This window comes from Salmo salar, chromosome 01, assembly GCF_965601325.2.
Source record: "Salmo salar chromosome 01, fSalSal1, whole genome shotgun sequence".
Taxonomy (NCBI): domain Eukaryota; kingdom Metazoa; phylum Chordata; class Actinopteri; order Salmoniformes; family Salmonidae; genus Salmo; species Salmo salar.
This window is the reverse complement of record NC_138291.1, coordinates 145601674-145745852: the sequence shown is the minus strand read 5'-3', so window position 1 is coordinate 145745852 and position 144179 is coordinate 145601674. Positions and strand designations below refer to the sequence as shown.

The following is a 144179-nucleotide window of genomic DNA, read 5'->3' as shown; positions in this document are numbered from 1 at the left end:
TCAAGGGGTCTGAATACTTTCCGTGTGCACTGTACACAGCTAGAGATGCAGGTGTCATTTTGTTAGCTAGCAAGAACTCGAACGACTGTTATAAAATGAACATATCCCTTGCGTTCACAAATTCATTCTGACTATCTACTCTGATTCCAGAGCACTCTCGTCTGAGTGTGCCAGAGCGCAAAACAACTGCTGAATTTACAAACACGCAACACCTGCTGAATAAACATAGGCAAAACAAGTAATATTTAGTTAAGAATGCTCTAGATAACATGTAAACAGCCTAACCAGCTCTGCTACGGTGAGTAAAATGGTCAGAGTGAGATTCATTTGTGTCTGGAAGTAGTTAGCTAGAAAGCTAGCCAACAAGCATGAATTGGCAGGCAAGCTGCAGAAGGACGAGGAGGCTACAAATTCCCCATTGTTTATGAGTGCAATTTTGACAGCCAACTTGCTGAAAAAGTATGAGGGTTTACAGTATCTAATGTACCTTCCTTACATTTAAGCAAATTTTGCTCTGGCTAGCAATAGTTGTTGATCTTGTTGTTGTTGATGCACATAACTGAGGGAGAGAGAGCCTACCTTTTCGGGTGTATTTTGTTGCTTTTGGCAAATTTGTTCTAATGATCTAAAGTCGGGCTTTAAGAGATTAAATCAGAACTATCTTTGAAAATAATAATATAATAATTATTATTATTATTCTAATCATTATTTTATAAATCCTTAAACCTTCTCTAAAGGCGTGGAAGGCCCATTGTTCCAAACTGTGTTTGGGTTAGTAACAATTTGTAGAGTGTCTCTATTTCCCCTCAGCCTGCATTTTTTCACTATTCTGAATGTCTAAAGAATCCACGTTGTTCTGAAATATGAACCCAGAAATACAGGACATTTAGAACTCTTATTATGCTGGTGATTTGACAAAATTACAATCATGGTCTTTAATTGGACTCGCATTTTGCTAGTCTCGGTCTTGACTCCGTCTCAGACCCATTCTCCCCCTCCCGGTCTCGGTCTTGACTCCGTCTCACCCTCCCCCCTCTGGTCTTGGTCTTGACTCGGACTCGATTTACTCCGATCTTGTTCTTGAATCGGTCTCGCTTTAGCTGGTCTCCAACACAACACTGGTGATTTTCACAGAATTCACTACTTTACTACACAGAATTGACAATTTAATTGTTGTTTTCTTATTTTAGATAGAAGATTAAACTGTTTCATTGAGAATGACACTGCTGTACCACTTTTATCTGTATTATGGAATGTTATACTTGGTTTCCTTGCTCTCAGTTCCAGCTGCCATCACCTTAAACTCAAGCACGGCCAACCCGTGGCTCAGCCTGACCTCATCCCTCACCTGTGTCCGCTACCAGACCTTCAACCACTCTGTCCAGGACAACCCTCACCGCTTCAACGCTGCCCTGTCCCTACTGGGCAGTCAGGGCTTCACCCATGGCCGTCACTACTGGGAGATAGAGGTCTACAGCAGCACTGTGTGGACCGTGGGGGTAGCCAGAGAGTCTGTATCCAGGAAGGGGGTCATCAAAGCCCTGCCAGCCAATGGCTTCTGGACCCTGTCCCTGTCCTATGGAATACAGTACATGGCCTGTACATCGCCCCCTACTGTCCTGTCGCTGGAGGAGCCTCTGGCTAGGATAGGGGTATATCTGGATTATAAGAGGGGTCTGGTGTCTTTCTACAATGCAGAGAGCATGACTCATCTCTATACCTTCCGTGAAACCTTCACAGAGACGTTGTACCCCTACTTCAATCTGGGATTCCTGGATAAAGTGCATGAGAATGAGCCCCTCAAAGTTTTCCTTCCCAAAATCTGACAGCCGCGGCACGCATCGACACATCGCAAAGCCTGAGGCGAGCCTTATACTGGTGCTAAACCTCCCTCAGAGTATAACTGTCAGATAATATGCAACATCAAAAAAACGGACACAAAATACTACCATATTGTGATGAGATGTTAACGAGTAAGTAGACCAACTGTTCAACTTCAGAAATGTCTCAATATCTTAATGAAGTCATCTTGATGGGGGTCAGTGAGCTTCACCATCCAGGTTTGTTTAATGTTTTTGTCATCATTATTATTAATGCACAATAACCTTTTGCAATATTACAGCGTAAATTGTACGGGCCTGGTGTTAACTGAATGACGAATACAAAATTGCCTTATTGTCTACAATGTACAGCAGTTCAGTATTTTGAGACAAAGGTGCGCCAATTATTTGGATAAGTAATTTTCAATGCATGATTACACTTTTCATATAAATGTTGGATATCATCAGTACACTGCAAGATATCGTTCAAAATAAATTTGTTTTGTGTCTCTGTGTTGAAATATAACCCTTTTTTGATATGAAGAGTCTTAGCAAAAAACAGCAACAAGCATGTTTGTGAATATCAGAGCACAGGAAAGAAGAAACTCATTAAGAGGTCATTTGAATAGAGTTTTCTGTGTGATTGTGTCCTTTTCTTACTGAGCTGAGTAATGGTCCAAATGATTGGAGTCAAATTTAAGATGGGAACCATTTCCTAAAAATCCCCGATAGTGCAAGTCAGAGAAGTGCTTATCCACAATGGAGCTGTCATTGTCTCATCAACAAGTGTTTTTGTCAGTGTGAGTCATTTTGGAAATGAACATAGTACATAGAGCTACTATAGATAACGTGAAAAGCAATTATAAAGTCTCTATCAGCATCCAGGAGCAGAAATGGAGATGGATTGGCCACACGGTCTGCAGAACATCATACAACATTCATTGACTGAAAGTCTGCAAAGCAGAAGTGGTTAAAACACAACAACTGAATAACAGTTTTGTTTATTTAGGATAGCACCACTAGCACCATACCAGGTACCTCAGAAGTACATGTGGATACAGTACAGTACCATAACATTAAGTGCTACCCACGTTTTGCCCAGGATTAGCAGATCAGACTTAGAAGTTACATGTCTGTACAATCTCCACAAGAGTACATTTCATACGCTTTTTCTTCCCTCCCATTCCCCTTGCCTTTACCTAATAAAAAAAAAACATTATTATTCAAAAGCTATTTTTGGAAGGAAACTGCACTCAACATAATGGCATAGGCCTAAGCTATTATCAGTGGAGCGAGAGAGAGAGAGAGAGAGAGAGAGAGAGAGAGAGAGAGAGAGAGAGAGAGAGAGAGAGAGAGAGAGAGAGAGAGAGAGTGAGAGCAGTTCAAACAAGCACATTGAAATGCTGTATACCACTAGTAGCACTTTAAGGAAAGTATTGTCATTCCACCATGCAGGCTGATACAAAAACATCAATCAGTAATTGTTTCATGGATTTAATGGATTAATCAAGATAGAGCGTAAGTGAGGGAGAGGGAGAGAGAGAGAGAAAGAGAGAGAGAGTTAAAAACAGAACAGTGAAACAAACATCAGGAACACTTATTGAGGACAGCATGGGACTTATGAATATGTTGGTCCTTCTGTGAAGTATATATTTGGGCCAAATCATCGAAACAAATGGAAAAGAACAGACCACCACCTTACACTATATTTATTAACCTAGCTCTTGAAAAGAATGACAACAAATGTTTGTTTTTCTTGTCCGGCTAACATCAATCATTATGGGGGGGAAAAATCATCCCTGTTCTGCATTGGAGGACCATACAAATTACAACTGTGTGCTCAAAACACATTTCCTGATTCTCTTTGTCTTTCCTTGTCATTCATGTGCACCCGTAAAGATATATAGTCATTTCAGTGCCAAGAATTAAAGTCAAGAGTAAATAGTCATATTTAGGAATCAACCTTTTATTAAAGCCACACCAAGGTAAGGTTGGAAGGTTAGCTTCCCAAGGAGATCAGGATCAGCTGAGCTTCAAGTTAGGAGGTGGCTGGGGAACTGGGGATTAGTCCCTATAACATGTTACATTTTAGTCATTTAGCAGACACTCTTATCCAGAGCGACTTACAGTATTGAGTGGATACATTTTTTTTACCCATACTGGTCCCCTGTGGGAGTCGAACCCACAACCCTAGTGTTTAACATTGCCATGCTCTACCAACTGAGACAGATATGTACCCTGACCATTGTGTATCCTGTACAGTAATACCACCACCCCACTGTTCCTTACAGGCCTGTGGGATCTTTTTAGTTGAGAAAATGAAAATCTTTGGGGGGAATTAAATTAAAGTCTCCCCCACATATCCACCCTCTCATCCACCCTCCCTAATCTAAATGATACAAACTTGAAAACACTGTCTTTTGCTACATGGCTTCACTCCTTACAGTTGTGATTGGAGGGTAAGGGGGGTGGCTTTGGGTGGCGGGTGGAGTGTGGGGGGACAGCTATCCAAGCCCCTTCTGCTCTTAGGGAACTGGGAGTATCAAAGCATTGGGATGCACATTCTCCTCTTATTAAGTCTGGGGAAGTCTGGTTCATGTGCAAAGGGTCTTTGAACTTTGCGCTGGTGTACCGTACCTGGAAGCCCTTCTTATTGCTGGTGACATCAGAACTATATAACGATGGCATCCCCAGCAGAGTAGTATCTCCTCAGGGGGATGAAAGAAAGTGAGCGAGAAAGAGAGAGTCAGAGAGAGAGAGAGGAGAGAGGGAGAGTCAGAGAGAGAGAGGAGAAAGAGAGAGTCAGAAAGAGAGGAGAGAGAGGAGAGAGAGAGGAGAGAGAGAGGAGAAAGAGAGAGTCAGAGAGAGAAAGGAGAGAGAGAGGAGAGAGAGAGGAGAGAGAGAGTCAGAGAGAGAGGAGAGAGAGAGAGAGTCAGAGAGAGAGAGAGGAGAGAGTCAGAGAGAGAGGAGAGAGTGAGCGAGAGAGAGAGAGAGAGAGAGAGACAGTCGGAGAGAGAGAGAGTCAGAGAGTCAGAGAGTCAGAGAGTCAGAGAGAGAGAGGAGAGAGTCAGAGAGAGAGAGGAGAGAGAGAGTCAGAGAGAGATGAGAGAGAGAGGAGAGAGAGGAGAGAGAGACAGTCAGAGAGAGAGAGTAGAGAGACAGTCAGAGAGAGAGAGAGAGAGTCAGAGAGAGAGGACAGAGTCAGATCGAGAGAGAGAGAGAGAGAGAGTCAGAGAGAGAGAGAGAGTCAGAGAGAGAGGAGAGAGTCATAGAGAGAGAGGAGAGAGTCAGAGAGAGAGAGAGAGAGTCAGAGAGAGAGAGAGAGAGTCAGAGAGAGAGAGAGTCAGAGAGAGAGGAGAGAGTCAGAGAGAGAGAGGAGAGAGTCAGAGAGAGGGAGAGAGTCAGAGAGAGAGAGTCAGAGAGAGAGGAGAGAGTCAGAGAGAGGAGAGAGAAATAATCTTACACTTCTACATTTTAAAAGTATGCAAACACCCCTGGCATTTTGTGAAACACTACATACAGTAAAAATATGTACAGTAGCTGTTACAGTCTAGTAGGTGTACTGAAACCTTTGGTTGTCCTTACCCCAGATTCACAGTAACAGCCAAGCCTTGGGGCCTTGATATCAGCACCGTCAAATAGCTCCACGTAGTCGTAGCCGCAGTCTGGCTTTTCCTCAATCTCAAAGGTTTGGAATATGAGCTCTACTCTGTAGCCCTTCTCAGCAGAGACCACCCATTGGCAGTCAGACACCCCTGGGTAGTTGTTATCCCCAAACTGGGCGTGGGAGTAAAGATCTTTGGTCTTGACCTCAGCTTTAATGCTTCCTCCACAGTCTGAGAACGCACAGCCACAAAATGAGAGACCGAGGCTCAGAGAAGGGACTCATTCAGATATGGAATGTACAATTTAGCAACACATAATTCTCTGAGAGCCAGTTATTTTCCCCCAAAAACTCCACTACATTCCCTGTGGTATTGTGTAACTTTATACGCGTGAGTTGAAAGAGACCACTAATCACAGACCCAGATGGCAACATGGCCATTGTAGCCCTCAATTTATGCAGGGTTAATTCCTTCAGATGAATCCTCTCATTATTCAGGGGTCCTGACAAAACCACATATGTTGTTCACGCATTATTAACATAATGTACTGTACTTTAGTGATAATATAATACAAACAAAACAAAAACCAGAAATATTTCCATCAGCATACAAGAAGAAATTTGCATCAGTGGACACAAAGCTGATCATTAACGATGAAGGAGGTAAACAATGGTCCCAGGATGAAATCCTTGTGGCTCATCCTTTTCAACCTCCTGTAATTGGAGTTGTCTTTGGGAAAACACAAGCCTTTTTGATTGATTTGAGAGACAAAATGAGCCCAACTGGATCAAAGGCCTTGCTAAGATCAATGAATACCTCTTAACTGGTCGGCTGAGATTGATGGATTATTTATTATTATTATCAATATTTTAAATAGGCTATGGCAGTGGATTGACCAGACCTAAATGAAAAAGGTTGAATAATTGATTATACAATCAATATTACTTGATTATTCAAATTTCTCTGAAATAAAAAAAAACACGATAGAAGTTCGCACATCTCCCTGTGCACGAATAAGAATGATCCATTCAGTCCTTTCCTTTCTGGTGTCACAAAATCCTAATGCCAGTGCACGTGTCACCCACCTGCACTGTCTCAAAGCCTCTCTTCTGGACTAAGTTGTCAGAGAAGAAGCTCAGGAACATCTTGTTGCCGCTGGAGATGACTGGCGAGGGTTTCTTGGTGCCACGGAAGCATCCTAGACTGGGGGCCCAGCCGTCCCGCCCATTGTAGATCTCCAGGTGGTCATAGGCACACTCCGAATGAGCCTCCATGTCGATCTCTTTGAAAACCTGAACATTTTATGAAGATTCAGCGAGGTACTGTAGGTGGTAAAAATCTACATGAACCTTATTCCGATGTCTATGTACTGTTACAATGTACATTACAAGTATGACATAACAGGTGCCATTAAAACAATGCCAATCTTGTCATGACACTAGCAGTAAACATCGAAGTTTGATGATGTGGCCTGGGGTGGTAGAGAGGGCCCAGGTACAGGCCTTCTTGCTGGGGTACTTTTCAGGCCAGTTGGGGCTGGTGGAGGTGCCTACATGCTTACCACATGATCACAGCCGTCTGGAAAAGAAACATCGCCGAACAGCTCAGTAATCCAAGAGGACAGATCATATCCCCAGCTCTTTGATTTCATGAGCCATGTAAAATAGGATGTCAAGGGCTTTATGTAATTCCTGAATGGATGGATATGGCCTTTCTGGGTGATATGGCCTTTCAATATCAAGCCTGATATTGGGCGCTGTGAGCAGCGCTGTGTGAATACCCTGGGCCAATGTGCCTCTGACCCTAGTTCTCCTAAAACACCATCAATGTAGTATGAATCACACAACTTCACCATCCCACTCACAGGACAGTCTCAAGGTTTTTAATTGAATAATGAGCTTCTCAAGAAATAAGTATCCCAATATTGACACCATTGTATTTAAAAAGCTGTCATCAATCATTGTCTTCTAACTAAATGTTGATATTCTTTAATACTCTGAGAGAGCTCACTAGGTTGCAAACTGCTACAGTAAGTGAAGCTAATAAGAAAGTCAGGTCCTACCTACAGTACCAGTCAAAAGTTTGGACACACTTATTCATTCAATATTTTTTATTTTTTTTTGTATTTTCTACATTGTAGAATATTAGTGAAGACATCAAAACTATGAAATAACACATGCAATCAGGTAGTAAGCAAAATAGTGTTAAACAAATCAAAATATATTTTAGATTTTAGATTCTTCAAAGTAGCCACCCTTTGCCTTGATAACAACTTTGCACACTCTAGGCGTTCTCTCAACCAGCTTCACCTGGAATTCTTTTCCAACAGTCTTGAATGAGTTCTCACATATGCTGAGCACTTGTTGGCTGCTTTTCCTTCACTCTGCGGTCCAACTCGTCCCAAACCATCTCAATTGGGTTGAGGTCGGGTGATTGTGGAGGCCAGGTCATCTGATGCAGCACTCCATCACTCTCCTTGTTGGTCAAATAGCCCTTCCACAACCTAGAGGTGTGTTGGGTCATTGTCCCGTTGAAAAACAAATGATAGTCCCACTAAGTGCAAACCAGATAGGATGGCGTATCTCTGAAGAATGCTGTGGTAGTAATGCTGGTTAAGTGTGCCTTGAATTCCAAATAAATCACAGTGTCACCAGCAAAGCACCCCCCACACCATCACACCTCCTCCTCCATACGTCACGATGGGAACCACACTTGCGGAGATCATCCGTTCACCTACTCTGCGTCTCACAAAGACACGGTGGTTGGTAACAAAAATCTCAAATTTGGACACGTCAAACCAAAGGACAGATTTCCACCGGTCTAATGTCCATTGCTCGTGTTTCTTGGCCTAAGCAAGTCTCTTCTTATTATTGGTGTCCTTTAGTAGTGACTGACCTTCATGTCTTAAAGTAATGATGGACTGTCATTTGTCTTTACTTATTTGAGCTGTTCATAATATGGACTTGGTCTTTTTTTTCATCACAACTGTGATGAATGTGGTGTGACTGTTATAAAAACACACTCTTTCCTCGGATAAAGGATGATTGTTAAGGTGGCAGACACTGAGTTCATTAATAAGTTTGTGTCCAATTGATGTCCAAGTGATAAAGAATATCAACATTTAGTTAGAAGACAGGGGCTGATTAGTGTTTTTTAACTACAATGGTGTCACTATTGGGATATTTATCTCCTGAGAAGCTCATTATTTCATTATGACAATTTGTCAGATGATTATTTGGTGGTGTTAGACTGTAGCTTGAGTTGTCTAACACCTTGAGACTGTCCAGTGAGTGGGATGGTGAAGTTGTGTGATTCATACTACATTGGCGGTGTTTTTAGGAGATGGATCAGTAAGCACTTTAACTCTATTTTACTAAGTATATGAAATGAACTGATATGCGGAGGAAGACGTAACTCTTTCATTCCATAAGTCAGCCATGTTGGCCGTCATCAGATAATATGTGCAACGGTGCAGAAATATACAGGTGAATTTTAATTGAAAACAATTACAGTAAGGTACTTAGTTGTTACCCAGAAATAACTTGATATTGAGATAAAAATGGCTGCATTGGGCCTTTAATGTAAATGTGAAGGCCTGAGATACAGTTTAATAATCAGAAGATGGTTCCACAGATGTTAATGTGAACTAATACAGTGAGGGAAAAAAGTATTTGATCCCCTGCTGATTTTGTACGTTTGCTCACTGACAAAGAAATTATCAGTCTATAATTTTAATGGTAGGTTTATTTGAACAGTGAGAGACAGAATAACAACAAAAAAATCCAGAAAAACGCATGTCAAAAATGTTATAAATTGATTTGCATTTTAATGAGGGAAATAAGTATTTGACCCCTCTGCAAAACATGACTTAGTACTTGGTGGCAAAACCCTTGTTGGCAATCACAGAGGTCAGACGTTTATTGTAGTTGGCCACCAGGTTTGCACACATCTCAGGAGGGATTTTGTCCCACTCCTCTTTGCAGATCTTCTCCAAGTCATTAAGGTTTCGAGGCTGACGTTTGGCAACTCGAACCTTCAGCTCCCTCCACAGATTTTCTATGGTATTAAGGTCTGGAGACTGGCTAGGCCACTCCAGGACCTTAATGTGCTTCTTCTTGAGCCACTCCTTTGTTGCCTTGGCCGTGTGTTTTGGGTCATTGTCATGCTGGAATACCCATCCACGACCCATTTTCAATGCCCTGGCTGAGGGAAGGAGGTTCTCACCCAAGATTTGACGGTACATGGCCCCGTCCATCGTCCCTTTGATGTGGTGAAGTTGTCCTGTCCCCTTAGCAGAAAAACACCCCCAAAGCATAATGTTTCCACCTCCATGTTTGACGGTGGGGATGGTGTTCTTGGGGTCATAGGCAGCATTCCTCCTCCTCCAAACACGTCAAGTTGAGTTGATGCCAAAGAGCTCCATTTTGGTCTCATCTGACCTCAACACTTTCACCCAGTTGTCCTCTGAATCATTCAGATGTTCATTGGCAAACTTCAGACGGGCATGTATAGGTGCTTTCTTGAGCAGGGGGACCTTGCGGGCGCTGCAGGATTTAAGTCCTTCACGGCGTAGTGTGTTACCAATTGTTTTCTTGGTGACTATGGTCCCAGCTGCCTTGAGATCATTGACAAGATCCTCCCGTGTAGTTCTGGGCTGATTCCTCACCGTTCTCATGATCATTGCAACACCACGAGGTGAGATCTTGCATGGAGCCCCAGGCTGAGGGAGATTGACAGTTCTTTTGTGTTTCTTCCACTTGCGAATAATCACACCAACTGTTGTCACCTTCTCACCATGCTGCTTGGCGATGGTCTTGTAGCCCATTCCAACCTTGTGTAGGTCTACAATCTTGTTCCTGACATCCTTGGAGAGCTCTTTGGTCTTGGCCATGGTGAAGAGTTTGGAATATGATTGATTGATTGCTTCTGTGGACAGGTGTCTTTTTTACAGGTAACAAGCTGAGATTAGGAGCACTCCCTTTAAGAGTGTGCTCCTAATCTCAGCTCGTTACCTGTATAAAAGACACCTGGGAGCCAGAAATCTTTCTGATTGAGAGGGGGTGAAATACTTATTTCCCTCATTAAAATGCAAATCAATGTATAAAATTTTTGACATGCGTTTTTCTGGATTTTTTTGTTGTTATTTTATCTCTCACTGTTCAAATAAACCTACCATTAAAATTATAGACTGATCATTTCTTTGTCAGTGGGAAATCATACAAAATCAGCAGGGGATCAAATACTTTTTTCCCTCACTGTATATTATGACAAATTCTTCACTGGTAGTAAATGTTGTAAAGGATTTTGGTGCAAAATGACCCAATCCTGTGGCATCTCATCATCATCATTAACACTAGTCACAGATGGACACTATTCTTGATCTCCGAACTTCGAAGTAGTTCGCAGCAAATCCAGCCTTGTTCACTGACCCATCAGACACAAACTTCATCCAGAGCTGGTTGGAGCTGGTCTTGATGTCATCTGGTTTGTCGTAGCCACAAAAGCGGCCCAGAAGTGGACTGCTCTCTGACTTCCCGTTTCTCACCTCCAGGTAGTCATAGGCACAGCTGTCATGCCTCTCAATCTATGGTAGAGACAGGCAAGGCACATTGGAGAATGTTGACACAGGATGCTCAACTGTCCTACAAATTCACATCTACTCTGCTATGTCGGTTATAAATAGGATTATTTCAAGCTGACATAGCAGTATCCTCCTATCAGTAATAAAGAAGAAGTCTCCAACACAAATCAAATGAAATCAAATTGTATTTGTCACAGTGCATTTGGGTTACCATTTGGGTTACCAAATCATTCAAATCCAGATGGAAAATATTTACACAAGAAGCAACCTAATATCACACAGTCAAACTCTCAGTCATTTAGTAAGTTCACCATTCTGCCATTCTCACTGTTAAACATCACACAGTATTCAACACAACGGCTCTTTATGTCAAACATTTGATCTGATCAGTCAAACCTTACTGTGAAATGCTTAGTTACAAGCCCCTAACCAACAATGCAGTTTAATAAATAGAGTTAAGAAAATATTTACTAAAGAAACTAAAGTAAAAAAATCCAAAATGATAATAATAAAAAAGCAACACAAGAAAATGACATAATAACGAGACTATATACAGGGGGTACCGGTACCGAGTCAATGTGCGAGGGTGCAGGTTAGTCGACGTAATTTGTAAAGACATAGATAATAAACCGTGAGTAGCAGTGAGTAGCAGCAGGGAAAAGTACACTGTGCATTCAGCAACACGGACAGAACTCTTGTTAACGGGTATGCACAAAAACACAAGAAAGAGAGAGAGCTCAACATTACATTTAAACTAGTCAATCAGTGTGAGGAGTGAAGTCTCTGATGGGCATTGACTAGAGCAGGGAAGTCAGGTATTGTTTCTCACGTCCCTATGTGCAGGATTGCTGAGAGGTGAAAGTCAGTAAGAGATGATCTGTGCCTTGACTTATTATATTTCATCACTGAAAATGTCTGTTCACATACATAGGTTGACCCAAAAATGTACCAACATCTTCTGAGCATGACTCCTAATCTTTAGAAATCTTGTTCATCGAGAGACGCATAGAACCTCGTCAGTGACATTGTTTTGAATAGTTCTCCAGTCACTACATCAGACTGAAGATCGATAAGCTCAAGCTGCAGGTCAGTGGGAGCGTTATCCACATTGAAGGTGAAAGGAGAGGAAACCAACATCATGTCATTGTCTAACACTTTGAAATCCTCAAGACTCACCGTTCAAAGCACGCAGCAGCAATGTATACTTGCTGGTCATCTGATAGGGAACAGACTAGTAGTGTGGGAAGGTGGGTGAGATTGTTGGCTTCTACTTTGCGGGTCAGGAGGAGTAATTTTCCCTTGAAAGCTTTGACAAGGCTGTACATCTGATCTGCAAAAAGACCCTTCCCTTATAGTTTGCAATTCAGTTCATTCATGAGTGCCATGATGTCCATGATGAAGGCAAAATCAGCCAACCATTCTTTATCTTGCAGAAGAGGGAAATCCATATATTTTCCGTTCATTTGCAAAAACTCAGAAATCTTCGACTTCAGGTCCCACACCCTTTTAAGCACCTTCCCCAAACTCAGCCATCTCACGTTTGTGTGGTAGGGGAGATCTGCATGACCCGACTCTGTCTCTTCCAACAGTGAGACAAATGGCCTGTGGTTTAAAGATTTTGCTTTATGAAGTTTACCACTTTTGTGACTGTATCCACAACATGGCTCATTTTCAGAACACATTTACAGAGCACCTCCTGATGAATGATGCAATGCAGGAGAAGAAAAACAATTCAGATCTGGGTTCAGCTCAGCTACTTGATCTTGTATCCTTTTCAAAAGGCCAATGTTTTCTCCTGTCAAGTTTGGGCACTCTTCATTGACTGCGCTGAAGCAAGTTCCTCTGTAATTTCAAAGTCTGGGGTTATGCCTTGTAACAATATCAACAACTGCGCCGTGTCACGTGCATCACTGCTCTCATCCAGGGCCAAGGAGAAATAGGTGAAATCCTTTACCTTGCCTTTCAACCTTTGTTACATATTCTCTGCGATGTCCTCAACACACCGTGTCACTGTTCGTCTTGACAAGGAAATATTTTCAAACAGCTCTTTCTTGTCGGGGCAAAGTATTGCTGCAGAGTCAATTAAACATTCTTTAATGAATTTGCCCTCAGCGAATGGCTTGCTATGTTTAGCAATTTTGTGGGATAGTACACAGCTAAAAATTCCGTTGTTTGCTGAATGCAGTATTGTGAAAAGTCCTTGCAGCTTTTGCAACAGAGAAAGCAACTCTTTCAAAACACTTGCCCTATGCTCAGAAGACATATTTCTATATTTCTCTGCATGCTTCGCCTGGAAGTGTTGGGACAAGTTTTAGTCTTTCAAGACAGCGATGCTCTCTTTGCACACTAAGCACACAGCTTTCCCTGATACTTCAATAAATACATATTTTGATGTCCACTATTGCTGGAACACCAAACATTCATTGTCTACTTTCCTTTTCTTTGAAATCTTTTTTTTTCTTCATTTTTGCACAATTTCTAGCTAGCTACTATTTGTAACTGTGACGTGTGTGTCAGCCTGTCAGTCACTGTCTGTCCTCGTGCAGTTGTTATTTATACGTGCCTTCAAAATAAACGTCCCACAAGTGGTGGGAGTTAAATCATTACACATAGGAGAGTATTCATTGGGCTTTTAATTTGAATAACAAATATGTTTTTCAAAACTTTACTATCACAAATTCTTTATGTGATCTGAGCATGATTCCGCGGGCCGTATTGAATCATGTCGCGGGCCGCATACGGCCCCCGGGCCGGCATTTGCCCAGGCCTGGCCGAGTACATACACTACCGTTCAAAGGTTTGAGGTCACCTAGAAATGTCCTTGTTTTTGAAAGAAAAGCACATTTTTTGTCCATTAAAATAACATCAAATTGATCAGAAATACAGTGTAGACATTGTTAATGTTGTAAATGACTATTGTAGCTGGAAAAGGCTGTTTTTCTATGGAATATCTACATAGGCTACAGAGGCCCATTATCAGCAACCATCACTCCTGTGTTCCAAATGGCACATTGTGTTAGCTAATCCAAGTTTATTGTTTTAAAAGGCTAATTGATCATTAGAAAACCCTTTTGCAATTATGTTAGAGCAGCTGAAAACTGTTGTTCTGATTATAGAAGCAATAAAACTGGCCTTCTTTAGACTAGTTGAGTATCTGGAGCATCAGCATTTGTGGGTTCGATTACAGGCTCAAAATGCCCAGAAACAAAGAACTTTCTTCTGAAACTCGTCAGTCTATTCTTGTTCTGAGAAATGAGGCTATTCCATGCGAGAAATTGCCAAGAAACTGAAGATCTCATACAACGCTGTGTACTACTCCCTTCACAGAACAACGCAAACGGGCTCTAACCAGAATAGAAAGAGGAGTGGGAGGCCCCGGTGCACAACTGAGCAAGAGGACAAGTACATTAGAGTGTCTAGTTTGAGAAACAGATGCCTCACAAATCCTCAACCGGCAGTTTCATTAAATAGTACCCGCAAAACACTAGTCTCAACGTCAACAGCGAAGAGGCAACTCCGGGAGGCTGGCCCTCTAGGCAGAGTTCCTCTGTCCAGTGTCTGTGTTCTTTTGTCCATCTTAATCTTTTCTTTTTATTGGCCAGTCTGAGATATGGCTTTTTCTTTACAACTCTGCCTAGAAGGCCAGCATCCCGGAGTTGCCTCACTGTTGATATTATGTAGATGTTAGATAAAGATCCCAATGTGTGTCTACTACATGAAGTTCAAACAGACCTTGGAGGTGAGGCAGTTGTTTTGTAGCAGCAGCAGCATAACTAGACCATTTTTAAATTGTTAAGATAGGCACATGATGACTTAGACACACTTAAATACGTATTCTATTTGATATGTATACTATTAAAACGTTTTTTCTTTCAGTAGTAGATTTTTAGTATGGTAACCTATGTGGGAGCGAACATTAAACCTAAAATTCCCTTTGTTTACTCACTCCTTGTGCCTAGAGAGCCCCAGGTAGGCAAAATCTCAGCAGAAAGCTGTCAGACAGACTCTGATGCAGAGGAGAGCAGGGAGGAGGAAGAGGAGTTAAGGATTAGCAGCAGTGCCAGTGAAGGAGTGACAGAAGAGATTGAATAAGCAAGTAATAACGGAAAGGAAGCATATGGAAAGATTCGAAGTGAGGAAGATGAGGTTTTAGATGATCCAGCACTGTGGCCAGAGAAAGTACAAGACCATGAAAGAGAAGCAAGTGTTCGCAGACTCGCCAACAGGTGTGGTGAGGAGACAGAACTGTATAAAATCATACCCCCAGACTCAGAAGGCAAGCCATTCCCCAACTATTAACAGTATAGTAAGTCAGCAAACGGAAGAGAAAAGGTGCAGACAGACTGGCTTATTTATAGTAAGAGTGTAAAGGCATTATATTGCATTCCATGTGTTCTTTTTTTCTCATGAGCAAAGTAAACCATCACCTAGTTCTCTGAATAGTAAAGATGACTATAAGATATCATCAGTGTAATGGCGGAGCATGTATGACAAACTACCAGAGCATGAGGATGGTGTGTTTCACAAGAACTGTTACTGTTACTGGAAAAATCTGCAGCATACCGTAACAACAGCTACAGCTATAGACAGTCAGCTACAGAAACAAATCCAGTCACAAAAAAAACAGAGCACATGTAGAAAGGATTGTGGATGTGACACTGTACTTAGCATCTAGGAATCTGCCATTCCAGGGGAAATCACTCAATCTTGATGTGCATAATGGACATTACCTGGGCTTACTTGAACTGTTGTCAAATTATGTGAGCACTTACAGGAAGTCAGGGACATAAAGAAAGGAGCACGACTGACTCATTACCTCAGCCCTGAGAGTCAAAACGACTTCATAGGAATATGTGGTCAAAGGGTTTTGAAAACAACACTTTATGAAAGAGAAGATGCAATCTATTACTCGGTTATATGTGATGCAACACCAGACATTTCTCGTACTGAGCAAAATGTATTATTGGTGAGATATGTACAGAAAGATAAAGTTCAGGGAACAGGTGAATGGGAAATAATTGAACGTTTTCATGAATTTAAAGACTTTGCTAGAAGGACAGGCAGTGAAATATTGGAAGGGCATGGTATTGACATAGCAGATTGCCGTGGTAAAGGCTGTGATAATGGTGCAAATATGTCAGGGAAAGTGAAGGGAGTTCAAGAACACATACTGCAAAGATAATCCACTGGCCACATACTCACCTTGTGCCTCCCACTCTCTCTTAACTCTTAATCTTATGGGTGTACATGCAGCTTAGTCGTGCCCAGAAGTATCAACCTTTTTTGGCTGTGTGAATCGTCTTTACAATCTGTTCAGTGCCAGCTCAGAGCGATGGACCATTCTCAAGGAAAAGACTGGCTGCTGTCTTAAACACCTTTCAGACACGCGATGGAGTGCACATATTGCTGTGGTCCAACCAGTGGCAACTCATTTACCGTCTATCATCAAGGCCCTAGACATGCTTCTTGCTACCTGCAGCCTGACAAACGAAGCCAAATCTGAGGTAAAAGGTCTGAAAAGCTACTTCATGTCTTTCAAGGCAATCTTCCTGCTCACTTTCTGGGTAAAAGATTTGCAGTGTATTGAGAATTAAGCCTAATTCTTCAGTCAGGAAATATTTCTCTGGACACTGAAGCAGCTCACATTAAGGCACTACAGGAAGAAATACAGGCTCTGCCTAATCAGCGGGACGCTATTCTGGCAGAAGCTGGTGGCAAATGAAATGGGTGTAACTCAGTTTCACAGTGAACAGAGGAGCCACCAGAAAAAAAGAAAAAGTTTCCCTGATGAGACTGAAGATGACATAGCAGATTAACAGACGTCAGACACTGGGTTTCTCAACACAATGTTTTATGTGGCTCTGGATAGTATAAACAATTATTTGGACATGCGGTTCCACACGAGTGCAACTATATGCGAGGAGTTTTCACCAATTACATTTAGGAAAATGACTGAAAACAAAATTTGTGTATCTTGCCACAAATTGAGAAACAAGTACTCCAAAGATCTCACAGATGGATTTGAAAATAAAGTGCGACGTCTAAAGACGATATATGTTGCCACTTTTTCAGATGGTCTTTCTCCTGTATAGATCCTAAATGCCATCCACAAGATGCAGCTACAGAGCATTTTTGGGGAGGTGTGCATTGCACTGCGAATCTTCTGTACCATGCCTGTAAAAGTTGCTGGAGGTGAACGTGCCTTCAGTAAGCTGAAAATTATGAAGAACTATCAACGAACTACAGAGTGCCAAGACAGGTTGAACAGCCTTGCCATCCTTCAATTGAAAACCAGTTAGCTAGAAAATTAAACTTGAAAGACATTATAAATGGGTTTGCTCACAAGAAGGCTCGACGCTGGGCTCTTGGGGCAGTGTAATTTCGGAGTTATGTTTACAGGGAACAAACACAAGGACAACTGCCTTAACCTGTTCTACCTAAGCCTGCCCGGGGATGGGCAAAATATTGTTTCAGAGTATTTTCTGCTATGGTTTATCTCCTGTTGAACTTACTCAGGAATGTCCACATAATGTCTTGACAGTACAGTTGCAGTTTCACAGATGCTTGTTCTCTGTAGGTACCACATTGATGCCGTCCATATAGTTCAGATCTTTATTTTATTTTGGGTATGTTATTTAGGCACATATTTAGGAATTATGCATAGGGCAGAAGAGGGTTAGCCTTGTTTATAAGAATTGGCAATAAATTATTTAATCTGAAACATGGATCATTGGTAATTTGTTCATTAAAACTGACTCCAATACCATATATTAAAAAACAAGTCACCAATTGTGTAGTTATTTATAATAAAGCATCATAAAAATCTCATGACACAGACAGCTTTTGCTAACATTAGGAACCAAAATTGTTTGCAATAATGTCAATATAGGCAAAGGATGAAGGTGGAAACTAGAATCTGCACAATTGTAGTATAGAGCAGCAGAAGCTTATAGTTAGTACATTTAATAACACATATTGTTCAGTACGTTATTTTAATCTGAAACATTCTGATTTCTATGTTAGGGGCCCGGTAATCATTTAGGCAGGTTTCCTTCACTTTCTTGGGAACAGGGACTATGGTGGTCTGTTTGAAACATGTAGGTATTACAGACTCGGTGAGGGAGAGAATGAAAATGTCAGTGAGGACACTTGCCAGTTGGTCCGCGCATGCTTCGAGTACACGTCCTGGCAGAGGTGTGGACTCGAGTCACATGACTTGGACTTGAGTCAGACTCGAGTCACAAATATGATAACTTGCAACTCGACTTTGACTTTAACACCAATGACACGTGACTTTGCTTGGACTTGAGCCTTATGACTTATGACTTGATACCCTCCCCAAGCCCAAATATTAAAAATGGTGCTATTAAAAAAAGTGTGCAGTGCATCAACTCTTCATTTAACGGATTACAGTTTGAATCGGACAGGAGCCAATCAAATTGTGCCAGCTGAGAAAAAGTTGTGTGTGGCAGTGCAGAGGAACGTTCAGGGACTCATTATTCCATTTCTGTTAGTCACATGTCTGTGGAACTTGTTCAGTTTATGTCTCAGTTGTTGAATCTTGTTATGTTCATACAAATATTTACACATGTTAAGTTTGCTGAAAATAAACGCAGTTGACAGTGAGAGGACGTTTCTTTTCTTTTCTTTGCTGAGCGTAAAATATTAGCTCAAAAGTATTGTGGAGCTCCGGCACCTAAATATAAACAGTACAGTCACCCAAAAGAATTACCGGCATCTATTTCAGTCCAAGTCAAGCACTGCATACAAGTACATGATTGAGTGAAAATGACATTACACTTCCCTTTCTGCTTCATAATCTTTACTTCATATGACTGGAAGGAGAGGCCCACATGGAAATCCTGCGCTACAGTGATCTTCCACACACACCGGGTAGTTAGGTGACTGGATCTGGCCATTGTTCCTGTTCACCTCTCCCCCACAGATGGCTGGTGAGAGAGGAAGGGGGGGGGGGGTACACCTTCCATGAATTCTTCTAACAACAATATCAACTTCCCTCTTTTTTTAAATCAAGGGAATACAGTGGCAAAACATGAGTTTTGTGTTTAGTGTTTATAGCGCTTATGTAATTTGAATGTTGCAGAAAACTAAGGCTTTTTAAACACTAAAAGAAGGACATTTAGACAATATATAGACAATATGTTCTATGGTGAAACGGCTGATGTTAACTTCATACACGGCTGAGAAGCCCTTGCCCACCCAGTTGCTGCTGCTCCTGGAATCTATCCATAGCCGACAGTCCGTGGAAACGATGGGGCCAGGTAGACTGTCCCCACAGTAACGTCCTGATACGAAAGACAAACAAATAAAAACTCAACAACAACAACTCCAGGGTAACGACGAATAACTACACTGAGGCGGGCAGCTCTTAGTTCATCTCAGTTACACAGACAGCTGGTGAAGTCTGATCTTTATGCATCAGTGTATTATTCTGAACATATTGTACATTCAATTCAAATTCTCTACATTTCCATAAACTGTTCTGCTCTAGGAATTCAAAATCTCAGGTGAACATTGACTTAGGCACAGATGTTTTCTAAATTACGTATTGGCAGATGTAGACAGCAGGCCTCTCTGAAGAGTTCCCCGTGGATGGGCTCCAATCTAAATCTTCATCCATGTAAAGACCTTTCAGAGGGGTTTTTCTCCAGACAGACAGACAGACAGACAGACAGACAGACAGACAGACAGACAGACAGACAGACAGACAGACAGACAGACAGACAGACAGACAGACAGACAGACAGACAGACAGACAGACAGACAGACAGACAGACAGACAGACAGACAGACAGACAGACAGACAGACAGACAGACAAGAAAGAGGGGTTGGCGAGTGGTGGGTTGCGGGACGCAATGCAGATAGCCCGGTTAGCCAATGTGCGGGAACACTGGTTGGTCGACCCAATTGAGGTAGTATGTACATGAATGTATAGTTAAAGTGACTATGCATATATGATAAACAGAGAGTAGCAGCAGCGTAGAAAGAGGGATTGGGGGGGTTGGGGGGGCACACAATGCAAATAGTCCGGGTAGCCATTTCATTACCTGTTCAGGAGTCTTATGGCTTGGGGGTAAAAACCTTTGAGAAGCCTTTTTGTCCTAGACTTGGCAGTCCGATACCGCTTGCCATGCGGTAGTAGAGAGAACAGTCTATGACTGGGGTGGCTGGGGTCTTTGACAATTTTTAGGGCCTTCCTCTGACACCGCCTGGTGTAGAGGTTAGACCCAGTGATGTACTGGGCCGTATGCACTACCCTCTGTAGTGCCTTGCGATCAGACGACGAGCAATTGCCGTACCAGGTAGTGATGCAACCAGTCAGGATGCTCTTATCCAGAGCGACTAACAGGAGCAATTAGGGTTAAGTGCCTTACTAAAGGGCACATTGACAGATTTCTCACCTATTCGGCTAGTCGGGAATCAAACAAGCGACCTTTCGGTTACTGGCCCAATGCTCTTAACCGCTAGGATACCTGCTGCTCCCAAGAAATCCACAAAAAACTGGTGATTTAAACCTTCAACCCATTGGCTGCAAGGCAGGGATTCAACTCCAGAGCCACAGACTCCTGAGGCTATTAATTCTTATGGCTTGAATCCCATTAGCGGGATCAATATGACAACAGCCAGTGAAAGTGCAGGGCGCCAAATTCAAAACAACAAAAATCTCATAAAATTCCTCAAACATACAAGTATTATACACAATTTTAAAGCTTTACTTCTTATTAATCCAGCCAGTGTCTGATTTCAAAAAGGCTTTATGGCGAAAGCAAACATATGATTATGTTAGGTCAGCACCAACACACAAAAAAACACAGCCATTTCCCAGCCAAAGAGAGGAGTCACAAAAGCAGAAATAGAGATAAATTTAATCACTAACCTTTGATGATCTTCATCAGATGACACTCATATGACTTCATGTTACACAATACATGTATGTTTTGTTCGATAAAGTTTATATTTATATCCCAAAATCTCAGTTTACATTGGCGCGTTATGTTCAATTTACAGAAATACTCATCATAAATGTTGATGGAAATACAGTTGTTATACATGGAACTTTAGATAAACTTCTCCTTAATGCAACCGCTGTGTCAGATTTCAAAAAAGCTTTACCGAAAAAGCTACAATCTGAGTACGGCGCTCAGACACAAAAACATGCCATACAATATATCCCCCATGTTGGAGTTAACAATAGTCAGAAATAGCATTATAAATATTCAGTTACCTTTGATGATCTTCATCAGAATGCACTCCCAGGAATCCCAGTTCAACAATAAATGTTTGTTTTGTGCGATAAAGTCCATCCTTTATGTCCAAAAACCTCCTTTTTGTTCGCTTCTTCAGTTCACAAATCCAAAGTCACGACGCGGAGGTCAGACGAAAACTCAAAAAATCCCATTACAGTTCGTAGAAACATGTCAAACGATGTATAGAATCAATCTTTAGGATGTTTTTATCATAAATCTGCAATAAAGTTTCAACCGGAGAAATCCTTTGTCTTCAGAAATGCAATGGAACTGAGCTACCTCTCACGTGAGCGTGCATGGCTGAGCCTCATGCCCTGCTGGCAGTCCACTCACTCAATGAGCTCTTATTCATCCCCACTTCACAGTAGAAGCCTCAAACAAGGTTCTAAAGACTGTTGACATCTAGTGGAAGCCTTAGGAAGTGCAAAATGACTCCACAGACACTGTAGTTTGGATAGGCAATCACTTGAAAAACTACAAACCACTTCCTGTTTGTATTTTTTCTCAGGTTTTTGCCTGCCATATGAGTTCTGTTATACTCACAGACATCATTCAAACAGTTTTAGAAACTTCAGAGTGTTTTATATCCAAATCTACTAATAATATGCATATCTTTGTTTCTGGGAGTGAGTAGCAGGCAGTTTACTCTGGGCACGTCAGTCATCCAAGCTACTCAATACTGCCACCATCCATAAGAAGTTAAGAGGCTATTTCTGAACAAGTCTAAACAGAAAAGACTGAAGCCAATGCACTTCAATTAAATTCAACCAGAACTATCATCTCCTTTGGTTATAGGATACGATATGTTTGTTGTCAAGTGAACTGACAGAATTCACTGAGAAACTCACTGCACAGATGAGAACTGAGTTTGACGGCTAGTCCTTGGCTGTTTTCAACCTACTTTCTCTTCAGGTGTGACAGAGATCCTCCAGATACAGTGGACATAGGCTGCATATCCATTGGGATAACCAGGAGAGGAGAAGTTTCCACTACTGTCCTGTAGGCGGTCCCCACACCCTGCCCACAAAACACAACACAGCACACAGTGAAAAAGAAACACTCTAAACACACCACAGAAATGGATACAGTAAGCTACAATAGAAAAACATTGCTGGGATACAAAAGACAAGCTTTCGTTTCAGCTGTCTCAACAAAGATTTCCCTTAGCCTTAAAAAGGAGGCACAATACCAAGCACTTGATGGTTGCTGATTGATTGGTTGTTGAATTGTAACAACTGTGGCCCGTTCCTGGGGTTTGAGTTCTCCAGACTACAACAATAAACTGAATTCCAATTTTTGGAAACTAAAGAATCAATCAATCTCCTTTGAATGGGCGGGGGTGGTAGTAGTCAGATCTTTTGCAGGGTTTATCCTCATGTTCTCTCTGACATTTCAAGTGGTGAAAAGCCTACATGAGTCAGGGGGTCTGTGAAGTTGGATATGTCTTGTACACTTGTAGAGTTTGCGAGCTCGTGCGATGTCCCCTTTGCTCAGCCTTGTCCTCTGCCCAATGGGTGGCCTGACTCCATTGACATCATAACAGGCAGAATGGTGTCTAAGAAGACGCCTCTGAAGTTGAAATCCGCATAAGGAAAACAGCGCCACTCTTCGCCCCCAGTGCATTTGTTCTGGTTTTTGTTTTGTTGATGAAAGGTAGAGGAGCATCCAGCATCATGGTAAAAAAACGAATTACAGTACTCTGCTGTTCTGTCACACGTGCAAAAATGAGGGGGAAAAAGTGTATGTTGTTTGAAGTAACTTCTTTGTTGTTGTAATATCGCAAATGGATGTGGTAGTTTCACCATTACGGATTTAGCTTTAAGAGAGACCTCTCCCTATTCTCTCTTTGCAAAACAAAATGTTTAATTTGTATTCAGCTGACTTTTAAGACTTTTTTGTACTGTCAAAACTCAACCATTCATCCTAGACATCATCATCATCAACAACAGTTCCATCACTGGAAAATAACCATTCATCCTAGACATCACCATCATCAACAACAGTTCCAGCACTGGAAAATAACCATTCATCCTAGACATCACCATCATCAACAACAGTTCCAGCACTGGAAAATAACCATTCATCCTAGACATCACCATCATCAACAACAGTTCCAGCACTGGAAAATAACCATTCATCCTAGACATCACCATCATCAACAACAGTTCCAGCACTGGAAAATAACCATTCATCCTAGACATCACCATCATCAACAACAGTTCCAGCACTGGAAAATAACCATTCATCCTAGACATCACCATCATCAACAACAGTTCCAGCACTGGAAAATAACCATTCATCCTAGACATCACCATCATCAACAACAGTTCCAGCACTGGAAAATAATAATTCATCCTAGACATCACCATCATCAACAACAGTTCCAGCACTGGAAAATAACCATTCATCCTAGACATCACCATCATCAACAACAGTTCCAGCACTGGAAAATAATAATTCATCCTAGACATCACCATCATCAACAACAGTTCCAGCACTGGAAAATAACCATTCATCCTAGACATCACCATCATCAACAACAGTTCCAGCACTGGAAAATAACCATTCATCCTAGACATCACCATCATCAACAACAGTTCCAGCACTGGAAAATAACCATTCATCCTAGACATCACCATCATCAACAACAGTTCCATCACTGGAAAAGTAGTCATGACATGGCACTGCTGAGAAGCAGGCCATAATAAGACATTTTCACATGGGGTTCCGGTTTGACACTTTTCTACTTTATCGACCTCCCTTTCTGTCCCCCCAGCAGCCAGGTGTCACCCAGTTCCCATGGTGATGCACTCTTGAATGGCAGGCATGTGAAAATGGAGCAGTCTGAACGAGGGCTTTATGCTGTGCCAACGGGCTCAGTGGAGCCCAGCCCTGAAAGCCTAGATTGTCCCAAACAAAGACCCAACTGACAGCCCTATATTTACCCTGGCCCGCCACCACGACCCTGGCCTCCAAAGTGTTGGTGGAGGTAAAAAATCTTAACACCAACAGGGTAACAACATGCACGAGACAGAAATGAAAAGACATCGGCCTTCTGTGAAATCATTCTAATCACAATCAGGACCCAATCCCCATGGCATCCCAGGGTTCTTTGAAGTCAGATCTAGATGCAAAGTGTTTGTTTTGTTGGAAGATAACCAGTTCCTGACAATGACATTGTTATTCTAATATGTATACTAATTAGAAGATTTAATGTTATCGTGCACAAGCAACCTGACTGGAATATGTCAGGTGAAAAACAAAGTACTTGAGTGAATAATACTCAACTGAAGGTTAGACTAAATCAAATGTATACTGAATAAAAATATAAGCGCAACATGGAACAATTTCAACGATTTTACTGAGTTACAGTTCATAGAAGGATATCAGTCCATTGAAATGAATTCAAAAGGCCCTAATCTATGGATTTCACATGACAGGGCAGCGGCGCAGGCAGCCATGGGTGGCCTGGGAAGGCACCCACTTGGAAGCCAGGCACACCCACTAGGGAGCAAGGCCCAGCCAATCTTACTTGAGTTTTTCCCCACAAAAGGGCTTTATTACAGACAGAAATACTGCTCAGTTTTATCAGCTGTCCAGGTGGCTGGTCTCAGACAATCCCGTAGGTGAAGAAGCCGGATGTGGAGGTCCTGGGGTGGTGTGGTTACACATGGTCTGCGGTTGTGAAGCTGGTTGGACGTACTTCCGAATTCTCTAAAATGACGTTGGAGGCAGCTTATGGTAGAGCAATGAACATTCAACTCTCTAGCAACAGCTCTGGTGGACATTCCTGCAGTCAACATGCCAATTGCACGCTACCTCAACTTGAGACATCTGTGGCATTGTGTTGTGTGACAACTGCACATTTTAGTGGCCTTTTATTGTCCACAGCACAGTGTAATGATCATGCTGTTTAATCAGCTTCTTGATATGCCACACCTGTCAGGTCGATGGATTATCTTGGCAAAGGAGAAATGCACACCAACAGGGATGTAAACAAATTTGTGCACAGAATTTATGAGAAATAGGCTTTTTGTGCGTTTAAAACATTTCAGGGATATTTTCTTTCAGCTCATGAAACATGGGACCAACACTTTACATGTTGCATTTATATTTTTGTTTCGTATAGATACTGAGGAGAAGAATGATTGACCTTCGACACAAATGTATTGTGCAACCACACAGTAACTAATTAACCAAACAGAGCTTATGAATAATCAGTTCTTTGTACCAACCTGGAAAAGGTGTTCGGTGCATAATGCATGATGCTGTCAAATAAATCCAAGGCCACAATAACGGACCGACTTCGGCGGAAGTCGTGACAACTGCACACACTTCAATAACCCAGCATGGTCAAACTCTGCAACTGTAGAAACACAACACAGCTCTAGCTCTGTGGTCAGTCACACATGAAAGCCCAGATTTAGAAAAGGAAGAAAGACTTTGCTCTGAGGCAATGTTCCCGGTTTTCTTTCTTTTGCCATGAATTCTGACAATAACACAGACACATCCAGGCAAACACACGCTTACAGTACACTGTTCACAATCAAATCCCTTTATACAATAACTACCTCACAGCTTTGTTCCCAGTCTTTTCTTACTTTATTTTTTAAAGGAGAACAGAATTGAAAACTCCTTTCATATTTGTATTTATTTGTGAAATGACAGAAGAAGAGAAACAGAGAGACAGAAGGATGAGAAATGCATAGGGTGGATGTAGGGATCGATCCGGCTTCCGTATGTGGTTCCGAGGACAAGAGTGTTACTGCTCGATCAGACAGACTCCGAGCCCATTTGTTCCCAGTCGTTTTCAATATCTTATGCAAAGAATATGAGAGAATAAAGATCAGTTGGTCCTGCAATGTGCAGCATGAACCCTGTCTGAATAGCAGATATGGTGAAAAGGTTTAAGAGCAATGGAGAGGCATGTAGAGCTGCTGCTCATGGAGAGAATCATTAGGTTTGAAACCACAGGAGCCAAAGACAAAATTCTAAAATGACAGTGAAGCGTTCCTGCCTGAAGTGCATTACCATCAATTGTTTTGTCAAGGAGAACTTAAGAGGGCCACAGCTCTGAAGCAACTGGCAATGTTCTGCTGTGATGAAAATCAGTAGGGAGCCCTGGGCCTGACTGTCTGGAGACGTGTCATTCTTACTGCTCTCACTGGACGACAAACCATTCACTGGAACAGACATATGCAAACAGATATGTGGCCCATGCAGGTTTGAGGTCATTCAATCAATTTTAATGTAACCTCTCATCTCAAATTCATGCATGAATTTGCAAAGGAGATGGCAGTCATGTGAAAACACCCTAAATTGACCCCAATCTGGGATCCTCCATGTCCAGCGCGGCTCCAACACTGAACCTGCATCTGTATTGTTAAAGTTCTGGATGGTCCTATGAGTAACATCCAGACTGTGGTCCACCTTAAACATACGCAGTATGTGGTAATGTTTTCCAGGAAGGCAGCTGGAACAGTAACACACAGGCAGAAGTGATGCTGCAGCTGGAACAGTAACACACAGGCAGAAGTGATGCTGCAGCTGGAACAGTAACACACAGGCAGAAGTGATGCTGCAGCTGGAACAGTAACACACAGGCAGAAGTGATGCTGCAGCTGGAACAGTAATACACAGGCAGAAGTGATGCTGTAGCTGGAACAGTAACACACAGGCAGAAGTGATGCTGCAGCTGGAAGAGTAACACACAGGCAGAAGTGACGCTGCAGCTGGAACAGTAACACACAGGCAGAAGTGATGCTGCAGCTGGAACAGTAACACACAGGCAGAAGTGATGCTGCAGCTGGAACAGTAACACACAGGCAGAAGTGATGCTGCAGCTGGAACAGTAACACACAGGCAGAAGTGATGCTGCAGCTGGAACAGTAACACACAGGCAGAAGTGATGCTGCAGCTTGAACAGTAACACACAGGCAGAAGTGATGCTGCAGCTGGAACAGTAACACACAGGCAGAAGTGATGCTGCAGCTGGAACAGTAACACACAGGCAGAAGTGATGCTGCAACTGGAACAGTAACACACAGGCAGAAGTGATGCTGCAGGTGGAACAGTAACACACAGGCAGAAGTGATGCTGCAACTGGAACAGTAACACACAGGCAGAAGTGATGCTGCAGCTGGAACAGTAACACACAGGCAGAAGTGATGCTGCAGCTGGAAGAGTAACACACAGGCAGAAGTGATGCTGCAGCTGAAACATGGTTTGTTTTTAATGTGATTCTTTTAATTGTTGCTTTAAGTTTCCTTAATTGGAAAAAACACTATATTGACAGTTTTCTAAACAGTTTGCAAAACTATGGAGATACTTACACAAGCAATCATGAAGACAGATAGAGAAAATGAAAGGGAGAGACCTACTGTCTTCATTAAAGCCTGGCTTAATTTATTTGTACTGAAATATAGCTACTGTATTTAGTAGTTGGGAGAAACTGAAGCAATATGGGGATCTGGTAAATAGAAACCATAAATGTATCTACAGCCACTCAGTATGGCATGCACTTGAAGTCAGCTGACAGCATGTAAATATGCTGCAGTGCTTTTGTAGTATGTTTTGCTCAGGTCCCTAATTTTTTACATGCGCTGTGTTTTGCTGGAGAGTCACATGTGTGAAGCGACCCTGCCTGCTGGCTATGATATGTGAGCTGATGTGTGATTGGTGCTTCCCTCTCCCCAACGGGAGACCCTCACATGGCTCTGTTAGTCTGACCTACTGTTTGAGCAGCCAATACACCTCCTGCATACTGTATGCACTGCAAAAGAACACTAACATACACACTAGCTCTCACGTGTGTGCGCACATATACATGAGGTCTCCAATCCAACACAATTACATAAAATGGTTGAAATAGGTGTGCTTTCTATTCTGGGCTCCTTTTCCCCAATGAAATAATTATATCAATACTTTTTCCCCAAATAAAGTTCTACATTATTTTTGTGTACTTCCAAATGAAGGAGGATCATGTACACAACCAACCCCACACAAACTCTACGGCCATGTTCCAATACCCACACTACAAAATAAATGGGCATGATAGTGTTCAGCAGATGTAGAGTTGAGCTGAAGGCATACTCTTTCATATTCAGACAGGCTGCTACTTGTCAGTTAGCATCACCTGTCAGAGCATAACAATCAGAAGGGTTAATTAACACAGTGGGTTAGGAGAAATTGCTCCGGTAACAGGTTAAATCCAACCTGCCATGTCACGCTGAGCTTTAGTAGCAACAAAGTGTCATATAGACTGGCAAATATCAGATGTGATACTCAAAATTCATTAAAAGATAGCCAAAGCAATATGGTAAAGTAGATGCCTTCTGGGAATCTGCTGACATCTGTCCATAGGGAATGAGGATGGTGGGATTGTTTGAAGCATTCAATATTTAATGAGCCTTTTGTAAATGGTCTCTTGGTGTGGGAGTAAAATAAATGGTGAGATTGCCAGGCAATATAGAACTGAGAGGACAGGGTTGCAGAACAGTATACAGAAAGCAGTGGTACAATCTCCAGTCTACAGTCTACATTTGTGTTTTACATTTGTGTTTTACAGTGCCTAGCGAAAGTCTGGACACCCCTTGCACAGTCTTCACATTTTGAGGCCTTAAAATCTAATCTTAATTAGGGATTACGTTGGATTTACTTTCCTACAGATCTGGGTGATTTTGCAACTACGGGCACATTTGGCATTTCTTTTTATTTTTTTACGTAGTTTCTTGCAAAAAACTTTTATCAATAAATACTTTTCTCATTTTGTCAGGAACCATAAACTGGTATTGATTGTGACCATTATATTCAACAATACATGGATTTTACTAAATTTTCCAGAAAACATTATCATCACATCATAAAACATTACATTTTTGTTAAAAACTGGATTATTTGATTTATCTGTCTATAAGATTTGGTACTATGGGCCTGTGCCGGCTGTGCTTGTATACCTGCATGGAGGCTACCATCAACAATGCAATTTCTTGTTGCAATAGTTATATATTTATCATTTTTACAGTAGTTATATAGGAACAAGTTGAAGTAGACAGTAGACAGTGTACACTTGAAGTAGACAGAAGTGTGATATTTAATGTGTAAATACACTATATATACAAATCCCTTCAAATGAGTGGATTTGGCTATTTCAGCCCCACCCGTTGGTGAAAGGTGTATAAAATCGAGCACACATCTAAACAATCAGAGATGTCTATGTTTCACAAGTTTGGACAGCACAGTGTAGTACAGTAGAGTTCAGTACAGTACAGCAGAGCATACTAGAGCAGAGTACAGTATGATGTACTGTATTGTACCGTATTGTATTGTACTGAACATAATGCTTTACTGTTCTGAACTCTACTGTGCTGTACTCTACTGAACTCTACTCTACTCTGCAGTGCTGTACTGTACTGTACTCTACTCTACTCTGCAGTGCTGTACTGTACTGTACTCTACTGTTCCCTGCTGTGTGTTCTGTAATGTCCAAACTTGTGAAACATACATGTCTATGACTGGTTCAGATTTGGTCTGGTACAGAGCACATTAGAATAATAGCCAGTGTGTAGAATAATATCTAAATACGCAATAGTATATATTGCTTATTTCTGCCTTTGTTTACTTTTTCAGGATACACCATGAAGAGAATTATATTCATATCCATAATTATGCGTTTCTGTATGGTACGGATCAGGTAACCATGATGTAATTCCATTACAGTAATTCTGTTACCGGATGTGAACCCATTTCATTTACTATAGTTAAATAACCAAAATCGATTTTCAAAGTCAAGATGTCAAGTCATAGCTGATGGCACATTCTTTCTGCAGACTTCTATGAATCTTAATTCAGAGCAGATATTTAACAGAGTTTTTGGAAAATGTGGTCACATAAAAAAACGGAAGTTTTACCTAAATTCTGTTACCAAACCTTGCATCTGCATAGTTCTTCCAGTAAATGTGTTTTGAAAAATGTTCAGTGGAAATTGTTAAAATTAGTCACATAGGTTTGTTTGGTAACATTTTGAAATCTCATCATAATTCCGTTATTGTGGAATTTCCCATAAAGACCAAAAAAATGACAGCTGTGCCATATAGATTGCAAAATAGTTGGGAGATTTCTGATGTACCGATTCCATGGCACATGGTTTATTAACTAATAAGCAAAACAATGTCAGATTCAAAACTTAGAATTTTTCAATTTAAATTATTATACAAAGTTCTTGCAACAAATATAATGTTATATATATACTGTATGTGGGATACAACCATCCCAGCTTTGCAGATTTTGCTGTGAAGAAATCCAATCATTAGATAATATATTTTGGTACTGTCCAGCTTTGCCAAGAGTGTGCAAAGCTGTCATCAAGGCAAAGGATGGCTACTTTGAAGAATCTAAAATCTATTTTGATTTGTTTAACACTTTTTGGTTACTACGTCATTCAATATGTGTTATTTCAGAGTTTTGATGTCTTCGCTATTATTCTACAATGTAGAAAATAGTAAAAATAAAGAAAAACCCTTGAATGAGTCAGTGTGTCCATACTTTTGACTGGTACTGTATATATTAGCCAAAGTGCAAGTAATCTTCAACTGCCCCTCAGGGAATCAATTGACATTGTAATTACACACTTAGGAGTCATTCATAAACATTTACTGCCACAGAAAAATAACAATTTTGGGGGAAAATTATATAAAATCCCATTGAAAAATATCATGGAATTTATAGATGAACGAGGCAAAGTACATAGAGATCCTTGATGAAAACCTGCTCCAGAGCACTCAGGACCTCGGACTGGGGCGAAGGTTCACCTGAAAATAACAGTGCAGCGACGTTCCCCCTCCAACCTGACAGAGCTTGAGATGATCTGCAGAGAACAATGGGAGAAACAACCCAAATACATGTGTGCCTGTCAAGGTGTGCACTACTGGTGGAGAAGTCAGGTGCAGGAGAGCAGAAAGTTGTGAACAGGCGCACAGTTTATTTAGGCAGAGGCAATACAACAGACAGACGCCACTGCGTCAAAACCTCCAGCCAAAGGTAAAAGTGCAAGGTGCAAAACAGTCACAAAAATGATCAAATGTTTTACAATAAATATCCTTCGTGGAAAAACCACGGAATAACTGGGAAAACACAGCCTGGCGCGTACACACGAAACACGTAACAAAAACCAATTCCACACAAAGACATGGGGGGGAAACAGAGGAATAAATACATGCACTGTGATTGGGAATGTAAACCAGGTGTGCAGGGAACAAGACAAAACAAATGGAACAATGAAAAATGGAGCGGCGGTGGCTAGAAAGCCGGTGACGTCGACCGCCGAACGCCGCCCGAACAAGGAGAGGAGCCAACTTTGGCGGAAGTCGTGATAGTGCCCAGCTTGTAGCGTCGTACCCAAGAAGATTTTAGGCTGTAATCCCTGCCAAAGATGCTTCAACAAAGTACTGACCAAAGGGTCTGAATACTTATGTAAATGTGATATTTCCGCTATGGGCATACACCATCTCTAGACACCTCTTCCGGCAAATTGATTAGAGTATGCCCTCTTTTCATTCAGAGAACACATTCATTGATGAACATGCTTTTAGGTTTAATTGCAGCTGTTCAGGTCTTATGATATTCTAGATAGACATGGATTTTGACTGCACTGGATATTCAATTGAGACAGAGGTCTCTTTTTCAAGGGAGCCCTGTATGAAAAGATTGTTTCATTTGTTTTAATTTTATTACAATCCCCATTAGCCATGACGCCATGATGACAGCTAGTCTTCCTGGGGGGTGACACATAATGAACAATACATTACAAACAAAAACACTTTACAATTTACATTTACAATTAAAAACAATTAACAAGTAGACATTACAGACAGTTCAAATACCTGAAAGGTAACATTTAACATTCAATTAGCATATTCAGTGATCGGTATCTGTCAAGTGATATGGTCGATCACATTTTTTCTTGAATGTGAATTTACTTTTTGCTTGGGAAATATGAGTTGGTATGGAGTTCCATTCAGTGATGACTTGAGGAGATTTGTCCTTGGTAAGGTTTGGTGATTATATCTATTACTGGTATACACTAATTGGACTGAGAAATTATGGGGTTTCTTGAACTGGATTACATTTCTAAGAAAAATCTAAAGACCGGAGAGTAATTTACTTTTAACACAAAGCCATGGCCAAAGCAATGAATAGTTAATCTGGCAGCTCTGTTTTGAGCTAGCTGGAGTTTTTGTAAGATTTAGTTTTTCTGCAGGTGACCATATGAATGGACAGTACTCTAGGTGTGACAGGACCAAAGATTTAATCACTTTACAAATGTTAGATATTTGTATATTTTCGGGGGTTCACATCTATACATTTTCCCATCTTAATAACAATGTGGTCAATATGATCAGGCCAGGATAGCAATGCTTCTAATGTGTCACCCCATCTATTGACAAGTTTAATTGCAGGTCACCAGCAAGCATATTTCTAGGGCCAAACACAATAATTTTTTTATTTAACTAGGCAAGTCCGTTAAGAACAAATTCTTATTTACAATGACGGCCTATCCTGGCCAAACCCTAACTGGACGACGCTGGGCTAATTTTGCGGCGCCCTATGGGATTCCCAATCACAGCCAGTTGTGATACAACCCAGGATAGAACCAGGGTCTGTAGTGACACCTCTAGTGCTGAGATGCAGTGCCTTAGACTGCTGCGCCACTCGGGAGCCCCAAATGTGGTGTTCTTAATTCATTGCTCGGGTTCTTAATCACATTGCTCAGTATGTGAGGTAGCTCATTATATGCTGATGCAGCACTATACATTGCAGAGTAATCAGTATACATAATCACACTTGCTTTTTCAATTATTGAAGGTAAATCATTTGTCAAACTTTAGAAGAGGAGTGGGTCTAGGAAGTTGCCTTGGGGAACACCACATATACTGTCTGAGAAACTTCCATTAAATAAAACTTTTTGCCTTCTGGATAGGCACAGTAGCTTTCCATCCAGGATAGAGCAGTGGATGTGAATCCATAACACTTGAGTTTACCTACCAATAGTTCATGATCAATTACAACAGAAGCAGCACTGAAGTCTAAACACTGGCCCCACTAAGATTCTGTCATCTATGCTCTTTAGCCAATCGTCTGTCATTTGTACTAACTGTAAGTCACTCTGGATAAGAGCATCTGCTAAATGACTAAACTGTAAATGTAAATGTAAATTTGCTCTAAGGCCATTCATGTAGAATTACCTTCTCTGGATGCATGCTGAAAACCCTTATCAGAACTTTACATGAGAAATAATCCTGGATTTGCACAAATACAATTTTCTCCATTATTTTACTCAATACAGGCAGTAATCTTATATAGGACTGCTATTAGGAACAGTGAACAGTGAAATGACATTTGACTCTTTCCAAATTCTGCCCACACCTCACACGTCAAGCACTTGACAAATTTGAGTGGATATATGGTTGGCTGTGACTCTAAGCGATTTAGCGACAAGATTGTCTGTACTTGGTGACTTTTCATCCGAAAGAGACAACATCATCTTTTCAACCTCAAATTGTTCTTCTTGGTGAAATTCAAACATGCATTGCCTCTCCATCATGATACAATCTTGTATAAGGGTATATGACAGCGAGCCATCAGTTGGACTCAACTTTTTCCAAATTGTGGCCGGTACAACGTCTGTGGACATTGAAATCACGACTTCTGTGGACATTGAAATCACGACTTCTGTGGACGTTGAAATCAAGGCCAGGGCAGTGGGACCAAATTTCAACGTCTTTTCAACATACATGAACGTCTGCGTCAGACGATGCTCACTGGGTAAAAGCAGTTGTACCTAAGTCTTGGGTGACAGATGGAATTTCAACGTGGGAGTTTCTGCAAAAGGGCTACTACAAAATGAAACATTTCGATCCTACGCGACGTCAAAGAGGTCCAGTCTACCTTCCGACAGAGAATGCAGTGATTACTGCAAAGTCTGCCACGAATAAAACTCGGTGATAAACAGCTTTCATACATGGAAAAACATAGTCAAAAAATGCATGAAAGTGTAATTTGTTTTAAAGTGTCTATCCTATATCTGAGAGATAGAAGAAAGATCAGGAAATTATTATACTGTGTATTTTTTTCCCCATATTTAAATCCTTTTGTTGGCACTAAACTATTTCCATATATACTTCCATGAATTTTTTTAACTGGTATCGGGCTACCTTAAGACAAGTCTTGTGAGACTGTTGGGCGTCCTAGAGTAAAATATGTACAGTTGAAGTCGGAAGTTTACATACACTTGGGTTGGAGTCATTAAAACTCATTTTTCAACCACTCCACAAATATCTTGTTAACAAACTATAGTTTTGGCAAGTTGGTTAGGACATCTACTTTGTGCATGACACAAGTAATTTTTCCAACAATTGTTTACAGACAGATTATTTCACAATTACAGTAGGTCAGAAGTTTACATACACTAAGTTGACTGTGCCTTTAAACAGCTTGGAAAATTCCAGAAAATGATGTCATGGCTTTAGAAGCTTCTGATAGGCTAATTGACATCATTTGAGTCAATTGGAGGTGTACCTGTGGATGTATTTCAAAGCCTACCTTCAAACTCAGTGCCTCTGTTTGACATCATGGGAAAATCAAAAGAAATCAGCCAAGACCTCATAAAAAAATGGTAGACCTCCACAAGTATATTTCATCCTTGGGAGCAATTTCCAAACACCTGAAGGTACCACGTTCATCTGTACAAACAATAGTACACAAGTATAAACACCATGGGACTACGCAGACGTCATACCGCTCAGGAAGGAGACGCATTCTGTCTACTGAGATGAACGTACTTTGGTGTGAAAAGTGCAAATCAATCCCAGAACAACAGCAAAGGATCTTGTGAAGATGCTGGAGGAAACAGGTACAAAAGTATTCTATATCCACAGTAAAACGGGTCCTATATCGACATAACCTGAAAGGCCGCTCAGCAAGGAAGAAGCCACTGCTCCAAAACCGTCATAAAAAAAGCCAGACTACGGTTTGCAACTGCACATGGGGACAAATATCGTACTTTTGGAGAAATGTCTTCTGGTCTGATGAAACAAAAATATAACTGTTTGGCCATAATGACCATCATTATGTTTGGATGAATAAGGGGGAGGCTTGCAAGCCGAAGAACACCATCCCAACCGTGAAGCACGTGGGTGGCAGCATCATGTTGTGGGGGTGCTTTGCTGCAGGAGGGACTGGTGCACTTCACAAAATAGATGGCATCATGAGAAGGAAAAATATGTGGATGGAAAAACGTGTGGATGTATTGAAGCAACATCTCAAGACCTCAGTCAGGAAGTTAAAGCTTTGTTGCAAATGGGTCTTCCAAATGGACAATGACCCCAAGCATACTTCCAAAGTTGCAGCAAAATGGCAACAAAGTCAAGGTATTGGAGTGGCCATCACAAAGCCCTGACCTCAATCCTATAGAACATTTATGGGCAGAACTGAAAAAGCGTGTGCGAGCAAGGAGGGCTACAAACCTGACTGAGTTACACCAGCTCTGTCAGGAAGAATGGGCCAAAATTCACTCAACTTATTGTGGGAATCTTGTGGAAGGCTACCTGAAACATTTGACCCAAGTTAAACAATTTAAAGGCAATGCTACCAAATACTTGAGTGTATGTAAACTTCTGACCCACTGGGTATGTGATGAAAGAAATAAAAGCTGAAATAAATCATTCTATCTACTATTATTCTGACATTTCACATTCTTAAAATAAAGTGGTGATCCTAACTGACCTAAGACAGGGAACTTTTACCAGGATTAAATGTCAGGAATTGTGAACAACTGAGTTTAAATGTATTTGGATAAGGTGTATGTAAACTTCCGACTTCAACTGTATGTGTTCGTGAGATACATGTACATGCTCGTGAGAGTCTCCCCATTCTAAAGAGGGGTCATGTTAGTGTGTTGCCCAAGCTTTTCAGACTCATGGTCTGACAAGCATCACTGTAGTTTGGCCACCTTCCATTGGACTTCCATTTCTACTTACTCAGAGTTAGATGCCAGCTGCAAGACTTCAAGTCATTGCGCAAGTTGTCAATGACTCCAGGAACTACCTTAAATTTCTTTCAAACTGCAAGGAGTGACATCAAAATCATATTCATTAGTTCATCTGGCTCTGGGTAAGTAGAACAAGGGGCTTAATTGCCACAATGTCGAAACAGCCCTATTAAAAGGTAGTTTGATTTAGCTTTTTTAGTCAATTATAGTACAGTTGCCTGAAATATTGCCTATCACCTTGTTTGCCTTGCTTTGGACCAGGCCTGATTTCTAAGCTCATATAAATTCAGATTGCTTTGGTGTGTATCAAGGATTTGATCTATTCTTGACTATGAGTCCTTTAAAAAGAGCAAGTTTATCTGCCAGGGGTATAAAAATAAATAAGGAATGTTCCAGAGCTAACTCAGGGTCAGGCGTACAGGAAGCACTGGATAAATAAACAATATTTTTAAATATCAGACGAGGACAAGATTTTTGTAGTTGAGTATCTCTAATACACACTATGGAGAGATGATTGTTAAGATCCTAGGTAAAGACTCCACTAGACCTGTTGTTATGTTGGGTCTTTGTAAGAATTACATCAATTAGAGAAGTTTTTGTCCGAGTTTTCACATTAAGACGACTAGGTTTGGAAACTGTCTTGAGTTAAATTCAGCTTTGATTTAACTTTATTAAACGAGTACCATTCGCCAGAGTAGCCTGTTGTCTGGGCAGCCGAATGAGTAGAGCAGAGACTGTCCGTAAAGTACAGTTCTGCACATTCTGACCTTTAGCTGTCGGGAAGAAGGCTTCAGAAAAGCCACTCCTGAGTTAAAATCAATACAGATACTCTTTAAATGATCAAAGGCTGGGGATAGCCAGTCAAGATTTTAATTCCCCATACTGTCTCTGAGGACAGAAAAGGGGTTATCAACTCAGATAAAGCACTAACTGCACCCAAATGGGAACCATTCAATGACTGACGTCTCATCATGTGTCTTCCTGTAAACCAGAAATACTCTCATCAGTTTGAATGTCATTTCACAGGCCCAGAGGACCAACTCACACAACCACATTTACATATAACGGCTTTGGAGGCTGTTTGATGTGTGTATATCCACACATGTATATGTATGTATGTGTGTGTGTGTGTGTGTGTGTGTGTGTGTGTGTGTGTGTGTGTGTGTGTGTGTGTGTGTGTGTGTGTGTGTGTGTGTGTGTGTGTGTGTGTGTGTGTGTGTGTGTGTGTGTGTGTGTGTGTGTGTGTGAGAGAGAGAGAGAATGAGTGTGTGCATGTGTGCGTGCATGTGTTTGTGTGATCCTATTGATATTGATGGTATAAGGTTTAGATTGTATCTTATCGTCCTAAAGTCAATCAACAGGAGGTGTTACTCCAAAAGGGAAACCTCTAGCCAAGGGAGAGATCATGATGTGAATGCAAACTGAGTGTGATGGAATCTGATGGTGTGCACTTGTCCATGGTGCATCTCCAGGGTAATCAGGACATGCTGGGAATGAATCTGATATCCAGCATGGACATCTCATCAGCATACAAATTCCTCTGTGTAACCAGGGAAAAACTAATAGATTTGGCGCCCTCTAGCAGCCATTTTCTGCACACTGGCAAATTAAAACTTCCTTCCCCTTTCCCATATTTTCACTAGATGGCCATGGCATGCTGCACAGTCTTATGAATAAGGAATTAGCTATTTGGTCTTGAATGATGGTTAGCGTTCGGCTTATGGTTAGGGGTGAGGTTAAGGTTATGGTAAAGATGTTGTGATGAATACATCCCAAAAGTGTTGTATTAGATTTAGGGCTGGCACAATGATCATTTAATCGTGTAACCAACAGTTTACCCAATAGCATTTTTTTTTATACATGAAGTGGGTAATGTTGGTAATCATTTTACAAGCAGAATGGCACATGTCAAAAGATTTTATAATTATTTTTGTTCCTGATTTTTTGTTCTTGATGCTTTTTGTTTCTCTCAGATGTATTTCAGACACCTCAAATCATACTGACTTTTGATTTATTTTTGGAATATGTTTTGCCATTTATGAATGTGGTATTCAATGTGTTTCTATAGGCTACTAGCAGTAAAGTCAAATTCAATTTCATTAAAATAAATGTCATATATTTTTTATACATACAGGGGTCCTACAATTCAAAATCAAATAGCTAAATGATCCATGGTATGACATCTTAAAACAATTCTATGCAACAGCTTAGTAGAACCCCGCCCTTAATTGTTATGACAAAAAAAAAACATGACAATTTGCATGACAATCGTTGCCCAAAATTCCATAATCGTCATAGCCCTAATTACAGTCACTCCACCCAGGCACCAATCACCCTGTTGGGAGCAACATTCCTGTCATCCAGGATGATTCCATGGGATCCATGTGGGATAATCTTGGGAGTGCCCTTGGAGCAATGGCCTTTCTTCCCACCAGATGACTCAGGGTTATCATTGAATACTCTGTTAGGAGGCGGAAAGTTAAAGCGTGTATTAACCATAACTGTTGTTATTGTTTGTGAACAGGACCTGCAGGCCACTGTAGCCTGGAACCCCCTGCGGAAGTTCTCATTGAAGAAGCCATAGATGATGGGGTTAATCCCACTGTTAAAGAAGGCCAGCCAGTGGGCTACAGGGAACAGGTAGCTGCTGAGGAAGTCAATCTGCTGCGTGTCCAGATCCCTGTAGTCAGTCAGCAGCATTAACGTCCACAGAGGTAGCCATGACACCATGAAGAGCACAGCCACCATGATCAGCATCTTGATCACTTTAACCCGGCGTTGGGAGCGGGCCCTTCGCACTTTTGCCAGCCTCACCTGCCTCAGGTTGATAGAGAGCTTGGCAGCGATGCAGCCATACATGATGCTGATGATGCCCAGGGGGGCCAGGTACACGTGCACGAAGATGACCATGGTGTAGACCCGACGCATCTCGGGTCGAGGCCAGTTCTCGAAGCAGACAAAGACAGGGTAGGTCTGGTTGTCCTGGAGCATGTAGGTGTCCTCCAGCTGGATGACAGTCAGGTTGGCGGCCGAGGGGCAGATGACTGCAAACGCCAGCACCCATATGAAAAGGATGGTGAGGAGAGCAGTCACAGGCCTTATCCGATGTCTAAAGGGGTACACAATACCTGTGAACCTGAGAAAGGGGGGGAGAGATAGAGAAAGAAAGATAGACATCACCCTTCCGATGGCACCAACGGAATTGTGAATATTACTCATTGATTATTTGTGCAAAATTATTATCACAAAATGCAATATGGTATGCAATATAGTCCCTGTATTATTTAAGCAGTTAAACATTGCTGTCAGCCATTAATTGATTCCCTATTCTTTTCCAGTCCATTGCCATTCTTTACCATCATTGAGGTGGTAATAGACCATTATTTTGGTCATCCATTCTTTACCATCACTAAGGCTGCCCAATAACAAAACGCTGAACATGATGAAAGAGGACCCTTTACAAATGTATGGCTTGACACTTAAAGCAATGAAATTCACAAGAGCACAACCAGATGTGGGACAAGGCTAGTGTGGTGGTCTATCAGACTAGCCCACTGGGGGTGTATTACCTGTCAACAGCTATGGCCACCAGAGTGAAGACTGATGCTGACACTGACATCCCCTGGACCAGGTTGCTCATGGTGCATGTAATCTGGCCAAATGGCCATCCTGAAAAGACAAACTCCATTACACACAAGCAGTAGCCTGGTTGACAGTCTGTTTCTGCTCTCCCTCGCCAACTCATTAAAGAATTGTCATGCCAAACATGTTTGGCTTAAGACAGCAATGGAGTCAGCACGAGCAGATCTGGGACCAGGTTACATATATATATATAGCTGGCAGGGATTAAGAAGGAAACTATTGACTTGTTGTTTCACTGTGTATTTTGGGGTTTTCTTAATGTTTTGTATACTCAGTGTAAATATATGTGAAAGGAGCAAAGGGGTGAAAAGGTGGGAAAACGCATACATGTCATAGATATTCACTTTTTAAATCCTATCAACACCAAGTTGATTGAAATTCAGCGTTTTCACTCCACTCCACAGGGAAACCTTTGATAAATACAAAAAAAGTCCCATTTGAATCAAAATACAAGCACTATTACAATATTATGCTAAGTTTCCAAGAGGTTAAGAAAATGTTAAATCAAAGCAATTTAGCTGGCTGGATTTAATGATGCAGACAAAAGGACTGCAGAACAGTTCTCAACACTCATTCCCAAAGCAACAAATGTATGCACCAGTAATAACTATAATTTGTCACGACAAGCGTCCCAATAATGAGTCCAGGCTATAACAAGCAAAACTCCCCACCTGATATCAGGCTGTCAATCAAAGTCGTTGGAACACAGAACACTCCAATGAGCAGGTCACTGATGGCCAAGTTGAGGATGAAGAGGTTAGTGACAGAGCGCATGTTGCGGTTCCGGAGGACCACCAGGGAGACCAGCACGTTCCCCCCGACACAGAGCAGGAGAACCACCACATAGCATAGGATGTAGCTGATGGCCATGCCGGTGGAATGCAGGTAATAAGGCATATAGGTGCGGTTGGCGCTGTCCACAGCGACGCTGTGCATAGTGGCGCTGTCCATAGCGACGCCGTGCATGTTGCTGTTCACAGCAGTTTCATTCAGTGACGCAATCTCCATTTTCACAAGTCCCCTTCCAAGTGGAATCACATTAGAAAAACGAGGTATAGTGTACATTTTGCCATTAAAAACTTTGCAGATACAGACAGATTTTTTTTAAAGAAAAGGAAAGAATAGAAAAGGAAAACGATCAGACCTGTGTTAAAATACTATTGAAGGTATTGGAAAGACATTTGGGAGTAAGTATTTAGATATTTTTTATTTGTAAAGTCAAATAGTTGAATATTGGAATGTATTTGGAAATACTCAAATACACGGACTCAAATACACTCCCATGCATTTAACCCAGGTATTTGAAAATAGTATTTGAAATAAGTATTTGGTAGTAGGCTATTTATAGGAAATTATTTGAAAATCCTAACAAATAATCAAATACAGATGTATTTGAACACAGTTCGAAAACGATAAAGCCATACACAACAACATTCCCTCAAAACAAATGTCATCATAACCATACTCATTCAGGAAAGGTTGACATTTGGACAAAACCCCTCCATCATGATTTATTGTTATTATATTTTACTATAACTTTATCAAATGGCACTTATTTTCTTGCTGAAACAATTGCTTTACTGTAAGAATTTACAGTATAAACTCAGCGAGAATGGTGAATGAAATTCATACGACTGAGAAGACCAAAGTTCCCATTTCATAGAAATCTGCAGGATGACTATTGTCAGAGAGGGACTTACCTTTGGAAGAGCTCCACAATGGTTATTTTGTCCGGTCTTGTCTGTGCAGCAGGTACGCTCTACTGTGCCTCGTAATGACTCTAGTCTGTCTCTAGACCCGCATCAGCATCACTCATACTTTACAATGATTAGGCTACTGTACCACATGATAGTGCAACCAATAAGTGCAGCCTATACTACAGGATGAAAAAAATGATATTTATGTAAATTCATGCTTTACATTTGGATTTATAGTAAGCCTACAGAACAATTTAAATGAAATTCGATGATCAGTCTATAGTTCCTTGAAATAGCCTAATCTATTTCCCCACCACTATAAGACTGTTGCCTATTCATTATCCTGAATAATGACACATCAACAAGTGAATTAGACACTTCCAGATCTGTCTAGAAACATGTAAATGGAGTGTAAGCTACTGTATGTATGATCATCTACAAGGAGAGTTATAAAGAGTCCCAAGAGACTTGAAATCAACAAGTAACATAGTAGTTAACAGATGTGACTGTACAGTATAGATACCAGCAGTGGTGTAAAGTACTTAAGTAAAAAAAAAAAAACGTTTAAGTATTACTTAAGTCGTTTTTTGGGGTATCTGTACTTTACTATTTATATTTTTGACAACTTTTACTTTGACTGTATACCAGTGGACATCTAAGAGGGTGGCAAAGTCCTGTTCTATTTCAATTACTTGTTAGGTCTCTCACTTATGGGTAGTGTCTCCTTTTAGGGGCAGAGTCAAGGAAGGTCCAATCACAAAACGTCTGTCGTAGACAGACAGGAGCAACGGCCAATAGTGGACCACTCCACTTTCAATATGGGCCCATTGTTCACGCCTATCTTCACTTCTTTTATCTCTCTTACAGATTCGATCAACTTGGACATCTGCTTTCCTGCTAACCTGTTCACAGGTGGATCGTCAAGGACTCCACCAAACGTAAGAAAGCAACTTCTCATTGAGCTCACAATGAAGAAAACTTTTCAGTCTGGAGACCATGGCTAGCTCTTGCCCACTTAGCTACCTACTTTGTGGTGCTTATTCCCACCTAGGTGGAAAAATAACATTTTTGACAGCTACGAAGGACGCACATTCTCTTCCGCTAACAACATGTTTGCTATAGCTAGGCTACTAAAGTGAACACTAGCTAGCGAAAAACATGTTTGCTATAGCTAGGCTACCAAAGTGAACACTAGCTAGCTAACAACATGTTTGCTATAGCTAGGCTACCAAAGGGAACACTAGCTGTCTAACAACAGTCTACTAGCCACACGGTTACAGCATCGAAAAGCACACGCATAGCACGAGTGTCAATACTCGAGCTATGGCAAATTCTGGCCTCAAACGTCGGGTACGATAGGCTGCACGCTCATCGTCCTCCCAGCTTTTGGGTGAACAGACAACTCAACAACCCCTACTTGCCCATACTGAGCACAACTGGGCTGAGGTTATGGACATTCTCCCCCCGTATATGTGGTTTGACAACCTAGCATTAGGGGAAGATGACTTGGTCATAGACGAGAATGAGGACGATATACTGCGTCTCTTCCATAGAGAAGAGGAGGTGGAGGAGGAACTCAAAATTGACGGGCCTGCTCTGTTGGGAGACCAGAATGCTAAGAGGGACAGGTTCGAGGGAAGGAGGCTTCTGTCCCGTACCACCCCGGGAAAACAACGTATCCCAGCCATACCAGCCTGCTTGTTGTAGGCCAAATGCAACTGGGACAAGCCCATATCTGGCAAAGCCCTAGCCAGGGACACCACTGCCATGGTATTGCACGATATGAAGGATCTGGGGTTCTTCCAGCCTCCAGTCGTAGAACGCTCTCTGGACAGCCACCTCAACTCAGAACGCCTTGAACCCAGAACGCCGTGCCTCTGCTCTCTCTGCCCTGACTCTCCCTGAGAAGTTGGAACGGTTTTCTGCCTCCATCCACCACAAAGTGGCATGTCAGGGCGAGCTACTGGAAGAGATGGGCAACCTCCTTGACAAGAGCGAGCCAAACTCACTACTCTGGGAAGAGATCTTTGTAGTCTCAAACCTCAACCTCTGCGCCTCCAGGGGAGCTATCCAAGGCTGTGGGTGCGTCACGAGTGGTGGGTGAGCGAGCTCTGTGGCTGAACCTGTCCAGCCTCACAGAGAAGGAGAAGGCAGACTTCCTAGATGCTCCCATTGAGCCAAAGGAACTGTTTGCCCCCACTGTCGCTACTATGCGGCAGAGTGTGGAACTGCGCAGGGCAGAAGGAGAGGCTTTCGACCCGGATCCTGTCCCGGCACAACTTCCACAATCACAATTGTGGTGGATATTATAAAATAAGGATTTGCTGGAGTCCAAGTCAAACTAAGATTCTTTATTTTCTGAGCTCAGAGAGAATAACAGAGTTGCACAGCGCAATGTAGACACACTGAATTCCGAAGCATTGGATGATAAGCACATATCTTTATAGATTCCTGTTCTTGGGTGGGACTTTTAGTTCTCCTTTTATCCATACAAGGACACAGGAGCAAGCTGGTTTGCAACACAGGATGATACTCCCAAGAACAGGAGATTATAATAGGACAGTTTTACAAGGTTAGTCACATACTCAGTTATATTGACACAGACAATACAAATTTCCCCATTACACGAGCCAGTGTGCCTACTTGGCAGGAAGAGGTCAGTACCAGGGACCCAGCATACCGCTAATCCACAAGTAGATGCTCAAAACAGAAACTGGGGCAGACGGTCCTAAACCACAGCCACTCCAACGATATTAATATATGAGTCAAATGAACAGTGGCCACCTGGCCCCACAGGCAGTCCATGGGTCCTGGGTCCTGACCACGGTTACGAGAGGCTACAGGCATCAGTTCACCAGAAAACTCCCCTCATTCAACAGAGTGGTGGTTTCAATGGCAAATGGCGACTTAGCTCGAATACTAGAGGAGGAAAACTCCTTTCTGTTGAGCAAAAGGGCTTCTACTCTCTTTACTTCCTGATTCCCAAAAGGGTTGTGGGGGGGGGGGGGGATACTGTTTGGTGCCCACACTGAACATAGTATATATGGGTATCAGAATAAATCATATTTCCTTCTTAAATAATACTTCCCATCTGAAGGGTGAGTCATATCATTCCGCCATTGCCTCACCCTGTTCCAACTTCGCCAAAGGCCAAAGTCTCTATCCTAGGGTTAGTAGCTACAGTGGGGGAAAAAAGTATTTAGTCAGCCACCAATTGTGCAAGTTCTCCCACTTAAAAAGATGAGAGAGGCCTGTAATATTCATTATAGGTACACGTCAACAATGACAGACAAAATGAGAAAAAAATATCCAGAAAATCACATTGTAGGATTTTTTATGAATTTATTTGCAAATTATGGTGGAAAATAAGTATTTGGTCACCTACAAACAAGCAAGATTTCTGGCTCTCACAGACCTGTAACTTCTTCTTTAAGAGGCTCCTCTGTCCTCCACTCGTTACCTGTATTAATGGCACCTGTTTGAACTTGTTATCAGTATAAAAGACACCTGTCCACAACCTCAAACAGTCACACTCCAAACTCCACTATGGCCAAGACCAAAGAGCTGTCAAAGGACACCAGAAAAAAATTGTAGACCTGCACCAGGCTGGGAAGACTGAATCTGCAATAGGTAAGCAGCTTGGTTTGAAGAAATCAACTGTGGGAGCAATTATTAGGAAATGGAAGACATACAAGACCACTGATAATCTCCCTCGATCTGGGGCTCCACGCAAGATCTCACCCCGTGGGGTCAAAATGATCACAAGAACGGTGAGCAAAAATCCCAGAACCACACGGGGGGACCTAGTGAATGACCTGCAGAGAGCTGGGACCAAAGTAACAAAGCCTACCATCAGTAACACACTACGCCGCCAGGGACTCAAATCCTGCAGTGCCAGACGTGTCCCCCTGCTTAAGCCAGTACATGTCCAGGCCCGTCTGAAGTTTGCTAGAGAGCATTTGGATGATCCAGAAAAGGATTGGGAGAATGTCATATGGTCAGATGAAACCAAAATAGAACTTTTTGGTAAAAACTCAACTCGTCGTGTTTGGAGGACAAAGAATGCTGAGTTGCATCCAAAGAACACCATACCTACTGTGAAGCATGGGGGTGGAAACATCATGCTTTGGGGCTGTTTTTCTGCAAAGGGACCAGGACGACTGATCCGTGTAAAGGAAAGAATGAATAGGGCCATGTATTGTGAGATTTTGAGTGAAAACCTCCTTCCATCAGCAAGGGCATTGAAGATGAAATGTGGCTGGGTCTTTCAGCATGACAATGATCCCAAACACACCTGAGGAAGGTGATGACTGACGACAGACGCAGTTTACGAAGGCAGAGATACGAACGGACTATGGCCCACACAACGGTGCTTTTAGCCCTAAAGCAATTTCTGCCTTTTCTCTGGAATTGTAGTGTCCTGACCAGAGCAGACAATACAATACAATACAATACAATGGCATACATCAACCGCCGGGGTGGTGCCCGATCTCTGCGCCTGCACAAACTAGCCCACAAACTCCTGTTGTGGAACAGAGCACATCTCTTATCATTACGCACGACCCATGTCCCAGGCGTAATGAATACAGGAGCGGACTTGTTGTCCAGGGGGAATACCCTATACAGGGAGTGGGCACTCCATCCCCAGATAATGGCCCAAATATGGGACAATTAAGGACAGGCCCCTGTAGATCTCTTTGCATTGCGTAAAAACGCACACTGCCCGTTCTTTTCACTAACAGGCAACAATGCGCCACCATGGGTAAACGCGTCGGCACACCAATGGACCAACAGCTTTAAGTGTTCCCCCTCTCAGTTTAATTCTCACCACTCTCTTCAGGATGAGAGAACAACAGGTCCTATTGGACAAGGGGAAAGCCTTCTTTTCTTTTTTTTTTACCTCCGGAGGGCCTGAGGGCTCACTTCACCAGAGGTATGGCTACAACATGGGCATTGTTCAAAGGCATCTCTGTTCAAGAGATCTGAAATGTGGCATGTTGGGGTATTCCCCATACCTTTATGAGGTTCTACCAACTGGACATCACTGTGCCCGGGACTTCTGAGGGTTGATCCTGTCTAGACTAGGCTTCAGTGGGTATATGAGCACTACGGGAGTTGGCTATATCCCCATAAGTGAGAGACCGAACGAGTAATTGAAATATAACTTAAGGTTACTTAACGTAACCCTAGTTCTAAGATATTATGAGTGAGGTCTCTCACTGCGTTAACCTTCGCGCTTTGCGTAAGGAAGACGAACATGTACTTAGAAGGGAAGATAGGAGCAGACTACGGCCCCTTATATGGGAAGTGGGGTGGTCCTCTATTGGCCTTTGCTCCTATCTGTATACGACAGACATTGAGTGATTGGATCATCCGTGACTCTGCCCCTAAAAGGGGTCGGTTCCCAAAAGTGAGAGACCTCACTCAAAATATCATAGAACCAGGGTTACATTAGGTAAGTTATTTTCACACATTCACAAATACAACATGTTCTCCCTACAAAAAAGAGCAATGCTTTAGATGAGTGGATATCTGTTACACTACACAAAGCATATGAAAAGTGATGCTCAAACCTCTCTTAATTAAATCTGTTTTTTGGGCTGCCGGTACACCTTGATTGCCCCAAGGCCATAGCTGCAGTAAATATAACCTTGCTTCTGTTGACCTTGTATTTTTCACAACAGCATATTTTCACTTCTCATCATATAGTAACCTACTTGCATGTATTCCTTATGTATATACAGTTGAAGTCGGAAGTTTACATACACTTAGGTTGGAGTCATTAAAACTCGTTTTCAACCACTCCACAAATTTCTTGTAAACAAACTATAGTTTTGGCAAGTCAGTTAGGACATCTACTTTGTGTATGACACAAGTCATTTTTCCAACAATTGTTTACAGACAGATTATTTCACTTATAATTCACTGTATCACAATTCCAGTGGGTCAGAAGTTTACATACACTAAGTTGACTGTGCCTTTAAACAGCTTGGAAAATTCCAGAAAATGATGTCATGGCTTTAGAAGCTTCTGACAGGCTAATTGACTTCATTTGGAGGTGGAGGTGTACCTGTGGATGAATTTCAAGGCTTACCTTCAAACTCTGTTTGACATCATGGGAAAATCAAAAGAAATCAGCCAAGACCTCAGAAAAACAATTGACATCCACAAGTCTGGTTCATATTTGGGAGCAATTTTCAAATGCCTGAGGGTACCACGTTCATCTGTACAAACAATAGTACGCAAGTATGAACACCATGGGACCACGCAGCCGTCTTACCGCTCAGGAATGAGATGCGTTCTGTCTCCTAGAAATGAACGTACTTTGGTGCGAAAGTGCAAATCAATCCCAGAACAACAGCAAAGGACCTTGTGAAGATGCTGGAGGCAACAGGTACAAAAGTATCAATATCCACAGTAAAACGAGTCCTATATCGACATAACCTGAATGGCCGCTCAGCAAGGAAGAAGCCACTGCTCCAAAACGCCTGCTCCAAAAGGACCTTGTGAAGATGCTGGAGGAAACAGGTACAAAAGTATCTATATCCACAGTAAAACGGGTCCTATATCGACATAACCTGAATGGCCGCTCAGCAAGGAAGAAGCCACTGCTCCAAAACGCCATAAAAAAGCCAGACTACGGTTTGCAACTGCACATGGGGACGAAGATCGTACTTTGTGGAGAAATAGTCTGATGAAACAAAAATAGAACTGATTGGCCACATTGACCATCGTTATGTTTGGAGGAAAAAGGGGGATGCTTGCAAGCCGAAGAACACCATCCCAACCGTGAAGTATGGGCGTGGCAGAATCATGCTGTGGGGGTGCTTTGCTGCATTTGGGACTGGTGCACTTCACAAAATAGATGGCATCATGAGGATGGAAAATTATGTGGATATATTTAAGCAACATCTCAAGACATCAGTCAGGAAGTTAAAGCTTGGTCGCAAATGGGTCTTCCAAATGGACAATGACCCCAAGCATACTTCCAAAGTTGTGGAAAAATGGCTTAAGGACAACAAAGTCAAGGTATTGGACTGGCCATCACAAAGCACTGACCTCAATCATATAGAACATTTGTGGGCAGAACTTAAAAAGCGTGTGCGAGCAAGGAGGGCTACAAACCTGACTTAGTTACATCAGCTCTGTCAGGAGGAATGAGCCAAAATTCACCCAACTTATTCTGGGAAGCTTGTGGAAGGCTACCCAAAACGTTTGACCCAAGTTAAACAATTTAAAGGCAATGCTACCAAATACTAATTGAGTGTATGTAAACTTCTGACCCACTGGGTATGTGATGAAAGAAATAAAAGCTGAAATAAATCATTCTCTCTACTATTATTCTGACATTTCACATTCTTAAAATAAAGTGGTGATCCTAACTGACCTAAAACAGGGAATTTTTACTAGGATTAAATGTCAAGAATTGTGAAAACTGAGTTTAAATGTATTTGGCTAAGGTGTATGTAAACTTCCGACTTCAACTGTATGTTGGATTATATGGTTTTATTTTATGTTGTGTGTTTTTATATGTGTTTGTATGCTGCACTCATTTTTTCGGGGACAATAAAGATATACAGAACTGAAAAAATAGACAATGGTCAGTATGACTCATGATGTGATTTGGAATGCTGGTATTCATCAACCTCTGAGGACACTCATTTATTGGTCACCATGTTAAAACTGCAAAGCATTCTGGTCCCAGATCTGTTTGTGCTCTTGCCAACTACTGTACATTGCTGTCTATGGAAGCTCGTTCCCACCATGCAATACATATAATCTGACTACGAGTTGTGAGATAGTAAATCATTATTATGAGATATGTTTAGGCGATCTGTATCACATGAATTCAATGTGCACTTTGCATCAGACCCTCCTCAACTCATCGTGATCTCCAAAAGTATTGGGACAGTGACACAATTTGTTCTTATTTTGGGTTCTGTAGTCCAGTATTTTGGATTTGAAATTATATAATGACTATGAGGTTAAAGTGCAGATTGTCAGCTTTTCATCCATATCAGGTGAACCGTTTAGAGATTACTGCACTTTATGTACATAGTCTTCCCATTTTATGGGACCAAAAGTATTGGGACAATTTCACTTATATATATGTATAAAAGTAGTAAAAGGTTAAGTATTTGGTCCCATATTGTCACGTCCTGACCATAGTAAGATGTTATTTTCTATGGTAGAGTAGGTTAGGGCGTGACAGGGGGTGTTTTGTGTTTTTCGATGTTTTCTATTTCTATGTTCTTAGGTTCTAGTTTTTGTATTTCTATGTTGGTTTGTTTGGGATGATCTCCAATTAGAGGCAGCTGGTCCTCGTTGTCTCTAATTGGAGATCATACTTAAGTAGGGGTTTTTCTTCCTGGGTTTTGTGGGTGATTATTTTTGAGTAGTGTTTGTTTCTCCTCTGCGTCACGGTTTGTTTTTTTCAGTTTATGTATGTATTGCAAAGTTTCACAGATTAAATAAAATGTGGAACGACACACGCTGCACTTTGGTCCGCTTCTCCTTTTGACAACCATGACACATTTATCGCACACAATGACTACATCAAGTTTGTGACTCTACAATTTTGTTGGATGCATTCGCTCTTTATTTTGGATGTGTTTCAGATTATTTTGTGCCCAATAGAAGTTAGTGCTGTCTTATTCAATAGAAATTAATAGTAAATAATGTATTGTATCATTTTGCAGTCACTTTTATTGTAAATTAGAATATGTTTCTAAACACTTGTATTCATGTGGATGCTATCATGATTACGGATAATCCTAAATGAATCATGCATTAAAGAAATGCTAACCTCCTTTATTGTAATGGAGAGAGGTTAGCATGTCTTGGGGGTATGATGTGCGTCTAACTTTCTCACTGATCATTATTCACGATTCATCAGGATTATCTGTAATCATGGTAGCATCCATATTAATGTAGAAGGGTTTAGAAACATATTCTGTAAATAAACAACATAATTAGCACCTGTAGGTTAGACAATGCATATAATTAAAATAACAATTATGTGTAAAATAAGATTCTGTTCTGATTAATGATTTGTGTCTTTGAGTGTGTAACAAGTTAAACCTGTAATCACTACAACCTATTGGAAAACAATTACTTTTACCAATTTAGCCAGACCTTGATTGATTGTGACAGGTTTAAATTCAACTGCTGCTATTGACTAGTTCTAATGTCTGTGTTGTTTCAAAACATGTGAAGCAACAAATATGAAAGACCTATCTACTAAAACGTTTGCATAATTTAACGTATTGTACATCAGACAGGATTTGTTACAAGTTTTTGCTATTATAAACTTTACATAAAGTTTTTTGAAAAGTGTGCTAATATGAAAAGGAACAAGATGGCAAAAGACTCAAGGGGAATCATGATCACTGTAGTCATATCACACTTTCCACTAAGTGGCGCTATTGCTGATGTAGGGAACAGTCAAAAAAAAAGAATTTCAAGAAAGACAAAAAGAAAAAGTATTGAGGGCCAAAAGTGTATCCCCTCTGCCAGTGTGTGTGTGTGTTTGAGAGAGGGAGTGTGTTTGTCCTGGAACAGCTCTTCCTGATTCAGGCCAAGCAGCTCCACTTCCCGTCTCCCAGCACAGGACTGCTGCTGTGGAGATGGGACGCTGATCCAGACTGGGAATATTTCATGCCTGGAATCTTACATTTTAGAGCATTGTGAGGTACTGGGGAACACAGGAACTACTTGAAACAATCTGAAAGGAGATCATTTGGACTTGTTCTGAATTTTTTTTATGTGTTAATTTTGTCGTTGCAGCCTTCTCCTGAAGCTGGAATAATGTCTCTGTGCAGTTGCAGGCAGGCCATGCTTGCAGCAGAAATCTGCACACTGATGGCCATTCTGGTGGCAGGCACTGCAGGACAAAGCCCTGACAGGAGGGAGGCAGGGTCCTCCTGCTATGGGGGGTTTGACCTTTACTTCGTTTTGGACAAGTGAGTGTGCTCCTCTTGTCTTCTTGCAAGCTCCCAGTCTCACCTTACTGTAGAAGCATCCATAGCGGCTCTGTAAGATTCTGCTTCCATTTAGTCCCAGCAAGTCGCCTACCACGTTGGCCATTTCTCTGCATTCTTATCATTATTACCCAGATAAATACACTGAGCAATTACAATTTTCTTTACAAACTTCTTTAAACAAAGGGTAGTCTAATATTAATGTATTGATAGCCAGATTAGCCATACTGTATCGCTCCAGGGCTAATTGGAAATGTGTTAGTGTGTTAGGAGTGGAGGGGGGGGGACGACTACATCTGAGGAGGTAAATTAAGTTCCTCAGCTTTCCCCACCTGCTCTATCACGAGGCTCCATTCATTTCTACAGGAAAGTGGAAATGGAAAAAACGAAACATATCTTTAAACTTGTTGTGCTCTTACAGGCCTTAGAATAAGTTAGTGCTGTCTTATTCAATAGTCATCCTCTTGTGAGCAGTCACACTATTCAGGATATATGAAAGTTGCTTCGCAAACAAGATGATTTTAGAACGAAATGGCCTCGCGAAACCATTAGTTCATATATTTTTTACAAGTCATTTGGATGCATATGATACTTACAATAAAGAGAACAATAAAAAAGTTAAAGTTAAAGTCAGCTCTTGAAATTGCAAAAGCAACCACATCAGTTAGGAAGTGACAAAACAATGCATTGGTATGTTAGATTTGTTTTACTACTTTACCTTTCATCTCTCAGAGCAATTCAAATCATTCCGATGAATTGTTCTATAGATCACATGCATTATTTCACACACTTTAATCATAATACAGTATGCATGTGTGTGACTGTGTTCATAGAGCATGCAGGACAATAAATGGTAGGCTCCTTCACTTCGCTTTCATAGTGTAATGTGGAGTGAGTGGGGAGAGCTCCTGTCTTTCTCTATACCCCAACCCCCTCTCCATGTCTGTCTGGTCTGCAGAACCCTTTCACCATTAGGCCCAGATGTTCCAAAGCTCCAGAGTTTCTGGCAGCTGTGTCAGGACTGGGACTCATATCACAGCACAGAGGACGGGAAAGTGGGAGGGAAGCAACGAGAGGAAGAGAAAGAGAGTTGGGAGAGAGATGGGTGGAGAGAGAGAAAAAAAGAGAGATCTTTTCATTAATCCTTTCCAATCAATGTATTCAGACTTTCAAGAATCAACATCTTTCAAGTATTTAATTAAACGGATCCAGAAAATATGTGGGACATTCTATAAGTATTCATAACTGCGGTATTGCTATTGTGTCAGTCGGAATCGACCAATCACTCAAAACCTCTGGCACGTCTGTGGGCTTATAGAAAAGGCACGTTGCGATCCATCCATCCATGCATTGCTCTATGTGCTATACTTCTCAAGTCTAAAGTGTTCACATCTCAAAGTTGCAGTGACATTATCCTATTTGACTGGTGTTTTGGAAAATGCTGTGCTCACTTTGTGCTGCACCAGTGAATAATCATCTGAATAATATTTTCCCTTAATGCTGTCCAAACTATTCCCCATTTCAAAAGGTTCCTGCTTTTATGACTGCACTAAAAAACATATTTCTTTAAAAAGGTATTACATTAGTGCACACTTTTTCTCCTTCTCTTGCTCTCTCTTTCTCTCCCACACACACACACACAACTGAACAAGATCCTCTTTCTGCTGGTTCTGCAGGGCAAAGGTCATCTCTTCACTCAGACTGCCTTTGATGTGATTCTGAAAAGATGCCTGATAGAAGTAAATCATAATGAAATGTGTATAACATGCATTCAATGTAAAACCCCAGAGAGGATAAAGGATTATTCCACCACGTCTCTTGTCGAAATGAAAAAGCAAAGGAAGTACACAGTATTCTCAGAGGTGTCAGTAAAAGTGGGGGAAAAACAATATTGATTTGCTCTGTGGTTTTATCCGTAACATTGTCATTACAGAGTTTCTCTGATGGTTTATTTCTCTCTCTATCACCCCGGATATGGTATATAATTGTATATAGTTCTCTTTTTTTATTATTTTGTTTTGATGCATCTGTTTCTGCTCTCTGGCCAACTCCTTATGACATTAAGATGTTCTATCAACGAATATGGCTGAATAAGCGGTAAGCAGGCCCAGGTAGACTTGAAGCTAACATTATCCATGGCAAGTGTATCAACACGCTTACATGCTTGTGACTACTGCATGAGTTGAAAAGGCATTAATCTCGGAACGCAGAATATTGTATGAACTGGCTTCTGGCCTGCTTAGAGGCCCAGAGCAGTCAAAAACTAAATTGTCCTGTGTTTTATATATATTTCCACACTATGAGGTTGGAATAACACAGTGAAAATTATAATAATGCCCTTTTAGTGTAAGAGCTGTTTGACAATACAGCCTTTACTCAAGTAGGATTTTACTGGGTGACTTTCACTTTTACTTGAGTAATTTTCTATTAAGGTATATTTACTTTTACTCAAGTATGACAGTTGGGTACTTTTTCCACCACTGGCCCCAGTTATTGTAAAGGTTTACCCAGCAAACATACATTTTATGTGATTGAACTGGGATATTTGGCTATTTCTGTTTTCATACATCATCTGAGTGATCTAACCAAATATAGTTAGCTAAAAGAAGAATACAATTTGACCCATGCTGACTTTGGCTTTTAGATGAATGTTAACCTAATTTACACAGATGAAGTAAATAGCAAAAAATCCTAGGTCTTTAAATATGTCATAACCAAGAATGCTAATGTTAGCTAGCTTGCTATCTTGTTCACTTGCTGACGTTAGCTTAGCTAATGTTGTGAGCTAACCCAGATCATAGACATTAAAACCAGTAGATACTGATTGCCCTGACGTTATACACGTATTCCTATGGAAAACTCTCAAGTATTTCAATTTGTATTTCAAAAAGTATTTCAATTCGAAGCGTGCCATATTGCTGAATGGGGCTGAATGGCACCAAAACAATCGCTATGGATAATGGTCCGTAATAAAATGTCCGTAACTAGCAGAGGATCATGGTCGATGTAGTCGTTTTCATGTTGCCTGAGAAAGTCTTATTGTCTATGGATCCTCCTCTTAGCCTGCCAGCCCATGATTGGTCTGTGTCAGCACATGGTCCTGCGTGATGACAAATGTAGTAGTCAGAATGGATCACTATGTAATGACATTTCTCGATTTGTAGCAAACTTGTAAAATAAGTTACTGTGGAGATCGAACTTGATCATAATAAACTAATTTTAAAAGGCCAAAATGTCTGTATAAAACATTTTTGTTTGTCCGTTCTAGCCATCGTAATTTACATAGGCTTTCTATGGCAGACCAGGGCTTTTGGCACTGCTAGGTTGCTGTGCAGTAGCCTACCAGCAGAGTTCATGACTTCACTCTCCAGACTGGGGGTACTGGGGGCCTGGCCCGGATACCTTACATGGCTAGCTAGCTAACCACCAACACACATAGTGACAATGACATGCTAGCCACAATAATGGCTATTATCAATGGGTGGTAGTTAGCCATGTTGCTATCTAGATAACTTAGCTGCAAGGATAGCTAGCTAATGTTAGCACGCTAGCAAGCAAGACAACAAGGCTACTAGCTGCAACCTAAAACAAATATGTGTTTTATTTACACTTTCTTATCTTGTGAATGTAGCCTAATGCAAGGATTGCGTCGAGACGGATGGCAAGTGCCTGTCGGGCTCAAAGGCTGCCCCTGAACCCATGTCATGGATGATTTGCATAGCCATACGTTTTCTTGTAATGCATCAGTGTGATACCTTCCCCGCCAGTTCATTGCCAACACTGTAGCCTATTTTATAGCAATTCAGCAAGAAAGAGGATCAATCGATGCTTCCCACCTTGAACAGGCCTAAGCCTATTCATATTTACAAATTGTTTCAAACTATGTCGCTGTTCATTGTCAATATATAGTAGCTATAGGCGTCTCGTTTAATAGCTAGAGAGAGGGGGAAGAGATAGGCAAGTTGCCAGCGGAGATATGTGAATTATAAGAAAGGAACAGTGAAATATCTGATGGAGTTTAGGCTACCCTTAAGTGGTTGCACAGATTTAGATTTAATCACAGCTACAGTTGGCCATAGCTGCAGTAAATATAACCTTGCCTCTGTTGACCTTGTATTTTTCACAACAGCATATTTCTCATCATATAGTAACCTATTTGCATGTATTCCTTATGTATATAAAGTTGAAGTCGGAAGTTTACATACACTTAGGTTGGAGTCATTAAAACTCGTTTTCAACCACTCCACAAATTTCTTGAAAACAAACTATAGTTTTGGCAAGTCAGTTAGGACATCTACTTTGTGCATGACACAAGTAATTTTTCCAACAATTGTTTACAGACAGATTATTTCACTTATAATTCACTGTATCACAATTCCAGTGGGTCAGAAGTTTACATACACTAAGTTGACTGTGCCTTTAAACAGCTTGGAAAATTCCAGAAAATGATGTTATGGCTTTAGAGTTTCTGATAGGCCAATTGACATCATTTGAGTCAATTGGAGGTGTACATCTGGATGTATTTCAAGGCCTACCTTCAAACTCAGTGCCTCTTTGCTTGACATCATGGGAAAATCAAAAGAAATCAGCCAAGACCTCAGAAAAAAGATTGACATCCACAAGTCTATTTCATCCTTGGGAGCAATTTCCAAATGCCTGAGGGTACCACGTTCATCTGTACAAACAATAGTACGCAAGTATAAACACCATGGGACCACACAGCTGTCATACCGCTCAGGAAGGAGACGCATTCTATCTCCTAGAGATGAACGTATTTTGGTGCGAAAAGTGCAAATCAATCCCAGAACAACAGCAAAGGACCTTGTGAAGATGCTGGAGGAAACCGGTAGAAAAGTATCTATATCCACAGTAAAACAAGTCCTATATTGACATAACCTGAAAGGCCGCTCAGCAAGGAAGAAGCCACTGCTCCAAAACTGCCATAAAAAAGCCAGACTACGGTTTGCAACTACACATGGGGACGAAGATTGTACTTTTGGAAAAATGTCCTCTGGTCTGATGAAACAAAAATAGAATTGTTTGGCCATAATGACCATCGTTATGTTTGGAGGAAAAAAAGGGATGCTTGCCAGCCGAAGAACACCATCCCAACTGTGAAGCACGGGGGTGGCAGTATCATGTTGTGGGGGTGCTTTGCTGCAGGAGGGACTGGTGCACTTCACAAAATAGATGGCTTCATGAGAAAGGAAATTATGTGGATATATTTAAGCAACATCTCAAGACATCAGTCAGGAAGTTAAAGCTTAGTCGCAAATGGGTCTTCCAAATGGACAATGACCCCAAGCATACTTCCAAAGTTGTGACAAAATGGCTTAAGGACAACAAAGTCAAGGTATTGGAGTGGCCATCACAAAGCCCTGACCTCAATCCTATAGAATATTTGTGGGCAGAACTGAAAAAGTGTGTGCGAGCAAGGAGGGCTACAAACCTGACTCAGTTACACCAGCTCTGTTAGGAGGAATGGGCCAAAATTCAGCTTGTGGAAGACTACCCGAAACGTTTGATCCAGGTTAAACAATTTAAAGGCAATGCTACCAAATACTAATTGAGTGTATGTAAACTTCTGACCCACTGGGTATGTGATGAAAGAAATAAAAGCTGAAATAAATCATTCTCTCTGTTATTATTCTGACATTTCACATTCTTAAAATAAAGTGGTGATCCTAACTGACCTAAGACAGGGAATTGTTACTAGGATTAAATGTCAGGAATTGTGAAAAACTGAGTTTAAATGTATTTGGCTAACTTCAAATGTATATATTTAATATAGATGATTGTGATAATACATGCATTCTTACATAGTCTACAGGGGATTGATGCATGTTGCATATAATCACCATTGGAGTGCGTAATTGCCATGAGGTTTACATCAAATGCAACGGTGCCCAAAAAACAACACAGCGGAATATAGCCTACGGTTGCCAGCAGAGGACTTCTTTGTAACCTAAAATAAAGAAAATAGAATCAAAATGGAATGAGTAGACCTTGTCGCAGTTGAGAGGCTTATGGTATTATAAAAGCCTGCAGATTACCAATATAGCTCAATGCTATTTTTGAAGATGCAGGTGTCATGCAAAGGTTAGTCAGGCGTTGGTATCAGGACATGTCAGTTAGACGTTCAATGCATAGGAGGTTGGTGGCACCCTAACTGTGGAGAACGGGCTTGTGGTAATGACTGGAGCGGAATCAGTGGAATAGTATCAAATACATCAAACAGATGGTTTCCAGGTGTTTTATTTCATTCCATCCTCCCCTCAGCGGCCTCCTGTGGTTCAATGGTTGGCGACAGTAGCTAAGTTGGCTCATTATTGGCTCTTTTCACCCACGATAGTCTAATTTACTTTCACTAGCCCACTGTAACTATTCGCCTTCAGGTTATGGGTACTCAATCTAGTGGGCCGCTGTAGGGTTATAATGGCCTGCAAAATAGAGGTGTTGCGAATTTGGAGGGCAGCTCGACATGGGACACAAGCTACACAATCATAGCCCCCGGTCTCCAGGATCCCAATATTATTTGTTTTATTGGGTCTGCTCATGTAGCCTACTAGCCTACAGTCATTAAAAGGATATTTGCCATAAAGTTGGAAATACTACTGTTAGTAAATCACCATGAATAAAGTTGTTAATAGTTTCGATTATGCACAGATTTTTGTCCCCCCCTATTCTGAACTTCCCTTTCGTCATATAAGCCTATAGATGTAGGATCTTAATTTGAAATGGTTTTCAACAGCAGGAAAACAATCCTGCAGCGACAGGACATTTTTATTACTATGTGGATTAGAATTCATGTTTTTTTAGGGGTTGATACATCTTTCATTAGAGCAAATCAAGTCTGACATTTTAAAGTGGAAATTACACACTTTAGAAGCCTTTTTAAACCTCATGCAGGAAAATTCTCACCAACAAAAGAGTAATCAAATTAAGATCCTACATCTGTAGCTGTTAGACTCTCTAAGCTACTGTAGGCTATGCAAGGTGTTCGCCTAGGCTATGCAGCAGAACGTTGTAGCGAATTTGAATTGCAGACACAAGGACTCAAATGTATGGAGCGAGATACTGCCAAAAAGTTGAACGTACGTATCGTTAGGATCGTAAGAAACTCCCTATGTAATAGTTAGGATCGTAAGAAAACCCATGCGTGAAACATGAAACGTAAACGTAACATTTCATATGTGAACGTACAAACACCATGCTCCGATTACGGACTAACATTTTAGGCTTGAACAAATCCTGTGTTGCAATTTTGACATACAATAAAACCTTTTGGAGTTTTGGTAGTTTCATCTCACCAACAAACAAAAAAATGTCCCCAAACGGCCTTTCAGGAGAGCGTCGTGAACAATCATAACACAATATAAGAAAATGTAAGTCAGGGAAACCGGAAAGAGGTATCCGGCACGTTTTCAAGTTAAAAGTCTTCATTCTCTATTACTCCTCAGTTAAGTTTACTTCACATTTAAGTAGCTAATGTAATGTATTTGTTTGCCAGTGCAAGTATAGGTAGCAATAACTGTATTGTGCCTACAACAGTGAAGTTTCAGTTCTCTAGGTGTGTCTCTACAGCATTGGCATAATTATCTCTGGGTGACATGGACATCCCCATGCATGCACCTTATCAAAATATGACTAATTCAATATTGCACCATCCCATTCTCTGGGCTCTGTCTGCAATCATAACTAGTAGTACATACCAGGAATAATGAAACATATAATAGATGTTTGGTGAATCTACGAATTAGGTATGACCACTGGATTCTTTGTTTTTTATAGATTCTTTTCATATTTATTTCATCGCTCAAAATCTTGCCAAAGCATATTCTGTAGGAGGGTATAATATGAATTTATATGAATCGGGTCATGAACATATGGACTTTGAAATGAACAAGGGAGAGGATAAACATAGTGTCACGCCCTGATCTGTCTTTGTGCTTGTCTCCACCCCCTCCAGGTGTCGCTCATCATCCCCGGTGTATTTATACTTGTGTTTTCTGTCTCTCTGTGCCAGTTTGTCTGGTTTGCCAAGTCAACCAGATGTTATCTCCTAGCTCCTATTTTTTCCCCCAATCTCTATTTTTTCTAGTCCTCCTGGTTTTGATCCTTGCCTGTCCTGACACCGAACCCACCTTCCTGACCATTCTTCCTGCCCTGACCTCGAGCCTGTCAAACATCTTGTACTGTTTGGACTCAGATCGGGTTACTGAACCCCTGCCTGTCCTGATCTCGAGACTGTCTAATGCCCTGTACTGGTTGGACTCTGACCTGGTTTATGAACTCTCGCCTGTATCCGACCTGCCTTTTGCCTACCACTTGTGTTATAATAAATATCGGAGCTCAACCATCTTTTTATTTATTTATTTATTTCACCTTTATTTAACCAGGTAGGCAAGTTGAGAACAAGTTCTCATTTACAATTGCGACCTGGCCAAGATAAAGCAAGCAGTTTGACACATACAACAACACAGAGTTACACATGGAGTAAAACAAACATACAATCAATAATATAGTAGAAAAATAAGTCTATATACAAAGTGAGCAAATGAGGTGAGATAAGGGAGGTAAAGGCAAAAAAGGCCATGGTGGCAAAGTAAATACAATATAGCAAGTAAAACACTGGAATGGTAGATTTGCAGTGGAAGAAAGTGCAAAGTAGAAATAGAAATAATGGGGTGCAAAGGAGCAAAATAAATAAATACAGTAGGGGAAGAGGTAGTTGTTTGGGCTAAATTATAGATGGACTATGTACAGGTGCGGTAATCTGTGAGCTGCTCTGACAGCTGGTGCTTAAAGCTAGTGAGGGAGATAAGTGTTTCCAGTTTTAGAGATTTTTCTAGTTCGTTCCAGTCATTGGCAGCAGAGAACTGGAAGGAGAGGCGGCCGAAGGGGGAATTGGCTTTGGGGGTGACCAGAGAGATATACCTGCTGGAGCGCGTGCTACAGGTGGGTGCTGCTATGGTGACCAGCGAGCTGAGATAATGGGGAACTTTACCTAGCAGGGTCTTGTAGATGACCTTGAGCCAGTGGGTTTGGCGACGAGTAAGAAGCGAGGGCCAGCCAACGAGAGCGTACAGTTCGCAGTGGTGGGTAGTATATGGATCTGCCTCGTGTCTGCATATGGGTCTTGCCTTGTGCCCTTAAACATAGGCTAAATCTGGCATAAGCTTATTCCCACACTTTACAATAACTCTGTTGCAGTGGTCTTAGGTAGTCGCCGTATAGGCTCCATCACGACACTGTTGCCCAGCGGAAGAGCTTGTGATCTCCATTCAGCAACACAGTACTATGAGCCTTCGGAAAGGCACCCTCAGCCTCAGAAGATGCCCTTCTGGAGGCATGCATCAATAGAGTCATTATACTCTAATATTTGCCTACTAGCCAAATAAAGTGCAGAGCGTGCATCTCGTCATTTCAACATATTTGAACATTTCATTCATCCTTCATTCAGTTCAGTCAGTATGTTAGTCATTTGTCTGAGTTGCAATAGGAACTAAATCAAAGAGAATAGAACAGACTTATCCATTTCTTTACTGAAATCCATGTGCGTATTCAAAAACATCTAAATTCTCAAGTTCTTTAGCCTGTTACTTTAATAATAAATTCTAACCAAGTGAGAGATGCTTCAAACAATCATACTTTAATATCGATTAATTATTGCAGTAATGGAGCTGGTCAACAATCACCCAAAGTTGATTGCTGAGAACCCAACGAGTAGAACTGAGCCACAGCATTTTATAGTTAAGACATATCCTCCTGAATACATTACAAACAACAGATGTGTGGGATGAGTCAAAAGGTTAGGATTTGTTTGTGAGAAAGGAGTATCCCCCAGCCAGATAGCATTTGCTCTGAAGACTGTCCCAATTGTATAGAAATCAGGGTTTGGGCCCTAAGGCAAGGTTCTTCTTATTCGCTATCCATACCAAAGCCATCTCCTCCCTGGTACCTCTGTGCACAAACACCAATTCAATCTAGGTTCTATCAGCAAGCCATCATAAATCAATTGTCAGTCCCAAGCCCCAGAGGCCCAACTCAGTTCCACAGACACAGATGACAGAGTACTCATCAAAGCTATTCAATGCATTAACAGTATTATAACATAATCTTGTAATTTTCCACCATAATATCCAAATAAAACTTGTAAAATTGCAATTTAGGCTATCATTTTGGGTGCTGGTATCTTGCAGAATAATTTAGAACTCTTTGTGTTTTATAACTGTTTTATCACAGGTCTATAAATATAGCCTCTAAATAAATGTTAAACAAAATATTTGAAGAAGCACGCACAGTGGCTGATAGGGAAAACAGATCTGGCAAGAAGAATAGGCTACAGATAGTCTTGACCATTTGGGATCCCTTGGATATTTCGCTCAGAACAGGTTATAGCCAAGATTTAATCAATATCTTGTTTTGTCTCATTTATTGATATGGATACAGCCTCTGTGTGGTGGGGTTGTGCAATACAAATGGCTATAACAAGCCAACATACAGAGTGGAATTTACTAATACAACAGTCAGAATGCCTAATATAAGTCCTACAGTCTGTGCTCCCAAATACTGGAAAAAGTGTGATTCATTAGGTTACATGATCACCACAGTAGCCACACACAGCTATAAAAATAAATAATGCAATTGTATGGCCATTAAATAACACAACAGCATGACATATTTAGACATATTTAGAGAGCGGAATAGGCCAAGCTCAGGCGGTTATTCTAGACAAGGCTCTTCTGTGTCGTTTATCATTCTCACAGAAGTCATTTTCTGAAGGCCCAAGCCTATACTCCGCTATCTACTGGTATCATGTCGTTATTGAATGCAGTTCTAAAACAAGCTCTAGACTTTTATTTTGGAAATGAAACCAGAAGATGCAAAGCAACTCTAACGTCTGGGCTAGAGTTGCTTGATTGACTAGCTAACTTCGACTAGCTTCATTCGGTTCATGTCCTTTGCTGATGCCACATTACTGACAAAGGTTTGTACATCTAAAAAAATATCTGTAACCGAGTAAAGGGAGACGTCAAGTAAGAATTGAACGTGTAAATGTTAATTCACGTCTCCCTTTACTCGGTTACATATATTTTTTTAGATGTACAAACCTTTGTCAGTAATGTGGCATCAGCAAAGGACATGAACCGAATGAAGCTAGTCGAAGTTAGCTAGTTTACAGATCTAATTTCAAGTTTACGTTTCATGTTTCACGCATGGCTTTTCTTACGATCCTAACAATTTAGGTATGTATTTTCTTACAATCCTAATGATACGTACGTTCAACCTTTTGGCAGCTATCTCACTCCATAACCATGTCTCTTTGCAGCAGACCAGGCGCCAGAATGAATCAGGTGGACGGGCCTTTGATTTTCCATATTTCCGTTTATGTGTGCAGGTGCTTGCACTTTCCAATTTGTTTTATATGGCTGTAATAGTAAAGCCCATAGGCAGCTCGTGAGTTTCAAGTTTGGGGAAACTTTATCCAACAATTTAATCCAACCATTTCTACCGATCTGCATGACAGCTTCATTTCAATAATAACATTTTCGTTTCTCTAAATCATTGTCTCGTGGTTAACAATCTATAGTGAAATTATAAAAATCTAAAAGTTCAAATTAAACTATGGCAAGAGCACTAACCTCTGCATATGGACACATTGATACACTGTGATCAATTGGCAGAAATGAGAGCATAGAACTCAGAGAGAGCCTATAGGCCAATGCAGCAGTAGGCCTATAACTTCCATCGTCAACTAAGTAAAATACATAGGCCTAAAGCCAACAAATAAAAACAGTAGAAAATATCTTGATGACAATGTCGGTTCTTTCAATCATATTCATCTCTCTCTCTGCCTCCCTTTCTATCTGTCTTGACTTGAGCTATTGCTAGTGTATCAAATCATCACTGGGTCCGGCCTGAAGTGGTGGCTAGCAAACTTGGAACATTGTATCAACCAGCCTATTCCGGGCCCTCAGAGTTTCCTGCACCAGTGAGCTCAGGACAGAAAGCTGTTTCTTATTCAATTTCCACTGGATATGTACAGCGCATTCGGAAAGTATTCAGACCCTTTGACTTTTTCCACATATTGTTAGGTTACAGCGTTAATATAAAATTGATTGAATAGTTTTTTCTCCTCATAAATCTACACACAGTACCCCATAATGACAAAGCAAAAGCAGGTTTTTAGAAAATGTTGCACATGTATACAAATAAACAAACTGAAATCACACATGTACATAAGTATGGCACACCTGTATTTAGGGAGTTTCTCCCATTCTTTTCTGCAGCTCCTCTCAAGCTCTGTCAGGTTGAATGGGGAGTGTCGCTGCACAGCTATTTTCAGGTCTCTCCAGAGATGTTCGATCGGGTGCAAGTCTGGGCTCTGGCTGGGCCACCGAAAGGACATTGAGACTTGTCCCAAAGCCACTCCTGTGTTGTCTTGGCTATGTGCTTAGTGTCATTGTCCGAAGGTGAACCTTTACCCCAGTCTGAGGTCCTGAGTGCTTTGGAGCAGCTTTTCATCTAGGATCTCTCTGTACTTTGCTCCATTCATCTTTCACTCGATCCTGATTAGTCTCCCAGTCCCTGCCACAGAGAAACATCCCCACATTATGATTCTGCCACCACCATGTTTCACCATAGAGATGGTGCCAGGTTTCCTCCAGACCTGACGCTTGGCATTCAGGCCAAAGTGTTCAATATTGGTTTCATCAGACCAGAGAATCTAGTTTATCATGGTCTGAGAGTCTTTAGGTGCCTTTTGGCAAACTCCAAGTGGGCTGGCATGTGACTTTAACTGAGGAGTGGCTTCCGTCTGGCCACTCTACCATAAAGGTGGAGTGCTGCAGAGATGGTTGTCCTTCTGGAAGGTTCTCCCATCTCCACAGAGGAACTCTGGAGCTCTGTCAGAGTGGCCATCAGGTTCTTGGTCACCTCCCTGAGCAAGGCCCTTCTCCCTCAATTGCACAGAAGGTTACAATAAGTGCATTTACTGTTGGTGTAATTAAGCATGATCCCAGAGAATGATCCAATATCATTATGTCATGGATATTTTTTAACCCAGTTAATTGTAGAGAGCATTTTTTAAAATAAAAATGTAATAATTCTTGACTAGCATTTCTTACTTGGAGAAAAAAATGTGTAGTCTTTTGTAGTTGGGAATAGTAATCTCCAGGTGTCCTGTAAATTATTTGTAGAGATTACATTTTTCAGCCTCCTTGGAGGTTCCTTGGAATTGCCTTTTTATTGCTACGTCTGTCGATTTTATCGACTGTATGATTTTGGTGCCATGTCATCGACTGTGCCGTCGGGCACCAGATTGCAATAACATATGATGTGGTTAGCTGATACCTAAAATACCTATCCAGGCTTTGTAAAATCTGGCATGCATCAGAAACGTCTGAGCAGGGGAACACAACCTTTATCAAATTAGGTAATGCCCTGTAGGCGGGGAGCCAGTGAGCTGATTGGAGGACACACGGGAGCAGTGATTGGTTTGTGGACAGGTCAATCATGGTAGCTTTACAGCTCCACAATAACAGACATCTGCCAACCTTTCTTTCAGGTCAGGGAGTGTACAGCACCACTGGAATGAGATATATTACTTTGTTGATCATCTGGCTCATAAATTCATAAGGTATAGTATATTGTTACCTGGATACACCACTACATGTCCCAGAGAGCTCATACATTGGTCAAGTCCAGTAAGGATGTAAACAGACATGTTATTGAACAAAGTATTTGGACAAAACAGCAACACACAAAGAGATTATGTCAGTCAATTGTGGAAATAACCTCCCCATCCCTCTCTCTCGCTAGTCCTCAGCTGCGGATGTCCTTCATTGTGTTTTCTACAGAGGGACGGATCCTGATGAAACTAACAGAAGACAGGCAAGACATAATCCCTCAAGCTGTTGTGCTCATGCTTTAACTACTCACAACTAACACAGGCAGGATTTACACAATACACAATACACACCACCTTCAGTGACCTGCTCATTTTCTTCATTGATCAATCTTTTTGTGGAAGGTACTGTGTGCCAATATTTCTATTGTGGGGTACAGCCCACATGATACACTGACAGTACAAATGGCCTGTATTTTTCTGTGTGTGTGTGTGAGCAGGGAGCAGATTCGGGCAGGCCTGGAGGAGCTCCGTATGGTGCACCCTGGGGGAGACACTTTCATGCACAAAGGGTTCCAAAGGGTGAGTAGTGGATTGGAAGCCAGTAGCTGAAGGTAACTAGCCAACAGCTTGACGTCCTACTGCAAAAATTAGTACAAGATATTTTTCTGTTCCAATAACCATTCTTATCTCTCTATACGGGTAAAAGCAGAAGACAAAATGCTGTCTCAATAAAGTATTCTTCTTAAAATCCTTCTTCTATCTGCTCCTCCAGGCCAGTGAACAAATCTACTATGCTGGAGACAGTGAGTAAATTACTCTTGTTATTTGCACTTGGAATAAATGATTTGGGTAGAACTCTCATTATGCTCCCAGTCATAAGCAGACACAGATGAAAAGCTACCAGTACAATTGAAACGTATTGCTCCTTGTTGAACCCTTTACCAAAAAACGATGGTATCAGAAGGGTTAGACTTGAAGAGGTGTCAGATTTGAATTATCCTATTATTGTCTTCCCCTTCAGTGACAGTACAGTCTGTACTCTAGAGAAGTCTTCTGTTCTGCTCTGTTGTCTTGTTCTAACTGTTGTCTTGTTGTCTTGTCCTGGTCCATCAGGTTTCCGTACAGCCAGCGTCATCATTGCCTTGACAGATGGCGAACTGAGGGAGAATCAATTTGATCTGGCAGAGAGAGAGGTGAGAGAAATGTTTGTTTAAGACCTGCAGTAATGGATGATCTATTGGCAATATCTATGTCTACACTCAGAGTGGGCAGAGTGAAAATAGTCAGCCACATTGCACAGGATATTCCAGTCCTGGAAGAGCAGAATTTCATACTCTACTCCCTGTCATCATATGTAATTATTATTATTAGAGTTGCCGTTTCCGTTTATCTCTACAGCTGGTTACATAAGTTATTTCAGCTGGTCATTTCAGCCTTTTAATTACTGGATGTTTCAATCTTGTCTATACATTGGCCGGTGGCCAGTGGTGCAGAACTTCCTAGACTTGATTAAATGTCACCAAGACCCAAGAAGTCATCATTGGCTGTGGAAGAACACTCAAAGCACTACATGTAACCATCAACAATCGATAGAGTGGACTGCTACAAAAACGCCTGCACCATTATAGACAGCAAACGCCTGTGTCTCCAAACATCAGTCATGACTTAAGACTAAGTACCTGCACAAACCTGCAGTAAGTAAGCCTTGGACAAGTACGCCTTGTCCGAACCAGAAACGGCCCAGACGGCCAAGAGCCTATCTTTCTGCAGCGTAAGGCAGCTCAATGTACATGTATACAGCCCCAGGGCAGGACGCTAGTCTGCCGCAGGGGCTTACCCCAAATCGATCTCCTTAATGTTGAGTGCCAATCTAACCACAAGCCCACTGAGTTGGTTGCACAAACTGAGAAGGCTAGACAGAAACCCATCTGTCTTGCAAGCCTTCCATAGATGCTTCATAAAATCCCTCATCATCCTTTACGGATACACCTTCATACAGTGCATTGTAATGCTTTTCAAAGTATCTGACACCACAAATGAAGTTCTCTACTTTGGTCAGTATAGAGTTATAAAAGAGCTTTCATGTCTATTTGTGTGTCACTAGGCCGGCCGATCGCGTCAGCTGGGTGCCTCTGTCTACTGCGTGGGAGTAAAAGACTTCAATGAAACCCAGGTGAGCTACATGTTTCTGTTGTGAGCAGGGGATTTAGCAGTTGGCTAGTCTCACATTGTTATTACACTGTTATTAAATAAAACGTCTTCTCCCTCCCCAGCTTTGGACAATAGCCGACAGTAAGGACCATGTCTTCCCTGTAAATGATGGCTTTGAGGCACTGCAAGGAGCCATTGATTCAGTAAGTAGGGCAACAATGTTAGGGGCTGGTAGAACGATGCAAACATCTGTTCACTATTGTAAGGTATAGTTTCAACAGCCAAGGTATACATACTTTCAACAAATCTAACTCTAACAGATTTACAGTTTGTGCCGCTCACCGCTGTCTCCATTATCCACATCCTTCTCTCTCTCTCTCACTCTCTCTCCTAAGATCCTGAAGAGATCATGCATTGAGATATTGGCAGCAGAGCCCTCTAGTATCTGTGCAGGAGGTGAGTGGTGTATTGGAGTGGGTTTCATAATGGGCTCCAGCTGCATGACACTGTCACTTGTTTATTGATAAGCTGAAGACATGGATCAATCCACTATGTGTTTCTACTGTGTCTAATGACACAGCAAGGGGGAAACGGATTGACTTAAATATGTGTTTGACTCTGTGTAAATGAAAAGTGCCAGCTGAAGATAAATAGGCACGGTTAAAACGTTACATCCTCTCTGGCTCAGCCTAGCCTGCATTTGGCTTGAATATTGTCCGATTTCAGATAATCACAGATCATTATGGATAATTGGGGAGCTTTTGGCCTCAGGAAATAAGGACTTGAAAATATTATCATCAACTGTAATTCCTCTTTACCAATGATATCAAGGTGATCAAATGCCATTGATGATTCTCCCTGTTCTCTCCCTTTCATCCTGCCTTAGAGTCCTTCCAGGTGGTTGTGAAAGGAAATGGTTTCTCACATGCCCGTGAGGTGGGGAAGGTCCTTTGTAGCTTCCGCATCAATGACACTCTCACTTTGAGTAAGTGGAAGTTACGGTACCTACAACTTTCGACCATTAACCCTAATGAATCCCATCAGCAACACCCCTGTTTTTAAAGAGCAGGAAACAATCTCTTTAACTTTCACACGGGATTCTAGGTGCAGGGTAATGAGGCTTAGAAATACATCTATTCAGCAATGCCACAGTGAGTTGGTTGTTATTGACTGTGTCCTCAGGCTGTGTGAGAAAAAGGCAAAGAGAAAGGATTTCAACCATTCTGAATGAAAGAGCTTAAAGGAACGAGCCTGAAAGAATACTCATTAGTTCAAGCAGGCACCAGTTGGCCTAGCTAGCAAATAACGTTCTGAGAACCATATGTTTCTTGGAGCTTGGTGAGAGCCTGGTTGTCCTATGGTTATTTTGCATACAACCTCACCACAACTTTCTGGGAATGATGCAGGATAGTGGCTTGGCGTTGGAACATTCTCACCACATTCAGTAATTAAGGAATTTTGTTATTTTCTTGGTAATTCATTACTTTACCAGAATGTTTACTAGGAGTTGAAACATAGTTACATTTTATTTAAATTTTGGTAATGTTCTAGGAAGGTTTTCCAACTGGTTTGACATTGGGAATGTTCTCAAATAGTTTAGAGAATGTTAAGAAACAACATTCTTCTGTGGGAATTTCAGTACTTCAGCATAACGTTTCCTACAGGTTTCCTCATGGTTCAATTTAAGACGTTCTCAAATTGTTTCTATAAAAACACAAGAAACCTTGAGTAAAGTTCAGAGAATGTTCTAAGAATGTTATTTAATATGCAGTCCATTCTCAGCATCAACAAAACTCTCTATCCTCTATCTTGTTAAGTGTGTTCAGGTGTGTTGGCCCCGCCCACTAATTGGCCACACCTGATCTTAATGAGTGCTTGTTTCCTATGAAATTGGGTCTGTTTGAATAGACTAAAATGAACAGCTTTGTATGTGTCAAAGAATGGCATGCTAGCTCCGTCCTGGTTCCGCAGTGGACTAATTCCATAGCTAGAGAACAGAAGATTATAGGTTTGAATCTCACTGATGCTGTGTCACAATAAAAAATACATGTTTTTGCATGATTAATGCCTAAGGAAATGTATTTCTATGTGTTCTATCTGTGCTTAGTTTAAAAAAGTTAACCCCAAATAAGGTAGCAGTATTATTAAAAGTAAGAGCGTTAATTAAACCTCCCATGAAAACTTTAAAGGAACCAGAGTAAAACGTTCTCTGAACCTTGGGCCAATGTAGAGCAGTAGAATCCAACAAGGTGGCCTACACATGACAAAAAAAATTGACTTTGGGCCAAGAAAGGACTTCTTTGCTACTGTGGTACAAACCTTTTGATGCAAGACCCTCACTGGCAGAAAATTACAGGTCTGCAGCAGTGCATAAACAGATCTGAGTTAGCAATGTAATGTGGTTTCTTTGTTCCTTTGCATTCATCCACAACTAATATAGCACATCTGCTGTAGGCTGGGTGCCTCTGGGGATCATTGGGGATCAAGCCAGGTAAAAGGCTCTCTGAAGCTTCAAGAGCCAGGGTTTATTTCCTGTAGAATTTTCTAATTTCCAATAGATCAGGGACTTGCAATCACATCCTTTGATAAGCAATCTTAAGTATAGAGAGCAGTCCAATTCTTACACTGAAGTCTGATTTCTGCATTCTTCCCTCAGGCAGTAAGGGAAATTGGGCTATGTTTTCCTTGGCCACAAGCAAGAGCAACCTTGTCTCATATTATTCTGTATGTAAATCCGAGACACCCATTTAGTATGCTAATGTATGTTATGTTTCCTATGGTATCTAGTAATTTGTGGATGTCCATCATCCATTTAGTATGATATGTTACGAATTACAAATCATATATGTAACGAATTTGCAAAAAGTACAATATGTTATGAATTTACAAAACGTTAAATAATGTTACGAATTTGCAAAATGTATGAGATGTTACGAATTCTACTTTGGTTTGCTAACGTTAGTTAGCTGGCTACATTAGCTAGGCTAGGGGTTAGGGTTAATGTTAGGAGTTAGGGGAACGTTAGCTAAAAGGGTTAGGGAAGGGTTAGCTAACATGCTAAGTAGTTGCAAAGTAGCTAAAAAGTAGTAAGTAGTTAAAGTTACTAATTGGCTAAAATGCTAAAGTTGTCTGTGATGAGATTCGAACATGCAAACTTTGGGTTGCTAGACCCACCCAACCAACCACCCTCCTTTCATTTTTGCCTTAAGCAACCTTCTGCCTTATGTACTGTAACCAGACCAAACGTAACATATCATACTCATTTGAGTGTCCCGGATTTACATTCACTATGTTACACCTAGTCTATGAGACCAGGCTGGCAAGAGGAGGTTAGCATGCCTACTGTTCTTACAAATCCTAATGATTTTTGGTCCGCCTTCACCCTCCACACACACACACACACACACACACACACACACACACACACACACACACACACACACACACACACACATACACATACACATACACATACACACACACACACACACACACACACACCGCACTTTCCTTCAGCTGGTTTAATACTTAAGGCTTCTCAGATGCACAGAGGGAATGTGGATCTCCTGACATTCTGTCAGCCAGGCTAAATAAACCACACTCACGCTGAAGGATTTCAGTTGATTTAAGGTCTAGAAAGACAATAAAGCAAGGAATTTTCCACTATTTGTCTCAATGTATTTCAATTTGAACTATATTCTTTGAAACACTCTTTGAACTACAACTCGTTGAAATTATGCTAATTCAACTATGATAATTACGTTAATACTACAGTTTGTAAATGAACTAGCTCCAGTACTCTATTTTGTTTGTTTTTGTTTCCATGCACCTCTTGCTGGATGCATAGCTATAGGATTTCTAGTCTGGGGGATTATCTATATACAGGTGACTTGTCTACTGTATACAGTATTAGGTATTCATATACACACATAATCCAAAGTGTTCTCTTCTATAATCCCATAGTGAAAAGGCCATTGGTAGTGAGAGACACCTACCTTCTGTGCCCAGCTCCCGTATTGGAAGAAGAAGGGACGTAAGTGATTCCTTAACGCTCACATCCCCACTGCTTTAATTGATGCACGTCAAACCCAACTCATGAAATGCAACCCATCTCTTTTGCTCTCAAGTCAATACAGTATTTTCTCAGAAAAGCAGCTATCCTTGGTCTCTGGAATGAAAAGAGGGATGTGTTGATTAGAGCAAAACAAATAAACAGTGTAGGTAATTATACCCTCCCTCACCTCTCACTTCCTCTCACCTCCTCCATCCCCCCTCCACTCCCTCTCACCTTCCCATCCCCTCTCTCCCTCCTTCTCATCTCCCCCATCCCTTCTCTCTCACCTCTCCCTCTCTCTCACCTCCCTCCCTCCCTCCCTCCTCCCTCCCTCCCTCCTCCTCCCCCCTCCCTCCCTCCCTCCCTCCCTCTCATCTCCCCATCCCTTCTCTCTCACCTCTCCCTCTCACCTCCCCATCCCTTCTCTCACCTCTCCCTCTCACCTCCCCATCCCCTCTCTCACCTCTCCCCTCCCTCCCTCCCTCCCCCTCCTCCTCCCCATACCCTCTCACCTCTCCCTCCTCATCTCCCCATCCCCCCTCTCTCTCACCTCTCACCTCCCCATCCCCTCCCCTCCCCTTCCCTCTCTCTCTCACCTCTCCCCTCCCTCTCAACTCCCCATCCCCTCTCTCCCTCTCAATCCCCTCTCTCCCTCATCTCCCCATCCCTTCACTCTCACCTCTCCCCTCCCTCCCTCACCTCTCCCTCCTCATCCCCTCTCTCACCTCTCCATCTCCCTCCCTCTCACCTCCCCATCCCCTCTCTCTCACATCTTCCTTCCCTCCCTCCCCATCCCCTCCCTCATCCCCTCTCTCACCTCTGCCCTCACTCTCACCTCCCCATCCTCTCCCTCACCTCTCCCTCCCTCCCTCTCACCTCCCTCAGGGAAGCTACCCTCCACGTCAGTATGAACAATGGCCTGAGTTTCATATCTAGCTCTGTCACCATCACCACAGTCAGCTGTGTAAGTACCAACCCTTCTCCACAGGAAAATCTCTCAACCATGGCTACATGGAGTATTGTGCTTCTAATAGAATGGTTTATTTTAGTACTTTACTCTTCTGTATCTATTCCTAGGAGGTGATAGAGCTTGTGTTCAAGCACAGTAAGTACACGTGGTTCTAACCTTATTCCCTCTCTCTGCCTCCCCTAGTCTGATGGGACGTTCTTGGCCATAGCTCTGCTCATCCTGCTGCTCCTGCTGATGCTGGCTCTGCTCTGGTGGTTCTGGCCTCTCTGCTGCACAGTGGTAACATCTCTCTCATTATCAACCTCTCACATTCAAAACCATTTCCTGTACCCCAGCAGAGACTCTGCCATGTATGCATGTGTCAATAGGATAATCATTAACTCCTGTGGAACAGAATATTAGGATTCCGTGTCTTTTTCCATCTTTGCAGATTATCCATGAGCCTCCACCTCCAGTAATGGAGGACAGCTCAGTGAGTAAAGCTTTTTTTTCTTCTTATTTACGGTCTCTAGGCCCGTGCCTCCTGTAGAGTTGAAACACCACTATCATACCATAAAATCAGACTCTCTGTGTCTCTCGCTGTCTCCTGTTGTCTGATCTGAAAACAGCCGGCAGCCTATGCCTCAAAGAGCTCTGAGAACCTGTAGAAGCATAATAGGGATTAGACTGAGTTATTGACTCACAGCTGACATTTTCCATTTTGACCCGACACAAATTCCACTCGATGGTGCTGGATGCAGCCAGGACCAGACTGGGCAGATTGTCTGATCTTGTTTTTTTTTCATATTTTTTTTCTGTCCAGTAAACTGGATAGCAGCCCAGCTCTTTAGGTAGAGAGGAGTTTAGTTATGCTACAAGTTTAGTTACAACTATTTTCAGGCTCTCAGACATGGTTGGAGCTTCTAACAGGGTGACTCCCTGGCCACACCACCAGGGATGCCATGCTACCTATTTCTTTGTGAGACTTGGTTGAACTTAATCAGGACATCAAGTTTAGCATGAGGCCTGCCTTACTTGTTTGGAACAATACCACTGGTATTGTTGACTTGAACTGGCTGAAGAGAGTGGTAGGCATCTGATGTTATGAACATTTTAGGGCAAAGCTACCATCTGAGGGATCTATTTTTCCCCTTGTAAGGATGAGGATGAGGACGGGTATCCCAAGAAGAGGTGGCCCACTGTGGATGCCTCATACTACGGTGGCCGAGGTGTGGGTGGCATCAAGAGAATGGAGGTGAGAAAGACATTCACTGACTGTTGTACACGGCCTGGTGTGCCCTTTATCCAACTACGGCTCAGACCTGGTCATTATACTACCATTCCCCTGGCACTGACTGGCTGCTGTTGCTTGTCCTTGCTCAGGTCCGCTGGGGTGACAAGGGTTCCACTGAGGAGGGGGCCAAACTGGAGAAAGCCAAGAATGCCCGTGTCAGGATGCCAGAGCAGGAGTTTGACATGCCACCAACACACACTTTCAACAATGGCATTCACAAACCTATCAGTCCCCAGAAGTGGTACTCTCCCATAAAGGTATCGTATCCAGCTAGCATATTTGGTTCCTTGGAAGTTGTGTGAAGCTATGTTAAATATAGGTTATTTGAAAAGAAATAAAATAACGTTCTGATAACACGTTTCAATAAGACTTCTAATAACACTGCTAGCTTAGGTTAACTGTTTTGAACTCCAAGAACAGATAGGACATGTATTTGCTTAGGCGTTAAATCACGCAAACACATCCCTTTTTTTATTGTGGCACGGCGTCAGTGAGATTCAAACCCATGATCTTCTGTTTTCTATCCATGGAATTAGTCCACTGCACCACCAGGATGGAGCTAGCATCTCATGTTTTTTTTACTCATACAAAGCTGTTCATTTTAGTCTATTCAAACGGACCCAATTTCAAAGGAAACAAGACTCATTAAGATCCGGTGTGGCCAATTAGTGGGCGCGGCCAACACACCTGAACACGCTTAACAAGATAGAGGATAGTGAGAGTTTTGTTGACGCTGAGGACGGAATGTATATGTTTTAAAATAACATTCTTAGAATGTTCTTTGAATGTTAATGTTTTCTAGAACGTTGTTTCTTAATGTTCTTGAAACAATTTGAGAACATTACTTTAAATAGAACCATGAGGAAACCTGTAGGAAATTCCCACCTAAGAAACGTATAGTTCTCAGAACATTATGCATCAGCTGGGTATCCTGCACAATATGCAAAATAATCATAGGACAACCACACTCTCACCAAGCTTGAAGAAACATATAGTTCTCAGAATGTTATGTGCTAGCTGGGTAGTCCTGTAATTAGGAGTTCAACATTTCCTTGGTATACCATAAAAGGTACACTTTATAGTTGAGTAGGGGAATAACAACAACAGTATCTTTCAATTGAAATAAAAGTCAATCATATGCACTTCATCTTAAACATGACATGGTTTACCATACATGGTAGAATTTTGGGGAATTGAGTGAGGCAAAAACAAGAACACAATTGCAGTACCATGCACTCTAAATTCCATGGAAAACATTGTTAGTAAACTTTTAACATTGTGGTCCTCTGTAGCTCAGTTGGTAGAGCATGGCACTTGCAACACCAGGATTGTGGGTTGGATTTCCCACTCCCAAATAAATGTATGCGCGCATGACGAAGTCTCTTTGGATAAAAGCATCTGCTAAATGGCATTTATTCTTATTATACAGTGCCTTCGGTAAGCATTCAGACCCCTTCCCTTTTTCCACATTTTGTTACGTTACAGCCTTATTTTAAAATGGATTAAACATTTTTTTTTTGTTGCAATCTACACACAATACCCCATAATGACAAAGCGAAACAGGCTTTTAGAATTTTTTGCACAGGTGGACTCAATCAAGTTTCTACAACTTGATTGGAGTCCACCTTTGGTAAAATCAATTGATTGGGCATGATTTGGAAAGGCACACACCTGTCTATATAAGGCCCCACAGTTGACAGTGCATGTCAGAGCAAAAACCAAGCCATGAGGTTGAAGGAATTGTCCATAGAGCTCCGAGACGGAATTGTGTCCAGGCACAGATCTGGGGAAGGGTACCAAAACATTTCTGCAGCATTGAAGGTCCCCAAGAACACAGTGGCCTCCATCATTCTTAAATGGAAGAAGTTTGGAACCACCAAGACTCTTCCTAGAGCTGGCCGCCTGGCCAAACTGAGCAATCAGGGGAAGAGGGCCTTGATCAGGGAGGTGACCAAGAACCCGATGGTCACTCTGACAGAGCTCCAGAGTTCCTCTGTGGAGATGGGAGAACCTTCGAGAAGGATAACCATCTCTGCAGCACTCCACAAATTAGGCCTTTATGGTAGAGTGGTCAGATGGAAGCCACTCCTCAGTAAAAGCACATGACAGCCCTCTTGGAGTTTGCCAAAAGGCACCTAAAGACTCTCAGACCATGAGAAACAAGATTCTCTAGTCTGATAAAACCAAAATTGAACTCTTTGGCCTGAATGCCAAGCATCACGTCTGGAGGAAACCTGACACCATCCCTACTACGGTGAAGCATGGTGGTGGCAGCATCATGCGGTAGGGACGTTTTTCAGCAGAATGGACTGGGATACTAGTCAGGATCGAGGCCAGGATCAACGGCGCAAAGTACAGAGAGATCCTTGATGAAAACCTTCCAACAGCACAATGACCATAAGCACACAGCCAAGACAACGTAGGAGTGTCTTCGGGACAAGTCATTGAATGTCCTTGAGTGGCCCAGCCAGAGCCTAGACTTGAACCCGATCTAACCTCTCTGGAATGACCTGAAAATAGCTCCCCATCCAACCGGACAGAATTTGAGAGGATCTGCAGAGAGGAATTGGAGAAACTCCCCAAATACAGGTGTGCCAAGCTTGTAGCGTCATACCCAAGAAGACTCTAGGCTGTAATCGATGCCAAAGGTGCTTTAACAAAGTACTGCGTAAAGGGTCTGAATAGTTATGTAAATGTAATATTTTATTAATTAAATAAAAAATAAACTGTTTTTGCTTTGTCATTATGAGGTATTGTAAGTAGATTGATGATAAAAAAAATATTTAATTTAATACATTTTAGAATAAAGCTGTAACGTAACAAAATGTGGAAAAAGTCAAGTGGTCTGAATACTTTCCGAATGCACTCTATATACTGTATATATTAGACATAGTTTGCACTTGATAACCTATCTACCAATCAGGGTTGGGGTCAATTAGGAAAATTCTGAATTGAATTTAAACTATGAATTTGAATTGGCCACACCCCACAGGAAGCAGAATTTTAAATTAATTTGAATGAAATGAAATAGAATTGAATTTAAAGCAATTCAACTGAGACGTGAAACCTGAGTCTCATTCCTTTGACAAATCTTTTATCAAAAGGATATGCCACCTACAGTACTAATTCAAAGAATACACATACCATTTCAAATATTAGTTTGATTGTAACTCAAAGACATCAAAGTATTTTTCTTTGTCATGAGATGTTGGGGCTCCCAAGTGGCGCAGTGGTGTAAGGCACTGCATCTCAGTGCTTGAGGTATCACTACAGACCCTGGTTCGATTCCAGGCTGGATCACAACCGGCCGTCATTGGGAGTCCCGTAGGGCTGCGCACAACTGGCCCAGCGTCATCCAGGTTTGGCTGGTGTAGGCCATCAATGTAAATAAGAATTTGTTCTTAACTGACTTGCCTAATTAAATAAAGGTTCAATTAGAAAAAAAATATATACAAATATTTGATTTTTCCCTTCCATACTACAATGTCCGATCGAATGCATTCTGGGAAATATGTTTTTTCTGTTATTTAAAAACATGAAGGGAATTATTAATCATTATAGACACCCCACGACACGATCTTATAATATTTCCAGACCTCTGTAATTGTTTCTAATTGTTTTAGGAGAATGTTCCAAACTTATGCTACCTGGTATAAACATTTTCATGGTGATGTGTAGTATAAATAAGCCATTTAAATGTAATTTAATTACATTCTACTTCCTCTAATTCAAATGATGCTTCCTGTGGGTTGTGGCCAATTCAAATTCAATTAAGATTTAAGAATTGATTTGGAATAAAAGTGAAATTCACATACTCAATTCAGAATTGACTCCAACCCCCACCAAAACCCAATCTATGATCAAAACACTTCTTAATTAGTTGCAGCCTTCCTGTAGTGTCATTGTTTCCAGGAAGTTTGCTTCAAAACATCTCAGTCAGCTGCATGAGTGGTTATATGAACCAGACATGAACCGAGCTGACCTCAGGAAGATGAGATCTGCAGAGCAGAGGGAAGCTGGTGCTAGTCCCAACACAATACATTCCTTGCCCTTTATCTCTACTTACTCTCCTCACTGACTATTATTATGTCATGGAGCATAGCTTTCGATAGTCAAACAGCACCAGATAGTCAGCCAGCCAGACACACACAGATAGCTGTTAGACTGATCAAAAGACCAGAGCGGAGTAAAGCAACTGACAGGCATACAGGCAGGCAATATTGTTATTATCATATTGTCATCTACTATGTAACATTCTTCTCTTTCATTTATTGTGCCCATCTTTATTCAGGGCAAGCTGGATGCTCTGTGGGTGTTTCTGAGGAAAGGCTATGATAGGGTGTCTCTGATGAGACCCTATCCTGGAGATAAGGTAAGACACAAAAAACAAACGACATAGAGAAAGACACATCCAACACTTGCTACCAGCTGTCATTGTACGGGATGATACGAGGGTATGCAGAGTCATGGAAGGCACTTTTAGCTCAATAAGAAAGCCAGTGTGTGACTGAGGCTTACATGTAGGTCAGAGAAGGATAGCTTCCAGGGGCTTTTCCTTCAGAGCTCTTCTAAGGGATGGTAAGGCCCACTGGCCCAGCACTTCATTATACTGTTATGTGACAAAAGTATAAAAAAATGCAATCAGATGAAACAGTTTAGGAGGCAGAGACCGCACTATGTAATGCCTAGGCCCACTCCGTTGCAAATAGTCAACAGAAAGAACTCAAACCCCTGGAAAATTGTGGGAAAGAAGAAGGTCTGGGGCCAAGACCACAGTCAAAGGAGCAAAGCAGACAGAATGGAAAATAGAGAGGGGGAGGCTTCAGTACCATCTTTATTTTTTATTCTCTTTTTGCACTTTACATTTTTTTTTGCAATGGTTCTTCCAACAGTTTTTTTCGAACTTTTTTTCTCCAACAAAACTATTCCACCAGGCAGCTGAGGAGAGTGGGAATTTTGATTAACTCCTTACAAACTCATCACGTTGGCAATTTTGGAAGCCAATTAAAGCTTTTTAATGCCTTCAATGCCCATTTCTTCATTAAATCATCTGCGCTGGCCAAATGCTTTTAAAACACTTCCAGCCAGGCAGTAAATAATCCACTAGAAAGGTTGCAGCTGATCGTAATAATAACAGCACACAGACAGAGCGGCTGTGAGGAAGGCATAACGTATCCTGGCATATACAGGCTGAAGAAGCTGAGGTGCTAATATTGCTCCAACCTGAAGGAATGTGTTTAAATCTGCTGAAACCATTAAGGACAGATGACTAGTCACTACCCACATCCCCACCTTCCCGTAACTCAAGCCTAGCTGGGAGTTTTGTTTTTATATGGTCTCAATGACAGCTGTGGATAGGAGCATGTGGCGAACCATCCACACAATTCCCTCTCTTCCCATCTTTCATAAGCTGTTGCTACCTCAGTAAATCTCCTTGTTTTTTTTTACTGAATTGGACATTTACAGGCAAACAAAAGACAAGATGGAGTCAGCATAATATTCAGAAAGGAAAACAATGAAGATAATGAGAGATTGGTCATGGTAATTAGAATATGTTCAAAGATCCATCCACCCAGGACACATACATTAACATTGAGGAATATTCATTGTCAGTAACAGGCCTCATTAGGATATGTGTTGATGATAATGTATCCACGATAACAATCCGGACATACCCCAACCGAATGGAGATATCCGTACCATGCTAGAGCCCATACTGCAGCATTCAATGTCAGCAGAATGAACCCCGATGACTCCGTGGTGCGTGACATGTACAAGGCAAGCATGTACGAGCTCCACAAATCCATTAGGGACACAAAAAGTTAATACAGACTCAAACTTGAATTGATGTTTGGACAACTCAGACTCTCGACGCATCTGGCAAGGACTACAGAGATTCCTCGGACTACAAAGGCAAATCCAGCTGTGTGGTACCCACCGAAGCCTCCCTCCCAGACGAGCTCAACACATTCTATGCTCGCAATACCGAGCCATCCAGGAGGACCTCTCGCTGCTCCGGACGACCAGGTGCTCTTGCTCTCCGAAGCTGATGTGAGGGAAAACTCTCAAAAGAGTGAACACCAAGATGGCATCCCTGGCTGCTTCTTCAGAGTGTGTGCTGACCAGCTGGCGTGCGTCTTCTCTGACATCTTCAACCTATCCCTCTTCCAGGCTGTAGTCCCCACCTGCTTCAAGGAGACCATCATCCCAGTGCCCAAGAAAAACAAAGTGACATGCCCAAATGACTATCACCCCCATCGCACTCACTCCATCATGAAGTGCTTCGAGAGGCTGGTTGTGGCCCACATCAAGGCCAGCATGCCAGGCACACTGGACCCACTCCAATTTGCCTACTGCTCCAACAGATCCCCGGAAGATGCCATTTCCATCTCTATTCATACGGATGTTACACATCTGGACAAGAGGAACCCTTATGTGAGAATGCTGTTCATTTACTACAGTTCAGCATTCAACACTATTGTTCCCTCCAAGCTCAGAGCCCTGGGTCTGGGCATCACCCTCTGCAACTGGATCCTGGACTTCCTGATAGGCAGACCAGACCACAGGTTGTGAGGATTGGCAGCAACACCTTCTCCACACTGACTCTTAACACAGGGGCCCCCCAGGGGTGTGTTCTCAGCTCTCTACTGTACTCGCTGTTAGAGGTCTTCATTGATCCACCTGTACCCGAATACCCGAGACACGATCCGGGACCTGAGCGGGTTCAGATCCAGAATTCTAAATAATGTCACAGGTCTGGGTCGGATCTGATATGATTGTCACAGGTCTCGGGGTAGGTGTAATTTCAACTGACTTGTTCAAAAGTTTGGGGTCACTTAGAAATGTCCTTGTTTTTCAAAGAAAAGCACATTTTTGTCCATTAAAATAACATCAAATTGATCAGAAATACAGTGTAGACATTGTTAATGTTGTAAATGGCTATTGTAGCTGGAAACAGCATAATAAAGGCACGGCCCCATGTCGCAAGGATCTGTACACAATTCCTGGAAGCTGAAAATATCCCAGTTCTTCCATGGCCTGCATACACACCAGACATGTCACACATTGAGCATGTTTGGGATGCTCTGGATCGACGTGTACGACAGAGGGTTCCAGTTCCCACCAATATCCAGCAACTTCACACAGCCATTGAAGTGGAGTGAGACAACATTCTACAGGTCACAATCAACAGCCTGATCAACTCTATGCGAAGGAGATATGTCGCGCTGCATGAGCCAAATGGTGGTCACACCAGATACTGACTGGTTTTCTGATCCACGGCCCTACTTATTTTTTTAAAAGGTATCTGTGACTAACAGTTGCATATCTGTATTCCCAGCCATGTGAAATCCATAGATTAGGGCCTAATGAATTTATTTCAACTGACTAATTTCCTTATATGAACTGTAGCTCAGTAAAATTGTTAATTGTTGCATGTTTATATTTTTGCTCAGTGTAGTTCACTCATCTTCGTTCCCCAATGACAGTGTAGAAGTAGTACCATAACCTGTTCAATAGATGGCAAGGTGTAGGCCTGTTCAAAGCACAAACAAATCTGGATTCTGTGATCTTAATATTGTGATATCTGGATCAGAATGATCTTATCTGATCCTTTCTGAAAAACTTGGTCAAAATCAATCAGATTCTATGGCAAAAAAAAGGGGATTACAGAATCCAGGTCATTCTGATACAGATTAAATGTTTAAAAAAATTGGGCCCAGGTTGCACAGGTTATGTTTCTGCATTTATTTGGCACTACTCAAAATAACAACTGACCGAATACATTTACCCGACATGACCAAAAGTATGTGGACTCCTGCTCGTCAAACATCTCATTCCAAAATTATGAGAATTAATATAAAGTTGGTCCCCCCTTTGCTGCTATAACAGCCTCCACTCTTCTGTCAAGGCTTTCCACTAGATGTTGGAACATTGCTGCGGGGACTTGCTTCCATTCAGCCACGAGAGCATTAGTGAGGTCGGGCACTGATGTTGAGCAATTAGGCTTGGCTCGCAGTCAGCGTTCCAATTCATCCCAAAGGTGTTCGATGGGGTTGAGGTCTGGGCTCTGTGCAGGCCAGTCAAGTTCTTCCACACCAATCTTGACAAACCATTTCTGTATGGATCTCGATTTGTGCACCATGAAAAAATGCCCCAGACCATTATTCCTCCTCCACCAAACTTTACAGTTGGCACTATGTATTGGGTCAGGTAGCTTCCTGGAATCTGCCAAACCTAGATTCGTCCGTTGGACTGCCAGATGGTGACGTGTGATTCATCACTCCATTGCTCCAGAGTCCAATGTCGACGAGCTTTACACCACTCCAGCCGATGCTTGGCATTGCGTATGGTGAGGTTAGGCTTGTGTGCGGCTGCTCGGCCATGGAAACCCATTTCATGAAGCTCCCGTTTAACAGTTCTTGTGCTGACATTGCCGCCAGAGGCAGTTTGGAACTCGGTAGTGAGTGTTGCAACCGAGGACAGACGTTTTTTATGTACTAAGCGCTGTAGCACTCGGTGGTTTCGTTCTGTGAGCTTGTGTGACCTACCACTTCACGGCTGAGCCGTTGTTGCTCCTAGACAGAAATTTGACGAACTGACTTGCTGGAAAGGTGGCAACCTATGACGGTGCCATGTTGAAAGTCACTGAGCTCTTCAGTAAGGCCATTGTTCTGCCAATGTTTGTCTATTGAGATTGCATGGCTGTGTTCTCAATTTTATACACTTTTCAGCAACGGATGTGGCTGAAATAGCCAAATCCACTAAGGGGTGTCCACAGTATACTGCAGTAAATTTTACGTAATGAAGCTTTAATTATCAGAATAAAGAACGTTTTTTAAGCCTCCCCATTTTAGTTACATTTGAAATATCTCAGTTGTAGTGCCTTTCACCTTTCTAAATCCACCCTTTCTGTGGGTTCAAGATTATCCTGATTTTCTGCATCAAAACTATATTAATCACTGCCTTTAGAATTTTGAAAAACACGAAAACAACATTTAATCCTGATTCAAGGTCAGATTGGATTACTGAATCCTTATCCGGAAGTTCAGAATGTCATTTTTTTGTTTTGAAATACCAAATTCTAACATTTAATCGAATTTCATTGCTAATTTTTTTTAATCAATTTTTTTTTTTACTGGGCCCTGATGACTGCCTCTTATTGCTCTCTTCCCTGTTTTATCCCTCTCTCCTAATTTACAGGGCAGGTGCATTAGCTTCACCCGGGTGAAATCCTACCCTGCTCCTCGTTATCCAATCTACCACCAGCCCTCCACGCCAATCTACAGTCTGCCTCACACCTACAGTCACGCTTCCTCACATGGCACCCTCTCCCACATGCCCCCCTCTCCCACCTCCACTCTTCCACCCCTGCCATCCACCCCCCCTCCTTACACCCCCCCTCCAAACCAAGCTCTGCCCCCAACTTCTGTAAGTCCTCCCCTACCTGTTGCTCCACCCAACCCTGCACCTGTTTTTTCGCCGACCCCTCAGGCCCAACCCTCATGCAGAGCCCCTCCCCCTTCCCGCCCTCCCCCACACCCATATGACCAATTTCTCTGAGGAAAAAGGAAGGAAGGCCAATGCATACGTTAAAGAACTGAGCAGCAAGGACCCTGAGGGCCCCTGAAAATGTCCTGAATACTGTGCCTTTCTCTTCTCCACCAATCCAAACCACTATCAACAGATTGACAGGCAGGACAGCAAGCCCAGCTCTACTTCACTCAATGGTTCAGAGAAGCTGAGCAATTGATCTGTAAAACAAAGTTCCATTAGATTTTCCATGTTCTCTATTCTAACCGATCAGGAAGTTGTATCATTTTTTTTACTGTAAGACTCACGAGACTACAGTGAAGTTAATGCCAACTCTTTACTGCTTTGCTTAATCAATGGAAGCAGAATATTGACATCTTTAGCAGAAGGGATAAACAAAGTATTTCATAAGTTAAAAGATCAATGGCTCAGCTTTTAACTCTGTCTTTTATGTGTTATATAGGTACATCTTACATGCTGATTGATACAAACCTGTGTGTATTATGGATGAATCACTGAATGAATGAATGCATTTTTTTATACATCAATCAATAAGTATATTGCAAGGAATGACAAACATGTCAGACACATTAGCAATGAGGAAAACCTCTGACTGGGGAAGAACGGATTACTTTGTTTGCTTGTTCACACAGAAATCATGTGAAGAGTTTTTAAAGCCAAAGGAATGAAAAGCATGTCCTGTGGACTGTTAAATGCACAATATGTGATTTCAACAGCCGGATCCTGCTACTTGAGCTGATGGAGCTGATTGATATTTTCAACCTTTTACATTGTTACAAAAAACACTAACAACCTTAGATATTGTGTTATGACAGTTGTACTGAGCTCATAAGGCATTATTGTAATATATGTCATTAATTCAAATTACCATTGGAAATCACCAAATCGGACAGATTATGCCTTTAAAATGAGCATGGCTGACCTACCATTGGCCAAATCAGGGACCAGCCAGAGCACACTGACCTTTTGACGTGACCTTTGGCTGTTGTTAAATGGGGAATTTTGTTGTGTAATCACTCCTACAGCAGTACTAGGAATGAGGATCTCTGTGAATCCACTAGGGTCTAATTCCATTTCCAATCCAGATAAGTGTGTATTGAATATGTGCTTACTGAGTACCTCCAATTAATGTATAGAATGTACAGAATGTATCCAAAACCAGCCAGGCCTTTTTCAGATTGTAATAAAATATAGAATTTCAGAACAAAGATGGCCTGTTATGTCATTCATTATCACTTTTGCTGATAAGCTTCACCTATATTCTAGAACTAACCAAAATGACATACTGTATGAGAGCAGAGTAGACAGATAAAGTTCAGGAAAAGTAAGGACGCTGTAGGCTATTTCATGCAGAGTACTTAACGTCAAACAGAATGCATCTCAGAGGAAATAGCTAGACATGAATAATGCATTGAGAAGTCAGTACTGGGTTTAAGGTGAGACTGATAAATCAGTAAATAGCCCCTGTACAATGAGCTTTATGTGTTTGTAATATCATTTTAGATGAACTCTCATGTTATCTCCCACTGCTCTCCCAGTTCATCTTCCCTGGCCCAGATAGACACACAAGAGGTGCGTTCAGTACAACAAAACAGAAACGATACTGTACTGAGCGACCAGTTGAAAAACTGTGTGATTATGGTGGCTTAGAGGGATAATGTGTATGGTGTGTGCTGCACAAGTTTTGAAATTTCAAATGGTCACATCCATACAGATCAGGCCATACCCACCAAACAGAAGCAAACATACCTCAAAGGCTGTTGAAGAATGGTGAGCACCGTTTGCAAGTGGTTTTCCTTTCACTTTCTACCTGGGCTTTGCCCCTTTCATATTTATTTTGATCCTGACAAACTCCCCAGTCCCTGCCAATGACAAGCATATCCATAACATGATGCTGCCACCACAATATTTTAAAATAGAGAGCGCTTCACTTTGTGTTTTGTTGTATTTGATTTGACCCAAACCTGAAGTTTTTAATTTAGGCCAAAAAGTGAATGTCTTTACCGTGATGTTTTGCACTCAACGGCCTTGTTGCAAATAGAATGGATGATTTCGAGTGGAATTTTTAACACAAGCTCCTTCTTTTCACTTTATCATACAGGCTAGTAATGTGGAGTGAATGCAATGTTTTTGATCCCTTTGTATTTAGGTATTATGGTGGCAGCATCATGTTATGGGTATGCTTGTCACTGGCAGATACTGAAGAGTGTGTTAAAATCTGAAGAAATATGAAAGGAGAACAAAGCCCAGGTAAAAAGTTAAAGGAAAGCCTTCCTCTTCTGAAAATCGAACCCTGGGATAGAGTTTTATTTTTGAGCATGGCAATGACACAAATTTGAATGCCAAAGACACACTAGAATGGCTTTCCAAGGGGTGTTGAGTGTTCGTGAATGGTTCAGTCTGAGTCCTGACTTAAATCAGCTTAAAAATCAGAAACAAGGTTTGAATATTGTTGTCCATCAATGATTCCCAACCAAATTCACTGAGCTTCAGCAATTTTGACCCCAAAAAATGTATATACAGTATGTTGTACAAGGTTGGTAGAATCTTATTCAAAATGGTGTGCTGTAATGGCTGCTGATTCACTGCTGTAATGGCTGCCAAAGGTGCTTCCACCAAGTATTAACTCCCAGGTGTGAAGACATACGCAAATCGATACATCCTCATTTTGTATTATGTTAGTCATTTAAAAAAAACAAATCTATATATTTTTTTCATTAGTTTATGTAGAGCGATAGGAATAAAAATGTAATTTAATCAATTTTATGATTACATTTTGAGGCAGCAACATGTGAAGACTGTGCAAGGGGTGTGTAGACTTTCATTAGCAACTGTACTGTATATCCTTAATACCTCTGGATATACCCACCATCTGCCAAGACCCGGTGCAGTGTTCCTGCCAGCACAGAGATGAGACACCTGCTCTATAAGATTCATGCCCCAAGCTACCTATGCTTAGAACACTTCCTGGATGCTGACCAAGTCATTTGCTTGAGTTAACAGTGGCTCAATTTAGCCTTAAGCATTTTCAATTTAGCCTTAAGGAGTTATCCAAATTTTTCCCAGACATGCCACTATGCAAATCTTATACCATTAGTGACTCTAACATGTAATCCATATTGCTTTAGTCCTCAACTGGCAGCTTCATTAAATAGTACCCGCAAAACACCAGTCTCAACGTCAACAGTGAATAGGCGTCTCCGGGATGATGGCCTTCTAGGCAGAGTTGTAAAGAAAAAGCCATATCTCAGACTGGCCAATAAAAATAAAAGATTAAGATGGGCAAAAGAACACAGACACTGGACAGAGGAACTCTACCGAGAAGACCAGCATCCCGGAGTCGCCTCTTCACTGTTGACGTTGAGAGTGATGTTTTGCGGGTACTATTTAATGAAGGTGCCAGTTGAGGACTTGTGAGGCATGTGTTTCTCAAACTAGACAATCTAATATACTTATCCTCTTGCTCAGTTGTGCACCGGGGCCTCCCACTCCTCTTTCTATTCTGGCTAGAGCCAGTTTGCGCTGGTCTGTGAAGGGAGTAGTACACAGCGTTGTACGAGATCTTCAGTTTGTTGGCAATTTCTCGCATGAAATAGCCTTAATTTCTCAGAACAAGAATAGACTGACCAGTTTCAGAAGAAAGTACTTTGCTTCTGGCCATTTTGAGCCTGTAATGGAACCCGCAAATGCTGATGCTTCGCATATGCTGATGCTCCAGATACTCAACTAGTCTAAAGAAGGAAAGTTTTATTGCTTCTTTAACCAGAACAACAGTTTTCAGCTGTGCTAACATAATTGCAAAAGGGTTTTCTAATGATCAATTAGCCTTTTAAAATTATAAACTTGGATTAGCTAACACAACGTGCAATTGGAACACAGGAGTGATGGTTGCTGCTAATGGGCCTCTGTACGTCTATGTAGATATTCCAATAAAAAAGCAGCCGTTTCCAGCTACAATAGTCATTTACAACATTAACAATGTCTACACTATATTTCTGATCAATTTGATGTTATTTTAATGGACAGAAAATGTGCTTGTGTGTATATGTATACATACAGTTGAGGTCGGAAGTTTACGTACACTTAGGTTGGAGTCATTAAAACTAGTTTTTCAACCACTCCACAAATTTCTTGTTAACAAACTATAGTTTTGGCAAGTTGGTTAGGACATCTACTTTGTGCATAACACAAGTAATTTTTCAAACAATTGTTTACAGACAGATTATTTCACTTATAATTCACTGTATCACAATTCCAGTGGGTCAGAAGTTTACATACACTAAGTTGACTGCCTTTAAACAGCTTGGAAAATTCCAGAAAATGATGCCATGGCTTTAGAAGCTTATGATAGGCTAATTGACATCATTTGAGTCAACTGGAGGTGTACCCGTGGATGTATTTCAAGTTCTACCTTCAAACTCAGTGCCTCTTTGCTTGACATCATGGGAAAATCAAAAGAAATCAGCCAGGACCTAAAAAAAAAAAATTGTAGACCTCCAAAAATCTGGTTCATCCTTGGGGGCAATTTCCAAATGCCTGAAGGTATCATGTTCATCTGTACAAACAATAGTACCCAAGTATAAACACCATGGGACCACACAGCCGTCATACCGCTCAGGAAGGAAACGCGTTCTGTCTCCTAGAGATGAACGTACTTTGGTGTGAAAAGTGCAAATCAATCCCAGAACAACAGCAAAGGACCTTGTGAAGATGCTGGAGGAAACAGGTACAAAAGTATCTATATCCACAGTAAAACGAGTCCTATAAAATCGACATACCCTGAAAGGCCGCTCAGCAAGGAAGAAGCCACTGTTCCAAAACCGTCATAAAAAAGCCAGACTACGGTTTGCAACTGCACATGGGGACAAAGGTTGTACTTTTTGGAGAAATGTCCTCTGGTGTGATGAAACAAAAATAGAACTGTGACCATAATGACCATCGTTATGTTTGGAGGGAAAAGGGGGAGTCTTGCAAGCCGAAGAACACCATCCCAAATGTGAAGCACGGGGGTGGCAGCATCATGTTGTGGAGAGACTGGTGCACTTCACAAAATAGATGGTATCATGAGGAAGAAAACGTATGTGGATATATTTAAGCAACATCTCAAGACATCAGTCAGGAAGTTAAAGCTTGGTCGCAAATGGGTCTTCCAAATGGACAATGACCCCAAGCATACTTCCAAAGTTGTGGCAAAATGGCTTAAGGACAACAAAGTCAAGGTATTGGAGTGGACATCACAAAGCTCTGACCTCAATCACATAGAACATTCGTGGGCAGAACTGAAAAAGCGTGTGCGAGCAAGGAGGCCTACAAACCTGACTCAGTTACACCAGCTCTGTCAGGAGGAATGGGCCAAAATTCACCAAACATATTTTGAGAAGCTTGTGGAAGGCTACCTGAAACATTTGACTGAAGTTAAACAATTTAAAGGCAATGCTACCAAATACTAATTGAGTGTATGTAAACTTCTGACCCACTGGGAATGTGATGAAAGAAATAAAAGCTGGAATAAATCATTCTCTCTACTATTATTCTGACATTTCACATTTCTTAAAATAGAGTGGTGATCCTAACTGACCTAAGACAGGGAATTTTTACTTGTATTAAATGTCAGGAATTGTGAAAAACTGAGTTTAAATGTATTTGGCTAAGGTGTATGTAAACTTCCGACTTCAACTGTAGAGCTGGTCTACTGCTACATGTGAGCCCCAATTGTCATAAAAATGTGTAATTCCACGTCAGACCCAATTTATACACATCTACACCTGTACTTCAGGTCCAAATTACACACGGTACCTAAAGTCTGCACCTGTGCTTGAACCCAATTAGTCAACTAAGCCTGGCCTAAGCCTGAATACTCAAACTGTAAACCAAGTCTACCCCTGCACCTCAGCTCAAGTACAAACCAGGTCTACACCTTTGACTGAGTCCCAATACTAATTTAAACCAGATCTACACCTGCATATCTCAGCCCAAATACCCATAAAAACCAGGTGTACACCTGTGGCTATGTCCCAGTACTCTGATAAACCAGGTCTACCCTTGTGAAAGAGATACAAAACAAACCTATTGACATTACATATTTAAGTTATATTACACGAATTGAGTGTATGGATCTACACATGGCCAATTCTCCCTGAAATAACAAAATATGACATTTACAATTAAAATCATTGATTTAAACATGTGTAAAGGCTAATGGATAACGGTAAAATCATCTATAAGATCATCTTGATCATGTATATCCATTACCCAACCCAACTTCAATCAATTTAGAGCCACTATATTTTCCCATTGGTCAAAAATGTGACCGCTAAGATATTTTCATATACTACGAGCATCAGGGATGCAATGTATCAAAAATGAAGGCACATATGTAAACTAGACCCTTTAAAAATGATAGGTACAAAGACAATATTTGAACATTTCAACAATGTATTTGTTTTTTAAGCAGTTGAATACAGACATCTAGTACCAAATGTTTCTGTAAAAGTACACCTTGGAGATGAATGCTTGTGGTCTTGTGACCATTTTGAGAAATCGTATGAAACATCTCTGAATCACACTAGACACATTCATAATGCATAATATAATACAACTTTAACTTCTCTAGAGCATGTAAAGTACAAACGTTTTTTCCTCACTATTGTGACTGATGGGATAAAAATGGGTTAAATGAGCTATTATAGAAGGACACAGAGAAGCACACAGAGACACAATCCTGTCGGGAGTGACCTCATATAGGCATGCCTGTGGCAAATCACAGCGCCAACGAGCTAAACTAGGTGGCAGAGGGGTTGGAGGCAGTAAAAGCAAAGGCCAACTATGATGCCATAGAGCCCTGGCAGAGAAGGTTAGGCACTAGACTCACACACCCAAGGGAGCGCTGAGCCTCTGTGGCCTGCCCCTGGATCAACTCCTTCTGTGTGACAGACTGGTAGATCACTCTTCTACTGCTATTTCTGTTGCAATTTCCTACATGGTGAGGGTGATGCTGAGAACATGCTCGCACACACTGAAGCAATCAGAGATATAAAGACTCTTCACTTCCATGTTGTATAAGGACTACATTTGGTAAAATACCCTTCTGACCGATCACTCTGGATCCAAACAATGACCCAAACAATTGAGTCATTAGTGGTAAGAATGCCACTTGACAGTGAGTAGAATTACAAATGTGTAAATAAGCACATTGTTAACACGAATGTTTAATCAGATTGGTAGACATTTAAAGTGACGGAATAAAAAGAAACAACCAGTACAGGCCTACTACATCATTTCATGAAAAATCCTTCATTCTGTTTACAGCACAGTGTGGTTGTTAAAGCATTGACCAGTGAGGGTGTTGTTGAACAGTAATCACAGGTGAGAGCATCAGACTGCTGTGCTGTCCTCAACACCCCCTTCCTATGAATGGACTTCATAGATCAATACCAGGAATAGACACATCCAGAGTGAGAGAGTTAACAGGAGAGCATATTAAATTACACACACAAAGTGAGAGAAAACATATGACAGCATGCGCCATCCATACAGTATTAATCCGATGTGGAACATTTGGAAAATGATAGAGAGGTTCCTAATCTGAAGTGCAATGTAAGGCACAACAAGGAAGTCTTTCATTTACATCATCAATATTATGTGGCATATTATTACATGTTTTGCCTTTGGGTGGTACATAGAGACACATTTCCTATGGTCTGTAGGATGAAAAGGTTTGAGAATCATTGCTGTAAGTAGGTTATTATGCATTAAAGGGAAATAGGTGTACAATATACACTGAGTGTACAAAACATTAGGAACTGCTCTTTCCATGACACAGGCTGACCAGGGGATTCCAGGTGAAAGCTATGATCCCTTATTGACATCACTTATTAAATCCACTTCAATCAATGTAGATGAAGGGGAGGAGACAGGTTAAAGAAGGTTTTTTAAAGCCTTGAGACAATTGTGACCTGGATTGTGTGTAAGGGTGAATGGGCAAGACATTTTTTTTAAGTGCCTTTGAACGGGGTATGATAGTAGGTTCCAGGTGCACCGGTTTGTGTCAAGAACTGCAATGCTGCTGAACTTTTCACACAACAGTTTCCCATATGTATCAACAATTGTCCACCACCCAAAGGACATCCAGCCAACTTGACAACTGTGGGAAGCATTGGAGTCAACTTGGGCCAGCATCAATGTTCCCTCAAAAATGTTTCATCATTGAGCACATTTCTGCTGAGTGCAAACTTCAACGTGCAAATTCGGTGCAACTTCCGGCACGCGTTTACTGTGAACACTGACGCTGTACCCACTTTAAGTTAGTTTTAACTGTGGTAAAGTGGCTATTTGATCATAATGTAGTCCTACAAGAGTGGCCTACCATCAAAAACAATGGGGAAAATGCATCCCATAACATTCTACCATTCAGCCTATAGTAGCAGCCAATGTGTGGTGTTCAATGTAGGCCTACATTCCATGAGACTTGTGAAGAAAAAAAACATGCAGGGCTTGACATTGACCTGTTTATACAATCAATCAAATGTATTTATAAAGCCCTTTTTACATCAACTGATGTCACAAAGTGCTATACAGAAACCCAGCCTAAAACCCCAAACAGCAAGCAATGCAGATGTAGAAGCACAGTGGCTAGGAAAAACTCCCTAGAAAAAGGTAGGAACTTAGGAAGAAATCTAGAGAGGAACCAAGCTCTGAGGAGTGGCCAGTCCTCTTCTGGCTGTGCCGGGTGGAGCTATACACTTGTCCTCGAGACAAGGAGGTGACTGAAAATGTTGTGTTGTTTGATGCAAGAAACCACTTTAGAAAATTCATCATTATTCCCATACCATTATTACAAAGAATCAGACAAATTATGCTACCCTCTGCCTATTGGCTACTTAGTTTATTCAAGCCTGTTTCAAAATACAACACTGCCCCTTTAAGACAAAAAAAAGCTCTTTACCTGACTCTTGTAGGGAACAATCACTCCCCCGCTGCTGACTACAAATTATCTATAACTGGGCTAATAACTCACGAACTAGCAAAGGATATGAACAAATGTGCACACGTGGCTACATGCAGCTCTCACTTTGATCTCAAAACAAGTGCATCTACCCATGACGGCTGATGCTGTAAACACAGTCCAGTTCAAAGGAATGGCACAGATCCAGAAATGGCAATTGTCTATTTGCATATAGGCCTACTGCAGCTCTGATTGGTTATGCTGCACCGGTCTGTGTAGAGTATGTGCCCGAGGCGTGCCTGTCAATGTAATAGAATCCTGCTCTGATGTGTTCTGCCGACAAACAAAATCTCTTGTAAAGTTAGTTTTGCATACTATGTCTTGCATAGATTGTTTTGTTTCGGGATGTTGCATTGAAAGTTGCTAATATTGCGTTGATTCGATCACAATTCCCACAGTAAAGGGAAACGGTGATAGTGTTAACAGAGAAAACTAGAAAGTTGAAAACTAGAAAGTTCAATCTCGTGCTTCTCTGCGCACGCTGATATTTATTGTAGCAGTCCCAGGGAGCTGCGTGCCCGAGCGCAGCTTAGACAGAACATTGGCCAGCATCCCTGTGGAACACTTTCAACATCTTGTAGAGTCAATGCGAATTGAGGCTGTTCTGAGGACAAGGGGGAGGGGGTGCAACTCAATATTAGGAAGGTGTTCCTAATGTTTGGAATACTCAGTGTCAAGCTGCTGTCTGTTGGGCTCCATATAACATTACTGTATGTTAGAGTGCATTTTGATCCATAGTAACTTACCAAGACATTCAAATACAGCATAGAGACTCCTGCTATGGTTATGGACCAAAGCTAAGTATCCTTCACGATAAGCCTTTCCTCTTGCTGTTGACAACAGGTCTTTTTATAAAACATTTAAAGACCTATGTTGACCTGTGAAGAAGGAAACTGCGTAAAACAACGGTTAAAAAGTATGGATTAATAGAAGGAGAATATACACGTTTGACATGGAGGTCAAATGTCACCAGCTCATCAGGCAAATACTCAACTGATGTAATTTAGTACTACCATAATATATCAAGTCGAACCATATAAACCCAATGTCATTTACACAACATTAGTATATTATTAACATGGTGTTGAAAACAATGTAAAAAAAATTATATACAGTAAGTATACAAACACAAACCACTAACAAATAAAACAATATCCTTTGTTCTTCTTTTTCTTTTACACGGGAGATTTCTCAAATTCAGAAAATGTAGATTGCCATTAGTACTTTTAAAGTGAAACGATCCTGGACAATCTTTATTTTCAATATAGTTTTAGCAGTTTGATGTGTCCTGGAAATCCTCATGAAATGCAAATGAAGTGCCGCAATCTACCAGAGTGTTTCATCTGAAGGCGAATCAGAAAGCTGAGGTAGAACGAGCGTGTGAAAAAACAAGTTGAATATGGGCAAGATGGAGCGAGTCATGATTAATACTGCAATTGCACAGAAAAACAGTCAGTCTACGTATTACATCCTCAACAGAGGGAGCCAGAGTAATCTAGATTGCACACTTACAAGTGGGCTGCTGGGACTGGGTTATACCCTCCACAAGGGGGAAAGAGCAGGGCTGGCCTGGGACAGACTTCTGCTGATAACCTCCCTCCCTACGTGTAGGCACTAGATGGAGGCCAGCTTTGGCATTTGGTGTGGGGCCAGATTTTGAATTTGGGGAGGGGGGTCCAGATATCAAGGCTTTCCCTGTTGGCATCTGGGGTGGAAGGGGGCCCTGAGGAATGGATCCACTATAGCTCTGCCTCCAATGGTCCAGGAGTGCAGGGGGCCCACAGCCACCGAGCCCACAGCAGCCTGCTGCCCCACACTGGAGACCACGCGGTGGGCTGCGACAGGCTGCTGGGGCAGGGGGACCTCTGAGCACCGGGAGTACCTGGGCTGGGCCTGCTGGATGATGGGCCTAGGGGCAGTAACAGGTGTGAACAGGGTCTTCCCCTGGACACTGGGATGTAAAATACTATGTGGATGGTGGGTGTTTGGCTGGACCTGGCTGAGGGGCTGATTGTTGGGCTGTGGAGGGTGGGAGACAGTGACAGCAGCCCCAGCTATCTCATTCCTCTTCCCAAAGGGGGCCTGGAGGAAAGGATCGGATGGCAGAGCAGGCTTGTGGGCCAGAGAGAAAGGGGAGTTGGTAAACACATCCCTCCCTTCTTTCCCTGCAATCCTGAAAGGGGCCTGCAGGAATATATCAGGGGAGGGGACTGGGTGCTGCTGTGTAGGAGGTGAGAGACACTGGGACTGTTTCTGGCCAGGCTTGATTGGCTGGTCAGAGGACTTAGAAGGCAACAGGTGGGAGTTTGTCTCATCTGGATACAGTGAGGGTGGAATGATGCTGCTGTGGGCAAAGGTAAGTCTCTGTCTGTGCTCCTCTTCAACAGCTGGTCCAGAGCTGTCAGTCCTGGAGGAACCTGGTAGTGTCTCACAGCTGCTAGGTTCCCTCTGCAGGTCTGTAGGGTACAGAGGACAACAGTCAGACTGACAGGCCGTTTAAACCAGAATAGTCAACTAACATGCAAGTTCATTACACACTGTAATGACTAGTTTTGTTATGGTGTGCACAGAATGGACAGAAAATGATATACAATCTAAACATGATTTGACATACCATTCACATACACTAGTTACTTCTGTAATCGGCACTGAAAATCAAAATGTGTCAATTGAATTTCTGAATGGTAAGTCAAACAAGACCAGACAGGAGAGCAATCTGAAGCTGCCATTGCCCCTCGGAAAAGTAGTGTGAGAACAGGGGAGTAGGGCAATCCTTTTCTGAGAGCTAGCAAGCTCTAACAGATAAGATATTGATATTTAGAATTAAAACAGCGGGGAATGAACTCAGTAATACTTTATTAAAATGTGTAAAACCAAATCGAAACAGTGTCAATTTGATAATGGACATACAGTGCCTTCAGAAAGTATTCACACCACTTGACTTTTTCCACATTTTGTTGTGTTACAACCTGAATTTTAAATGGATTACATTTTGATTTTGTGTCACTGATCTACACACATTGTCTTGAGTCAATAAGTATTCAACACCTTTGTTATAGCAAGCCTAAATACATTCAGGAGTAAAGATGTTGTGCAATAATAGTGTTTAACATGATCTTTGAATCTCTGTACCCCACACATACAGTTAACTGTAAGGTCCCTCAGTTGAGTAGTGAACTTCAAGCACAGATTCAACAACAAAGACCAGGGAGGTTTTCCAATGCCTCGCAAAGAAGGGCACCTATTGATAGATGGGTAAAATTAAAGAAGATACTGAATATCCATTGGAGTATGGAAGTTATTACTTACACTTTGGATGGTGTATCAATACACCCAGTCACTACAAAGATACAGGCGTCCTTCCTAACTCAGTTGCCGGAGAGGAAGGAAATTACTCAGGGATTTCACTATGTGGCCAACGGTGATTTTATAACAGTGACAGAGTTTAGCAGCGTTTAATGGTTGTGAAAGGAGTAAACTAAGGATGGATCAACAACATTGTAGTTACTCCACAATACTAACCTAAATGACAGAATGATATAAGGAAGCCTGTACAGAAGAAAAAAATATTCCAAAACATGCATCCTGTTTGGCACTAAAGTAATACTGCAAAAAATGTGGCAAAGAAATCGTTTTTTCCCCCTGAATACAAAGCATTATATTTGGGGCAAATCCAACACATCACTGAATAACACTCATATTTTCAAGCATGGTGGTGGCTGCATCATGTTATGGGTATGCTTGTCATCGGAAAGGACTAGGGTGGTTTTCTTTTAGGACAAAAACGTAATAGAGCTAAGCACAGGCAAAACTTGTTTCACTCTGCTTTCCAACAGACACAGGAGCATACCAACCTGCATCACACTGCCTGCTGCTTCTGAAGCTTAGCAGGGTTGGTCCTGGTCAGTCCCTGGATGGGAGACCAGATGCTGCTGGAAGTGGTGTTGGAGGGCCAGTAGGAGGCACCCTTTCCTCTGGTCTAAAGAAATATCCCAATGCCCCAGGGCAGTGATTGGGGACGTTGCCCTGTGTAGGGTGCTGTCTTTTGGCTGGGACATTAAAACAGGTGTCCTGACTCTCTGTGGTCACAAAAGATCCCATGGCACTTATCCCATGGCACTTATCGTTAACTCTGGTGTCCTGGCTAAATTCCTAATCTGGCCTTCATACCATCTTGGCCACCTAATCATCCCCTGTAACTATTCTCCAGGCTGTTACTGTAAATTAGAATGTGTTCTCAGTCAATTTATCAGGTGAAATAACAGTTTCAAAAAAAAATGTACCTTTCAGCAAGACTAGAACATGAGGCCAAATATACACTTGAGTTGCTTCCCAAGATAACACTATGCCACTTAGGAACAATTACAGTTTTGCCTTGAAAATGGCTGTCTAGCAATGATCAAACCAAAATATTCTTCCACTTTGACAATACAGATTGTGTGTAGATTGATTACAAATCCATTTTAATCCCACTTTGTAAGACAAAATATGGAAAAAGTCAAGGAGTGTGACTTAGCTGTGTCCACCTCACTAATAATCACCAACATGAAAGCTTGACAGTCAGGAATCATAGAAAATAAAAATAAAAAAATATGAAGAGATGACTATTTTCTGCAAATTTTGACAGCAAGAAAATATAACACATTTTCAGTGCGGCCCTCCAGACCTCATTGAAGACTGAATGCAGCCCCTGGGGCAAAATGAGTTTAACTTCTTATGGCTTGAGGGCGCTATTTTCACATCCGGATGAAAAGTGTGCCCAAAGTATACTGCCTGCTACTGAGGCCCAGAAGCTAGGATATGCATATAATTGGTAGATTTGGATAAAAAACTCTTAAGGTTTCTAAAACTGTTTGAATGATGTCTGAGTATAACAGAACTTATTTGGCAGGCGAAACTCCGAGGACAAACCATCCAGGATTTTTTCATTTTTTTTAGGTCACTCTTTTCAATGATATTTCATTGAGAATCCATAATTCTAAAGCAGTTGCTTGCAGTTCCTATCGCTTCCACTGGATGTCAACAGTCTTTAGAAATTGGTTGATGTTTTTCCTTTGTGTAATGAAGAAGTATGGCTGTTCAGAACGAGGCTCGAGGGAAGTGTACTGTTTGATAGAGGCGCGTGACCTGAAAAGCACTCTCCACTTTGTTTTCCTCCGGTATTGAACGCAGTTTAGCCCGTCTTAAATTGTATCGATTATTTACGTAAAAAAAATACCTACAGTTGTATTAGGAAAGTTGTTTGAAATGTTTGGACAAAGATTACAGGTAACTTGAGATATTTTGTAGTCATGTTGCGCAAGTTGGAACCGGTGTTTATCTGGATCAAACGCGCCAAATAAATTGACATTTTGGAGATATAACGACGGAATTAATCGAACAAAAGGACCATTTGTGATGTTTATGGGACATATTGGAGTGCCAACAGAAGAAGCTCGTCAAAGGTATGGCATGAATTATATAGTTATTTCTGAGTTTTGTGTCGCGCCTGGCGGGATGAAATATGATTGTCTGTGTTGTTTGATGGGGTGCTGTCCTCACATAATAGCATTGTTTGCTTTCGCCGTAAAGCCTTTTTGAAATCTGACACTGTGGCTAGATTCACAAGAAGTTCAGCTTTAATTTGGTGTATTGCACTTGTGAATGTATGAAAGTTTGGCGCTCTGCCATTTCCCCGGATGTTGTCAAATCGATCCCGTTAACGGGATTTGAGCCATAAGAAGTTTAACAACCCTGGGCTAGAGTATGATATTTACAACAAAACCTACTTGAAATGTATTTATATGGAATGAAAACGAATAAAAAAACAAGACATGATAAACAAGAGTTATAGAATCAGATAAAAATCAGAAACAGGATGAAAAAAAAAATCACATTGAACTCAGTGACATTTGATCAAAACATGTTTTGCAAAGGAACAAAATGAAAACAGACGGAAGGAAAATAATTAAATCATCCAAAGGGTATGTAGGTTCTGTATGCAATTTTCCATGATAATAGTTATATTGATTGTGCCTCTCTTTAATAGTAGGATATAAAAGAAAACCCATTGGTCCACAGTAAGGAAGAAACAGAGGGGCAGGCAGGCATGCATGCATTTCCACAGAGGCAGTCTTACCTGTGCAGACAGGGAGCAGACAGAGAGCAGTGTTAGCTTGCAGTTCCAGAAGGGGAGGGTTAATGGGGTTAACCACAATTTAAAAGAGTTAATATGACATGAGGGCCACCATGGGAATACGTATGTGTGTGAGTTTTTGTATACAAGTTATCCCTATCAAAATTCTAAGTGTGTGAATGTATTCAAAGCAAGGATTAGGAATATCTTTCAGCATATTTTCTCAAGAAACTATGAATTCCACTCTGAATGTCATCTCCCAAACATGAGTAATTGAACATCTGTGCATGTGTAAATAAGCTATAAGCTAAAAAATAACTAGTGATTCATTTGCAGTACATGCTTGAATTGAATGTTCTTCAGTAGAAGCGTTTTTTTAAAGATTACAGCTGGTTAAAATGTGTCGCCCCTCTCCCTCTGAAGCAATCTTTCTGCCAATCCGTTACGTTAACCACTTGACTGCCACTGAGGGCGTCAAATTCTCAACAAACCCCCCCCCTCAGTCACTCAATCAATACTCCACACAACAGTACATTCACATGAATATGTTTATTCGACATCCCTTTCTTTGTAATTCTTTAATTATCTCACAAAAATAGATTTGTGCACACAGAAAATCACAGCTCTGACGCAGGATTGGGTGTCATAGAAACGGACAGGAATCCAGAACAACAGCTTTTTTCACTTTTTGCAAAAACAACAGGGTAACATGAAGGTTCTCTGTTTTTTACAACAACAAATGTAACTACCTGGAGGGCAAGACCTTTACAACAGCACAGTGGTGTCTACAGGAAGAAGCAAGGATTGCATAGGTCAATAGCCACATGAGTATCTATCTATCTATCTATCTATCTGCAGATGGTGTGAGGAGGGGGGCTAAGATGTGAACTTCAGCCTTCCATTGGTTGCACATGTCTACAAAAGCCTGAGATAGATGGGACACAACATTGGATTTCAGAATACTGTCAATAAGTGTTGTCGCTTGGCATGCCTTGTTTTCGAATACTGCAGTAGAGCAATTATCTGTAATTCCTTAAAATGCCCAACAGCATAGCGAGCAGTCCTATCAGGGCGTGTATGTGGTGGTCGTGGAGTCCTGTGTAGTGCTTGCCCCTCTGTCTGATACACAACCACTTCTTACACACTTTACAGTAGTGACAACATGATATGACGAGCCATTATTTCGTTCCGTTCACCATATTCAAATCAGATCACTGGCTCCAGTGGTCCACTCAAAAAGACACAGATGCTCTACTCTCAGATACAGTGGCTTGCTTCCTCTATAGGCAACAGAGTGACTCAGCGCAATTCAAGATGGCCTGTGCTTTTCAATATGACGAACACCAACACCACTGTCGATGTCACTGTTTTTGCAGCGAGTTCAAACAACACAACACAACCGCATCACATCCAACAACTCAGACTGGCTAGGAGTTCCATTACTGTATGTCCACACATACACCCACACGCACACCAATGACAACACTACCAACAAACCAGAACATTCAACAACACGGTCATGCTTCGATATGCATCTTTTTGATCATGTAAAATCTGTGCGGAGAAAGCATGGAGTCGCAGCACTATTTCAGTGAAGACTGTAGCTCTGCCTTCGTACAGCGTGAGTAAGTATGGTACAGTATAAGACATGGTAAAGTTCCCTGTGTAGTGGTCCCATTGCACAACAAACTAGTTTGTTTATAATACAATCCTCCTTAGGTGGAGGCAAGTAAACAGATGCTACTTGGAGAAATCCTACCCAACCCTCAACAGATCAAAGCTAAGATTGTCATAACTGTATGTTTTTGCTAATGTCACAATAGTAATCCGGGGACAAATATGGCGAGAAACACATTCTCAAACACAGCTGCACAAACAGGAAAAACATATCATGTATTTCTTCTATAATAGTCATCTTAAGAATTATATTTATATATTATCCATTTTTATTTATAGACTAATATTCAGTTCATACATTCATTCTCTAACACTATTCATACTCACATTTAATATTAGTTACATATGAAATTAACTTTTCTATATATATTTTTTTTCACAATGTAACGCTATGATGACAGATGAGGAACAGAGCACACTTGACCAATTACTTTTTGAGGAACCAAAACGTAAAGACCACTGGATCAGAGTCCGTGGGTATTGCAGGTAAACATACATTTACAGTATGTAGGGCCGATAAATGACTATGATATAGGACCTATGTACAAGTAGGAATGGACGTTTTGTGGGAATGCACGTTTGAAGGGAATGATTGCGTGGGCACATACAGCCTGAAATGAAAGGGGTGATATGGACTGTCTGTATACATTGTAGTCAGACTAAAGAGGTCAAGAAAAGAAAAACGAGCAAATAAATGCTTTGGAAAAGCATCAACGGTGTCGACGTGCAGCCGAATCCCTAGCCAAGCTCGTGTTTTCACATCTTAGCTTCTTCTTTTGGGAATGTTAGCTCCACATTTCTGTTATTGTAGGCTTAAAGCCTTATGTTGGTGCGAACGCATTCGCTTTTTGAAGAACTTATTCGCTAATTTCCACAGATAAGGAAGGCTCAACCTCTGGAACAGCTGGTGGACTGTTCAAGTAATTTTAGATCTGACATCCCATCCATCCCACCTGCAGGCTATGATACCTCATGCTAAGGGCTAAAACGCAAGCCCTGACAACACGCCACTGAAAGGTAGATCATTAAATTGGCAGATATACCCTTGAAATATTTTTTTTGTCTACAATATACAATAAATCAATGGTGTGATATTGGTGTTACCAAATGTGCGCAAACAAATAATAATCCAAGTGAAATATAACAGTGGAGAATGGAGACAACATCTACTTGTGCACCATAACAACTAGGCAACAACTACAAGAGTGGAGTTCTCTGGTTTCTTATAGGACACAATGCCGTATGACTGGACACTGTTCCTAGACATACCAGAGACAGGAATGAAACATGGCGAAACATTCTACAGAAAGAACAACTCTTGGATGAAGTTAGTGTGTCATGAACGCAACAGGTAGAAGCAGCATGCCGTGACCTTGTTTGCCATGATGACCCCAGAAGGGCAAGAGAATATAAATGCTGTGAAAGCATGAAATGAGAGGGCAGAAGAAGAAAAATGGTGGGCATGATGGGAATCAATACCAGAGGCATGATGGGAATCAATACCAGAGGCATGATGGGAATCAATACCAGAGGCATGATGGGAATCAATAGCAGAGGCATGATGGGACAAACACGAACAGGACAATGGCCCAGTGTGTTTGGAATCACAGGTGGAGTTTACATGGAACAAGCGTTAGTCACGGGAACGAATAGTGGAACGGGGGTGTAACGATTAATGGTGGGGTCTACTCTCCTCTCGAGCGTCACTACTTCTACCTCATCCCTCCACCCCCCCCCCCCCCCCCCCACTCTCTATTTAGTGTCCCGGCTCCCCAGCGCCCTCTACAGGTCGATGAGCTGGTCCACCATGAGCAGGGAGCGGGCCAGGCTGGGCAGGCTGGACTCAGAGCTGCCACTGTTACTGCGAGAGTGGCCTCCTGAAACTGGCCGGACAGAGACGAGGGGGGCAGGGGGGTGGGCCAGGGCGAAGCAGGGGGGGAGGAAGGACAGGGGGAGAAAGCAGGGGAGGGAATAAAGAACAGACAGAGAAGCCAGGGAAAAGAGGAAGAGAAGATGCAGTTACAGAAGACAGAGAAAGACAGGAAGTAAGCGGAATTGCTCTCCACATACAATCTATGAGCGTCGTTAGAAGGAATAACTACACACAGGGAGAATGGCTACTCAGATTCATCTAAGAGGGGAAGAGGAGCAGGGTTCAATTACACTACTGAGGACACTGACTGGAATCAATCCCAGAATTCATCTGACCATGGCTGAGGAACAGTAGGACATCATCTCAGAGTGTGGGACAAGGCCCACAAACCCACTCTCTGCCCTTCCTCCTGGCCCTGCATGAAGGCTGCCTTGAACACCACCCTGTCCTTACCTTGAGAGGAGTTTTTGGAGCCCATGACAGGGATGGGGTCAAACTCATCCTCATTGCTCGTCTCTGCACTTGGCGCAGGCTCAAAGCCTGAGATCAGGAGATCAGAGGAGTCTGCAGAGGAGGAAGCCAGAGAAAGGAGGAAGGGAGAGGAATAAGAAATGGCCGAAATAGAGAGAGATAAAGGAGGAATAGGAGGCGGGTGTGCAGCACAGCTACAGAGGTTTAGAGTTAGAATGCAAGTCAGTAGAGCCTGCTAGCGTAGCTGTGACTAGCGCTAGCGCTAAACTCTTAACAGGGATAACCTAATCAGTTGTTCCTACGGGACACATCAAGTTTAAACGGAAGCACTCTCGCCTCTCCAATTGTAGGCCTAAGTGATACAGTTCGGGCTTGTGGGTGTGCCTTACCTGCCAGCAGCTGGGTGCAACCCGCAGATACCAGGTCAAACTCATCCAGAACAGACCCAGTGCCAGTGGTAGCGGGAGCAGAGGAGAGAGAGGAGGCTCCAGAGGGGGGAGAGATGAGAGAGCAGCCCAGCAGAGTGTCTTCCCCAAGCAGGGGGTCTGGGGGAGGGAGGGAGGGCAGAGGAGGCGAGAGTTAGGCGAGGTAATAGGAATTGTTAGTTCAGTATAAATGAATCACTGTATAATGTATAGTAAAACATTTTAAAGCACCAAGGACAAAGTATGAAAAATACTCCACATGTTCCTAGTAGAACATAAAGGCTCAGTGCAGTCAAAATTCTGGTTTCCCTGTGTTTTGTATCCTATTGTACAACAGCTGATGAAACTAACACTGTAAAAAAAAGTGTGAGCAAATGTGATCAGTGTTATTCCGGAGGGTTGCTTGTTGAAAATACAATCTACACAGGACCTTCTAACCAGCAGGTTTGCATGGGCGGGAATTTTGGCTTTCCATGGTGATGTCACCATGTGATAAATTGGTTAATAGACCGATAACAAAGAACGTTCTAAACCTCTCTGCCAATAACAGCTAGTTTTCAGTTTTCCCTTCCCCACCCACACCATTCCCAGACAGTCCTAGCAAAATTCTTGCTTGAGATTTTTGGGGGCAAAAAAAGCTATTTCCGCCCATTTTAATGGAAATCTATTAGTGAGTTAATTGTTACCCAGAAATTATTTGCTATTGATATAAAAACGGCTACATTGGGCTTTTAAATGTCATGCTATAGAATGTATGGTAATAGAGGCACTACACGTCAAAGTATCCAACAGTAAGTGAGTCATTGTACTATGCCCTGTCCAGTAATAAGACTACACAGATGTGATGTATTCTTGCTTGCATCTTCAAATCATTCAACAAAGGCCCGGGTGATGCAATTACAGAGCCCTGCATGAAATACACAGCATAATAAACGTCCCAATTCTCAAAACCCAGCCTTGTCCTGTGAATAATAGTTGTACAAGGACACCGTCATCTGTTTTTCACAGAGTTGAAGTGGCTTTTTCATTTCTCCATTTCAATTAGCCATTTTATTTCATGTCAGTTTTGAATCAGAACATTGGTTGTGAATGACACGTCAGCAACTGGACTAACCAGGCTAATAATAGACAAACACTCCAAATATCAATCACCCGTGGTCATTGTACTCAACGGCTTCATTTCATCCTCTGAAAACCTGATATTATCAGTAAAAACGTCAACCTAAACCTTTTTGTTTCCTCGGCTCTAAATCATCATCTTCCACTGTTGCATTGTATTCTGGCAACATCTAGATTGCGTGTCGTCTTGCCTGTGAGACAGAAACTAACCAGGAAGCAGTGCAGAGTCTGTCTCAGACTGGGACACAGGAGCTTCCAGACCAGGGATCAGAAAGTCCAGACTCACCAGAGACTCCTCTGTTGGACCCACTACTGTACACACAGACAGAGAGAGACAGACAGAGACAGACAGACACAGAGAGAGACACAGAGACAGAGAGAGAGAGAGAGAGAGAGAGAGAGAGAGAGAGAGAGAGAGAGAGAGAGAGAGAGAGAGAGAGCGAGAACAAGGAAGGGAGGTGGAGACAGGGAGAAAGTGAGGGATTAAGAAGACACCCACAAGAGAACAAAATAAGATAAACACAGGGCAGATAGAGGACATTGCCATGGAGCATTCAATGGAAAACCTTGACTTTTGGAGAGCAATGTAAAAGTGGGTACAGTTGTGAAATCTCAAGGAGAGGCTGAAAGACAAAGTACTATTACCATTGACAGCCTCCTCCATAGTTCCACTAAAAGGATCAGCCATGGACAGGAGGTCAGGGAGCAGGAGGTGTGTATCTGGGGACTTCAGTCCCTCAATAAGCTTCTCTATAGGCCCAGAGAGAAAAGAAGAGCAAGGAGGAGAAAATGGAGAGAACAGTAAGAAAAAGTGAGAGTGGCAGCATTACTCCACCGAGCGAGTACAGCATTTCACATAGTCATGGCCAGAAGAGCAAACACCATCGAATTGAGCAGTGCAGGTGAGGATGGAGAAAAGGGGTGAAGAAAGAGAGAGAGAGATGAGAAGAGGGTGAAGGACAAGTGATGAATAGAAAGGAAGAAAAGCAAAGGGAGCTATGCTATAGGGAATGGGGAATGTGGGAGGATGGGTGTTCAATGAGGGCAAATGATGGCACAGCTCCAGCACATCATGTGATGGAAGTAGAGACCACAATATCGTATTTACATTTTCAGAAATCATGTACATTTCCTGGAACTAATCTACTCCAAAGACGCACTCCGTGGATCCTCCAAGCATGCGTCACCCATTATTTGCAGAGAATGTACAGAACATAATTTATCGCTTACGTACAGGCCTATACAACTACTACAACTATGACCACACCCAACCCACGCATACCATTAAGGGCCATTTCCTGGTATAGTGTAAACGGTAGCACCGCAGTTCATGGGGAGCCAACGAAGGAACATTGCTGATTAATTCTAAATTACTCAAATGTAAATATGGAGACGCTCTAATCCAGAGCGATTTACAGTAGTGAGGGCATACTTTTTAAAAACTTTTTCGTACTGGTCACCCGTGGGAATCAAACCCCCAACCCTGGCGTGACATGTTTGGGGCGGCAGGTAGCCTCGTGGTTAGGGCGTTGGGTCAGTAACCGAAAGGTTGCTTGATCGAATCCCCGAGCTGACAAGATAGAAATCTGTCGTTCTGCCCCTGAACAAGGCAGTTAACGCACTGTTCCTAGGCCGTCATTGTAAAAAAGAATTTGTTCTTCACTGACTTGCCTAGTAAAATAAAGGTTAAATAAAATAAAAAATGTGCCATGCTCTACCAACTGGGCCACACGGGTGGCCACAAGTGTCCCCTAGCTCCAAATAGCCAAATATGAGATGTAATGATATGAGATGTAATGATATGACAATCTATTCCAGTCAGTAGTGATTGAGAGCCCCCATGGAGATCGTCTGCCATGGTATTTACTGTACATTATCAACATTGATAGTGTTTTAATCAATAGAAGCATTAAAAAAAACTGGAAAAGTTTTCAATTGTTTAATTAAGCTATTGACTTTTACATTAGCTTTGAAGGGTTTTGTAGTCGACTATGTTGATAAATAAATGCAACAAAAATAGTAGAAAATGTTTTCTTTACGTACCAGTGGCTTAAACAAAAAAGAGATAAAGAAATGAGAAAATTGAAAAAAATTGGTTGGGGATAAATTCATTGATTACAGATGGATAAGACAAAGATGATAACAGAATGACATATTGGGACTAAGAAGCTGGAGACAGACAGAACAGAGCTAAATAAAGGAAATAATCTCTCCCTACAGGAGAGCAAGAGGTTCTTCTAGGGCAAAGAATATATTTGCTGAGGAACCGCTCACGTTGAAGAAACGTTTTTATAAGCTTTCTTTCCACCACATTCCAACAGGCCAGTTAAAATGCATTTAGAATTAGTACTCTCAAAGCAAAACAATGAGATGTTTGTTCACACAGCCACAAAACCCTAAATGTTACTTTCACACCAGATGAATAAAAACGGTCACACAGAGAGGGCTAGCTAGTAGCTACGTCCACTAGCTGGGGTTACTCCTAAAGACCACTCTGCACACCAGGTTCTCACAACACAACCCACACCTGCCTCTCCACTATGTACTTACAGCTGAGCCAGTGGACTGTCACGGACCAAGGTACAGAAAACAAGTCCACTACAGCCCCTTAAACTGGGGGAGAGAGAGCACTGTACATCATTGCCAGCAACGTGACTAGCAGTATTTTCGCTTCCTTAGACCAAAATGCCACATGTTACAATTTGAAGTGCTGCATTATTTTGGGCTTTATTTTAGGCTGAATCAAGAAAAGAGGCTTTGAAAGGTTTTTGAGAACCACTAAGTGGAACAGTCCAGGGTTGCCATGACCACTAAGGAACACTAATTGCGTGTGGATACCAAGGGTGCCTTCGTAAATTAACTCTGGGCCGTTTGTAAATTCAGAGCATTCAGAGCGCACACTGGAGACACTGGCCGAGGAGTAGGGTTGATCAGAGTGTTCTGACCTCACAACAGCAGTCAAGCACCGAAGCTAACTAGCGAACATTGGCTAGATTGCTAGCTACTTTTAGACACAGAGAGAGATCACTCTCCATAGCAGAGCTGGTTAGACTGTTTTCATGTAATTATTATTATTTTAAAATGTAACCTTTATTTAACTTGGCAAGTCAGTTAAGAACAAATTCTTATTTACAATGGTGGCTTACCGGGGAACAGTGGGTTAACTGCCTTGTTCAGGGGCAGAAAGACAGATTTTTACCTTGTCAGCTACGGGATTCGATCCAGCAACCTTTCGGTTACTGGCCCAACGCTCTAACCACTAGGCTACCTGCCGCCCCTAGAGGGTTATTCCTTGTAACGGTGTTACTGGCAACAATTTAATTCCGTTTTTTGTCAATGTTTACTGGCACCTGTCCTAACAGACACATGTTGTTCGTAAATTCATTAACTATTCTGTGCTCTGGCACTCTCAAACCCGAGAGCTCTGAACTTAAAGTAGATTTCCAGATTGAATTTACAAACGCACCCTAATTCTGGTCTTAACGTTGACAATAGATTGCCAGCATCACAGTATGTCATGTTGATACGCGAGTTAAGTGATTTGGAGTGTGCTTTTACACAATAGAAAAGGACACTTTCTTACCTGGAGTGTCTGAGAGTGCTAGGACGCTGAACGGGACCGGAACAGTCAACAAAGACTCTCCTGTATCCAGGCCAAGGAGGTCTTCAGATTGCTCTACTTGTACAGTAAGTAGCGAGGCGGGGGAAAACAACAAACACACTAATGAACACTTCAGAGATACACAAAGTACACAAAGTACAGCATGTCCATCTCCGTCTGATTAGAAGTAGAGATGATGGAGCGCTCAAGGCAAAGTGAGTGTTTTCTTGGTAAGTTATTCAGTGAAGACGTCCCATTAAATGGCTAGCTAGGGATTTGAGCATACAGACTTAATGAAAGCTTTCAGATAGAAATGTCTTAGCGTTCAGAGGGCCATTGATGAGGTCACAGAGAGGACCATTCACCCTGCAGGAATATAGAAGCACTTTTATCAACTTCTACTGTCCTCCAAGAGCTGCTGAATTTTCTCTTCACTTTGCTCCTCATTTCATACACCTTGTTTGGAGAGTTGGGTAGCAACAGAGTTCCCTTATGGCCATAGAATGACATAGAACAGTGTTTTATAGGATTTCTATGGGTATGTCACTGTAGCTGTTTGTAATGGAGGATGGAGGACGTGATCGCTATAGGAAGAACAAAGGAGCTATGGGAATATCTGAGAGATATACAGTAGGGAGATATGAGTGATGAAGATGAGAAGGGTCTCACCAGCAGATTGGGGGTCCGTTTCCCCAGGGGAGGAGACCTCTAGCAGGCCAGGTATCAGGTCCTCTGTGGGGGCCGTCTCTACCTCTGCAGACACGTCTAACAGCGAAAAAGACAAAGTAACTTATACTGCCGCTTTATCTGGTTTGAAATACTAGTACAGCAGAGGATATATTACAAATTAGGTGTAAGAATGTACTTTTAGCTCCCATCTCTTAGAATTATGAACACATTATTTCACACACGCACGCACAGCCTTACCATCAGTCTGTTCGTCAACCAAGTCTTTGTTAATCAGATGCTCCGCACTGAGATTGGAGAAGTCATCATCCCCAAAAGGGTTCCAGGCAGGCTGACTGAGGGAGCCGATGGGAGGGCCAGGGGCAGAGGCAGGGGAAGGGGCAAAGGCAGCAAAGTTGCCATCCTGGGCTGGTTCACACATACTCTGCTGAAGGGACTGGGTAGAATTGGGTGGAATTGTACCAACAGATCTGGAAAAACACGCAAAGGCCGGAACAGGTCAACTTGTTGTTACACATTCAAAACTAAATATGTTTAATTAAGGCTGATATTTCAAGTGATGATGTCGTTTCTCCATATCTTACATTAACTGGTTGAGGCCATCTTCTGCTGTGGCCTCTTGCAGTGGCTGGGTGGAGTCACTTCCAGGTAGCCCACCGACCCAATTCTGGGTAAAGTCACTCGGGGTGCGCTCTGCAGCCTTTGGAGAGCGGGGCGGAGTCTTGGACAGAGCAGGAAGAGAAGTCTGGAGTGACAGAGAGAGAGAGAGAGAGGAAGAAACAGATCATCTAAACAACACAAATAGGGGGAAGAAGAGGAGACTCATTGTAAAGAACTAAACCCAATAACACTAATGAATAACTGTCAATGCCAAATACATACAACACAAAAGAAAATGAGCCGAACAAAGTAAAATAATACAAATTAAAGTGAAAAAAAATGGACAGGCAAAAGGGTAAAACAAAAGTCTATCACACCGAAATGAGGATAATTCAAACGTTCACAAGGATCACAATGGATTTCACAGGGGGTTTTAAGGTACTAAGAAAACAACACTCAAATGAACAAAAGCAAAAAGACAGGAAAACGATGAAGGCTGATGGCATTGCCATGACGATGGATGGCTGGGTGAAACAACGGATGGCCTGATGTCACTTTCAAGCAGGCTTTGAGTGTGTCTGACAGCTCAGGGAGAGGACTCGTTGCAGGCTGCAGGTATGTTACCGTCTCTGTCTCAGCTGTGTTCTGACTGGTTTTAGCAGGGATGGACTGGGCCTGGGCAGGTGGCTGCTGGGCCACTTCTAGCTGGGCCACTGGTTGCTGGGCAACTGGTTGTAGAGGAACTGGTTGCTGCGGAGCTGTAGGCTGCTGTGCAGCCGGAGGTTGGGCTGGAGTGGGCTGAGCGGTTGGCTGCTGCTGGGCCTGGCTCTGGCCGGCCTGCTTACGACGTGCTGGGGCTTTGGGTGGGGCTGGGCTAGACGGGACCTGGGCCTTCTGGGGGGTGGGACTGGCCAGCGAGGGAGGCACGGCCTGTAGTGGGGCACTCGGGGCCTCCGTCTTGGCCTGCACAGGTGGGACTCCTCCCCCTGCTGCGGTGACTGCTGCTCCTGCTGCCGCGATTGGCTGCTGCTGCAGTTGCCCTGGCTACCACACAAAGACGGACGACAGCACACAGCGTCAACAAACCATGACAACGAAGACAAAGCTGCTTTACACACAGACAACACAGTGTGCCACTAAGAATGCATGTGGCTGTTATCGTGGGTTCAGAACGATACATATAATACCGGAGAACTGCCTTCCCTACCTAAAAACTAAGGACTCATTACGCCATTGCTTGTGTCTTTGTTATAAATCGGAGACTGTAAAACATGTCATCTCATGAAAATGTAACGGGGAGCCATTGTGTGGTACCGTCTTTGGTCCATTTTCCTCTTTAATGTTCACTTCTCTGTTTGGTCAACAGTTTCCTGCACTTGACTTCTCTCCTTATCTAAGCCTGTTCCATGACACGGTCTATACAAGGGGCGACTGAACAATAACCCAACCCTGAGCCGCAACTCGTCTTACAGATGGTATTTTACAGCTGGTATAAGTGTCCTGAATTCACTAAGCAACAAAATCCTACACAATATCTACATTTCTTTGAAATACATTTTTCCAGACCCCTTAGAGTGTAAAGAGGAACATTTTCATTCAAATCGTTTTTTTAGCAATTATATTAACACATTTGTGTGTAAAAAAATATATATATATATATTTATATACATACATACATACATACATACATACATACATACATACATACATACATACATACATACATACATACATACATACATACATACATACATACATACATACATACATACATACATACATACATACATACATACATACATATACTCTGTGGTTTGTACTGTAATTCTTTAAAAAACTTCCAGATCCTCAGAGCACTATGGAGGAAACTCACGTCATCCACCACCAACATGGAAGCACCCACCTGGTGATGTCAGTTATTTCTGCACCAGAAAGCTTATCACAATGCAAATTAGAAATCTTCAGTATCTGTGGTCGCTTCTCAGAGCAGGAATGCTGATTTGAGATCAGTTTTTCCTTTTAAATAACAATAAATAAGATTGCGTCATGGACAGGGGGGACCTGATCCTTGATAAGCACTCATTCTGAGACATTGTATCCCTGAGAACAGTTAACATCCACTTTCTGCTAACGCTGCTAAGAGTGGGATTGACCAGACCCAGCCCTGCTTGACTTCAGAGACAAGCCAGCAGTGGGATGCAGGGTGGTATGGCTGTGGGCTTGGGTGGCTGCCTGACTTTACCTGCTTCTGCTGAGTACCAGCTTGGGGCTTTCCACCCAGCTGAAGTGTGGCCTGACTAGGAGGGTTCTGTGAACGGCCGGTCACTGGCTGAGGCGGAGCTGTGGTCTGTGCCTTCTGTGATTGGAGGGCTGCCGCTTGCTGGGCAAGGTTTAAGTTGACTCCTGCAAGGAGTACAGAATCTGGTTACTATACAAGCCATGAAACAATTAAAATATATTTTTCATGCTATTCACATACATAAAATGATGTCATCACACATTACGTTAAAGGACAGAAATATAAAATGTATTTACATTTGTTTATTTAAATGGTACACAGACAAGACAACAGTTAGGACAAAAGACTAAACACCCACCCATCCCCACAGGTCCCCGTTTACTGCAGATATTATAGCAGTCATCTTATTTGTTCAATAACAGTAGTCCACAGCTCAACATTTGTCTCTTTAGCGCCAAGCATACGGGACAGAGAAAGTTCCATGTAAGGAATTTCCAAAGCACCCCCATTGATGCCATGGCAGAGACGGAGGCTCTTGCCAATGTAACGCAACCATCTTTTTGGCTGCCATATACGCTTTCCGCAAACCATAAGGTTCATGGAAGAGTTGTCATTGAGAAGAAGTGTAATTGGTGAAAGGGATTTTTTTTCTCTTTTTCGCAACAATAACAGTTCATGTCCTATAGGATTTATAGGGAATTAGCTTAGCCTATGGTCCATCTGCATAATGCTGCTGCCATGGTAATGTGGTCTAATAGATACGGAAATGAATTGGCTGTTAAGTGTTATTTTGTTTGTTAACTGCATTACCTCCCTGTTGAGAAATGCAGTAACATAATTAGACATGGCAGGTATCACAAGCAGTGAGTGGCTTGGCTCTGAGTGGTTAAATAATTGAGTTAAGGTAATTCCCCATCAAAATGCAAACACAAGTACACAACTCTCCAGTGTCCTGTCTTTCACTGGTGGAAAAGAAGCACAAAAACAAAGTGGCGTCATTCTGCTCTAGAGCAGTCAGTCTGGTTAGAGGCGGGAAAAATAATCAGAGCACGGCAACTCTCTGGTAAGACCTCATTAGATGAGACTGTTGAGAGACAGACTAAACAGACAAGCCAAGTGTTCTCTCCATTGGTTTCTAATGAGAGCCATATCATGTTTTACTAAATATAACTTGGATCTCATTTGAGAAATAATTCCAGCAAATTTGGCAGAATGTTCTGAGCAGTTTGAGCCTTAAGATAATATTTTGGATTTATCAAAACTGGGGGGAAAACAAGTGTGTTTCAGGTCAGTTCAGGTTCAGCTCGATGTGAGCTACCTAGCTTCTTCTGGTACATGCCCACTTACGCAGACATTTATTTATCGTGGCTAATACTCAATGTCCTCCATCTACTGAAATGTTGTCCAACTTAGCATGCTGCCATTAGGGTAGAGCAGGGTTCTGAGCAAAAACAAAAAGGGTGAGGAGGATTTTTCATTGTTGGACATAAGTGTAAAAACACCAGGAAAATCAGCTCCAAGTGATTTGAATTCAGGATTTTTTCTTCCACACTCATAATAGTGTTTTTTACTAATAGAAACATCAACGTGAAGATATCTGTAAATATGTATGCATTAATATACAGTATTATAGGTACCTCGTATTATTAGTTGTATAAGTAGTTATATCTGTAGTTTTTATTAGTTTTAGGCCTAGTAGTTGTATAACTTCATGCTGTTTATGTAAGTTTTACATTATTATTATGCAGTAGCTGCCATATTATTCTTGTTACCAAGTATTTGTTTTTTTTCTTCATTTGGACACTCTTGAAAACAAGATGGTGCATCTAAAGAGATTTCTTCCTGCAAAATGTAAAACAAATAGAGGTTCACTTGATCATATGCTGATGTAAGGAACGTTTTAAATGATTATGTTTTAGTCAAATATATCTGTTTGGGCTTCTTGCAGTCAATTTGCAGTCTACAAATGATTAGTAAGTAAATTCCGGCCTAGGGTAGAGAATCTACCTCAGTCGCTTCTGTGTATGTATCGAGTACCTAACATGCCTCCAAATAAACCAATGTTAGCCTAATTGCAGTACAACGGCAGAGCGGCCGGTTGGTACATACCTAGAGGAAGGGCAGGGAGATTGGCCCGTTTCCGAGGGGTGAGGGCAGCCGGTTGAATGGGTAGGATGCCAGCGCTGGGCTGGGCATGGCCAGCTTTGGGCCTCTGCCGGGGCGTGATGGAGGTCTCAGTGGTGGGGACAGGATCTGTCAACCTGGGGGAGAAAGGTGAGAGTTGGTGATCAACTTGTCAATGGTACGAAATTACCTTATGAATGATGTCAAAACAGAACAGAGAACACACAACTGACAAAAAATAAGGATACTAGCCTCAATACTGGTGTGTATAAACACAAAACCAGAAGATTACTCAGGCAGCCCCCCTGTATGACAAACACCAGCATCCAGACTTACCTGGCCTTACTCTGTGTCTGGCTCTGGCTCTTCTTCGCTGCAGCTGCCTCACTGGCTTTGATTGGCTCAGGGAGTTGAGCAGGAATTGGAGAGTTCTATATGGGGGTAGATTAGAGATGAAAGTATTGTACATTTATATTTAGGAGGGAATGGAACCACATGACAACAGATGACAAGCACATCCAATAGCTTCAGAGCATGGACTGAACAGAACATTGGTAGGTCTGGCTCAGAGCCCGTTAAGAGACCAATCCACAGACTATTCCCCGAGCAGAGAGAGACAGACATACAGACTAGAAAAGGTCACCCCCCCCTACAGAGGTCACCCTGACCACAGAGCAGAGAGACTAACCTTCACATTCTGAACAGGGCAATCCCGACGAGCCAATTTAAAAGCAAAGTAGGACACCTGGTAGATGTCAGGCCTTTTGTCAGGGTCGGGCTCCAGCATGTACCCTGACAAACACCAACAGAATGACAAGCAGAGGTGGAAATATGAGAGAAAAAGTGAGACCAACTGAACCACACCAGAAGAGAGAAAAGCAACACACTGACTAACCCACAGCCTATAGATTAAGCACGGTTAGATAAGGACGTAACATGTAGTACAGGACTCATAAAATACGTAATGGCGTTGTAGAATCTACACTAATTTCCATAGCAGATACAGTGAGTGGTGGAATACTGACGGATGAGGCAGTGCAGGTTGTAGGAGTAGCGGGAATTGTCAGGAATGGTGAAGCTGGCATCACAGATGGCCACCTGACTCTCCCCGAACGGTAGAGTGAAGTAGCACAGCTTATACAGCAAACAGCCCATCGCCTGGAGAGAACACACACACAATAATAAAGTTACATACCATTTAGAACCAACACCCAAATGCCTCGAGAAACCTGAAGGGAAAAGGCTTCTCCACACAAATATGGCTCTTCTAACTTCCTACTGTACTAACTAAACCAAATATTAGCTTGAAGTTTTCATTTAGTTTCATGAGCATTCTGTGACAGATACGCTACAAAGTGTACTGTAAAAAAGACACAAACAAATCAGAAGCTGGCAATAATACCATGACTAAAGCTTAGATCTAAAATACAACATCCACTCACCCATATGTCAGCTTTAGTAGTGATAATCTTGCTGTTGTAAAGGTTTACCATCTCAGGGGCACGATATGACAGAGTGGTGTACCTGAGAGAGAATAGGACAAGGCCACAGAAAGGAGGATAAAGAACACTATGATGCGTATTGAACTAACACAAGGCTAACCTCTGACGAGGCTCGGCTGAAAAGGCATATATTCCTCTGAACTGTATTCTTCTACAGCTGTAAAAAAAAAAAAATTGCTAAATTCAAAGGAAATAAAATGGCAGCATATTAAGCTAAGCAAGTTCACAAACTTTTTTATTTCGTCATCGACTATTGGCACTCCTTCAATCTGTGGGTTCTGGAACTTATTGGTAGCACTGCCAAAGTCACAGAGCACATAGTGGCCTTTATCATGTAACAGGATGTTCTCCACCTGCAGAGATACAAAAGAGAAGAAAAGTCAAGCAAAGCCAGAGAAGGATAAAATATGAAAGTGTCTGCTGAACGGTATACAGTGCATTTGGAAAGTATTCAGACCCCTGAACTTTTCCACATTTTATTACGATACAGCCTTATTCTAAAATTGATTAAATTGTTTTTTCCCCCTCATCAATATACACGCAATACCCCATAATGTGAAAGCAAAAACTGGTTTTTAGACATTTTTGCAAATGTATGAAATAAAAAAAAAAGAAAATATCACATATACATAAGTATTCAGAAGAAGTTTGGAACCACCTCTTCCTAGAGCTGGCCGCCCGGCCAAACTGAGCAATCCAGGGAGAAGGGCCTTGGTCAGGGAGGTGACCAAGAACCCGATGGTCACGCTGACAGAGCTCCTCTGTGGAGATGGGAGAATCTTCCAGAAGGACAACCATCTCTGCAGCACTCCACCAATCAGGCCTTTATGGTAGAGTGGTTAGACGGAAGCCGTTCCTCAGTAAAGAGGCACATGACAGCACGCTTGGAGTTTGCCAAAATGCAAACGAGATTCTCTGGTCTGATGAAACCAAGATTGAACTCTTTGGCCTGAATGCCAAGCGTCACGTCTGGAGGAAACCTGGCACCATCCCTACAGTGAAGCATGGTGGTGGCAGCATCATGCTGTGGGGATGTTTATCAGAGGCAGGGACTGGGAGACTAATAAGGATCGAGGGAAAGATGAACGGAGCAAAGTACAGAGAGATCCTTGACGAAAACCTGCTCCAGAGCGCTCAGGACCTCAGACTGGGGTGAAGGTTAACCTTCCAACAGGACAACGACCCTAAGCACAGAGGCAACACAACGCAGGAGTGGCTTCAGGACAAGTCTCTGAATATCCTTGAGTGGTCCAGCCAGAGCCTGGAGTTGAACCCGATCAAACATCTCTGGAGAAACCTGAAAATAGCTGTGCAGCAATGCTCCCCATCCAACCTGACAGAGCTTGAGAGGATCTGCAGAGAATAATGGGAGAAACTCCCCAAATACAGGTGTGCCAGGCTTGTAGCGTCATACCCAAGAAGACTCGATACTTTACTCAGTACTTTGCTTCAACAAAGTACTGAGTAAAGGGTCTGAATTGTTATGTAAATGTCATATTTCTGTTTGTATTTTTTATAAATTGGCAAACATTTCTAAAAACCTGTTTTTGCTTTGTCATTATTGGGTATTGTGTGTAGATTGATGAAAAAAACAAACAATTTAATCCATTTTAGAATAAGACTGTAACCTAACAAAAATGTAGAAAAAAAATCAAGGGATCTGAATACTTTCCCGAAGACACTAATATATCTATATCTATATATATATTAATATTATTTATATGACAGGAAGACTAAGCCAAGAACGAGATGAGACAGAGGGAGTGGGAGCAGAGTAAGGAGGTGGGAGAAAACACAGGAGCAGGATTCTATTCCTCCGCACCTTGAGGTCCCTGTGGATGATGGGCGTCTTGCCCTGGTGCAGTCGAGACACGGCGTCACATGTGTCACAGAAGATCTGCAGCACCTCTGCCTCTGTGAAGCCTGTCTGCAGACGCTGGTTCATCAGGTTCACCACCTGGCCCCCTGCAGAGATACATTGCTCAGTCTCATTACTGAACACAGACACTGGGTATGGAGCTAGCAAGGTTCCTCAGTACACCCATCTGGCACTCAGACACTCAGTCTCTTGACCATCTAAAACAGTGGTGTTCAAACTTTTTCAGCGGGGACGCCATTATTTTTTTTCCACCAGAATTTCTGGGGACCCCATTTTCTTTCCACACGAGTTTCTCGTGATCAAACCTCACCCCAAATCTAAATGACAAGCATAAAATCAGTAAATTAATATTTTTACATCAACAAATAACCTTCAATTCATTACATTTTCAAGAACCCCCTCCCCAAAATACACAATAAAATGTTATTTTTCAAATGCATCTTCTTCTAAAACTTTTGTATATTATCCTATAAAATAACATGTATTCTTAATGTTTTTTTGGGGTGACCCCACTGCAGTTCCCCCGCCCGCACTAGTGGTCACGACCCCAACTTTGAATACCACTGATCGAAAATGACCACTTCGCAATAGGAGGCCTTTACAAAAAATTAGGAACACCTTTATAATATTGAGTTGCATCCCTTTTACCTTCAGAACAGCCTCAATTCATCGGGCATGGACTCTACAAGGTGTCAAAAGCCTTCTACAGGGATGCTGGCCTATGTTGACTCAAATGCTTCCCACAGTTGTGTCAAGTTGGCTTGATATCCTTTGGGTGGTAGACCATTCTTGATACACACGGGAAACAGTTGAACGTGAAAAATCCAGCAGCGTTGCAGTTCTTGACACACTCAAACTGGTGCGCCTGGCACCTACTACCATACCCCGTTCAAAGGCACTTCAATCTTTTGTCTTGCCCATTCTCCCTCTGAATGGCACATATACACAATCGATGTCTCAATTGTCTCATGGCTTAAAACTCCTTATTTAACCTGTCACCTTCCCTTCATCTACATTTACATTACATTTTAGTCATTTAGCAGACGCTCTTATCCAGAGCGACTTACAAATTGGTGCATTCACCTATAATATCCAGTGGAACAACCACTTTACAATAGTGCATCTAAATCTTTAAGGGGGGGGTTAGAAGGATTACTTTATCCTATCCCAGGTATTCCTTGAAGAGGTGGGGTTTCAGGTGTCTCCGGAAGGTGGTGATTGACTCCGCTGTCCTGGCGTCGTGAGGGAGCTTGTTCCACCATTGGGGTGCCAGAGCAGCGAACAGTTTTGACTGGGCTGAGCGGGAACTGTGCTTCCTCAGAGGTAGGGAGGCGAGCAGGCCAGAGGTGGATGAACGGAGTGCCCTTGTTTGGGTGTAGGGCCTGATCAGAGCCTGAAGGTACGGAGGTGCCGTTCCCCTCACAGCTCCGTAGGCAAGCACCATGGTCTTGTAGCGGATGCGAGCTTCGACTGGAAGCCAGTGGAGAGAGCGGAGGAGCGGTGTGACGTGAGAGAACTTGGGAAGGTTGAACACCAGACGGGCTGCGGCGTTCTGGATGAGTTGTAGGGGATTAATGGCACAGGCAGGGAGCCCAGCCAACAGCGAGTTGCAATAATCCAGACGGGAGATGACAAGTGCCTGGATTAGGACCTGCGCCGCTTCCTGTGTGAGGCAGGGTCGTACTCTGCGAATGTTGTAGAGCATGAACCTACAGGATCGGGTCACCGCCTTGATGTTGGTGGAGAACGACAGGGTGTTGTCCAGGGTCACGCCAAGGCTCTTAGCACTCTGGGAGGAGGACACAAGGGAGTTGTCAACCGTGATGGCGAGATCATGGAACGGGCAGTCCTTCCCCGGGAGGAAGAGCAGCTCCGTCTTGCCGAGGTTCAGCTTGAGGTGGTGATCCGTCATCCACACTGATTGAAGTCAATTTAACAAGTGACATCAATAAGGGATCATAGCTTTCACCTGGATTCACCTGGTCAGTCTGTGCCATGGAACGAGCAGGAGTTCCTAATGTTTTCTACACTTTTTGTACATCTACTATGCCTATAACATACATTCACATCATGGAAAAAAACCTGGCGCAGCGCAGAACTCAAATGATATGCAAAGACAAGTACAACAACAAAGTCCCCACACCAGTGGTAGGCCCAGATCACATGTCAAACTCATTCCACGGAGAGTCGAGTGTCTGTGGGTTTTCGCTCCTCTCTTGTACTTGATTGAGGAATTAAGGTCACTAATTAGTAAAGAACTCCCCTCACCTGGTTGTCTAGGTCTTAACTGAAAGGGAAAAAAACGAACCACGCAGCCACTAGGTTCTCCACGGAATGAGTTTGACACCCGTGGCCTAGATGGAAGTTAGACTAATAGTCAGACAGAGAGCGCCCTCATGTGGAGTGACAGTTGACTGGCTTTATTCTTGTCTTTCAACTACACTTGATTGAACGCAGACCCTTCAGTAAGCACTCACCTTTACAGTAGTCCATGAGGATGAGCACTTCCCACACATCTCCTCCTCCACAAGTGGTGATACTAGAGTCCAGATAGCCAACGATGTTCTTATGGCCGACCAGGTCCTTCTGCAAGAGCACATGCACAACCGGATTACATTAACAGGCAGAGTGAACATTATCATGCCATTTAAGTTCCAGTTCAACTTGATTGTCCCCAGAGGGAAATTGTAACTGATAAATAATGTAGTGCAGAGTTCACGGGCCTTCCTGTGTTTTCATGTAAGCAGAGGAGAATAATAAACAGAGTAGCTCCCCTCCACGCATGCCGTGGGAGTGGGGTAATCTCACAGCTACTCACCATGATCTGGATCTCTCGCTTGCACACCTGCAGGTCGTGCTCATTGTTGACATACATCCTCTTGAGGGCACAGCGGAGTCCTTGGCTGGTTCGTACCAGGAACACGATGGCAAACCCCCCTGTGAGAAAGAGAGAGAGTGAATGAGACCGAAATAAGGTTCAGTGTTTGGAGGCAAGCAACCATTGGAAGTCTGTGTTGGCAACACCACTCTGTGCTAGGGCTGGCACAATTACAGAAAATAAACTGTCAATTTTTTTTATCATTTTAATCATCTTCTTTTTTTTTTTAAATAACAGCTGATTAAAAACAGTACAGCAGAGCATTTGTGCGGTTGAGTCTGTTTGTGTGGTAACAAAAATGGACACTTTACAACATGATGAAACTTTGTTCCTCCTTGCTGAAATAAGCAGGGTGTTTTAGCAAACAAGTCTTCGGTTGCCTAGGCAACACCCCCTCCCTGCAGCAACAGGGAGGGGAAATAGAATGAATTGAACGCGCATGGAATCTCTAGCCCTGGCAATATGACTGGTAAACTCGCAATGGCTGCCTGGTATAGAACGTTCATTCAGATTATGTTAACTGATGTGGCTCATGCAATGGAATGTCTTTTTTGTAATGTCAGTTGAGTTGAATCAACAAATCACAGCACGTATTGATGGGTACACTTCCTGCTTTGCTCCTATGGGTACACTCACAATTGCCGCCAGTCCACGCATATCCACTCATTGATTTGAATGGTCATGTCACTTGAGTAACCTCTGGTGGCAGAGCATTCCATGACGTCATGGCTTTGTTTTGGTTTGGGTACCGTGAAGAAACCCACAGTGGCGTGTCTGGTGGGGTATTTATGTCTGTTTGATGTGTATGCAAACAGATTATACAAGTGGTTAGGCATTTAACACATTTTTCTTAAAAAGACTAGAAGAGAAGTAGTCAATTTCTCCTCAACCATGAAAGACTATCGTGCATATTGTTGATGTTAGTTCTGTGTGTGCAGTTAAGGGCAAGACGTGCTGCTCTGTTTTGAGCCAGCTGCAGCTTTTCTAGGTCTTTCTTTGCTGAACTTGACCATATTACCAGACAGTAATCAAAATGGGACAAGACCAGAGCCTGAACAACTGTTGATCTGTGTGTAAAAAATACAGAACATCTTTTTATAACAGACATACCTCTCCCCATCTTCACAACAACTTTGTCAATATGACTTGAACATGATAATTGACTGTCCAATGTTGCCGATGACATGCATGTCGATTAAGGCAGCCCTCCACACCCTGGTTAAATGCGGAAGACACATTTCATTTGAATGCATTCAGTTGTACAATTGACTAGGTATCCCCCTTTCCCTTTACTCCTAGGAGTTCTCCTTCTTTTAAATGATATCAAACTAGTGGGTTAATATTTTCCAGTGATGAAGACATGTCTCATGGTATGGTGGGGTATGCTAAACGGGTCAACATTCCTGAATGTTTTGGCTTTCAGTTCCAAAAAGTTACTTTCTGACCACTTCTACCATGGACCAGACCAATATTTATAGAAAATGTTGTTCAAATCCAAAGGGGTGTGGTCAAAACGTGATTGAAATCAAATGGAACAACCCAGTAGTGGTAGTGACGGCAGTAGTAATGGTGGTAGTTGTAGTAATAGTATTGTAGAAATAGGGTTTTCATAGGCTCTGGTTTAGTTATAGTGACCTATTATTGGGTGGTTTGTAGGTGTGGAGTTGTTACAACGGATTATAGTGGGTTAGCATAGTAGGCTAGATTGAGTAGTACACCATCATAATCCATATAATGTGTTTTTAAACTCTCTAAATGTTTTAGTTTGAACATTCTGAAAGTTTTGTGGCAGAGATTTCAGTGTAGTATGCTGAAGCCTGTATTCCACCATTGAAATGAATGAGGATACAAGAGTGAAAGGTTGAGAATGTGACTGCTGAAGCAAGTCACACCAAACATTAAATAAATACTCTTATAATGGTGATTCGCGTCCCATTATGAAACAATATGATTAGAAGAGAAGGCAAGATATTTGAGTAAAGAAATCAAATAGGCCTAACCATTCCGGTAAATGCAGCATCCATAATGTAGTAGCACATAGCACATAGAATTACATAAATAAACCCTGGAGTAGCATCCATAACAGCATCATTAGTCATCTTCTGCCAACTGCCTTAGTGGCATCATGTTTAATTCCTCACTTTCAGCGCAACTCAAGCCTCCATGATGGCATTGCCCCAGGGAAACTGAAGGCCTATCTAGCCTAACTGTCTTAGCATGGAATTCACTGTCTTTAGCTAATGTTGATAACATATATATATATATACCATACTATATGTTATACCATACTGGTGTTCAATTTCAGTGTGTAGAAACTGCAGTGTACTGTGTAGCTCTATACAGTATTGCAGTGCTAGTTGCTGAAATAAGACTGGGGCAGGGATAGGCTACTTCAACAATATGCAAGACGCTGACTCTCTCTCTATTCAGCATGTTTTAGACTCAATTCCTGAACAGTGTACACTGCAAAGCAGCGCTTCAGAAGGATGGACAGAATAGGCAGAAATCATGAGATGCAATTTGCCTTCGTAACCAACAAAAGCGTGGAATGTGAAAAAGTGATAGGACCATTATTGTCATGATGAACCGAGGTTGATAGAGCAAAATTGCAGTCTTTAAGAAGACGGTTGTGCAAAGTAAACTACTTTTGTAATATGTCAGGGCTACATCATTACCCTACCAGTGAAAACAATCCACACAAATGACTCTACTGAGCAGGATAATGCAGGCACCGCAATTTCTCAGCAAGCAGCACTCGTATCTCTCGACACACTCACATGCACACATAACATGCACATAGCCACATCCTGGGGATATAGAGTAGCAGGTTAAGAGAAGAAGGTGTATACCTTTCATCCAAGTGTATGATACAAAATGGTATGGTGTTATGGTAACAGGGGTTGAGATAAATTTGAGAATTGAGATGTGCAATTATTATAATGTATATTGTGTTTATTTAGGCTAGGCTATGCATTTGGCATTTTTAAAGGCTATTTCATTTTTCTATTCTGGAATTATTTCATTTCAAGAACTGATTGAATTTACATAAACTTGAACAAGATGGCTGCTTAAGGTTAAAAATATACTGTTTTGAGAGGTGATTTTTACCATTTGCACAGGGAGTCAGGGATTAGCCTAATATTACATCACTTCCTCACATCAAGGCATTATCTGCAGGTTCTTTGGACTTCACTACTGTGTGGCTCAGTTGGTAGAGCATGGTGTTTGAAACGCCAGGGTTGTGGGTTCGATTCCCACGGGGGACCAGTACGGGAAAAAATGTATGAAATGTATGCATTCATTTAAGTCGCTCTGGATAAGAGCGTCTGCTAAATGACGTAAATGTAATACCCAAACGATCAGCAACTTGATCTGTATGGTCTTGGGTTGTCAAAAGGACAAAGATACCACGTTTAATGTCCCCAATGGACTTTAGTTTAAGAGTAGGCCTACAGATACATCCACACCCCAGACATCTCTCAGTGCTCTTCAGTACCTGAAAATGAGCCTCTTCTCATGTCCATGGTCACACATTTTAATAAATCATACAACACCCAAAACAGACTGTCCCTGAGTACATTTAATCAGCACCTCATATGTAAGGGGATTTCCTGCCAACGGCTTTACCTAATAAAGCTGCCGCTCAAACAACGACAGAGCTGTCAGTCACGCGACAGATAAATCACTGTCAGGCAGCAGCCCTTACACTTGATCATCAAAACTGGAATCTACAAACAGCATGGCTCCTTTGAATTGCTTATCCACCTACATTGAAATGGTAATTGGGCTGGGTGTGTCCGATATTCAAGTGTCAGGAATAGGATTACATCATGGCATTGAGTGGAAAATTGACAAATATGTGTCTCTGCCAATGACAAAGCCTACTGTAGCCATATCATTCTGAAACCTAGGCCTGCCTCTGGCTTAAGCAGTACTGAATGTCATCATACCACAGTTCGTGTAGCAGCTACCTGGCTGGTAATGACTGATCAATGTTCAAACATTGTGGCAGTTTGCTGTCTGACTGAATTGTCACATTTCATGTTCTCAGTCAGCACGGGCATCAAAACATTTCCAAAAGACAAGCCTCAATTCCTACATCTCACTCACCTTCGGCCACTGTTTCTTCAATAGTGACTTGGTGTCGACCTATAGTACATGAACGTCCAATTAAATTGCCACCTACATGGCTGGATCCACTGCTACCTCCTCCAGAACCAGGTCCAGAACTGACCAACTCCCGACGAGATGAATCAAAGAACTTCCTCATGATAACTATCAGTCAGATGATGAGGAACTATTATCCTCACTTCAATCAAAACGACGCAGAATGCTCAAATGACGACGCAGAAAGCTCAAATGTCCTTATTTCCAGCGATGTCAGTTTCACAAATTAACTTTGTTTTCTGGACAAGGCCTAAGGTTTGTCTGACAAAACCAGTTTTGTTGTGGGCAGATGCCAAAAACAGCAGTGATTTCTTCACCAGCAGCTAACGTTAGCTGTCAATTATGAGTTAACTCCGAATAACCAGTCTCCCATTTGCTTGACAGACTAATATAGCTAAGATAGATGCTAATATATTTCCGCTAAACCTTGCGCAGTATTCGACTTGCTCATCTTGGAGGAGGACATTTCTCCATCAGTGCAGCTATTCAGGGGGTTGTGGGTCCCTCCATCTCCGCGGCTAGCTTAACGTTATGACATTTCATGTAGCTAAGGTTATCCTGTAAAAATTATGTCCGTTGTAATATATCCCATGTAAAACGTGCCAATATTACACGATCCTTCCATATTTAATGTCGTTCAGCAAAGAATGATTATTTCCAAGTCTGCTACAATTCATCATCTAGCTAGCTAGCCAGCTAGGCTACCAATTAGCCAACGTCAGCTAGCTTACTGCCACGAACCGCTACCTAGCTATTTCGCAACAGGAAATGCCTATCAAAATGACAGGAAATGGTAATTCCGAAATGTACCAATTGTAGCTACTTTCGACCTCAGTTTGGTTTGATAGCTCCCTTAGAAAATATAGATAACATATTGCTAGCTAGTCAGTTAGTATATGTTAGATGTACGCAAGATAGGCGAATACAAGCTTCGGCTACTACGACAACACCAACATATCAGCAGCTGCCTACAGCTTTACTGCAGTGGGGTCATGGGATCTGTAGTCATGAGTTCTGTAGTCATGAGGTCTGTAGTGAGGGGGGCACACTGGTGGCATTGACTGGTGGGGGCGCGGGTGAGCAGCCACAAGGGAGAATCTCTAAAATGAATTCATTAGTATACTAGAATATGGTAATGGGTTGACATGCTATTTTCCTCTTGAAGCATAATACAAGGTACAAGTATCTGCAATCACAATTAACAATTGTAAAAAAATAAAAAAAGAGAGAGAGAGAGAGTTCTTCACTGTAAAATATAATGTAGCCTGCCCTAGTGTAACCACAAAGGGGTGGGACCGAAAACTCCTCTTTGTGTCATCCACTGTGTTGCGTTTTAACGGCCGTCATTCGCAGAAGAGAGCTTCCTTTCGGTCTGCTTCATTAGAAAATATCGTTTTTACTGTCTCTACGGTAAGTAAACATTTGTATGTGATTTTATAGGATGAGGTTAAACTAGAAATATAGGCTCGATATGTATTGTGTTGTTTTTACCTAGAAGCTTAAGAATACCTACTATCTTACACATTCAAGGGTGTGTCTCGAACAGAAAATTAACCTCAAAGTTATTATTCCGTTGCTGGCTGTCAGCAGACAGATATACATACATCGCGTCCTGCAAACTATATACTTATTGAATTGGGCCATAAGTTACAATCACAAGCCGGGCAACTTGGAAACTAACAAGAAACTATAAGAACTGTTTTGCGTAACAATGTCTCCATATTTACCAAAGGTTTGTCGAGTCTGCGCAGTTGTTACTTTGAAAACTACATTTACTCCAGTGGGCTAATGCTGGTTACTAATATAGGCCTATTGATGTAAAAAGTGATTCAGATAGGTGTGACTTTAGATCTAGTAATGTTTTGATATGGCAGTGTGACAGAGGCAGGGGTTAAAAGGGTTCTTCTTGTGCCAGGTATTTCGACCCCAAACTGAGCAGATGTAGACAGTACATTTCTGAAAGAGTTGTCATCCTTGGCTAATGAAGAGGCACAATATGGACAACACCCCTGGACGAAAAGGGACACTAAAAGGGACAACACCCTGGACAATAAAGATGTTGTCCCCTATTAATATAATAATTAACAACATAAACTATATTGAGTGACACCATGAAGTAAATAAGCTCTGACCAGAGATGTATTTTGTCTGATTTGGATTTTGGAGGAAGTGTTGTCGGCTAATTGTTTCAGTTGGTAGAGTTGATTTTTAGAGTAGGAAATTAACTAAAGATTCAGTGTCTCTCTCTCTCTCTGTGTGTGTGTGTGTGTGTGTGTGTGTGTGTGTGTGTGTGTGTGTGTGGGTGTGGTGATGAAACATTAATGAGGATAATGAGTATTTAACCCAGTCGTTCCTACTGTGAAAGCTCACCACATTGTTATTCTCTACAGGACTGATTTAGGTAATGTAGCAACAGGACCATTTGCTTTTGATCAACTGACCGAAGTGGGAATTAACAAATGTATGTAGATGGTCTATGTTTCGTTAGCCCATCTTTATCTGTTACTCAAAGGTCAGAGGTATTGTATGGATAATGGTAATATAATGCGCATCTCAGGAAAAATGGCGTATATGCGTTTATTAACCATCCTGAGAAATAATATAACTGTTTTTCTTTTGATAGCTTTTCCCATCTCTCTTGCTCACGTTTGGAAACTCTATCTCACTGGCATAATGGCAGCGGTAAGTCTCAGCACCCGAACGTGTCTACTGTAGTGTGAGTGAACTATGAATGATTTTAGTGTTCAACATTTTCATAGATTTGCATGATCAGATTTACATTTGTTTGTTTTCGTTGCTTAGTATTGGAAATCATTTACTTATCAACAGTAAGTTCATTGTAGCTTGCATAAAACATGTATGATGTCCTATACCAATGAAATTGTCCAATTCAATTTTTACTGCTGTAATCCTACTGACAGCAGAGACAAGACAGCTTTTTGAAAGTAGCAGCCACAGTATACTACAGAGGCAGTCAGACATATAGGCTACACCTATACTGTACATAATAAATACGTGTTGCTGTTACTGAACAAAATCACACAGATCTGTTGAGATGTGTATGTTTGTGCATGTGTGTACCTATAGCCCAGGGGTACTCAACTCTTACCCTACGAGGTCCAGAGCCTGCTGGTTTTCTGTTATTACACACACCTGGTGTCCCAGGTCAAAATCAGTGGATCTTACTTCAAGGTCCAGAGTTGAGTTTGAGGGTGATAGCCTATGACTCAAAGTACAATAGTGTTGGATAGTGACTGGATAAATGCCAGCTGCTGAATTCATAGGGAGTTATATGTATGCCATTTTAATATTTGCCACTGCAGATTGGCAACCGTGGAACTGTGACTGAAGCCGCTGGCTTCAAAGTAGAGGAGGATGTAAACAGACTGAGAGGAGCCATGAAGGGGGCTGGTGAGTGATCCCAACATTCTAAGAGATGACTGGCTGTTTGTTTCTAAGATCAATTCAGACATTCCGAAAACAATGTCGATGAGTATGGTAGGATCCCCTTTCTTCTGATAAATAGGTCTTAATTCTAAAATAGTTGTATGTCTTTCCTTTCAATGAAAGCTTCAAAAATACCTTCCTGTTGAACAGTATGCTATTAGTACTTTCACATCAGTTGTAATTATTCTAGAACTCTCTACAGGCCCTCTACACAGGACTGTAGTCACTTTCCATTTCTAAGACCTCATTCATTTCTCTGAGTGTGGCCTGGGAGTCATTTCTTTCCTTCTCCACTCCGGTATACTTGACTCATCTTTTTATTTTTTTCCCCCCATTTTCAACATTATTTTTTGCCTTTCTCCTGTTCTAGTCAGAAGTTACTGTAGGATTGCATTATCTTTGCGCCTGTGTTATATTTTGTGTCTATGCTTTTTACACGTCTGTGCTGTAGGGATACAATGCAGAAAATACAATGAGCTTTGTAAGAAAACAAGTTACGCGCTGTTAAACACAAGCCTACAAGATAGTATACAGCGCCACGTTGGGAATGCTGATGCTGTTAGCTAGACGTAATAGGTTTCACCTGACTCTAGTGTGCGACGCATTAGAACCAGATGGCAGATACACTGAGAACCAACTGTGCCTGTAGGACCCGGGTTTTTCCAGGGTGAGAGAGGAGCTTGGAAGCCGGAAGTGTGTCTGTTCAACATTCAGGTTGAAATCTGGCTGAGTTCTTTGTAACTGTGTGATATCGGGGCGATATTTAGGATATTTCAATGGTGATTGATGCTGTTTTGTCAACAGTAAGTTATTTTACCTAATGGATCAGTATAATGTGAAGGTATACAGTAATGTAACCCTGTGATGGTTTCTTATAGGCACGGATGAGGCAGCTGTCATTGAGGTCCTGGCACGTCGTACCATTGCTCAGAGGCAACGCATCAAGGAGGCTTACAAGCAGACCGTGGGGAAGGTAAGTGTTCTACTGACTTATGCCTGTCTTATTACATTTCTCATATCACAGTTTGAATTATATATTTTTTTAGTTACTACATTTACATTTTAGTCAGACGCTCTTATCCAGAGCGACTTACAGTAGTGACTGCATACATTTCACACCTTTTTTTTTGTACTGGTCCCCCGTGGGAATCGAATCCACAACCCTGGCGTTGCAAACACCATGCTCTACCAACTGAGCCACACAGGACCAGACTATTCTCAAAACGTTCCAAAAGCTAAACACCACCAGCTCCAGTAAGGGGGGGGTATTTAATAGTTTATAGTGACAGGAGAGTGCAGGGGTTGTGTAAATGGTTATATTTATCATGTGATCAGTCATGGAAGGATATACTACAAAGCAGGATCATGGAGTTAGCCAGCTAACTGCCCTAAATATTCTAAAATAACTTTTAATTTTTTTAGAAAGATAAGCTTGAAACGGGCATTCTCTAATTGACTCAACAACCACAAACACATATCTATGTTTAGCTTTCTTAATTAAGTGGGAAAATCAACAAATATTTCTGGCTATTTATCCAATTTTAGCTGGCTAACTTATTGATGATGTGTTATAGTATACCCTTCTGGTTTGTGGCTTTGTGTGTGTGTTTTTCTGGGTGTGGTGGTGTCTGGTGTTAATGGTAACATTGTGCTGACAGTTGGTGCCTCAGGTTGATCATTAACTCTTACACAAAGATGGTTATGTGTTTCAGAGAATAGAGAGAAGCTTGTCTACCATCACAGGTTAGGTGGAAAGACCTCTCGCTCATGAGGGTTGAGGTTAACCTGATTTTAAATGAAGGCCAATGTCAGTCAGGATACTGCACTTTGTGTTTAAGTGAAGTAGGGAGTTTATAGAATGACAGGCCCCATGTTAAACGATAACTAAACTCGGCATTTAAAACTAAAAGGGAAGTCTGATCAATGTCTACTCTATTGACACTGTTAGATAGGAGCTGACACAGTCTGGCATACAATAAATCATTGATAAAGTTATCTAAAAGGTCCCATGAATGAGGAAGCTTGCCACAGGGAAGGACAAAGATTGCTAGTGGAATCCTCCTGGTCAGAAACAGTGAGTCATACAGTGCACGGGGACACCCACAGGCAGGCTCATGAAGAAGCTAAATGTGTCCACTACAAACCTTCTGTGTACAGCTCTTTTGCAGCCACGCCCTTCTGGAAGCAGACTTGTATCTGGAATGTCTGAAGCATTTAGTCTGACAGATGAAACATTTTGAAGGCCTTGTTTATCACCTCTGAGATATGAGTGTATGAGAGAAGTAGTGTATGCTTACTTGCTTACTAGGCAGGAGATTGTGTCAATCGGGACCCATTTAAATGTCTGTCTCTCTGTCCCTGTAGGACCTGACAGATGATCTGAAGGGAGAGCTGACGGGGAACTTTGAGAACGTGGTGCTGGGCCTCCTGATGACCGCTCCTGTGTATGATGCCTACGAGCTGAGGAACGCTATGAAGGTCAGAGGTTATCACTGCTAGGGACACCATCACAGTGGGGATTGATGTAACACTTTTCAATACTGCACTTCTTCGAGCTATTGACATTGTATTGGGCTGTTCACCTCATCCACAATCCATAAATGTGTTGCATCACACTACTCTTTGAGGTACTTACATAGCTCTCCACATCTCTATTTTACTGAATGCTAGGGTGCTGGAACAGAGGAGGCTGCTCTCATTGATATCCTGGCCTCAAGGACGAACGCTGAAATTAGAGCCATAACAGCGGCGTACGTCAAAGGTAGTAGCTACACAGTACACATTCTGTCTGTGCCATGTATTGAATCTCCATCTGTAGAAGAGGTATCGCATACGGTGTATGGTACAAGTTGATACTTTAGTATTGATCACTGTATATGAAGAGGAAATCTGATCTAGGATATCAGTGTCTCGCCCTCTTGAGAGTGTACGGACAAACAATGAATCACATAACGTGAACACAATGCATGATATGAATGATTTATTAGTGTCTTCTATAGAGCAATATTCAACTTTTGTTGCCTGCCATAGCTTTTGACAGGGTGTTCACGAACCGTTTCAAGTGTTGTGTGTTATAATTGCAGAGTCCGATCACTGGGTCTAAGGTCATTCTTAACTCCTACTTTTTGCTTAAATCGTGTGTGATGGCAGATTATGAAAAGAACCTGGAGGAAGATATCGATGGTGATACTTCCGGAATGTTCCAGAGGGTTCTGGTCTCTTTGCTCACGGTGAGGATAGACCGTTACAATATTGACCTCTCTGAATACACACCTGGTTGACCTTCATATTCCAACAATCAAAGGAAAGCCAACCGATCTACAGTACATGAATTGTTGTAAAGGAAATAGTCACTCCCCCTTCACTTCATCACTTGGGTACAATTTAACACATAATGGATGTTTGTAGTTTTTAGAGGCCTCTTATGGCCAGGTAATGGTCATGTCATTGTCTGACTCTTTGCTAACATGGCCTCTGTGTCTGTCCTGTGACTGACAGGCGGGGCGAGATGAGAGCAACACTGTGGATGAGGCCCAGGCTGTGAAGGATGCTAAGGTGAGAATATGGACCCAGAGAGGAGGTGACCTGGCTCTGTCTATCTCGCATAGTAGCACATGCTGGGGTATCAGGATCACCCCACGGTTAGGAAGATGAACAGTAAGATCAACTTTAGACATAGTTTTTTAAAAACCTAATCTCACATCAAATATGTCCCAAAACAGTCAGTGTTGGGAGATTTTCTGTTTGGGTTTGTGAAGTACTTTTGCTGTGGGTTTTCAGGATATCTACGAGGCTGGGGAGGCTCGTTGGGGAACAGATGAGGTCAAGTTCCTCACTGTGCTCTGTGTGAGGAACAGAAATCACCTACTCCAAGGTATTGTCCCCACAAAAATATTTCTGTGTATATTCATTTAGCAGCAGTACACCAACGCTGTACACCACCGTCGCCGCAGCGATACACTCCCAAAATATTGTATAATAATAAAATAACGTTTCTGCCGAGACTCACGTTTAAGATCAGAGTGACAAGTTACAAGAAGTTACATATCACCAGAAGTGACCTTCTCACAGTCTACTTGTTTATTGTTTGTTTATTGCACTTTACACTTCTCTTCAGTTAAGATACTTACTTCCACACTGACTTTGGCACAAAATGTAATGCACAGACACTGTTCTGCGGACATGTTCTGGTTATTTGAGGAACCAACATTTTGTCATGTGCTTCTTACTCACTACAACAGTATGATTAATTCCATATCTCGCTCTCTCACCTCATTGTCTCAGTGTTTAAGGAGTATCAGAAGATCTCTGGGAGGGACATCGAGGACAGCATTAAGAGGGAGATGTCTGGCTCTCTGGAGAATGTCTTTCTGGCAATAGGTCAGACGGGTCCAATTTGTTTCAGTGCCTCTTGTAATAATGTACCGAAGACAGATAAGACTGAGAGTCCGATCAGTTCTGATGAAAATAAGCTAAACTAAAGCTTGTTGAGCTATCATGCCTGATGTATCGATCTGATTTATTTTTTGCAGTGAAATGCCTTAAAAACAAGCCAGCATTCTTTGCAGAGCGGTTATATAAATCCATGAAGGTAAAGATTTTGAAATTGAGACTTTTTTAACACACCTCCCATGGAGGGTGCATATCTGCTTACGCTTGTGGGTTATCCGACTGAATTCATCAGAATGTTGACAGCTCCTTCCCTCCTGTTTTTTCAGGGTCTGGGAACTACAGACAGCGTACTGATTAGAATCATGGTGGCTCGGGCCGAGATTGACATGTTGGACATCAAGACCGAGTTCTTGAAAGCGTACGGCAAGACTCTCCATTCCTTCATCAAGGTGAGACCCTGGTCACAAGGGATGAAGTAATGATTTGTCTCATTTAAAAGTTAGATTTGTGCCCATTTCTTTCTGTTATTTTGACGTAATCTGAGTGTTTCTGTATTGTTTAGGGAGACACATCTGGAGATTACCGCAAAATCCTGCTGGAGTTATGTGGAGAGTAGTGGAGAGTAGGACGTTGAACATCTAGGACATCATTCAGCGATGACTTCACTCTGCAACAACACCATTGGTGCCTCTACTATCTGCTGTTTCCTTTGCTTACAGGTCTCTCAATATCCTCTGCTCTTCTGTAGCCAGAGCATTTTAGACTGACCATGATGCCTTTTTTCACAGTTTGTAATACTGATTAAACCAAAGACAAGTGACATTTTACACCTGCTTGCATCTCTTTATTGATCCCCTGCTAGAGCTTTAATTAGTGTTGTTGGTTAGAGAGAGCTGTTGCCACATCTCAGGAAGCATAAAAGATGGACCTTGTGAACCTCCGCCTCCCAACCCCGTCTCAGCGGAAAGCCATTTTCATCTCTCACTGTTTGAAGTCCATTTAATGAATTAGTTTGGATGGCTTGTTTGTTGAGTCACCTCTGAGTCATTTGATTCAATTACCTTAATTGGATGTTAGTCTGATTTGGAAGGCAGAGTATGTAATCATCTTTGTGCCTAGACCCTGTCCTCGTATTTCAAGGCTGCGCTGAGACTTATCAACACCCCAAGTTTCACTCAGGTAATCCCAACCATAAATGATCAGCGTTATCATTCTACCGCAGGCCCGCAACAGGTGACCCTCATTGACTTGTTTTAATCCACTTCCTCGCTCAAAGCATAGGCCCAATGATACAGATCTAGACATTATTGTATCTATACAATTCAAACTAGCCCTATGGAATTTTCAAATAAGGGGTTACCAACTGGGCAAAGTAGGCCTATGCTTGTATCAGAGACTCCATCTGATCTGAAATCCCGCAGCTGCGGCATGCCAGAAGTTTGAACTCTTGCTTCTTAAGCCAACATGGACATTCTGGTAATATCTGGAACTTAATAAGACTATGCCGGATGTGTATCTGTCTGGTTATAATGTTTTTAGATCTTACAGTTGGTGGAGGTGGAGGTGTTGCCATATTTACAAAGGACAACTTAAATGTTTCTGTATCTCTCACTATCTGTCCCTAAGCAATTTGAATGTCTCGTCCTAAATGTGGTCCTTGATAATAATGCCCAATTTACACTAGTGGGAATTTATCACCCTCCCTCTGCCGCAACATGTGCTCTTAGCCAATTGTCTGACTTGCTATCTAACTATGCTAAATCTGAATTATACATTTTGGGTGATCTTAATCTGGATTGGTTGATGCCAGCTTCTGATAGGCTGAAAGAGATTTAGTTCAATGCAGATATAACTCAGTTGATAAATGAACCAACCCGCCCCAACTTTAAACACGCTGAAAAATCTACTCTTTTAGATATTATTTTGACAAATGCCCCAATGGAACTCTTGATATTTAGTGACCATTGTCTCATTGCCTGCATAAGAGATGCAAAGTTACCTATATCTCGCTCTTGTATTACTACAAAGAGAAATTCTAGGTAACAATTATTTTCTGATCTGGGATTGTGTGAATGGAAGGTTGTGTCAGATATCTCTGACTTGGATCGGGCCCTAAATTGTTTTACTTCTTTGCTCAACTCTATTACAGATAAGCCTGATCCGTTCAACAAACTAAGGGTACGGGATAGAGCTAATGACAGCCTCTGGTCCCATAACAGATAAGGGACATTTGTGTTGATTTTAATAACCACTTTGCCTCAGCAGGCCATCTAGCTTCTGAAAACTTTGATTCAAGCCGAGGGAGTCCATTACTCACCTCGAGTCAGGTTGCAGAGAACGATACATTCCCAGATATACATTCCTCATTTTCATTTCAACCATTTGATGTCTATGATGTACTAAGTGCCTTATTGAAGATTGATGTAAAACAAATACACTGGGGCTGACTCACTTCAAATCAAATTTGATTTGTGACATACACATGTTCAGAAGATTATTGCGGGTGTAGTGAAATGCTTCATCCTTTTTTGCCGCAGCTTTCTGCCCCACTTATTGCAGAATCATGAACCTATATTTTTAACTTGACAGTTGTTTCTGGGGTTATCCCTAAGATCTGGAAAATGCACAAGTATTCCCCCTTCACAAAGACGGAGATCCTTCTGACTTGGATAACAACTGTCCAATTTCCAAGCTATCTTGCCTTGCCAACTCTCAACATAGAACTTTTTAAACTTCTCATTCTGTTTTTAATGAGCACCAATCTGGTTTTAGAGCGGGACGTAGCACTGTTTCAGCAGCTACACTTGTCTTAGATGATGTGCTATAGTTTAGACTATAAAAATCATTGTGCTGCCTTATTTATTGACCCGTTGAAGGCATTTGATACGGTTGACCCTTTCTTACTTGTTCGAAGGTTGTCTGAAATAGGCCGAAATCAGGCATCTTGCAATTGGTTCCAGAACTATCTAACTGACAGGACACAATGTGTGCTTACTGACGGTATCAAATGTAGTTTCCTCAATATTGCAAAAGGTGTGCCGCAGGGGTCAAATTTGGGCCCGGTTCTCTTCACAAGTTATGTAAATAATATTGGTCTATCTGTTAAAACCTGTAACATTCATCTCTACGCGGATAATACAGTTATTTACTCCTGTGCCTACTCAGTACACCTGGTCATTCATGATTCATGGTTCAGCATGGTTTTGACTCCAGTTCATGGATAAGCCTTCAGGCCACCTTGAAATTAGACTCGCTTGTCTCCATTGGGCAGTTTAGATGGAGTTTAAGAGAGGTATTATGTGAATTTGTTTTGATTGATCTTGTATTTATTGTATAGATATTATTTATTGTGCGTTCATGTTCACAGGGCTCCCCTACAAATGAGAAACTGGTCTTAATGGTGATCTACCCTGTATAAATACAAGTTAAATAATAAAATAAACAAATGTAGCTGATCAACTTAGTCAGGCCCCCATAACTCATACACCTACAGCCTAATCACAGAGTTGTGAGATTCAAACGTTGAAATGTTAAATCCTTTATAGGGAATAAATATGTGGTAGTACCTTGTAAAAACATGGGGTGGAGCCCTTACCATTCTCTGGAATGGTAAACTCGGAAACAAGTTATGAGTTCTGATAAAGAGCAGCTGCATTTAGTGCAATGTTAGGTGGCTGGAAACATCATTTGTAGTTTTTTGGTAGGTCTAAACTAAAGATTTTTCCATAAGCTTTACAGTTAGTGGGTCTCTTCAGTTGGAACAGGAACTTCGTCAGTACACACATCTAGTTAACATTCTATAAGCATATTTCCATGGGAATGTACTGTTTTGTTTGGGTTGTATTGCATCAAACATGGTTTCTAGTGCTCTGTGTCAGGTTCGTATATATCAGGTTCCAGGTTCAGGCCGTTATACAAGCTATTATAGTGAAACTGATCAGAACACTTCACCTTAGCACACCAACAGACAAGATCCTGGTGAAATGGAGCCAGCACAGCAGACATTCAACAGGGCTTCATGTCTGCAGTTGGATGATTCAGTGTTTTTGAAAAAAAAGCACTGGTAATTACACCATGTCGCGTCTCCACTTCACACAACATGGTGTGATACTATATGTCCATCTTAATACCAGGTGATGGATACCCAGGTTGGTGTTCAGTGCCAGGTTCCAAACATGGCACAGAAGCCCTGTTGTTTTAATACTGTACACTCTTAGAAAGAAAGGTGCTATCTAGAACCCAAAAGGGTTTCTTCCTGGAACCAAAAAGGGTTCTCCTATGAAGACAGCCAAAGAACCCTTCAGGAACCCTTTTTTCTAAGAGTGTAGTTAACACATTGTGGTAGATTGTTGCTTTAAACACTAAGACAGGGAGAGAAGCTGACACACTATTGATTTGAATTCCTTTACAGAGGAGACGCTCAACATGAAGCCGCAAGAAACTGATGTGTCCGAATACCCATACCAGCGTACTGCATACTTAAATTACATACTATGTACTCATCGTGACATGCTATTTAGCACGTATCATTTAGTCAAAACAATGCAGTATGCATGGCCGCAACGCAGTAGCAGATCCTGACTGGCTGAGTAGGTAGGTCGGGGTCCAGTGCAGGGGGATTTTCCAAATTCAACAGACATGCATCGCATTAACCAGCCTGCTATTAGCTTATTTCTAATTCAATTAATTTCTCTAAACTCTGAATAGAATAGGAATGGAGTGATAGGCCTACTCAGGCTGGTTATAGGCAGACGATCACATTTGACCTATATCGTAGGCCATATAACCCATCTAGTCCATCTAGCCATTTAAAAGGGATTGAATAAAAACAGATCATTTGGTTCCATTTCAACATATTTATTAGCGCTGTAACATACAGTACCAGTCAAACGTTTGGACACACCTACTCTTTCAAGGGTTTTTCTTTATTTTTAGTATTTTATACATTGTAGAATAATAGTGAAGACATCAAAGCTATGAAATAACATATATGGAATCATGTAGTAAATCACGACTTCTGCCGAAGTCGGTCCCTCTCCTTGTTCGGGCGGCGTTCGGCGGTCGACGTCACCGGCCTTCTAGCCATCGTCGATCCACTTTTCATTTTCCTTTTGTTTTGTCTTTGTTTTACACACCTGGTTTCAATTCCCCAATTACATGTTCATTATTTAACCCTCTGTTTTCCCCATGGTTTTTGTGCGTGATTGTTTTATGTATGTTTGGTCCGTTATTGTGGGCTCTGTATTACGACATATTATTGGAATATTTGAGTAAAGTTACTTGTGTTACTCATCTCTGCTGTCCTGTGCCTGACTCCTCTGCACCAGCTACACCCAGACCACTACATAGTAACCAAACAAGTGATAAATCAAAATATATTTTATATTTGAGATTCTTAAAAGTAGCCACCCTTTGCCTTTATGACAGCTTTGCAAACTCTTGGCATTCTCTCAACCAGCTTCATGAGGTAGTCCCCTGGAATGCATTTAAATTAACAGGTGTGCCTTGTTAAAAGTACATTTGTGGAATTTCTTTCCTTCTTAATGCATTTGAGCCAATTAGTTGTGTTGTGTCAAGGAAGGGGTGGTATACAGAAGATAGCCCTATTTGGTAAAAGACCAAGTCCATATTATAGCATGAACAGCTCAAATAAGCAAAGAAAAATGACAGTCCATCATTACTTTAAGACATGAAGGTCAGTCAATCCAGAAAATTTCAGTCGCAAAAACCATCAAGCTCTATGATGAAACTGTCTCTCATTAGGACCGCCACAGGAAAGGAAGACCGAGAGTTACCTCTGCCGCAGAGGATAAGTTCATTAGAGTTACCAGCCTCAGAAGTTGCAGCCCAAATAAACTCAAGCAATGGACCAGTGGGAATCTGTCCTTTTGTCTGACGAGTCCAAACTTTGAGATGCACGTGTATTTGTGAGACGCAGAATATGTGAACGGATGATCTCCGCATGTGTGGTTTCCCCAGTGAAGCATGGAAGAGGAGGTGTAATGGTGTGGGGGGGCTTTCCTGGGGACACTGTCAGTGTTTATTTAGAATTCAAGGCACTGTCGATGTATTTAACATGGCTACCACAGCATTCTGCAGCGATATGCCATCCCATCTGGTTTGCGCTTAGTGGGACTATCATTTGTTTTTCAACAGGTCAATGATCCAACACACCTCCAAGCTGTGTAAGGGTTATTTGACCAAGAAGGAGAGTGATGGAGTGCTGCATCAGATGACCTGGCCTCCACAATCACCTGACCTCAAACCAATTGAGATGGTTTGGGATGAGTTGAACCACAGAGTGAAGAAAAAGCAGCCAACAAGTGCTCAAGATATGTGGGAACTCCTTCAAGACTGTTGGAAAAGCATTCCAGGTGAAGCTGGTTGAGAGAATGGCAAGAGTGTGCAAAGCTGGCAAAGGGTAGCTACTTTGAAGAATCTAAGATCTAAAATATATATTGATTTGTTGAACACTTTTTTGGTTACTACATGATTCCATGTGTGTTATATCATAGTTTTGATGTCTTCACTGTTATTGTACAATGTAGAAAAGAGTTTAAAAAAAAACCTAGAATGAGTAGGTGTGTCCAAACTTTTAACTGGTACTGTATGTAAATGAGATCTAAAAAAAAAATGTTTTCACTGTCATTATGGGGTGTTGTGTGTCGATGGGCGAGGAAACAAACATCTGTTAATCAATTTTGAATGCCAGCTGTAACACAAAAACATTTGGAATAAGTTAAAGGGTATGAATACTTTCTGCATATTTTGCTTATGGTTTATAATTGTGCAGACAAGTAGAAATGCTAATTCTTCGCACTTGGCAAGAGGAACTAAAGTAAATGGGCAACTATTCTGAGCACACAGAACCTGTGACAAAATATTTGCCTGTGTTTAAGAATGCAATAACTAGGGCAATTTTCTGAAAAATCTAATTACTGCTATCCAAGCAAAACTTGAGAGGAACAAATAACTTAATTTTAGGAAAAGAGTTTTAACTGTGAATTTAGGAAAAGAGTATTAACTGTGAATTACCTTCAAAAGATTCCAGAGGAGATGACAGCCATACTAATCTTAGTTAAAGTTATTTCTTTAGGTCAGGGTCAGACAGACCTTTTCCACATATCTTTCATTCTATGCATGACCTCCATGGAGAGAGAATGGCCCAGTCAAAATGAAATCTGCTAATTATGTGCAAATGGAACGCTCCATCTAAGGTGATGACCTGCCACAGGAAGACATATGGCACACAAGGTTGTATGCATTATTTCTACCAACCAGAGGGAGTAAATCAGTGATGGGCATTCCGAGTCTTTTCAGTGAGTCGTATCATTTGGCTCCGTTCAGCTAAAAGAGATGTTAATTTGGCTCTCAAGCGGGCTCCCAATCAGCTCTTTGTTCAGTAGTAATTAAAAATTGCAAATCTCTAATGTAAAGCCTACAAAGTTGCCTGCCATTATGTCAGATCGTGACATGTGAGTTAAATACATGTTTTACCTGACCAAATTATTGGATGGCTTGCAAAAAAAATACAAAATAACGCACTGTAAAAATGTGTATGTCTCTCGCCTCACTATCTATTGTTCCTGGAGTGAGGAATTACAATCATCAGAGAATGTTTTTAGAACTTAAGCAGTAGTAACAGTATGTCAATCAGTGAGTCAAATGAACAGCTCTTTCACAAATGAGATTCGGGTTCTCAATGTTCACCAAAAAGAGACGTTCAAAAAGAGCCGTTCGTTTGCAAAAGACCCATCAGAGTAAATGACAGCATCAGAATTCTACTCTTCTCCTTTCACAGAGGTTTTCCATTAAATAGGAAATGATCTGAGCACGTGACTCGGAATTAATCACGTTTCACATAATCTGATTTACAATTTCAATATTTCCAATCTCTCATGACTCCATTCACACCTCTAATGTTCACATGGATATATCAACCAGGTGCCACGTTGGGGAAAGTAATATCCTCCTTCCACCAAGATCATGTTCTCAATCAGAGTGAATTGAAGTGAATTGGCTGGGCTGGATAAAAGCATTTATTCTTATCCATCTGCTTCTGATGACTGCAAAGCAGTGGTTCTGCTGGTTGTGTCGTTATTTGCACATTGCTGGCTGCTCAGAGGGAAGCAAAGTTCTGTTTACTCACAATCGGTATCTGAGCTCTGTTTGTGTCCATAAGGTTGAACTGAGAACCCAAGAGAGAGATCCCTCTAAGTGCTGCCAGATGTTTCACAATTGAGGTGTCATGATAAGTCATAAGAACTTCCACATGAGTTGCAACATGTGAGTTGACTAAGTAGAGCAACATGAAATAAGGATTAGGGGGTGAGTGCTAGAGATACAGGAGAGGAATGAGAAAGCAAGCTTAATGTAATGAACTCTGTGATCAATAATCTTTGCTGCTTCTCCAGTGATTTTCAGCCAGGTCTGGAGGTGAAACATTTCAAAATGTTCTATTGTATCAAACTCAGAGTCTTGAAATATGAGATGACATTAGATCATATATAGTTTGGTTATTAGTTGGGCATGTTCCTCTACAGTCTATTTGTTTCAATCAATTTCACATGCTCTTGAGTTGGCCTGCTTCTTGATTCGTTATTGAACAAAAATATAAATGCAACATGCAAGAATTTCAAAGATTTTACTGAGTTACAGTTCATTTAAGGAAATCAGTCATTTGAGATAAATTCATAAGGCCCTAATCTGTGGATTTCACATGACTGGGAATACAGATATGCATCTGTTGGTCACAAATACCTTTAAAAAAGCTAGGGGCGTGGATCAGAAAACCAGTCAGTATCTGGTGTGACCACCACTTGCCTCATGCAGTGCAACACATCTCCTTCGCATTGAGGTGATCCGTCTGTTGACTGTGGCATGGGGAATGTTGTCCAACTACTCTTTAATGGCTATGCGAAGTTGCTGGATATTGGTGGGAACTGGAACATGCTGTCGTACACGTCGATCCAGAGCACCCCAAACATGCTCAATGGGTGACATGCAGACCATGGACGAACTGGGACATTTTCAGCTTTGGGGGAATTGTGTACAGATCCTTGCGACATGGGGCTGTGCATTATCATGCTGAAACATGGTGTGATTGCGGCGGATGAATGGCATGACAATGGGCCTCAGGATCTCATCACGGTATCGCTGTGCGTTCAAATTGCCATCAATAAAAATGCAATTGTGTTCGTTCTCCATAGCTTATGCCTGCCCATACCATAACCCCACCACCACCCTGGGACACTCTGTTCTCCAACATTGATATCAGTAAACCGCTCTCCCACACGACGCTGGTCCGCTGTTGTGAGGCCGGTTGGACGTATTGCCAGATTCTCTAAAACGATGTTGTAGGCAGCTTAAGGTAGAGAAATTAACCTTCTATTCTCTGCCAACAGCCCTGGTGGACTTTCCTGTAGTCAGCATGCCAATTGCACATTCCCTCAAAACTTGAGACATCTGCGGCATTGTGTTGTGTGACAAAACTGCACATTTTAGAGTGGCCTTTTATTGTCCCCAGCTGGGAACATGGACAAATTGTGCCATCCTCTCAGAAAGACAAAGCTGCTTTGCAATTATGTAATAGAACATATTAGAAGACAAGGATGAGTTGGAGTAGTAAAAGTGGAGAGCTATGACCCTGTTGCAATGCCTGAAGTCCCACTGTGCTGTAGCTCTCCATTTTATTTTCAGTCATGGAAAAAATGACAATGTAAGTAAAATAGCATGTATATTTCAGGTTAGGATTGTTTTCCCCATGGTCAGAGTAGTGAACTGTAGCTGATTAAATAGCAGCATGACTGCTGAGGTACACTGTTCTCTCGCCAGAGACAAATTGACATTGAAACAAGACGTGTCCTTTGACAGGCTGAACCCAAAGGAATCAAAAATCTAGGGTCTTTGTTGGACAAAGTAACACAGGGAGCTTTGCAAAGAACATATAATTCTATTTTTGTATGCAGTCCCTGTACTTATACGTCACTTTGGATGAAAGTGCCTGCTAAGGACATTCATCTTTATTACATTATTTTGAGTGGCATATGTAACGGACGTCACGCTGCTTGCTTAGCGAATACCACCTCCTCGAGATTCAGCCCATACCTGGCATGAATTCGGGACCTCTGCCTTGCTAGCACACGTGACCACTCTCCTGAAGCGTCTTACCAGTCGGAGCCACGCAAAAAGCTACCTATTTGCTGGTACAAGTGGGGACACTTCAGGCTGATGAGTAAGTTTCACACATCCTCATGTGCTAAGCAGTATGTAGCTAGAGTTATGCGTACTGGGAATGAGGTTGAATTTAACTGAAGAGCATAGCACTCCCAGTTTTAGTACATTTAGTTTGGGCCGAATATGTTCTTTGCAAAGCTCCCTGTGTAAATTGTATTTGAATGTTTAAGGACTCTTGGAAGATTAGTCCAAATGAAGACTAAAATAAAATAAAATATACTGAGCAATGCCAACTTTTGACACGCAGAATCCTTGAGTCTCCTCTTTTCTCAACAGCAACAGCATGCAACTCTGCCTCTTATGTGATTACCCTCAAGAAACTCACAAAACTAAACAAATACTCCCACTTCCCTGCTGCCATTTAGTCATACCGACCTTCCCTCTCTGAAAGAAAAGCCTCAGCAGGGAAACAAGTTATTCTCTCTGAATGAGCATCATTAGTGATGGAGTGTTAAGTGTTTCTTAATGGTGAGTGGTAAGAGGATGAAGTCACATGGAGATTTTAAAGGTGAATAAAAGAGAAGAGCAGTCACAGATAAAGTCAATCTGGTCTAATACAAGTTTCCCCTCCAACACAGAAGCAGAGAAAATGTCTGAGAAGGCACTTATATATTAATCACACAGCACCTTATGTCCTGTAAACACCAGCCCGAGAGGCTTACAGGAAGTCACAACATCAGGTGATACAGAATCGCATAGTGTCACAGATACATTATCAGTGTGCCTGTCAGTCTGGCGTCAAGCTTTAATGATAACATTCAACAGCAGACATTTGATACTGGCAGCTATACAGGTCAAAGTTAGAACATCAGCTCATACAGTAGGTAAAACAGATCACAATAGACTAACAAAGGAAAACTACTTACTTCAACATAAATGGTTAACTCCTGTTTCCCTTCCCCTTTTACATCAATCAATATCGAAAGTAAATCAAATACGGGAAAATAATTAATCAATACATTTTTCCTTTACACATGGTCTAAATGGACTCAAATGTGCAGCTTCACACTGGGCAGCCGAGACAAAACACACACACACAGCCACACGTTCACACACATGTACAGTTGAAGTCAGAAGTTTACATACACCTTAGCCAAATACATTTAAACTCAGTTTTTCACAATTCCTGACATTTAATGCTAGTAAAAATTCCCTGTCTTAGGTCAGTTAGGATCACCACTTAATTTTAAGAGTGTGAAATCTCAGAATAATAGTAGAGAGAATTATTTATTTCAGCTTTATTTCTTTCATCACATTCCCAGTGGGTCAGAAGTTTACATGCACTCAATTAGTATTTGGTAACATTGCCTTTAAATTGTTTAACTTGGGTCAAATGTTTCGGGTAGCCTTCCACAAGCTTTCGAATTTTGGCCCCTTCCTCCTGACAGAGCTGGTGTAACTGAGTCAGGTTTGTAGTCCTCCTTGCTCGCACACGCTTTTTCAGTTCTGCCCACAAATATTCTATGGGATGGTCAGGGCTTTGTGATGGCCACTCCAATACCTTGACTCTGTTGTCCCTAAGCCATTTTGCCACAACTTTGGAAGTATGCTTGGAGTCATTGTCCATTTGGAAGACCCATTTGCGACCAAGCTTTAACTTCCTGACTGATGTCTTGAGATGTTGCTTCAATATATCCACATAATTGTCCTCCCTCATGATGCCATCTATTTTGTGAAGTGCACCAGTACCTCCTGCAGCAAAGCACCCCCACAACATGATGCTGCCACCCCGCCGTGCTTCACGATTGGAATGGTGTTCTTCGGCATGCAAGCCTCCCCCTTTTTCCTCCAAACATAATGATGGTCATTATGGCCAAACAGTTCTATTTTTGTTTTATCAGACCGGAGGACATTTCTCCAAAAAGTACAATCTTCGTCACCATGTGCAGCTGCAAACCGTAGTCTGGCTTTTTTATCGTGGTTTTGGAGCAGTGGCTTCTTCCTTGCTGAGCGGCCTTTCAGGTTATGTCGATATAGGACTTGCTTTACTGTGGATATAGATACTTTTGTACCTGTTTCCTCCAGCATCTTCACAAGGTCCTTTGCTGTTGTTCTGGGATTGATTTACACTTTTCTCACCAAAGTACATTCATCTCTAGGAGACAGAATGTGTCTCCTTCCTGAGCGGTATGACGGCTGCGTGGTCCCATGGTGCTTATACTTGCGTACTATTGTTTGTACAGATGAACATGGTACCTTCAGGCATTTGGAAATTGCTCCCAAGGATGAACCAGACCTGTGGAGGTCTACAATTTTTTTTCTGAGGTCTTGGCTGATTTCTTTTGATTTTCCCATGATGTCAAGCAAAGAGGCACTGCGTTTAAAGGTAGGCCTTGAAATACATCCACAGGTACACCTCCAATTGACTCAAATGCTGACAATTAGCCTATCAGAAGCTTCTAAAGCCATGACATCATTTTCTGGAATTTTCCAAGCTGTTTAAAGGCACAGTCAACTTAGTGTATGTAAA

General features: G+C 41.8%; 5 protein-coding genes, 1 non-coding gene and 1 pseudogene across 17 annotated transcripts in view; 4 read left to right on the top strand and 3 right to left on the bottom strand.

Moving 5' to 3' along the window:
* Positions 1-2338, top strand: part of trim69 (tripartite motif containing 69) — an 11465-nt gene extending 9127 nt beyond the window's left edge. The window contains exon 6 of the mRNA XM_014131093.3: positions 1282-2338. Coding sequence (XP_013986568.1) covers positions 1282-1826 — 545 coding nt within the window. The 3' untranslated portion in view covers positions 1827-2338. The remainder of the gene's footprint in view (positions 1-1281) is intronic.
* Positions 2339-3298: 960 nt separating this feature from the next.
* Positions 3299-22235, bottom strand: LOC106563347 (bone morphogenetic protein 1-like; annotated as a pseudogene).
* Positions 22236-38631: 16396 nt separating this feature from the next.
* On the bottom strand, positions 38632-40914 carry npffr1l1 (neuropeptide FF receptor 1 like 1). The gene is made up of 3 exons (XM_014133393.3): positions 40635-40914; positions 39891-39990; positions 38632-39457 (listed from the first exon to the last, which is right to left on the bottom strand). The coding sequence occupies exons 1-3, from the start codon at positions 40912-40914 to the stop codon at positions 38632-38634; spliced, it is 1206 nt and encodes a 401-aa protein (XP_013988868.1).
* Positions 40915-51193: 10279 nt separating this feature from the next.
* Positions 51194-84481, top strand: antxr1b (ANTXR cell adhesion molecule 1b). The gene is made up of 19 exons (XM_045690095.2): positions 51194-51351; positions 51447-51622; positions 65211-65282; positions 65465-65536; positions 65771-65852; positions 66046-66076; positions 66387-66466; positions 67378-67446; positions 67547-67627; positions 67820-67880; positions 68311-68409; positions 71388-71457; positions 72364-72442; positions 72632-72727; positions 72879-72920; positions 73587-73682; positions 73811-73978; positions 78013-78093; positions 82923-84481. The coding sequence occupies exons 2-19, from the start codon at positions 51468-51470 to the stop codon at positions 83280-83282; spliced, it is 1794 nt and encodes a 597-aa protein (XP_045546051.2). The 5' UTR covers positions 51194-51351; positions 51447-51467; the 3' UTR covers positions 83283-84481.
* Positions 84482-89690: 5209 nt separating this feature from the next.
* Positions 89691-124611, bottom strand: LOC106564698 (AP2-associated protein kinase 1). Of its 12 annotated transcripts, none has more exons than XM_014130964.3 (21): positions 123578-124611; positions 119408-119526; positions 119067-119175; positions 116533-116675; positions 114942-115063; positions 114651-114732; positions 114234-114366; positions 113897-114000; positions 113545-113639; positions 113194-113345; positions 111088-111248; positions 109470-109889; positions 108830-108990; positions 108486-108715; positions 108228-108323; positions 107541-107636; positions 104603-104707; positions 104168-104269; positions 102803-102958; positions 102396-102506; positions 89691-94733 (listed from the first exon to the last, which is right to left on the bottom strand). In XM_014130964.3, the coding sequence occupies exons 1-21, from the start codon at positions 123735-123737 to the stop codon at positions 93961-93963; spliced, it is 3630 nt and encodes a 1209-aa protein (XP_013986439.3). In that variant the 5' UTR covers positions 123738-124611; the 3' UTR covers positions 89691-93960. The 12 variants fall into 12 exon arrangements, with proteins under 12 accessions (XP_013986439.3, XP_013986458.3, XP_013986447.3 ...); XM_014130983.3 differs by having other exon boundaries at positions 104168-104266; XM_014130972.3 differs by having other exon boundaries at positions 107541-107633.
* trnas-uga (transfer RNA serine (anticodon UGA)) lies at positions 122665-122734 on the top strand. Its single transcript has one exon. It is a non-coding gene; the product is annotated as a tRNA-Ser (tRNA).
* Positions 124612-124737: 126 nt separating the features above from the next.
* On the top strand, positions 124738-132300 carry anxa4 (annexin A4). The gene is made up of 13 exons (XM_014131056.3): positions 124738-125044; positions 126258-126316; positions 126958-127045; positions 127960-128054; positions 129446-129559; positions 129752-129842; positions 130232-130311; positions 130580-130636; positions 130862-130955; positions 131366-131461; positions 131614-131672; positions 131800-131922; positions 132036-132300. Exons 2-13 carry the CDS (start codon positions 126308-126310, stop codon positions 132087-132089), a joined length of 960 nt encoding a protein of 319 aa, XP_013986531.1. The 5' UTR covers positions 124738-125044; positions 126258-126307; the 3' UTR covers positions 132090-132300.
* The last annotated feature ends 11879 nt before the right edge of the window (positions 132301-144179 follow it).

Excerpts from the sequence above, each read along its gene's own strand:
- anxa4 (XM_014131056.3), top strand. Across the intron at positions 128,055-129,445 it reads ACAAGCAGACCGTGGGGAAG|GACCTGACAGATGATCTGAA; the intron begins GTAAGTGTTCTA and ends CTGTCCCTGTAG. Across the intron at positions 130,637-130,861 it reads AGGCTGTGAAGGATGCTAAG|GATATCTACGAGGCTGGGGA; the intron begins GTGAGAATATGG and ends GTGGGTTTTCAG.
- antxr1b (XM_045690095.2), top strand. The coding sequence starts at position 51,468 with ATGTCTCTGTGCAGTTGCAGGCAGGCCATGCTTGCAGCAGAAATCTGC. Across the intron at positions 67,881-68,310 it reads CTCTAGTATCTGTGCAGGAG|AGTCCTTCCAGGTGGTTGTG; the intron begins GTGAGTGGTGTA and ends ATCCTGCCTTAG. Across the intron at positions 73,683-73,810 it reads GTGGCATCAAGAGAATGGAG|GTCCGCTGGGGTGACAAGGG; the intron begins GTGAGAAAGACA and ends GTCCTTGCTCAG.
- LOC106564698 (XM_014130964.3), bottom strand. The coding sequence starts at position 123,737 with ATGAGGAAGTTCTTTGATTCATCTCGTCGGGAGTTGGTCAGTTCTGGA. Across the intron at positions 114,001-114,233 it reads CAACCTGCACTGCCTCATCC|GGTACATGCTGGAGCCCGAC; the intron begins GTCAGTATTCCA and ends GGTGTTTGTCAG. Across the intron at positions 108,324-108,485 it reads GGTTGACGAACAGACTGATG|ACGTGTCTGCAGAGGTAGAG; the intron begins GTAAGGCTGTGC and ends TTTCGCTGTTAG.
- npffr1l1 (XM_014133393.3), bottom strand. The coding sequence starts at position 40,914 with ATGGACAGCGCCACTATGCACAGCGTCGCTGTGGACAGCGCCAACCGC. Across the intron at positions 39,991-40,634 it reads GATTGACAGCCTGATATCAG|GATGGCCATTTGGCCAGATT; the intron begins GTGGGGAGTTTT and ends TTGTCTTTTCAG. Across the intron at positions 39,458-39,890 it reads GTGGCCATAGCTGTTGACAG|GTTCACAGGTATTGTGTACC; the intron begins GTAATACACCCC and ends CCCCTTTCTCAG.